The sequence below is a fragment of the Seriola dumerili genome, unplaced genomic scaffold, assembly GCF_002260705.1.
Source record: "Seriola dumerili isolate Sdu_G_001 unplaced genomic scaffold, Sdu_1.0 BDQW01000273.1, whole genome shotgun sequence".
NCBI lineage: Eukaryota > Metazoa > Chordata > Actinopteri > Carangiformes > Carangidae > Seriola > Seriola dumerili.
In genome coordinates, this window is record NW_019174528.1 from 1,307,592 (window position 1) to 1,451,770 (window position 144,179).

The 144,179-nt window shown below is 41.3% G+C and overlaps 8 protein-coding genes across 12 annotated transcripts in view; 3 read left to right on the forward strand and 5 right to left on the reverse strand.

Annotated features, from left to right (window-relative positions):
• Window positions 1-1,149: 1,149 nt before the first annotated feature.
• On the reverse strand, window positions 1,150-17,027 carry LOC111230525 (immunoglobulin superfamily DCC subclass member 3-like). The gene is given in 14 exon segments (XM_022757283.1): window positions 1,150-1,224; window positions 1,373-1,487; window positions 2,139-2,265; window positions 2,955-3,068; window positions 4,362-4,556; window positions 4,737-4,901; window positions 5,507-5,757; window positions 6,957-7,122; window positions 11,329-11,487; window positions 11,600-11,737; window positions 12,084-12,214; window positions 12,934-13,078; window positions 15,253-15,558; window positions 17,015-17,027. Coding segments are annotated over 14 exon segments (2,100 nt in total).
• Window positions 17,028-30,486: 13,459 nt separating this feature from the next.
• On the forward strand, window positions 30,487-34,323 carry LOC111230603 (ADP-ribosylation factor-like protein 4A). Its single transcript, XM_022757395.1, has 2 exons — window positions 30,487-30,615; window positions 32,037-34,323. Exon 2 carries the CDS (start codon window positions 32,116-32,118, stop codon window positions 32,719-32,721), a length of 606 nt encoding a protein of 201 aa, XP_022613116.1. The 5' UTR covers window positions 30,487-30,615; window positions 32,037-32,115; the 3' UTR covers window positions 32,722-34,323.
• Window positions 34,324-38,584: 4,261 nt separating this feature from the next.
• Window positions 38,585-55,725, reverse strand: eepd1 (endonuclease/exonuclease/phosphatase family domain containing 1). 2 transcript variants are annotated; one of them, XM_022757320.1, is made up of 8 exons: window positions 55,547-55,725; window positions 54,481-55,386; window positions 43,347-43,398; window positions 42,165-42,275; window positions 41,222-41,356; window positions 40,506-40,602; window positions 40,109-40,303; window positions 38,585-39,031 (listed from the first exon to the last, which is right to left on the reverse strand). In XM_022757320.1, the coding sequence occupies exons 2-8, from the start codon at window positions 55,326-55,328 to the stop codon at window positions 38,844-38,846; spliced, it is 1,626 nt and encodes a 541-aa protein (XP_022613041.1). In that variant the 5' UTR covers window positions 55,329-55,386; window positions 55,547-55,725; the 3' UTR covers window positions 38,585-38,843. The 2 variants fall into 2 exon arrangements, with proteins under 2 accessions (XP_022613041.1, XP_022613040.1); XM_022757319.1 differs by having other exon boundaries at window positions 40,506-40,644; window positions 55,547-55,724.
• A 3,908-nt stretch (window positions 55,726-59,633) lies between these two features.
• On the reverse strand, window positions 59,634-89,997 carry LOC111230530 (septin-7-like). Of its 2 annotated transcripts, XM_022757288.1 has the most exons (15): window positions 89,836-89,997; window positions 89,362-89,363; window positions 81,490-81,592; window positions 76,011-76,117; window positions 71,853-71,953; window positions 71,582-71,716; window positions 68,003-68,120; window positions 67,181-67,273; window positions 66,371-66,467; window positions 63,987-64,038; window positions 63,134-63,259; window positions 62,707-62,727; window positions 61,043-61,178; window positions 60,808-60,953; window positions 59,634-60,494 (listed from the first exon to the last, which is right to left on the reverse strand). In XM_022757288.1, the coding sequence occupies exons 1-15, from the start codon at window positions 89,888-89,890 to the stop codon at window positions 60,458-60,460; spliced, it is 1,329 nt and encodes a 442-aa protein (XP_022613009.1). In that variant the 5' UTR covers window positions 89,891-89,997; the 3' UTR covers window positions 59,634-60,457. The 2 variants fall into 2 exon arrangements, with proteins under 2 accessions (XP_022613009.1, XP_022613010.1); XM_022757289.1 differs by lacking the exon at window positions 62,707-62,727.
• Window positions 89,998-102,352: 12,355 nt separating this feature from the next.
• Window positions 102,353-112,234, reverse strand: lrrc3b (leucine rich repeat containing 3B). Of its 2 annotated transcripts, none has more exons than XM_022757327.1 (2): window positions 112,129-112,234; window positions 102,353-105,939 (listed from the first exon to the last, which is right to left on the reverse strand). In XM_022757327.1, exon 2 carries the CDS (start codon window positions 105,793-105,795, stop codon window positions 105,013-105,015), a length of 783 nt encoding a protein of 260 aa, XP_022613048.1. In that variant the 5' UTR covers window positions 105,796-105,939; window positions 112,129-112,234; the 3' UTR covers window positions 102,353-105,012. The 2 variants fall into 2 exon arrangements, with proteins under 2 accessions (XP_022613048.1, XP_022613049.1); XM_022757328.1 differs by lacking the exon at window positions 112,129-112,234 and adding an exon at window positions 109,549-109,591.
• Window positions 112,235-121,297: 9,063 nt separating this feature from the next.
• Window positions 121,298-124,417, reverse strand: oxsm (3-oxoacyl-ACP synthase, mitochondrial). Its single transcript, XM_022757306.1, has 2 exons — window positions 123,223-124,417; window positions 121,298-122,508 (listed from the first exon to the last, which is right to left on the reverse strand). Exons 1-2 carry the CDS (start codon window positions 124,212-124,214, stop codon window positions 122,106-122,108), a joined length of 1,395 nt encoding a protein of 464 aa, XP_022613027.1. The 5' UTR covers window positions 124,215-124,417; the 3' UTR covers window positions 121,298-122,105.
• A 222-nt stretch (window positions 124,418-124,639) lies between these two features.
• ngly1 (N-glycanase 1) lies at window positions 124,640-132,377 on the forward strand. The gene is made up of 12 exons (XM_022757307.1): window positions 124,640-124,859; window positions 126,490-126,604; window positions 126,733-127,005; window positions 127,631-127,793; window positions 127,923-128,142; window positions 128,525-128,646; window positions 128,867-129,012; window positions 130,015-130,125; window positions 130,202-130,387; window positions 130,789-130,974; window positions 131,154-131,331; window positions 131,565-132,377. Exons 1-12 carry the CDS (start codon window positions 124,759-124,761, stop codon window positions 131,771-131,773), a joined length of 2,010 nt encoding a protein of 669 aa, XP_022613028.1. The 5' UTR covers window positions 124,640-124,758; the 3' UTR covers window positions 131,774-132,377.
• Window positions 132,378-134,549: 2,172 nt separating this feature from the next.
• The window catches only part of top2b (DNA topoisomerase II beta), a 24,660-nt gene continuing 15,030 nt past the window's right edge, over window positions 134,550-144,179 (forward strand). For both annotated transcript variants that reach the window (XM_022757351.1, XM_022757352.1), the window contains exons 1-7: window positions 134,550-135,035; window positions 138,379-138,543; window positions 140,213-140,303; window positions 141,811-141,874; window positions 142,586-142,731; window positions 142,820-142,917; window positions 144,049-144,179. The exon at window positions 144,049-144,179 is cut by the window's right edge and continues 82 nt beyond it. In XM_022757351.1, the coding sequence (XP_022613072.1) occupies window positions 134,994-135,035; window positions 138,379-138,543; window positions 140,213-140,303; window positions 141,811-141,874; window positions 142,586-142,731; window positions 142,820-142,917; window positions 144,049-144,179 (737 nt within the window). In that variant the 5' untranslated portion in view covers window positions 134,550-134,993. The remainder of the gene's footprint in view (window positions 135,036-138,378; window positions 138,544-140,212; window positions 140,304-141,810; window positions 141,875-142,585; window positions 142,732-142,819; window positions 142,918-144,048) is intronic.

A 144,179-nucleotide genomic window follows, 5' to 3' on the forward strand; every position in this document is an offset into this window, starting at 1 on the left:
TGTCGTCAATATGCCATGAGGTTTGCGCAGATCAAACAACACTTGTGTTTGTCTGAACTTGTTTTCTTTAAAAAAGGACTTCATGTGCGTGGCTTAAATGTTCACGAAGCTCGTCGGTCCATATTTTTCATGAGCTACATCCTCTGCACACGCACGTCTTTGGAGATGGAAACTCGTGGAGGAGATTTCCACCAAAACAATGTGGGTGGGAACAAAGGTCACCTGACTGGGGCAGGGGGTCGTTCAGGCTCATGTTGACCTCTGGTGCAGTAAGGCTTAGGCTTGTGGCGGTGGAAATTCAGACCGCCATGGTTATGCTCTCCATGGTAGTCATCCCGGTGAGCACTCTCTGGACTGGCCTGGTTGGCGGCTGGCACTGGCACTGGTTGAGGAAGTAGCTGGGGGGGGGGGTTTGGTCGAGGTAGGCTAACACTGGCCTCAACTATGGCTCAGACATTCTTCTCAGACTGAGGTAGCTTTTCTTTTTATCTTTTGGAGGTGTGCAGGTTTTGGTTCTTCTTAACGAGCTTGTACGGTCATTTTGTAATCAGACTCTCACCTCTGTAAGGCGTTTGCAAAGGCCGCTGTGTTTCTTCCATTTCTTATTGCAGAGGAACTGACGGTGAAATCAAGAGTTCTGTCACAACAGATTCGTTGATACAGGTCCCGGTCAGGTGAAAACATTTGGCTTCATTTAGGGGTTTTAACACCACAGTGCACATCCTCACACGTCAGCGCACCAGGGGAGATCTGAGAAGTGGAAGGTTTTGGTTATAGAACAGACTCCCTCTGGAAAAGTGACGGAAAAGAACGTGACAGGACCTGATCTGGAGTGGCCATGCTTCTTGAAGGCGTTTTTTTTTTTTTTTAAAGCATGCACATGTGCACACGCACAGGCAATAAAGGCATTAAGCTTTGGTTTGAGGTAGGGGTGAGGATGGGGGCGGTGGAGTGGTAAGGGTCAGTATGTGTTCTAGCTCTGTCCCTGTTGTGTGGAGGCTACGTTCAGGTTATTAGCAGCAGGTTTATGACCTCTATCAAAGAGAGGCTTGGGTTTTTCTAGGCGAGTAGCACACATGGTGGGGGATAGTTGGGAGGGAGGAGGGGAGGGGTATTGGGGAGGGGTTATGTTGATATTATTGACCAGTGTTAGCCAGTGCCAATGCCAGGCAAACCTGATGACTGCTGCTCAATGATGACCTGGCACTCTGCTGGACAGACCACCTGCGTCACAACAGGAAGGAGACAAGAAAGACAAGGAATCAAACACCGTCCACCCAATGATGATGTTGATGATGATTTCTGGATTTAGTGTAACAGAACTGTACTTAATAAATTAAATGGTTGAATAAAGCTTCACATGTGTGACTACCTGAGGCGTTGACTCCACTCTGGGGCAGTTTGCTCCATCTTTAGGGTTCCTCATGTGTCCTGTGTTGTCCCTCGGTACAGACCAGCTGTCCTGAGTCCCTTTACTGCAGAAAAGACTGCAAACAGTTATGACAATTATTAGTACATGAAGAACGTAAAGAGTGATTCTGGTTTCTAATCTGGTCTAAAGTGACAGATATCTGAAATGTAAACCGGGAACAACTGTGGTCAGTGTTTCATTAAAACATCCAATGTTTGTACCTCTGAAATAAGAATAGGGACAGTCCCAGTTTCATGTATTCTGACCATGATAGCTGTTGTACTGTAATAAACTATGGTGAAGGCCGAGTGATAAAATGACTAAAGGCGGTATTTTAAACAAAAAGGTGATGAAATTATGGCTACATTTTTTTGGTTTGGGTTCAGTTAAAGCACTTGACACACAGGTGGCCCCTTTCAAACAGGAACAGTCCAAAAAATTGTAAGTAATCTCTTTTAAAATAAAGGTTTAAAGGAAAATAAAACTCCCTACTTCTGAAGCAGTCGTGAAGTCCTATTGTCTATCTGTTCCTGGATTATTTATATTCCTTTAGTTCGTAAGATGATTGGTTTTAATTGACAGTTAAAGACATTGACATCTGGTCACCTTAGTCTGGCCCAGTGACTGTATCTATATCAGTAAGTGTGATACACACTATAATCCACCGGATTACAGGTTAAATATATAATATGAAAGTACAAAGGATGTACAGTGTGGCGGCGTTTACCTGCGTCGGTATCCGAACATGAGGAAGAGCACGCAGAAGATGATGCAGGCGGTGCCAATATGGATGCCAATGACAATGCTGCCCAGAGAGGCCTCTCCATCCCTGCACTGACACAGACTGTTGCCCCCTGGAGGCAAACACATTCAAGTGAATGGGAAAGTAAATACTGGTCCACAGGTGCATTTCTACCTGTGTGACAGTACAGTTCATTAAACTGAATTTAAAGAGCTTCAAGGAGATATTTACATGTGCTATGAGTGTATTTGGAATTTATAAAAAATCCACTTCTGTTACAGATTTCTTTAGATTTTCTTTTTTTTTTATATATCAGATTAAATTCAACTTTTTTGTCATTGAACAAGAACAAGTACTGAACAAGGAAATGCAGTTTACCAAAGTGTAAATAAACAAAATGGTAATGTACTACTATAAATATCTATTACTTACAGTGAATATGAAGTATAATTAGCACAATTAACATTGATCAGTTTACAAAGACAGACACAGTATGTGATATAGATTTAAAGTTTTATACTCTATTGAATAAATGGGATATTAGACACTTAATGAAGCTTTTATATAATGTTTATTATCCTTCACCTATTATTAAAGTGGGTTCTGACCTGCTTAGGGTTTATGTGGTTATTTGTGTTTCCTGTTATTGACCTAAATGATGATGAAGTCTGACTGAACACGTTGGGAGCTTAAAGGTTTGGAGGTGTGTATGTGAATTAGTAATTGTATTTGGTTAATACGGGATTTCCTCCACAGCGCCCACAGGTGTACCCGGAGGACCTGCCGACGGTCTGGACTCACCTGTGCTTTGGTCACTCAGGCCTTCCTCCGCCAGCGACACCAGTCTCTTGGAGCAGTCACTCTCGCCGTTTCCATTGTAGGCCACCAGTTTGACTTCGTACACCGCGCCCGGTTCTGAAACAGAGTCAGTTGGAGTTTGTGCTTTAAGTCAACATCACATGGACCTCTCCCGTCAGTCACCAGCTGTGTCCTCCTGTCACAACCTCCTTTTAAACCACCAGTTTTAAAACGGGCCGATCCACCTTCAGTGAACGACCCGCGAGAAATTATCAAAGAGATTCATGAGAAGGAAAGACTGACTCTTCTGCTGAGATCGAGAGATGATTTACATCCTGCTAGATGGTCAAATGGAACATGTCTGTAGTAGTACAGAGTTTGTTGCTGGTGGTTTGTGTTTGCACAGTTTTATCTTAAAATCTCATTTGTCTTTTTTTCCCACTGTTTTTCTTTTTTCTGTCTTCAACATAAAAACACTGATTATCCAAGTCCACTGTGTCCCATACAACATTTGTATTATGGACACTCACATGTTAATATACTGGCAATATTTGTTCTACTGCTGCTGTTCTGTACACTGTGCAAAATACAAATCACTCAGTCACTACATTGCATCCTTTTCTCAGGCGGCTGTGTGTTGATGTATAGACTGAATATTGAGTCATGGCATCACACGTTCAGCTGCCGTCAGGTGATGAACTGATGAGGTAATCGTGATGCGAGACGCTGCTGCTTCACACTGGGCCGCCACTTGTTGTGTGAGGATCAGCGTGTTCAGTCCATTAAGAACAGAGTGAACCAGCAGCCGCCACCGTTCAGCCTTTATCTGCACTGCAGTGTAACAGGGAGAACCCATGGCCATGACAACACACTTGTTGTCATGGTTACAGCTGTTGAAACTCAGAGGCCTGTAACTACAAAGCAGGATTTAACCCTTCGGGTCACATTTGACAGCAGTAAAAATACTCTAAATGTCTTTTAGCCTGAAATTTGATGACTTTTCCTAAAGTGACCCAAAATACACAAAAATGAAAATATTCAAAAACTTGTTCCAGGTCAAATCTGACCCGTATCTGTATCTGAACCTGAGCTGCCACGTCACTGATCCTGAGCGTGACGGCAGCAGACAGACTGTGCAGTAGTGATGAAAACCTAAAGTATACTCTCTCCCTGCTCGCACCTGTAGAGGTAAACCCAGGGTTAACTGAGCCAGGTGATCAGCAGGTACAGGTTGTCAGGACGGACACTGTTCGGTCCAGCTAACTGAAAGTTATCCTGCGCATGTTGAACTTGCTTCGTAGTGCAGGACTCTGATGTAAACAAACATGGCGGAGAGACAAATGCTGCCGTTCAGTCATAAAGACAAGCAGTGACACACACACACACACACACACACACACACACACACACACTCCCCCATGTTGGAGATGGTGTGTGCATTGATTTGACAGGGCAGCTGGACGGGTCCCTGGAAGTCGGCGTGGGGGACCTTGCGGTAGGACAGCCTGAAGCCCTCAGCCTTGCCGGCCTTACTGGGGAGCTCCCACAGCACCTGCACAGCGCTGGAGTTCACCACCTTGGTGAAGAAGGTGGGAGGGGTCGGTACTGGACGGAGAGCAGAGACAGAGAGAGGAGAGATGAGCCGAGAGATCAGGAGAAAAAACAACAGTCCGACAATCCACATCTGCTTCTTCAGACCCAGAGAGATGGTGAAGCGTCTCATCAGCGTTCACCTGCTGGACGAATTCTGGATATTTAAGGCTTTCCATCTTTTCATGTTCTTACCTCCACCCAGCGTTGTAGCCACCACAGTGCGGGACTGCTGGCTGGCGCCCAGAGGAGAGTAGGCCTTCAGGTAGAGGCTGTAGGTGGTGGCCGGTTCCAGGTTGGTCACATCATGCTGGAAGGTGCCTTTACTGATGGCCTCCTGCAGCTCCAGACTGTCAGGCTCTGAATCACACACACACACACACACACACACACACACACACACACACACACACACACACACACACACACACACACGCACACACAAAGCTTTTACTACACAGTTGTTCGGCTGCACACCCTGCCGACGTTTCTGCTTTAATTGGCGCATTTACATCTTTATACATTTAATACTTTATATTCTACTTTTAGATTCAGATTTTGTGTGTTTATTTTTTAAATGAATTATTTCTTTCTTTTTTTAATCAGCACACCTGCTGCATGACAATAAAGTATATTTAAAGTTAAGTTGTGTAACAGAAACTTTATTGTTTTCAGGATGTCCGTCCGTCTCAGTGAACGTCTTCAAACTTGGCACAAACACTCACTAGGACTCAGGGATAAACTGATTAGATTTTCTTGGTCAAAGGTCAAAGATCAAGGTCACGCTGACCTCACAAAACATGTTTTTTGCCTCTTGAATGTGGTTATGTCGAGACATTCGCCCGGAGTCAAAGACAAACTGATTGTGACAGCGGCGGAGGGATACAACCACGAGGCGGTGATTCTAGTTCTTTAATTTGAAGCTCTAATGGTATCTCTCTAGAGAAGACGGCGCCGACGCTCACCTCCTATCTTGCGGATGTGCAGGACGTATCCGATGATGCTGTCGGTGACGTTGGAAGGCGGCTGGTTCCACGTGATCTGCAGGGCGTTGGCGGACAGGCCGCTGGCTGTGAGGCCCTGGGGGGCGGCGGGCAGGTCTTTAGCCTGGGCCACAGCCAGACGGGCGCTGGCCTGGTTGGTCCCGGCACTGTTCTCTGCGATGCACTGGTAGATGGCCTCGTCCTCTGCGCTGATACGGGTCAGAGCCAGAGTGCTGCACAGACAACACAGGGAGTAAAACACCTGCACTGATGTTTCTAATACAAATAACTAGGACTACGTGTCACTGGTAATCTGCTGCTGTCTCTCCCACTGCTGTGTCACTAAAGAATTAATCAGTTCCTCATTAAAAACTACGTTTCATCCAGATTCATCTACATCTAAACGTTGCATTATTACATCATTTTGTTATATAATAGAGACAAGGTGCGTTTGTTTTCTACTACTTTTCCCTTGAAAGAGTCATGCTGTAGGAACTATGTCTCAAACCTGGTGAGTTAATTAAGGCAAAGATTGTCTCTTATTTTCAGGAATAAATCCTGCTTCTCATTGCGCTGTAGAAAAACTCTTGTTGAGGAAACTTTTAGTTTTAGACGATGGTGACTTCTTGTCTTCAGCTGCAACTTTAAAACCCCTCGACGCTGGATCTTCCTCTCTGTGTATTTGTTTATTTACAAGGCGCTTAGTGGAAAACTGCCTGGACCACATTACACCAGGACTAATGACCGGCTGACGCTCCGTGTCCCCGGAGTTCACACTGAGCTCGGAGGATCTGCTTTGGTTTTCACCTGCTCATATTTTATTCTACCTGATTCAAACAGATCACTGAGATTTCACTGTAACTCACAGACAGAATTATAAAATGCACCTTTATTACATCCTTATTATTTTAATGTATTTTGTGCTTTGGTGAATATTCCCACAGTTTAATATTCCATTCTTTAAATTTGATGTCATTATGTAATCACAGACACACTGACCATCAGGAGAGTCCAACAGGCTTTTCTGTGCAGCGCTGCCACCGTGTGGTACAACTGTTAAATGCAGGACTGTATATTTTGTCCTCCCGCTTCTCTGACTTGAGTGAAACTGCCATGACACAAATCAGTGCAACACCGGCACCGTAACGGTAGAGGAAGTGCTACCGCTGTCTATTTAACTTGGTAATGGAAATGTATTCCTCTGTATTAGAACACTACAAACATCCGTCTGACCACAAACCTGTGTGACACATTCAACTTCCTGCAGTCATCGTACCTGAGCAGGTTTCTCATGCACTTGTGACTTTTTTAAGGTGAAATGACTTTGATCAACTTTAGTCGGATCAATAAGAAACATCTCAGTAACTGGATCAAACTGATTTCATCATGTTGATTTTTTTTTAGTGTTTCATTCTGTATTTCAGAGACGTGCCTGTTGTTGTTGGTCAGCTTGACGTTGTGTCCGGGCATCAGGACCTTCCCGTTCTTCAGCCAGATGAGGTGAGGCTCGGGGACACCCTGGGCCACGCAGGTGAACACTGCACTGCCCCCTGCTGGTTTGGACACGGACTGCGGCCACTGCAGGAACTCGGGAGGAGCTGAGGAAGAGCGGAGAAGGAGATGTGAAACTAAAGCACCTGAAAGACTCTGCTGCACGCTACATCTGCCTTTGCAAACGATTAAAAGACACAGAGTCCTGAAACACTAAAGTCAAAGAGACATTCATTTGAATAACGCTTGAAATAACAGTTTCAAAGAGGCTCGGTAGAAAGATTCTTCTGTACGTTTTGCAGCGTCACCACTGTTATCTGGTCAGGAATAAAAGCCGATCACATCCTCCTCCACGCATCAGGACTAACAAGTGTTTACAGTTGTAATCAGGTGACATGGTATAAAACAGTCCAGGTACAAAAGTTCACAGAGCAACAAACAGGAAAACGTGGCTCATAATTTGAGCTTAGCTAACGTTGCTATGGAGAGAGCAAAGAGAAGGGAAAGAGTTTTTAGATGAAATCTGATTTTTATTTTTCACTCTACACTCTACACACCTTGGTCGGCCATTTTTTTTTCTTTTTTCGGAATAAGTCTTAATTTACCCAGAATTCATTGTACCACCACCAGACAGTCCAGAACTGAACTGCTTTGAGCATCAGATGAATTCACACTGAGTCTATCTGAAGTCATGTGACACAGAGTCTCTCTGGGTGTTTCACAGTGTAACCATGGAGACAGAATGTGAATCTTCATTTTACTGGAAATTCATTTATTGACTCGTTAATTTATTTATTTGTAACGAGAGTTTTGTTGAGAAACACGCCTTAAAAGATAAATTATTTGATTACTAATTGGTTTTAGTTGCTTTATAAAGGAGAACAAAAGTATAAATATATATATATAAAACACACACACACACACACACACACACACACACACACACACACACACACACACACACTCAAAATGCATATGCTGGGATATAGGCAGTGCTCCTTAAGCCCTGAAGCCCCTCCCCCACCTCTGCCTCTCATTGATCTAATGACCTCAACGCTCATCGTGGGGGGGGGGTGTCAACAAGATGACCACTTCAATAAGGACACATTCATCATCACTGCAGCCGGGGTGGGGGGGCGATCTATCTGTCTGTCTATTGATCTATCCATCCATCCATCTATCTATGATATTTGAGAAAAAGAACGAGTTCAATAAACTGTTTCCCTCGTTATGTCAGGTTATACATCAGGCTGTGCTGTGTGTGTGTGTGTGTGTGTGTGTGTGTGTGTGTGTGTGTGTGTGTGTGTGTGTGTGTGTGTGGGGGGTGTCATTCTCTCTCTGGGGGATCAGCTTTCCGCCCCTTCATCTGTTCAGCTGTCCCTCCCACCGCCGTGTTTAGAGAGTGTCAGGCGTCGTCAGCTGACCGCTCATCAATCGATCCATACTCTGTATTGATCAGCGGTTCTGTTGACCTTGAGTTTCACCTCAGACGTCTCATTGTGTCTCACTGGCTCCTGCTGTTCGGAGGTTTCGTGTGAACGTGAACCTCAACTGAACGTTGTTTGTCACTGACGCACACGTATGAGCTTTAAATGTGTTGAAAACAGTAAATCACCTTCTAAATGTTACTGTAATAAACTGTATTTTAATGGGTAATGCTTATTTTTAATCTGCTACCACTTCATATGTCCTGCACATGTTAATATATGTCGTCAACACATTAGGGAAAGAGTTTAGTGGCTCAGTGTGCGATACTTCTTAACCCTTCGGAGTCCGTCTAACACAATGACCGTGTCTTATTTACATGAACATAACTTTATTTAAATGGTCACGTTGAGACAAGCTGAGAAAAGCAGCTGATGTGGGTCTTTCAAACAGGATCTAATACACATTATTAAAATAGTGAGTTTATAATATTAATTAAATATTTTTAGTTCAATTTCTAATGAAAAGGTTGAAGAATAAAACTGCGTCACATGTAAGATCAAACAGACTGTAACTTTAGAGCTTTACTTCTTCCATTTTGTTTGTATAAACATGAAACTGTATCTTTTAAACTGTTCTCTGGTCGTATTCTGACTGATACACAAAACAACTCAAAGAAGGAGACGGTGCTTGTGGAGGAAGAATAGTAGAAAAGATCGACCCTGACTCTAGAGGGTTAACGCACTGTTCTCCAACATGGCTGACCATCCTTTGTGTGTCTCTCCGCACGGTGACACCCTGGTCGCCCTCACCCCTCAGCTGGGATGCTATCCATCTTCCAGCCTTTCCTAATTAAGCCTGAGACCACACCTCCTTCCTCCCTCCACCTCCCCATGTGTCCATCCTGACTCCGCCGCCTCCTCCCACACACCCCAACTTGTTTTCACCCTAGCGCTACATTAGGGTGACATACACCCTGAATCCTCCTGTTGAGGTCAGGGGTCAGGGGTCAGAGGTTGCCGCTCATTATTCAGCTCCTTTCCCTTTTGCTCCTGCACCTTGCACTGAACTGAACTGACCGTCTAGTCGCTCTCTGGCTTTTGTGTCCATGTACGCTGAGCTCTTTGTGTCGCTTCATCGTGACCATGACCACACACACACACACACACACACACACACACACACACACACACACACACACACACACACACACACACACACACTGTGTGAAAGTTCAGATCTCCAGTCTCATCTTGTTTGTTTGTTTTTTTTCAAAAATAAACTCTAAAATCTTTTAATCATGTTTCTAAAAACGTATTTATTACTTATTATTTAGAATATTTCTGTCACAGTAACTGATGCTTTGTTCTAAGCTTGAATACATATTTTTGTTCCATGTTTATTGCACCCTTCTTCAGGACCTGATCCCTGCTGGGAACCACAGGATTAAACTATAAAGTAGTTAAAACTCCACTTTAAACAACTACAGCTGTAAAATCCTGTGTACGCATCGATGCATCCGCATTAATAATCTATTCAAATCATATATAATCATTTATCAGTCACAGGGAAAAATTACTTTTACTTTGGTAGGACTTTCACTGCAGGACTTTGGTTTACATTCATGTATTGGTTTTACTTTAATCTGATTATTTCTTCCACTTTAGGGGAAATATGACGAGACTTCAGAGACGCCTGAGACACAGCTGAGCAATGGTGTCAGTGTTTAATTGTCAGAAAGGAACTGGAAGAAGGGGGTGTGCATAAGTGTGGAGGACGTGGGTGGGTGCGGGGTGTCTCACAGCATCAGTGTCACCACACACCAGCTCCCAGCCTCCACCCCCACTAAACAGCCAGGGGCAAAGGTGAGAAGAAAGGGTGGAGCTTTGCTATTGACCCTCTCCTTCCCCTCCCCTCTCCACCACTGCCAGTTAATATAGTCAAGTGCGCACACACACACACACACACACACACACACACACACACACACACACACACACACACACACACACACACACACACAGGATATATGTCATGTGATCTTGTATGCTCAAACAATTAAACAAAGACTGCAACAACAGCTCCATGTTTACTGGAGCAGATGTTTCTGTAACTAACTCATTTATCCTCAGTCTGTCTTTACTCAGTCTTCCCTCCCTGACTCCACCTCAGCATTAATTTGATCAGATATGTCACTAATTATGTTCGTCAACAACCTTTTTTTCCAGGAGAAGATGGAGAAATAACTGTGGCTACATCTATGTGCAATAAAAAAAATGTGACTAAAATGTAGTTAAAAAAAATAAAAACCTTAAAAACGCTCATCGAAACAATCTAATATCTGTTTAAATGAAGCTTTGTGTAAAATACTTTCAGAGGTTTATCTTCCGGCGAGAACAGCACTTTACTTCTTTCATCCGCTGAACTACCGTATTCCTACGCACAAGCGCAGCTAGGGAGCGCACTGTATCACGCCGCTGCTGCAGGTCAGCTGAGGGAATCAGGAAGGAAAGTGCGGTTTTCACCGGAAGATAAACCGCTGAAAGTATTTTACATGAAGCTTCATTTAAACGGATATCGGATTGTTTTGATGGCTGTTTTTAAAAAAAGTGTGTAAAACATGCAACACATCACTCTGCTGGTGTTCCCGCTCAGCTTTCCTAACTGGGAGGAGCTCATCGTAATCTACCTGGTGTGCTTCGTTTCTGATTTAATGCTCATAATTTGTGTGTGGGCTGTTCCTCTCATCTGATGTAGATATGATCGCAGCGTATTTCCCAAACTGTCCCAGAACAGAACAGACTACAGTGCAGCAGCGGTCAGCGCTGACGTCCACTGTTGAGCTGTAGAGAATGGAGTGAAGTGCAGGAGTCTGTGTACGACCTCACCTTGTACCACGAGTCGTCCGAGTGCAGTACGCCTCATTCTGGTGCCGGGCCGATTGGCGGCACAGACATACACACCAGAGTGCTGCAGGGAAACGTCTGAGATCATCAGGTTCCCCGTCCCCAGGACCTGGATACCCTCCACTCCAATGGATCGTCCGTCTGATGGACACACAGACACACAGAGATGGTTTGTGAGATGAGAAACACGCCGTGTGTTTTTAGCAAATCGTCCTCCAATCATATAAATCCGATTAGGATTTCCCACTGGTACCTAGCCTGCTCCAGGAAACGATGGGCTTCGGGTTTCCTGTGGCGATGCACTCCAAGATGGCCGTCTGATGGACAGTGAGGGTCAGATTCTGGGGTCCTGACAGGATGAACGGCTCTTTGTAGATTCTGGAAGCTCCACCTGGGAAGATGAAGGAAGACAAAAAGTGAATGTGGATGAGATGATGAGTAATGTGTTCCTGCAGTCTCCACGTCAGTCTTTTCACATTCTCACCTGTATCTACCCAAATCTACCTGAACCTACCTGTATCAGACAGACAGACAGACAGACAGACAGACCTTGCCATAGTACTCAAAACCACCTCTCAATAAAAGGTGTCTCCTGGATCACATTTTGCCATGATCACACAGACATACACCCACAAGGAGAAAACAACAGCAGCCCTGTTGTCATGGCTCCTAATCCGTGTTCATCCATTCGTTCTCTAACTACTTATATGTTACACGCTACACGTGTGTCCACCTACCCGTGACGTTGAGCATGGCCTCATGGCTGTAGCGAGTGTTGGCTGGGTTGGCGGCAACACATCGGAAAACCCCAGCATCTGCCTGTCTCACACCTGTCACCTGGAGAATACCCATTGGCAGCAGAGTGTACCTGGACGGGGAGGAGAGGTCAGAGGTCAGGTGAGGCGCTGAAATCTGTTACATGTGCTGAACAAAACAAATATTCTAAACAAATGTGTGAATGTATAGTTTACATTCATGTATGTTGTGATTGATTCCAATAGTGACGTTTTCATGGTGGAAACATTTTACATTTACATATATTTATTTACATATATGAACATATCACATATATTTTTGGGATGGATATATATTTACGTAACACATGTCTGTAATATAATCACACATATATAAACATACACATATGTTTGAGCTGGACATATACACTGTTGCTCATAAAGTTGGAATGAAATATTTTTTACCTCTTTCCATGAAATGATTGTGACAATGTGATTTATTCTTGACAGATAAAGTGTGTATCTTCTCAAAACTTTAGTAGTCAATCTCTTCCACACATATCACAATGAAAATTAAACCACAATTAAACCACAATTAAACCGAAAACAAAATTATTCCAACTTTATGGGCAACAGTGTACATATGTTTCATGTTATTCTTAAATATATGTACGTGTATGTTTTTACTTCATATGTACATATTTTTCACATAAGGAAATATGTGCATATATATTACATTTGCGTATGGGTTATGAGACATGCTGACTGTTGTATTTGTACATTAGGTAAAGGCCGTACTTCATCCTATGACGTCATTGAGGTTATGTCTTTATATACAGTCTCTGGGTGTTACCTAATTTCAGTGGTGTTGAGTGGTACTCTGTCTCTCTCCCAGGTGATGATGGCCTCAGGTACTCCGTTGATCTGACACTGGAAACGAGCAACGCCTCCCTCATCCACAGCCATGGACACCGGGTGGGTGTGGAACTTAGGAAGAGCTGAGAAGCAAACCACACAGAGATCAGCTTTAATGTTTTACACCCAATTTACATACATTTGCATATTCAAATGATGCATTTATGAAACATCATCTGAAAGGTAACATCTTCTAGTGTCTGAAAAATGTGCTTGTTTATCATGTGACTAAAACCCAACCTAAAGTACATCAACTCATACATGGTATTTTTTTGTTTTTTTTTGTCCTTGCCTGAAAAAAGAAATGGATGAAATGTGGAGAGAAGTGCTCTCATGGCGATATTCATAACTTGGAATTCTGTGATTAGTGGATCCTTGTGGACCAAAGGCATATAAATAATGGACAAATGGACTGATATCAGGACTTCTAGACCTCCTCAAAGGTAGGGATTCAACACCACTTCACTGGTTTTACTGGTTTATGATGCTGGTAGAGATTAATGAATTACTGAGCAAGCAGCAAGCTAAATCATGTGTGGCCTTTGTTAGGGTGAATCATGACACATTCTTTACAGGCACAGTTTTGCTTTCCACTCATCCACAAACCCTTCCAGCACACACACACACACACACACACACACACACACAGGGACAGCACAAATCCTAATAACCTGGTGGCCATAATCAATAAGGGCGTACAGCATAGAGGAGGGGTCTACAAATGAGAGAGCATCACCATGGCAACTCATTGCACTCAAGGAAGACCACCTCAAAGTACCCCTAATTCTCCTGGATTACCCATAAACCCCTGGTTTTATTGGCCTGAGTGAAGGGGTGGGGGTAGTGAGGAGAAGCCTGTACATTGTAGTGCAGGTGTGTGTTTGTGTGTGTCGAGCACATGTATGTGCAGTAATGTACACGCAGTGTAATTTACTGGTTTCCCATAATAGAGAAGCTGGTATGTTTTGGTGAGAGGTTTGTATCTGGGCACCTGTTCCCTCTGACAACAAGGGGGGGGGGCTTGGGTTGCCAAGTATAAAGCAGAGTTGTTCACAATGTGAAGCGTCATTTATTAAAAAAGACTATGGGATGTTACGACAGAGAAAAGGCAACATGCGGTGACTGTCTGTGGGACATCCAATAAACTCCTGAGAAAATGACTGTTATCTTCAAGTGAGTATTAAAGCAGGACTGGGGAGTGTGCAGCCCTCACATCTGACTCCCTGTGTCTGATGTGATTATCACAGCTTCATTATGCACACCAAAGGTTGTAAGGTAAAAGCTGTGAGGGAGATTTTTCTCTCTCCAGCTCGTTTTGCTAAACTTCACTAACACTCCAGGAGTTCAGGCCATAACAACCTTCCCACTGTGAGACATCGTTCAGCTTCTATCATGTTCGTCTCTAGATGGAGCCACTGCTATCATCTGTAGTTAGAGTACCAAGGGTCTAATACATCAAGGTTCACAAGGAAAGACTTATTATATTGATCAAATCCAGCTGTTGTCCAGGATGAGCTGAGCAGGGGGATGGGGGCTCAGTATATTTCAGTTTGACAACATGCAGAACAATAATTAGTCAAGTAATAAACTCAATGGCCCATTATCACAATGAACATCAATAAATGGAAAACAAGTAATTACTTCAAACTTTGATTTACATTTTGAGCAGAGGTTTTACTGACTTGAGGTGTAATTGTTTTACTTAATCTCTTTTCTTACTAAGTGATGAGCGTTTAAGCCGTCTTCTTATTGTCTACCTGGTTGTTGTGCATCTTAATGCATATTTAAATGTATTTAAACATACACTCCGATCACTGGTTATATGAAGACATGTCCACTTGTTTGTATGAAAACATATCTGAATGTATATTTGAATCGTTTGTATTTCTGCTATTAATATTTCTTTTGTTATTTACTTCATTTTTCTGTACTCAGGTCTCACTTATAAACGAGATCTTGAACTCAATGTGACTTCCTGATAGTAAATGTATCAGACATCCACAGAAGAAAATGTGATTTGTTCCCATAATTATCTGTTAGCATCTCCTGACTACACAAACGGATCAGTGTGACCTGATGGATGATCTCAGGTAGACGTGTCAGGTAGAAGGAGCAGCTGGTGCAGTTGATGTGGTGTTGAATCTAAAGCACTTCTGCTCCTCGGGGTCTGTGTAATATCTTTACTTCTGTTTGTGTGGCATAAAAAGTGTAAAGTTGTATATTGTAACTGTGTTTTGCAGCACAGTCAAATACTTACATGCCAGCAGGACTTTGGCCTTGCGACTGACCAGCAAGCCATAGCGATTCTGGGCGGCACAGTCGTACTCGCCCATATCGGCGTCGCTCCCCTCTCTGCGTTTCTGGAAGCTCTGGATGAACAGCGTGCCATTCGCCAGCACCCGAACCCGCGGGCTGGTGGGTAAAGGCACCCCGTTTTTACGCCACGTGACCATGATGGGTTCCTCGCCCTGAACCCGACAGTCCAGCATGAGCGGGCGATCCCTCACCGCGATCACGTCGCTGGGCTCCACCAGGAAAGACAGCTCCGAGGACAGACAGCCGCCTGCACACGGGAGGAAGAGGGAGAACATTCACACTCAGACATGGAAGGGTGGATGTGTTTTTACAGCCAACATGCGCTTTAGAAAGATGAACAGAGAACTGTGGTTCCTAGAGGTTCTAAGAGCAGAAGGGGGGGGGGGCAGACTCCCTCTCTACACCTGAGATCAGGCTTCAAACTGTCCTCTGTGATAAAGCTTATAGTCAGAGCTGCATCAGGTGAGTCCTGAACCAGCTCTTAGTTACGCTGCAGGGGGGGGGGGACTCCCATGATGCATTGAGCTCCTCTCTCTCTCTCATTGAGGCAGAGATTTGGTTCTATACAAATAAACTGAATTGAAACAGACGCACCCTGACCCTGCTGCCTGAGGCGGCACCATGTTGGGGTCTGTGCTCAGTGAACTGGCTGTTTGTTGTAAACTGGAGAAAAGTCTCTCCTCAGTCCAAACACACCTTCAGACTCCGGTCAGATTCAAAGAATGAGACTAGCATCAACAGGGAGGGAGCTGTTTGTGGGAAAGTGTTCTGTGAAGACGAAGGAGAATGATTCATCTCGTCTCAAACCTACAGACATCCAACGGTTCCAGATAAAATAGCACAGGGGAGGCGTCTTTGTCGGACACCGAGACCTCCGGGACCCCCGTCCCCAGTTGCCCGAAAAACCTTACTCAACACCTCGTTTGATTGATGGCGCATTTGGTTTTGCATCGTATAACGATTTCACTGAGGAAGAGCCACAATGGAGGCTGAATGCCGGCGAACCATCCAGCCAGAGAGGGAAACAACAATAGCCAAGCTGGAGCGGAGAAGACGGGCAAGGGTCAAGTTAGGAGACCCTCCATTGAAGCCAGGACCAGTTTTGACAATAGTGTTGTGACGATGCTTATTTGCACCCAACCCCCAGTAACCTCTGTAAAAACGCCCGTCAGCCACCATGCACCCAAGGGCACCATCTGCCCCTTGTTATGCACCACCCCCCCCCACACCTCACCCCTCCCGTCTCTTCCCATCCTTTCAGATCCAGCTCTGGGGTGACTTTCCCATGCCACCAGATCTGTCCGTGTCACCCTTGCCCCCCTCTCCTCCCTGACCTTGGTGACGCTCGCAGTCTTTCCTCATTTTCTTTCAGTCTTTTTTCTGTGTTAATGTTCTCATATGCAAAGAGCTCTGAACTCTTTGCAGCAGCCGCTTCTCCTTCCCAGCTGTGAAGCAGTGACAATGGAAGTTGCACTTGAACTAGACAATGCCTCAACAGTGTTACTATGGAGTCTATGCATCTGTCCGGCCAAATATACCATCAAGGCGCCATCAATCCCACACACAGCAGCTTGCAACTGAACTTGACTTTGGTCTTTTTTTTTTGTGTGTGTTTCAGTTTCCAGTGAAGTTCAGTTCCACCCTGAAGGTCGGACGATGCTGCTGCTAAACATCACTGTCAGTACATTTATATACTTACTCACAGGGCTGCTCCATCATCGCAAAAATCATAATCACAATCATAATCAATCAATATTTAGATCACGATCATTCAACAGGATTTCTCACTGATTACAAAACAAAAAGCTTTGAGTCCATGTAGTTATTCCTGTTATACATGATATAAGCTAACGAGCTGAAAACTGAATTTCTAAATGACACTTCAGATGATGCTCCGTCCAGTTCAGATTGATTTTAAGAACAAATCCAGAACAATCTGCTGGATAACGGTCTGTTTTCATCACTAACCATCGTCCATATGCAGTTTCCTCTGTGTATTTGAAATAACAAATATGAAATCTATTTTCCGAATCTCTTCAGTAACGAGAGCGGAACCAATAACGTTGGATGGTTTTTGTACGAGGGGGATGAAATTTGTTGTGAAACAGAATGAATAATTGTTTTCTACTTCTTTTCTTACTTAACTTTAGTGGTAACTAGAAAAGTGGAGGCAGAAATGTCAGAGACAAACAGTCAGAACTTCCTGCACGTCTTCAATGTGAGAAAATATGTGCACGAGCAAATGAAGTAAAACAGTTCAATTATGCAGAACTGCTCTGTGGTTAACCTGCCGGGTCCTCAGTGGTGTGGGCTGATGTTTTGACATCACAGCACTCGGCTGTAGTTCCTCTGAATGTGAGCAGCTTCATGTTTGATCAGATTACAGAGAGTCTCTTATAGAATATAACATACAACAGAGCTGTTCCCTGTCCTCATGATCTGTTATTGGCTTTACGGATGTGTCACAACAAGAAATGAGCATCTGCCTTCCTTCTAATGAGAACCCCCCCCCAACCACACACACACACACACACACACACACACACACACACACACACACACACCCTTCTCCCCCCAGCAGATGCAACCAGCAGAGAGGTACTGGCCAGCCATGTCTGGACAGGCTGATAGAGCCCTGCAACCTCTGAGCGGCTCATCCCCCAGGCCTGGTAATGAAATTCAGGGTTCCCAAGGGGGAACTTGTATTGCATTCTGTGGCCATGGTTATCAAACACATGGTGCTGCTAACTGCTAGGCCTAAAGGTTTGCATGCATAGCAGGCAGAGGACTGAGCTCACACTGAAGGATGACTGAAGTTTTGTAGTTTCAGCTTTGACCAAATACCAGAGTAAAGAACTATCATTAGAAAACATAAGGTGTGAGAGGCCGTGGCTCGACTTCAGGAAATGTAGGATAAGGAAACGGGATTTAACCCTCTGAGGTCGACGGATGTTTCTGTTAATATCTTTGTGATAATACGGCGCAAAAATATGGTTTAAATGTTGTTAAAATCTGTCGACTCTCCACTTTCTGTTTCATATTCTTGTGAGATTGTACATGACTCAGTGCTGGAGCTGGGAGGCCTCTAACATTCAGTTAAAGCAGAGTGACAGTCAGCGCTTCGACTTAATAATATTACAAAATCTAATTTTAGGCATTTATTTAACATTTATCTACTATTTCACTCATTTATTGCTCTATTTTTTTATGAACCTAAGACTTGGGTGAACACATTTCAGTTCATCCACATCAGTAATTTGGAGAATTTTAAAAACCGGGTTTCAGTTTTTCAGCATTTGGGCCAAAGGATCTTTTTGCACAGAGGGTCAAAAAGTGGCCTCATTATGGAAAAACTGCCCTTGGACCTCAGGTGGTTAAGGTAACATAACTTCAAGTGACAGAACTGAAGTTAACATGCCAATGTTATTGCGTCTATAAGTCACTATCACTAAAGTCACTAAATGGTCATTTCAGAAATGTTCCATGTCTATGAACAGGTCTGTAAGATCTGCAGCAGCTGCTCAGTTCATGTCCGCTGCTGGAACCAGCTCGTTCTGGAGATTTAATCTGCCAGTTATGACTTTAAAAACTGCTCTGTTCTCCTCTGCCTTCATTTCATCTTTTAATTTTGCAGTTTAATGAGATATTATCCATTTTATTATCTGTTATTAAACTATTTTTATACTGTTTTCTTATTGTGCTTTTTAATTCTATTCTCATGCTTCTTTTATTTCTGGTTCACCAAATAAGCTGCTCAGCAGCAGTTTTGAGTTAACCTCTGAGATTTGTGCCCTGACACACTGACACTGACATGGGATCAATCCCTCGTCTTGTTTCTAGCCTGAAGCCTCAAATCCAGTGAGACTCAGTGAGACTTTTACTCCTCTTCACTTAAAAGACAAATGTTTTACTTTTGACTACATTTTATATGAAGTACTCTTACTTTGAAGCAGCTTTTAGTCAGAGGAATGAATTTTATTTTATTTTGAAAATGCAACGGGCCGTACGCTGTGTTCATCACAGGAGAAAAACAGATCCTCATCTGAAGTTTCAGAAATAAAGAAATATTACTTTCATTTGAAATGTTTGTTTTTACCACGACCAAAATGACAAATACTCCAGGACTTTAACTCAAGTAAAAATTTGAACTTTGTCCCTGAGAGTTCAACACACTGCAACTTCAGAAAACATCTTCACACGAGCTGCAAATACTCACAACAACACAAACAGGAAGTGTTTCCAGGGGACACTAAACAGTGATGAACCTATATTATAAAAACATCCGTGTGCTCTTGTTTTTCAATGTTTTTAACTTTAAACGTCACAAAGCATTGAACAAGTGCGTCCCAGCCGGGTTCATCACTGTTTAGAGTCCCCTGGAAACACTTCCTGTTTGTGTTGTTGTGAGTGTTTGCAGCCTGTTGTCGAACAGAAGAAGATGTTTGTGTTCTGTCTGTCTGCGTTGAGCCACCGTCAGGTCAAACGAGCTGAACCTGCATGGGGTGTGATTAAGTGCATAGCATTAGAGATTGGACCGTTTTCAATATAGGGGCAGGACCATAATGAGATTCTTTTTAAAAAGGAGGGGGTTGTCCAGAAACCCCCCCCCAACCCACCCACCCTGGCACCATGTGCTCGTAACCCCGAGGCCCTCAGGGGTCATGGGAGAGCCAGAGGTGAGGAGGATGGATGTGCAGATGAAGGTGGGGGGGGGGGCAGCTTGAGCTACTCTCCCAGCCCTCCCATGCTATTGTTTAGCAGGACCACTGACCCTGAACTTCACAGATTTCAGTCCCACCCCCATAAAAAAAGGACAGAGAAAGAGAAGAGGGGGTCCTGATCAGCATATACAAATCCCTCCATCAGTATCTCCCGGCTCCTCTCTCCTCCTCTGTGTTGAAGCCCGGGAACGACAGCTACAATGAAATGGTGAAACGTCTCTGATAAACCCCTTTTGCAAGTGTCAAGGTGAGGGTTGAGAATAAGGTTGAATCTTTAACGACAAATGTTTGATTGATGATTTTAAATATTAACAAATCAGAGCACATTAAAAAGAAAGTTGAAAACACTCTAATATTCCCCTTTCTTGTTTCTCCTCTGACCTCCTCCTCTCAAACGTCTGCTTCATCAGAAGAAGCATTTTAAACACTGAGTGTGCAGTGGAGGGTCTGGGCTGGAAGCTGGGAATAACTGGGAAGACACGACACCCTTTGCCCCCGGGGCTTCCTCCTTTGTCCTATAGGGGGGGTGGGGAGTAAAACTGATGGCGACTTCTTTCGGCTGTGTTACCCATGGGGCCGTTGTTTAAACCAGTTGATGGTCATTTAGGTGTCACACGCCAAGTTCAATGTCTAAACTGTGTTTCTGAGGAATGAACTGAGAAGTGAGTTTTAAAAACAGCTCTTACTATAAAAGGTTATTTCTCTTACTTCATCATGTCTGAGTCTCAGGAGCTGATACCAAAACAATACTGTAGTTTTGTTATGCTGCGATTGAGAGGGAAGGAGAGAGAGCGACATACAGAAAGAAACTGAACTGAAACTTTATTTGGTGTCTACTTCCTGTCATGTGACTCTGTGTCATTTAGTATAATGCTATGATTTAATTAAATGTTTTAGTTTTAAAACAATCTTTAACAATCTGATTAGCAAACGATCTCCCTGGTTTAAAGAACTGCAGTTTAAAAGTTTCTCCATCTGATAAAACTGGTTTGTTTGAGCTGAAATCAGGAACTGACTAATCAATAAACCAGATTATAAATCAGTTTTTCTTTGGTTTGCACACAGTCTTATTTTTGATACAATACAGTGACATTAAGGTCAAATTTTACAGCAACATATCTCACTTTCCTGACCTGACTTTCCTACGCACACACTGATACTGGCCCAGGACATCCCATCTGCATTTGGTTGATTTTTTAATGGTCAGTGCAGATTAAAAAGAAGATGGGAGTGGATGTGGATCGATCAATAATCTCTAATATGGTGAGGAGGAGGCTTCTTTGTTAATCATGCAGTTTGAGCGGCAGGTGATGCAGTACATCATCACTGTGCAAGAGAGTTGCTGCTGCACCATCAGTGGAAACACTGCTAGATAAATGAGGCTGTAGTTTAATGAGGCAATAATAGTTGTAGAGGAAGATTAACTGTGAGTGAATTTACCAGTTACAATACAACATGAGTCTGGGAAGGTTTACACAGTCAGACAGATGTAACTCTACTTTATTCTGCTCTGGGAATGGCTAAACACGTGTTATACATTAATATATATTTATATAAAAAATGTCTAATTCTAAGTTTAGTTTTTTTGTTTGTGGTGATTGATGTGTTGGTGCTTAGATTTCCTGCTAATAAAGTTTGTTGTCATTATTTTTTCCATGACAGGGAGCTTTTTGTTTAAGAGTGCGTCTCCAGATGAAGTTGTGGGAGCTTCAGTCCTGACTTTCTCTTCATGGTCACTTTACAGACATGAAATCAGCTGCTGGGAATGTGTTTACATGCATGCATTTCTTTTCACTTGCTAAACTAGTTATGAGCCATGAAGGGACAGAGTCTGCCTGAAAACAACAGTCAGGTTTTTGCTTGCTGTTCCTCCCGTTCATAATTCGCTGCCAGTGGAAGAGATGGGGGACAAAACCCAAAATCCTTATTGTGCAAAGATGTTTATCTGAAGCTCGAATGAGGTTTTAAAACATCACATACGTATCTTCCAGAGTCACAACATCTCTCTCTCCTTTAACACGACACCTGAGAGACTCACCTAAACTACAGACCGTCTATTTCAGCCATGTTCAAGATAAGTCATCTAAGCTGCACAGTCTTCACCAGCAGCTCCGTGTTCTGCTCAGTATGACCACAGTGTTTCCTCCTGATGAATCCAGCTCGTGACGGACGGTGGTCCAGGTGCTGCTGGACTGGTATCACTTCTCTAAACAGCTGTAAATCTACTGGTCATGATCACACTATAACTACTGGTGAAACTGGTGACCAGCTCTGGATTTTTATTCAGCAAATAATCTTGAACGATCAGCTGCCAGAAGCTGCTCAGACATTTCTACTGTGTTTCTACTATGAAAGGTGTTAAATAGAGTCTCATAAAACTGCATTAAAGTTCACAGAGTGGTGTGTGCTCGTTAACGTCACATATACTCAGGTTAATGCTGGTTAATGTCCCGTCAGCCTAATAATCGTACTGCTACATGGTTCAAATCCTGTTAGCATTAGCTTAAACGCTCCTCAGATTGAGACATGAGCTATTTTTGTTCCCACTGCAGGAAACACCGATCACCACGGGGCCCTTTGTGTCCCTGCTGCAGATTAAACCGAGGGGTATCTGTGCCGGCCCACTCCATCATGGACGCAGTGTGAGGGACCGCTGATGCAGGGGTTGGGGGTTGCTGAGGGCACGGTCATGGGCAGCTGTCGGGGGATTAACGTATACACACATATCTTTAATAAGGTCTCAATCTGAGCGCAGACTGGGGGCAGTGTTATGGAGATGAGGGTGTGAGGGTCAGGTCACTGAAAATTGAGGGCTTGGGGAGGGGAGGGGGGGCTATTGTGTCCATGGTCTGCCCCTCCACAGACAGTTCCACTGACCAGGACGACTCAGAGCCCAACCCCCTCCTGCAGGTCAGAGGTCACTGACTCTAACCCCTCTCTGTTGTTGGACCTGAACACAGAACCTCCCACACCGTCTGCAGCGCTGCCCTTCTCATGCAGAGCTGCCGTCTCTCGCTTAAAATAATACTTTCATGAATATCTACAACTTTGTGGATTATCTTTGAACATAACATTTGAAAATTACAGTGACTTCAATCTCAGGTTTTCAACTTTCTTCTTAGTGTTCGGAAATATGAATCTATACGATTAAATTAGCGCTGGTTGGAGAAAGAAATTCTGGGTAAAGAAGCAGCTCGGGTGGATTCTTTAACATTTATTCCAGTTTAATTGTTAAATCTAACCATAAAATCATCTTTCTATTTATAGGAGTTATTCAAAGGAGACCCCCCCCCCCCTTACACCCCCTAAATAAAAGTCCATCCAATCATCTTCTACTTTCACTGTTTGCTTGGAAGAAAGTGAATTTTCATAATCTTTTCAGCATTTGCAAAATAACAGGTTTAACTGAACCGTGAGACACATTTAAATCGCATCAGTGCTGAAGATTCATCCTTGACCCCTCTTTCTGGGAAGGCCACAAGATGTGGCAGAAAGCTCAGGAAAGACAGAGGAAAGAAGTTGTGATGTTGTGATAAGAATTATGTGTCAAATTGTAAATGAGATCCACAGTTCTTATGGAAACGTGATATTTATAGTTTATATCCAGATGTTTTTCAGTCACTTTGAGTTTACACATTGTGCCTATTGTGCAGAGGATCAGTGACAATCAATACACATCCACATAGATATTGACAACAGCTCACAGTCATCTGGGCTGAGCGGAACTGATCAGTCATTCTTTGCTGGTAATACCTGGATTAGTAAATGAGGACAGAGCAGAAACCTTTTCCTCCAAGTATGTTCAAACACAGAGATGACATGTCAGAGCTGCTGGGACGTGCTGTAGTTTGATTTAAAATTACTGGCAAGTTTTATCAGGAACAATTTGATCTTCAATAACGAGGAAGCCGTTGTGATGATGATTATATTTATCTGTATATAAACTGGATGATGAAGATTTGAGTGTCATTTTACTGAAAGTCAAAGCAGAACAATAGGAACTCCAGCAGCATCCTCTGCTCTCTCTTTCATCCTTCACTCACAGCTGAACCGAGCCAAAAGAAAAACCATACTCACTCAAACAGGAGAAAGCTGTCAGGAAGACGAGGAAGAGTCTTGGTTTCTTCATTCCAACCTCCATGACGTTAAAAGCTTCTTCTTCTTAAAGCTTCACTCAGAACCTTCAAAACATCAAATGGATAAAAATAAAAAAAGTAATCCAAATGGAAAGCTCTTCTTCTGTGTCCTCCCACGATGTTTCTTCTTTGGTGATAAAGCTAAAATTTGTATGTTTTTTTTTAATTAAAGCATTGCTGTTCTTTAGATTTCCTGGTCCAGCATTTGGCCCATGGATGGCTGCTGGTCATGTCCAAAGCTACTCTGCGAATAGGGTGAGAGAGACACCTCAGCTCGGACAGAGCTCATTAGTTATTTAGCCTCATTGTTGTCAGTGAATGGACACTGATGCAGCAGCTTTCACCGGTCTCCGGCAGGTTGGTCTCCTCTGAACCAATCGCAGCCCCGAGGTGACAGAGGGGTGGTAGCTCGGCCTGGGAGGCATGATTGATATTCATTTAAACAGAGGGCTGCTGGCCGGCTGCTCTACCCCACCCTGCCCCACCGCCTGATGGAGCAGCTGTGGCCTGAGCTGGACATACTGCTCCTGTCCAGGCTGAAGGAGCACACTCTGACCCAACGCAGATTTTATCTATTAACAAATACATCACCTCTTCAGGTAACCGTTGTCTGACTGGAAGCCATTCTAAACTCAGGTTGTTGGACAGGGACACATTTTCTATTGGTTTGGCTCTACTCAGGTTAAAGGTTAAAGTTCTGAGTTTTAGCTTTAAGGTTGTTCAAAGGTCACTACAGTTTAGTAGTAGTAGTGTGTCCTTTAAATAATAAGGTGGAAAGTTTGTCCCGCACATCACACAAGCAAGTTAAGACACTGTAGGTAGATGTAAATACCAGTAGCTAACTATCTAGCTTGTTTAATACACTTTACATTCTTAAAGAGTTTTGACACAAATGATGGACGTTAATGTTTCTAACTAGTTTCTAACTTTAGCTTTAAGTTACAGTTTAGCTAACTAATGTTAGCTAGCTGATAGCAGGCCCAATACCAATATAAAATGTCTTATATGATCTAATGCTGGCGAACACTGGTGCTCAGTCATGAGCAGTGAAACAATGGAGGATTAGTTGTTGTAGAGACACGTTTTTTCATCAATATATCAACAACCCGGCCACCCCTCCAAAATAAAGTTAACAATTAACATAAAAGATCTGAATATATATTCAGAAAATTACATATTTGAATAAAATTATGCAGTATTAGATAAGAGACTAAAACTTTATGAAATTATCATGTGTTATAATAATGTACAAGTTAACATAAGAATAGGTGGACTATGGTTATGTTAAATTCAAGTTAGTAAATTACAATTACACAGTTGTTTATTACACAGATTTAGTGAAACAGGGAAGATACTGTAAAGAATGTAACACCTCACTTAATCACCTGCGCTGTACTGGGCTCCATTTTATCCTGGAGAAAAAGTGGACCCCCCCCTGACTGTCTCTGATTGTAATCACAATCCTCAATAACCAGGTGTTTTAGTTGCTTAACACTATTATAGTTTATTTGCTGTGCACCCCAATCTTCACTAAATCTTAACCACACTGTAGCGGCCAGGTGCAGATACTGTAGAAAACAAGAATTAAAAATATTGTCATTATATGATAAAAAACATTGTCACAGAATCAAATCCAGGGTTTTGCATACCTGTCAGAGCTGACACTATCTGGTGATTGACTGAGTCGCCCAATTTTAAGACAATGTTCAATAAAGTTTTCTGAATTTGATTATGAAACTGGACAAGCTGCGGTTTGATCGCCAACCTGTCCTCCCTCCTGAGCTACAGACATCACAGCTACAGCGACTTCTACTGAAGTCACGTTAACAGCAGTGCAGGTCTGACCGTGAGGGGGTGGGGCTGTGAAGAGTTTAGGAAACCGCGACGACGCGATTGGCTGGTTGAGATCGTGACGAAATCTGATTGGTTATGGAAAACACCTGAAGTCAGCCGATTACAAGCCGTAGGTCCAGAGAGGGAGAGAGAGGATTATGAATGAAAGATTCGTTAGTAAAGCAATTTGATTGGTTGATTATTTTATGTCCTTATGTTATTACCGGAATAGAAAATAAAAAATGAAAGACTAACAGGGGTCACGTGACGTGGTTGACGAAAATGGCCGAGTGAAAAGAACTTAATTAGCCTTGAAACCCGACAAAGAGCCCAATTTTCTTTGAGTTATCTGGCCAAAAGTTGGCAATATACCACAACAAAGCCAAATGCTCCGAGAGAGCCGGCTACGGTGGAGTGAAGGCTACCGATGCGGCTAATGCTACACAAGCTAACCAGAAAACACCGCCACCTCATGAGGCACCAAACAGCGACTCACCTGTTGCTAGCTCCATCTTCGGTATTGTGGCCAAAGCGTTTACTAAGCTCACTACACTAATCTTGGGAAAGTCTGAGGCCGATGATAAAGAGGCTGTACAGGTGACAACAAGTGCTACCGACTGCAAATTGGCTAAAATTACTAGTAATAATAAGTAATTTTAATAAGTTTCCTGAAGGAGGCTCACGAGAGGCCGCAGGCTAACGTCTGCGTCAACGTCGCCGCCATATTGGACCGGAGAACACTGCCCTGTAAACAAGAAGGAGCAAACGGAGGAGGGAGCTGCAGTTTGTTCTGAATGAAAAGCCTCATAATGTTTTTATTTCTCTGCCGATTTCAATGATTCGTTTTTATATTCAAGGGTTTATGATCTTAGTGCAGTAAAAAAAAAAAAAAAAGTTTGTTCCCCAGTTACTTAGAATCATGATGGTTCAGGCTGTAATCACTGCTTCCCATAAAGAGCTACCAACCTTAGGTTTACATGAGGTGAGGAGGACTACGTGGTGGAAAATAATTCATTATCATAAGGAATTGTTAAAACTAGTGAGTAAAATAAATAAAATGAAAGGAAATGAAGTCAGATAGTGAGAGAAAGAATGTATCGTATTATTATTATTATTATTATTATTAACCTGCTGATTTGATGAGGTGTTACATGAATATGTTATAATATTATAGTAGCAGAGTATTATTTGTGTTAACCTTTCTTGCTTCAGCTCCCAGACCGTAGTCACAGGGGAGACTTATGTCTGGATCTGCAGTTCCCCTGCAAAACTGGTGCTCTAAGCAAAATGATGTTACCATATTGTTAGCATTATGTTGCCATAGCAGCGAATAAGCATTATTAGAACGGAAATGCAATAGACGGATAATAGATAAAGATATACATGATTATAATGGAGAAATGGGGGAAGAAATGGAAAAATTCAATGTTTTTGGTCCATTATAACCATGAAAGGTAAGATATTAAAAATCACAAAAAATTAAGACAAAGAAATAAAGATAAAATAATATAATGCTAAAAGAGAGGAGATGTTTGGAATAGAATACAACTAAAAATGAAATTAGAAATAAAATTAATAAAAGTAGGGTATTAGAAGGAAAACAGTTTAACCATATAATAAAATACCAGTAAAACAACTTAAAGTATATACATAAATAGAAGCATAAATAAATAAAATTCAATAAAAAGCCAGAATATAAAGGTAGGTCTTGAGTTTGCTTTTAAAAAATATCAACACTTTCTAGTGCCCTCAGGTCCTAAGGATATTGACACTGAACTTATTTCTTTTAACACACTGATTATATGAAGAATAATATTTCATCAGTTCATCTCTGTTAAAGTTTTACAGAGTCCCAGTGAGAGAGGACCCTGCTCAGGAACCACCCTCTGAAGATGGGAGGGTCACGGCCTCGTTTCACCACCACCACAGGGGTGAGCTTTTCCCAGCCAGGGGTCAAGGTTACAGTGTGGTAACACTTACACCAGAAATAAGTTTCAAATGTTAGTAGTGACCTCATGTGGCAGTAAGAGGTAACTGTTTTAAAACAACTGAGAATCAATACAGACACATTCTGTGTTGAATTTCAGGAAATGTAAATCTGAAAAAAAGAATTTTGGCGTAAATAAAATGTGATATTTTTCAATCATGTGTTTAAAGTAGTGCGCTATATACATGTTATAATTTCTTTTCTAATATGTGACTCCTGTATGAATCTTATCTGGTTTGTCACACTCACAATAAAGAGGTAGAGAGTTGAAGATAAAAAATTGTAAATTATCATTGGACCAATGTCATGTCAATATAAAGTATAATATATTAAATATAAAGTAATAATTTAAACCACAGAGGTTGAAATTATTTCTGAACATAATTTCATAAGTTAAAATATCACATTGATCCTTATCTGAGCCCATAGATGTTATTTCAGAATCATACTGAAGTCAGTAGATTTCCACGTCAAACAACCACCGGCATGATAGGTGTTAAACAAGTTATATTTAAAGAGACATGATTCTCTGGTTTTTAGCTGTGTGGTTCTGACTCATGTTAGCTGTAGCTGTGGGCAAGCAACTCAGCATTTTTCTCATTTCATTGTCATTACCTCTTATGTCCACATGAGGTCAGAGTGGAACATGAAGATGATTTGTGGAGAACATGCAGGTACAGCTGTGAAACCTTGAGGTTTTGTTGCAAAAACAAAAACTAGTGATATTTTTCTCTTATTTGCTGTTGAGAATCATTTAGATTTTTGGTTCTTCTGGACAATTCTTTGTTGTACCTAAACTAAAGGCTATTTGTATATCAAAATAAAACATTTAAAATATAATACTGTTGCAAAATATTAGGGTTAGGGTTATTAGGCAATAATTCTTCTGCAGTTGTTCATGTTGTATAATGAAAAATGCCAGTTTAGGGGGTATTGTCTAATTTAATTGTCCTACTTGTGCTAAGTGCAAATGTATGTTGACGTTTGTGAGCTTGTTGTTCGTTAGCCGATGATTCCTAAACGCTGTTAACGCTTTGCATGCAATTCAATCCAGCGCACCAAAGCATCAATTTGTTCCATTATCCAACTTGTACAATGAAAATTGAACAAGGAAGTCGAGAGCCGGAAACAGTATTTGACACCTGCTAAGAGCTGTAAGAGATGCTCAGTGAACATTTTTAAACAACAGCTGAAAACCTTTTTATTTAACTTGGCTTTTAATTGATCCTCTCATATTTTACTATTCTTACTAGTTTTCTAAGTGTTTTTATTTTCATTTTCATATTTAATCATCTACTGTCTTTCTATGGTCTGTTTTCATTGTCCTTCAATTCGCCCTTATTTTATTGTACTTTTTTATTTTTTATTTTATTTTATTGTAGTGCACTTTGAGCTGCATCTCTCTTATGAAAAGTGTTAAAAATAATTTCATTGAAATTATTATTATTATTAAAAATCTGGCATAAAAATGTCCCTTCAATCAATCAAGCAAAATTAATTTCACAGAAATGTAACCATCCTCAGTGCTGTAAGTTAGTGTAATGCTGGGGTTATTAGCATTAGTTATTATATGACTTTCCCCTAGGGGATAAATAAAGTATCTATCTATCTATCTATCTATCTATCTATCTATCTATCTATTAGAGCAACTGAATTTTAAACCTTTAAATTATTTTTTTCTTTATTATGATAAGTAAGTGCTGCTTTGTGTATTGCACTGTATTATTAGTAGTAGGCTTGTTCAAGACATGGACAAATTAGATAATAAAATAAACACTTTCAAGTTAATAAAAAATGGCTGGTGGCCTCAATCCAGATCAATCCAGGATCTTCTTTGGAAGTTGCCTCTGTTTGAGTGATAGAAACAGGTGACGTGCGTGAACGTGCGCGTTCAACTGTGCGCGTGACCGTGGCAGGCGTTGTCCACCGCCAATCAGACCGCGAAGTGGAGCTGCGTCAAGTCAATCATTGTTGGGCGGAATAAAACCGGAAAACTGATCATCATTCCTTCACAATAAACGTGAAGTGCGTTTTGAACTAAAGCGTGTCCGCCACAAGAAAATGTGACATGATTAGATTTTATATTGACACAAACTACAATTAAACACTGGGGTGAGGCCAGGAAACATTTAAGATAGAATATCTGACACTGGAGGAGGATGTTCAAGTCTTTTCCAAGTTTAAAGTTGAGGTTGGAAATTGTAGTATATTTATGTTTTGGAACTGAATTAGGAAAACTGAAACCCTCTACCCCAAAAATAAAAATAAATCTACTCATAAAATCTTTGTGTGTGATCCCTACAAGAATATCTGCAAACACAAAACATTCGCCAATAATATTAAAACTTTTTAAATAGTAGCCTCATTTACAGATTATCTTTATTACAGAGATTTATTGTGAAAGAACAGTCAGACTGTGTACAAGTGCATGATGTGAAGTTGTTCTGAAGCTTTATTTTGAAAACCGTCAGCTCTGTCTCTGTGCAGCTTGGCGCTCCAGGAGAATGGAGAGGGAGTCTTTCCAGCTGCGTGTCTCAGTTCATCGAAGGATATGATCAGAGCGAGAACCGATAATCCACTTCCTGTACGGACTCACTGTCAGTGATGGATTAACACTGTCGGTCACGGTAAGTTCACCATAATAACTATGAATTGTGCTTTCAGTGTAGAACACAACGTGATAACTGCTGTTAAAATTATATTTGGCGACACATGCAGCTAAAATTAATTTTATTAGCCGTTCCTCTGTTTTCATCTAACGTTAATATAATAAGGGTTTATGTAAATGTGCAGCCACACTGGGCCGAATGAAACCAATTTAATTGTTATGATTTAAATGTTATCTTTTTTTTTTTTATGGACACTTGTTGGCATCATAGCCTCCAATCCAGCCTGGTCTGGTGTTAGGGTCAGAACCAAAGAACTATATGCCAGACTCCATTTTAAAAACTCCTAAATTAACAGGCTTTGACTCTTCTCATGTTTAATTTAGATCCAGAGAAAACTATGATCAAGGCTCCATTAAAAAAACTAAATTAACAGGCTCTGACTCTGTTTATCTTAGAACCAGAGAGAAATGCCAGACTCCATTTAAAAAGAAAAAAATGAACAAGCTTTGACTGTCCTCATGTTGAACTTAGAACAAAGGAATATAAATATCAGACTCCACTAAAAAAACTCTTAAATGAACAGGTTTTATCTGTCTTATGAGTGTGGACACATTTCCTCAATCCTTAATTCGGGTTATAAACTAAAACTTCCACATCCACAAAAGTGTCCACTGTTTGTTCAGATTCAGAATACTTTATTAATCCCAGAACCCATTTCTGCAATCGAATCCATCCACATAAAGAATAAATAGACTAAATAAATGGAGTAACAATAGACCAAAGTACAGTGTGACCATTCAGCTGTTGACAGAGTCCTGTCTCTCCACAACTGCACAACAGGCTGTAAACCCAATGCCTAAATGCAAACTGCACATATGAAATGTATGTCATTTATCAAAATATCTTCTGTCACGGTTGCTTTGCGACGTGTGTTTGCAGATGAACAAGGATTTATTCATTTACAGATTTAATTGAAATCCTTTCATCTTATCCTTTCAGTATAAGAGTCAAGCCAGTCTGTGTTGCCAAGCAACACCTTTTTTTTTTTTTTTTTTTTTTAAAGCTATATCTCCATGTCAGTCTGCTGGGGTGTTGTTGTTAAAATATCCTTCCTCTGATCAGCCCCTGAAGACTGGATAATCAGCTAAATCTGGGATTTCAGTGGAATTCAAAAGCCTTCATCCTGTTGTTAACTGATTCACACACTGAATAGAAATTAGCGTATGAAATCCCTGTTGGCTGCTGTGGCACTACATGTGCAAATGTGCTGCTGTTTTATTTCTCATGCGTCTCTCGCCACCAGGATAATGTAAGGATCTGCGGTCCAGAGGGAGATGGGGATATACTTACTTGTTGGGTGTTTGGTCTTTTGTGAGGCAGTGGGGTGATGGGCGTCTGTGTGCTTTGACTCATTATGCGTGCTGTGTTGACCCCGCCAGGCTGGAGCTGCTGTTCCTGGTGGAATAAAGTCAACGTGGTGAATATTTGGTGACGACTTCTCCTGCTCTGTATGACAAGATGGGGAACGGATTATCAGATCATCACTCGCTCTTCCCCTGCCTCCCGTCCTTCCAGGCTCTTCACATCGTCATTCTCGGACTGGATTGTGCGGGCAAGACCACCGTACTGTATCGCCTACGCTTCAATGAGTTTGTGAACACTGTCCCAACTAAGGGCTTTAACACAGAGAAGATCAAAGTGTCAGTGAGAGGTGGCCGGCAGACAGTGTCCTTCCACTTCTGGGACGTAGGTGGCCAGGAGAAGCTGCGGCCTCTGTGGCGCTCTTACACGCGCTGCGCTGATGGCATCGTGTTTGTCGTGGACTCGGTGGACACCGAGCGCATCGAGGAGGCCAAGACAGAGCTGCACAAGATCACACGACTGGCGGAGAACCAGGGCGTGCCAGTTCTGGTGGTGGCTAACAAACAGGACCTGAGGAACTCGCTCAGTCTGGCTGAGATGGAGAGCATGTTGGCTCTTGGCGAGCTCAGCAGCGCCACACCCTGGCATCTTCAGCCTTCTTGTGCGATCATCGGTGAGGGGTTACAGGAAGGTCTGCAGAAGCTGCACGCCATGATCCTGAAGAGGAGAAAGACGCTGCGGCAGCAGAAGAAGAAGAGATGATGTACTAAGAGTGGGAACTATAAAACGTGAGCTGGATCTAAGGCTGCGTGGGAACTGTGTGCTGCATACCGTCTGCTGGTTCATTGTGTTTGCTGTGAAAGAGGCACAACAACTCCTGTCCAGTTTGATCATCCCAGTGGAACTGCTCAGGTCAGCCAGTGTTTCCCAGAGGACAGTGGGACTGGTTTTGCTCTGTGGACTTTGGATGCCAACATCCCTCTCAAGTCCTTCTGAAGTACAGTGACACTGAAGAGCAGCACTGACGTCTTAAAGAGGGATGATGAGCAAACGATGCTTTCTGTAATTTGTTAAAATATGTGCTGCTTCTCTGTTAAGAAACAATCAGTCTTTATATTTTTATTCAGTGAAAAGTACTGTTTTTACTCAAGTTGAAATAAAATGACTTGTGTAAAAATACGTCCTTACATACAATACATTCCCTCTGTAACGGGCACTTCGCAGCCTGTACATGCAAAACATACAACCACCTCCCTATGACATCACTAGAATTAACGAGAAACTAGAATTACCGCCTCGTGTATGCCTCCACCACTAAAGTCTGTGTTGTGAGGTCACCGTGACGTTGACCTTTGACCACCAAAGTCTAATCAGTTTGTCCTGGAGTCCAGGTGACCGTTCTTACCAAATTTGAAGAAGTTCCTTTCAGGTGTTACGCAGATATCGCGTTCACAAGGCCAAAACTGCATTTTGTGAGGTCACCACGCCCTTGACCTTTGACCATCAAAATCTAATCCCGTTCATCCCAGAGTCCTCGTGAATGTTTGCGCCAAATGTGAAGAAGTTCCCTTAAGGCGTTTCTGAGATATTGTGTCAACGAGAATGAGAGGGACGTACAACATATAAACAATATGGCTGCTGCTCTGACTGTCGCCGGCGCGGAGGAATAAAAATACTAAAGACTAAAATTACTCATGTAAAAATACTCAAAAAAGAACATCAAAAATAACGAGAGTAAGTGTAACTTGTTGATTGCACCTGCAGTGACAGTATCCATGTTGCACAATGGGAGTTTAGTCCAGAAGTTTGGCAACAGAATTGGTAACAGACTGTAATTTGGACCCTATAGAATTATTATTATTCATGACTGAAAATTGCCTTTTTGAAGCTTAAAGTTAAACTGTGATAAAACATTCTGTAGTTGTCTGCTTAGCACTTAGGAGCAAAGGGAAAGAACGTGGATACACCAAAAAAGAATAAACATGATTTTAAATTCAGTGGCTCCATGTGGCCGTAAGAGGAGAGACTTATTGGCTGCAGGAAGCTGTGACTTCACCAACATAGCTCCCTGTAGACGGCTGCGGTGGATGTGTGGATCTGTTGATTGACAGGCCCATTTGGTCCAGCAGGAATAGTCCTTGGCTGCGTGTCCAGTCGAGTGTCCGTCCTCAGATACATGTTGAGCAGAGCTCGGCGTCTGAATGCACCTCACTGGTCGTTTTCTTCCACTTCAAACGGACACTGACAGAGCTCCGATTGAATCTGAAACTGAAGTATTTTTACGCACAGTAAACGGGTAACATGTTGGAGACTGTTACCAGCTTTCACTGCCGCACTCGGTGTGGCAGCGTGTTGATATTCATGTGTTGGTTTACTTGGAATAAAGTGTTTTGATTCTTTTTATCAGTGTAGCTGTTAATCAGTCTTCCATGCTCCAGGTTTGTTCTCCACCTCTTGGTTAATGTGTGAGTTAGAGCTGCCCTCCAAGGTAAAAGACGCCCTTCCTGCCTTTGTTGCATTATTATGAACGTTCAGATGAAAGCTAATGAGGGAGGAATCAGAGAGATAAGACACTTAAAATCCAAATGTTCTGCAGTTTGACCCTGATATTGATCGCTACAAGAATTTGCTAAAGAAGCTCCAAACAAGACGAGGTCAAAACCTGGACCGTGTCGTAGTTTTGGAGGACCAGGGATTGTTAAAAGAATTTATAAATGAATGATTAATCCATCAATAAATACTTAAGATTTAAAAAGCCATTAAATAAACCACTAAATACATTTATTAATTCATGAATGAATTTGAAAAACTATTTGAAAATATTTTAAAAAGTAACAATACAAACCTGGATTCCCCCTTCAGTTTCCATCTGCTTTTCCAGCTGCTTTTCCTTTTCCTGTTAGCTAATTGATTAGCTTAGTCATTTAGCTTTTCCTCTCAGCCTTTCTGTGACACTCTGGGCCTTCAGTGCTGGTAAAACCCAGAACCCAATGATAATGATAATGTGACTTTGCTCTAAAACAGGGCTCTCAAATTATCAGCCTGATTTCCCTCTGGAGAATTTCTCAGTGTCCTCAGTGTAGTTCAGTCTTGCCCACGAATTAAACTTGTTTTTCCCAGTGTCAAAGATATGAAGATAAAAACACCATGATCTTGTACTTATTACTTCTTGTGCTTGTGTATTTCAGTCACATTCAGTCATCCAGTCTTTGATCCCTCACTTTCTCACAGTTGTGGGAATGTGCTGTGAAAGTACAACCATCCATCTGAAGATGGGTGTGAGGTTTGTGAGGGTTTGTGCTCAAGCTGAGTCTTGACTGTGTGAACTGCTAATGTGATCCCCAGTCAGCGTAGGAAGGGTGTAAACAGTGCAGTGATCCGAGTGGAGGTCAGGAAAGCAGATAAGGAAAGAGGAACCACTCCCTGCCTGCCCCGGTTTCCTGAGAAGAGCCTGGCTGTCTGCCACGGCAGCCCCTCCACCAAAACCAGCCAAACTCAACCCTCAAACAATGTGTGATGAGACGGCAGGACAAGTTTCTGCAAACTATCATTTTTACAGTTTTGAGAAAAGCGACAAAAGGTTTCAAGAAATGTGTTTTAGCAATTATGAAAAACTGGGATATGGGGGATACTCGACTGTGACCTGAGAACCCTCAACTACAAACTGCGTGACGCACTGTTGACCAGCTGCAGTGGTGAATCTGAAACAGCAAATACTTAATGTTAAAGGTGTCACATGTCACAGAATTGGTCAAAATCAACACCAGTTGTTAACGTTTAATTCCATTGGTGAAGTGTTTGATAATTTGTGAAGTGAAAATACCTGCCAATAAAGCAAACTGAGGCGTCAGGTCCTCTTTAAGGAAGAACTTACAGACACACAAATAGAAACAGAGAGAGAACATCTTCATTGTCATTGTACAAAATATAAAATGAAATACAACGTGTGCACTGGATGGAAAAAAGACCTCTCTGTCTAAGTGTACAAGTGTGAACAAGACAGTTTTCACTTCACTCATTTACCTCTCATCAGTTCGTTTAAGCTTTAAACCAGCTGACAACATTAACACATACTAGCAACACACAGTAAAATTAGCTGCTTCTACATTGAATAAAATGCTATTATGGCTAGCGCGCTAATCACAGTTAGCTTTTCACTTTAACACGTTAATGACGCAGTATAAACACACATACTTAATGACATTTGTTTATCCGTCTATAGCATTATTTAATCCGAAATAAACGACATCAACACAAACAACGTCACCAAAACAATAGAGTAAATGTTTTCTTACCTGATATTTCTGCAGGATATAAATTCACTGAACTTCTCTTAGGTGACCAAACAGATTCCGTCCGACCTTTCCTAATATTCCAGTTCTCCATTAAAACCCTACAACTCAAATCCGCTCAAAATATAAATTTATCAGATTTAAAATGATCCAGGAAACAGAGGAGCGAGTAGCAGTGAGGAGTGCAGACACCCAGCATTTGATTCGTTATGTGTTTTTGGTCTGAATCTCAAGTTTGAAGTTTTCTTCAATACAACATGGTGTTCATTTTTCAAAGTTCCCACAGTGACACTGAAGTGACAAGGATCAAAGTTTGTACTTGTCAGTGTCTCACTCTGGGAATGTTGCTCACTGAGTTTTACAGTTGTCTGCTCTTTGTCTCTGAACACAGACGTCCACAAAAGCATTTCTTCTTTCCCTGTGTCTTTGTTGAACCTCACGACTGATCATTTGTTCAGTTCTGCTTCATAGTCTTAACAAATACAAATCTCTTTGTCACAAGCACAATTTGTTTTCACATGCACAAACTTGAATTTCTCCTGCAGATTTATTTTCCAGGTTTACAAAGTTTGATTTACGAATATTGGAATTATTTGTAAACATCACTTTATAAGCTCAAAATCATTTTGAGCCTAATTTGAGTCGGGGGCTAAGTCGTTCAGACAAGGCCGCATCTGGGGGTGCGAGCTAGCCGCTGCTCCCGTTAGCATTAGCATTTTATTTATTTATTTATTTTATTTATTTCTTTATTGGTGAAAAAAACAAGGACAAACAGAACACAGATGGCTGGGGTTAGCTTGCTAGCATTAGTAGCTAATTATAATGCTAACAATGATATATTATACTTGTAGTATATGGTAATGACTATAATGGTAGTGATGTACGTGTGCACTGTAGAGCTGCCCCCCATTTTCATTAGCACTAGCATTGTTGGCATTGTTCATTGATGAATGAATTTAACGATTTCTAAGATTGCAGAATAGTACAATGTAAAGTGAGAAAATTACTGTAAAATTTTCAGTTATTTTCCATAAAATTAGGATTCTTTTTACAGTATACATAGCTGCACTAGTTTACAGTTTGTTTTACAATTTACATCAAAGATGATCAGCATGAGATTTGAAAGGAAATGTGGTATGAAGCTAACAGTTAACCGGCTCTGGGACTGTGATGATTTCACCAGTTATCAGCCTGTTCAATTGTCAATTAATTTAATTCACAATTAAAAGAAAATCAAATGAAATCTCCGACATAACAGACACAACGGACAGAGACTCCTGATGAAGTGGATCCTTTTCCTGAGCTGGGCCTCAGACCAGGACTGCTGCCGCCGCATGTGTAGACCTGCACATGTTAAAGGAGAACGCTCTGTGTTCAGGCTTTGAACGAGGAAGCTGAGTGGGAGAGAGGACGCTGAGGAGAGAGAGACTGAAGGTGCAGGATGCCTATAAACCAGTGAGGATGCTGTTGTATAAACCACTTTTAAACAAAAGGTCAGGTGACCTGCAGCCGGGAATCCTGCAGGGAGCGCTGTGTCAACAGCTTCCTCTCTAAGATTAACCCCTGGGTGTCCATTAAATGCCCCTTCTGCCACCAACCAGAAAAAGTTTTTCACTGCATCATGGACTTTGTGTTTTTTTTGATATTCTGTTTAAAACCCTGAACACAGAACTGTCATTTTATACTGTTCGTTTATCATATGTAGGTTTTCTTAGCTTTTTATGTCTTACTATACTATGACGTTTCTTGACATTTAATGCCTTACTATACTATGATATTATGAGCTTTTTATCAGGATATGGGTTGATGGCATTAAAAAGTCTATCTCTTTGTTTTGGAGGGGTGGCGGGGTTGTTGCGTCCCTACCAATGTTGAGATCAAAACTACGCCCTTGTTATGACCACTAGAAATCTTTTCTAATTTTTCATTTTAGTTAATCGATAGAAGTCAGCGACTTTTTATAGATTCTCTAGTTTAACATGAAAAAACGGCACGTCTCTAACTCAGACCATCGCGGCGTTATGAGGCTCTAAAGACAACGTGATATTTGGGATTGAGAGGGTTGAAAGCATTAGCGCAGAGCTGGTTAATGAGGAGCCTTGCACCTCATTTCCATCACAGAGGAAGATGGCGGCTCACACATGCACAAAGAGGCCGGGCTTACATAATTTAAAGGTCCCATAATGATTAATGAGCTGTACAGCTGAGATGTTATCGTCCTCCTCACTGACAGAAAAGATGAGTGTTACAGCAGAGCCCCTGATAAACTGGGTCATTCAGATGATTCTGCACTTAGTTGCATTAATAATTATCATTCAGACACAGCAGGAACATCTATTAATTTATCTTTATTTCATATACATATAGAAAATGTTTGGCACATTTCTCTTTAAAGTACATTATATATTTTTTCTCTGACTTTTGTATGGTTCTATGACTTCTACACCACTTACTATTTTACATTGATAAAGTGAAACGCAAAAAAGGCAATCTTGGTGCTTCTTCACATTCATCAGGAAACTCTTCATTCATGGCAAACCAAGATTGAGCAGGACCCAGACAGGACAAAGTCATTCTGATGTCGTCATGTCGTCACCGCTCATGTTTGGGCATAATGTCTCTTCTGTCCACCGCCATACCCGGTCTGCTCAGCTCCTTGGGGGATACATCGGCGTAAAACTCCGCCACCACGGGGCAGTGATCTGACGCCACCCCACCCCACGACCAGTTATCTGGAATCCAGGGGTTCGTCAAGCCCTCCCGCACTACGACGCAGTGGCCTGTCAGAGGACGAGGCAGAGAGGCAGAGAGGCTGAACAATAAGCAAAACAACAACAACATATTTTGCAATAATTTTGACATGAGTCACGATTTTAGTGGGAATTTTTGAATTTCATTTTCACTGTAAAAATATAGAAATAATGATGATGTGACCGCACAAACTTTTTTCCTTCCATCTGGAGAATGTGATTTGTGCACCTCTGTAGCGCCACAGTGCTTCGTCTATAATGGTCTGTTGTGACACGCTTTACTTTTTATCATTGGGAAATTCAATTTTGCCACATAACGACTTCGATAATATTTCGATTGATTGTTCCGCCCGACTCTGACGTGAAGTTTGATCTGACAGAAGCTGCTGTAGTTCACATCCCACTATCATGAGACACAAGAAGCTCATTCCAGTCGGGTGTGAACATTCATCCATCGTAAACAAGAAAGAAAAGCAGGAATCCTGGACTGATCACCAGGTGGAGTCGGACTGAAGACTTGAGACTTGATTTACTTGAGACTTTAATAGAAAATCATTAAACACTGGAGTTTTGAGTCCAATTTGTTGTCCAAAAAAATATATTCTAAAGCCGTGTCATCCTAATGTTCAGCATTCAGAGTTCTCAAAGACTTGAACTCATTTAAAACTTTGATTGACTTTGACTTGAACTCAGGACCTGATTAACTTGAATAAAAACATTTAACTTGAGACTTGACTTGAACTTACAGACTCAGCTTTGACTGAAACTTTGGATTTATAAAATGTCTACTTGGATGAGTCTCAAATAACCTGAGACTTGAACTGAACTTGTTGACTTGAATTTGACCTGAATTACTCAAGATTGAACTTGGGCTTCTCTCAAATAATTTGAGAATTGACGAAGACTTGTATCAACTAGCTTTGACTTGACACTTTTTGCGAACGACTCAAGACTTGACTTTGACTTGTCTTAAACGGCTTCAGACTCAACTTTGAATTTTCTCAAATAGCTTGAGACTTGATGTAGATTTGTTTCCATTAAGTGACTTTGAGCCTGGAGTTGGACCTCTTATGAATTCCTTTAAATGCATCCATACTGTACACCTACCACAGCAGATCTTCTTGAGGGAGCGGCTGACCCAGATGTTATCCAGGCAGTGGGTGCCCTGCGGTGAGCGGGTGCTGATGTTTGTGAACTGGGTGGATGGGACCAGGGCACAGAGCTTCTCTTTTCTCAGTATGTCCAGCTCTGAGCTCAGAGGGGGGCAGCCAAAATCTCCCAGCACCACCAACTCCTTCTCACCTGCAGAGAAAGACGTGGAGTAAATGTAGGAAATCCGTATAATTTAGCTTCATGCAGGAAGCACCGGGCGTGATCTGTCTCAGACCACAGAAGCTGTGATCCAACATTTCCGCTCTTGTTAAACTGAGTGAATCCAGAGAGTCTGGCGTGTGTGCTGTGGAGTCCAGAATAGTTGCTCTCGGATGGAACCGAACAGACTGACCTTTGAGTGTCTCCTGGATACTCGGGGAGAGGTGCTGACACTTCACTTCCTCTGTGTTGTGGTTCTTGCCGTTGGACTCTCCTGGTGCGGCGGCGGCCTGCATGTGGACGTTCACCACTGTCAGTTCATATGAACCGACCTAATGGAAAACATTGGGCAAGAAATATTATAACTTAACATCAACTACACAAAATCATAAGATACAAAACATGGCGATCTACACATGCACGAGATATGCAGCTTAGTATTAGCATTGTACCAACAAGCTTATAATAGTTAGAGGGAACATCTCTCACAGACATGTTCAGTTTTAACTTTTGCAAAGTTAAAACTGTACCTTAAAAAATAGGTCAACCTTTTTTTTTATGTCGTCAAAGTCAGTTTTTAGACTTCAGCAAACCAGCCAATCAGAATACAGTTACAAATGTAAAAATAAAAAACCAATAACAAAAACTCAGTTACTATTACTGAATTCATTGTAACCCTCACATACTGCAAGTGTCTACAGATCATAGAAAGCCTCTCTGACATTCACACATGGAGGATTAATCCTTAATTAATGTGTCAGAGCAGGGAGAGAGTATCTTTAGGTTGTACACCACTTATGACGTTGACAGGACAACATACTGTCTGTGCTTTGACACACAGGCCAACATCAGCAGACGTTCCTCATCCAACCACCACAGCCTGGTTTTTTAGAAGAAACCTTTACTCACAAAGAAGTGAGCGAGGTAGAGTCGAGGGGAGGTGTGATTCCCATTGCCGTTGACGGCGGGAGACTCCAGGACGGCAGCATCCTTCAGGTCAATGCCGGAAGAGGTGTCCCACAGAAAACCAGAGTAGCTCACTCCCTGGGAATAGAGGATCATGGGAAATGGAGTCAGGTTATTTTATGTACTAATGAACTGCTCATGCAAATGTTTCAGTACGTACAGTACTTCTAGTGGTAGTTAGCCTCTGCTGGATGACAGTACTCTGTGTTGGCTCGTCTGATCCTCAGATGTATTCAAGATGAAAAGTCAAGGCTCAGTCATCGTTTGTCAAAATGCAAGATTTTCTGTTTATTTTCTGTTTTTAAGAGCAAACTCAAGACCTCCCTTTTTACTCTGGCTTTTAACTGAATTTTATTTATTTATTATTATTTTATTTAATTATTTTGTTTTAATAACCAACTTCTATTTATTTTATTTCTACTTTTATTTTTGTTTTCTCTTCCAAACATCTCTTTTAGTATTTTATTTTATTTACTATTTTATCTTAATTTTTATTTGATTCTTAATATCTTACTTTTCATTTATGGTTTTACTCACTGCCAGACACGGCCTATATTTTTATATTTGATTATTTCATCCTTATCACTCCATCGTTATCTTTGTTTTCCAGTCTTCAGCGTTTCCTCAGTTCCTGTTATTGCTGCCTTAAGTTTTAGTAGTGTTTTTATCCCTGTGTGTGTGTGTGTGTGTGTGTGTGTGTGTGTGTGTGTGTGTGTGTGTGTGTGTGTGTGTGTGAGAGAGAGAGAGAATGGGTGGGGTGACTTTCTTTTCATCACTTCTATTCTGTCAAGCATTTTGTGTTGCACTGTATGAACGATATAATAAATAAGTATTAAAAAGCCAGCTTGGTAACTGTTCTGGGTGATGATGGTGAAGGCTGCTGCACCTTGCCCGAGCGCCCAGTGGGTTTTTCAGACACAACACTTTTCCATGATCCTCGTGGCCATTTCCACTTCCGTATGCTGGACAGCGTTCCTTGGTTTAACTCCACACAGAACTGCAACAGAGAGAGAGAAATTACTGTCGGATTTCAACGAATAAACACAGAGACCAGACAGTTGTTGGTTACGTTTCATCATTTGGAAATGACTCTAATTTTAGTCCTGGGAAATCTTTTAAGAGGGAGAAGGAAGTCTCTGGATAATTATCAATATTACCGCAAATAAGTAGTGAATGTAATTCAGGTTAAACTTTTAGGTTAAATACTTAAATTGAAGCTAGTAACTAAAATTATGTTACTAACTGAAAACAAATACAGTCATTAGTAATAATTGAGTTCAAAAAGTGGCTTCCCACAGGGGGCGCCACAAACACCAAAAATGTGAACCTAAAAACCTGGGGGGCAGACTTTCACCAAATGTGCTCCACATGTTTTTGGGGCAAATATTAACCAAAATCTCAAGTGCCATATTGATTGATGACAGTGGGCGGGGCCTATTCATCAATATCTGCCATAAACACACACACCTAAAGGAATACGCTCATTTTCTGTCTCTCCATGACTGAGATGAGAAGAACAATATGAATCTCATGTCTAGTGTATGTAGCGTATGGAGTAAGATTAGCTTGCTATCTTATTATTTTTCCTATCATTAGATGAGTAATGAAAGTGATGGAGGTTTAATAAGGTGAAGGAGACGACAGTAGAGCACAAACGTTCTCTGTTGCTGAACGACTTGGAAGCTACAGCGTCTGATTTACTGTCTGTTCCTGTGTCATTTGTCTTCTGCATCTTTTAGCATGTTTTCACCTTATTGAATAAAAAAAACAATCTGAATCAAAGTCTAATCCAATATCTCCTGATTCCCTGACAGTGCTGAAGAGGATCCCCTCCAACCCATAGCAACCACTGTCATATTTATAGTCGTGAAAGCACAGGAGAGCGCTAACACAGTTCAAACCCAAATATGGGCCTAGAAATAGAAGACATTTACACTCGGGAGTCGGAGACACACACAGGGTGAGTGGAGGGAAAAATGGGACATTTGCATAACAGCAACACATTAAATAAATGGGAAACACTGAGTTAAAGTTGCTGAATGCTGCAAATCAAAGCAGCCAACTTTACCTTATCGAGAGCCTCCCGCTCCAGCAGGTCCTGCACTGCCAGCAGCTTGATGCTAGAAGCAGAAGGAGACAAGTTTTACAGTTACACAGTGACATTGTGACGGTGTGTTTACTGTATTATACTGTCTGTACAATGTGTTTGTTTGTAGGAAAATGAGACAATCGTGCTGAAAATTGTCACAGTGCAACACGACTTTTGTTGAATAGCTGCAAGTAGGTGTGTCACCGTCCACTTCATTTACACAGATTTTAAATATGTGCATGAAAAAAAACTAGATGCAAAAACAAAACATAAAATCATATTGCAAATTATTTCATTTTTTAATTTGAATTTTTTTTTAATTTGAAAAAAATCTGTCATTTTGGTTTATTTTAAATTCATATGGTCGTTAGCAGTTAGCAGTTAGCAGCTACCTTGTCTCTGCACCAGCTCAAACACTATTGAATTGTTGATGTATTTTGTTATTTTTTTGGTTGATAAACGGCAGAACTAAGATGAGTTTGGTTTGCTGTCAAACTGTGTTGCCACATGGTGAGAACACAGTGTTTAACATGGACAGGCATGTTTACATCGTGTCAAGAGAAGGGTTTTACACAGTAAAGATACACAGCGAAGGCCGGTCGGATAAGTGTCGACACACGAGACGCGAGCGGCATCAGCCGACCAGAACAAGCAGCACATTTCCTCTCGGCAAGTTCAGTGTTTTTAAAACTGAGAGAATCTGATTGACCCGCACTGAGACTGAGACTGAGACTTTTACTGCCCAATAAACATTTATCCCTTCAATTCTAAAGTCATTTTTCAGACCAAACGTCGCAATAAAAAGCAATAAATTTGTGAGAGGCACCAGAGCTTTTTCCTCTCGTCGTTTGGCTCTGAAGAGGAAATGTTTAGCAACATCGCTTGTGACAGAAGTGAAGGAGTATTTATTCTGGATTAAAGTCTCTTTACAAATGGCCTCTAATGTGAAGAAATGTAGAATTTAGTAACAAGAAGGGAATGAAATAAAGTTCCAGTCTGAGCTCTTTCTTATTTTACAGGGAAAAACACACACACACACACACACACACACACTGCACTTATTCTGCAGTACCATATGCTAAACTGACTGAGTGCAACACATTGAAATGAAGTGGGTGGCAATGCTTTGACCTCATTCACCTCTAACCCACTAATTCGAAATCAGCCACACAGAAAATCATGTTGCATAACAGACTTTGCTATTAGTGAAGTGCTGCTGCTGCTGCTGCTGCTGCTGCAGCAGCTGAGCGTTACAGCAGCTCTGTTACGACTCCAGAACGCTCCGTGCGTTACGTTTTTATTCCTACGCACCGGCGACAGTCAGAGCAGCAGCCATTTTGTTTTCAGTCGTCCGTCCGTCCGTCTCATTCTCGTGGACTCGATCTCTCAGAAACGCCTCGACAGAACTTCCTCAAATTTGGCAAAAACATTCACTAGGCCTCAGGGATAAACTGATTAGATTTTGGGGGTCAAAGGTCAAAGGTGAAGGATGTGGTGACCTCACAAAACACTATTGAGCCATTACTTAAGACTTCACGCAGCAATTATGACAAAATTTCAAACATATGGTTCATATTTTCTCTGACTCTGGATAAACAGGGATGTGACCTGAAACTGGTCTGAGTGGCGGAGGGATACGACCGTGAGGAGCTGATTCCAGTTTGAATGATTTTGCTTGTTTTTATCAAAATCTTGAAAATAAAATTGGGATAAAAACAGATCCTGTCTTATTTCTTTTTGGCTGCAGCCACTGACTTTGTCATGAGTGTAGATCGAAGAGGAGAGCGGGAGATGAAGGAGGAGTGCTGTTGATGTGGAGGCCGTTCCAAATGAACTTCAAACAGGGAGGAATACTATTTCATTTTATTGTCTCGTGGTTTTTTGATTGTTCACTGTAGCAGCTTGATGTTGTTATTACTCCTTTAAAGACTAGATTATCCAGCGTGTCACACGCAGCATGGACTAATCCAGGCTGCAAATACATTTATATAAGACCACCGAGACACCACCAGTATCAATAATCCTTATTTCACTTTTCCTGCTAATCCATCTCTTTCTGCTGCTCAAGCATTTTCCTGACTCGACTGAACGTCTCACGTAAGAGCTGGTGAGATCACGAGCAGAAACCTTTTCACCTTTGTGATCAGTGAGTCCACAGATCCTGTTTTCAGAACAAACAGTCCCCCCTCCCTCCCTTTCCTCTCCTCTAGGTGTGATCACTCTGCACAATGAGAGAAACTCTCACAAAGACCCTGCTGCACTCCTGCCGGTTAAAGTCCTGATCCTCTTGTTTTCACTGGCAGGGACTCGCACTGAGCTGACCTGAGGTTCAGCCATGTCATCAGGACATGATGCTGAGTCAGTGATTCAGCTGGTGCTTTGATTGGGTCGCCAAAATGTGCTGTGTCTATCGGAGACAATCATGACGCACATAACAGAACATAAGCCAGACGTACACGAGAGCAGAAATAAAAACAAAGGTTACCAAGAGCCTCTGTGACTTAGTGTCACCGTGACGACAGACACTCCATATCTGCTGCCGCTGTGTGGACGGACACACAACGCGCTGAGGCAGAACGCCGAGTGTCTGATTCAACATTTTGTCAAACTGAGGCAAACCTAAGGGCAGGCGCGAGGTTGCATAATAAGAAGTGACGAGCAGCAGCAGCAGCAGCAGCAGAGACGACCTTGAACATAAATAACGCCGCTGAGACTTTTCTAAGCCCCGGACAGGGGAAGGGCCGCAGGCTGCAGGTCACCACGGCACAGATTTACACCGTGCACAGCACTACAGGCTGCTGACAGAGATGTGAATGTATTTCTGTTTTCAGAGTGTTTCACTGCACAACACTCAGAGACAAACACTGTTACACAGAGGTCGATCAATACCAAGTAAATAAATGATGACAACATTTACTCAATAAAAATGGCTAAGAGCAGGAGAGGAGCAACCACTTATTATTATTATTGTTATTATCATTATGCTGGAAAATGAATTTCTGATTTTTGTTCTTGCTCAAAAGCTCACAGCGCTCCACAGCACCTTCACTCAGACTCAAGGATGAACTGATTAGAATTTGGTGGTCAAAGGTCAAAGGTCAGGTCACAGTGACCTCAGAAAACACTTTTAGCCAGCCAGTCATGTTTTCTCTGACTAAACAGGGATGTAACCTGGAACTAGTCTGAGTGGCGGAGGGATACGACCGTGAGGAGGTGATTCTGGTTCAGACTGTTCTCCTTCCTCTGAATGCAGAATCTTTTCTCTTCTCTCTCTTCGATGATTCGTGGCTGAATGTTCTGTTGTCGACATGTACGACGTAAACATCTGGAGGATCAACACAAGAACCCAACAGTCGGCTGCACGTTGTTCCCTGGCCTTTTGACGTGTCCCTCAAGCGACACAGTGCAACATGCTGAAGGTTCCTACTCAGTAACTATGTAGGAACCTTCAGCGCGTTGAACTGTGTTGCATCAGGGACACGTAATACAAGTTGAAGAAATAATGCAGCTGTGTGTCCGGTGCTTCAATGTACGTACAGACTCACTGGTGGATGTAAAATATATTGCTACTGGTGAGAAACTCTCACCGACTGTGATACTACAGATGTTGGATACATCATCTCCACAGCTGGACTGGACTTGTGCAGCCTGTTTGCAACCTCATATATGTAAGAATAGATGTTCACAGTCACTATAAAGCCTGGGAGCGGCTCGGCTGCGGGTGAAAATGTACTTTGTGGTATCAAAGAGTGAACGGCGCTCTGTGTACAACTGTTTGCTCAGTGCTAGTTTAAAATGAGCTGCTGCCCTGGTGTGATTACTGCAAACAAATGAGATCATGGTTAATGAGTACCAGCCATTAACACATGCCAACAACATTATCAGTGTTATTCTCAAAGTTAGTGCAGAGCTGGAGGCAGGATGTGGTTAGCTTAGCTTAGCATAAAGACTGGATGCAGGGGGAAACAGCTAGCTTGGCTCTGTCAAAATAACCAAAGACACACCCATGACCTGATCTGAAGCTCATTAACTTTTACATTTGTTTGATCCATAAACAAACAGAAATGTAAGAATAACATGGCTGGAACAGTTTGTTGACAGTTTCTTTTGTGAGCTCTGACCAATAACCGATCAATTCCTATCAGGATGGGGGGGGTGAAGTAATCAAATAGACGTTTTATTAAAAGCATGGTGGTTACAGTTCATTAAATTATGAAATATGCATTTGTGCAGAATAAGTAAGTTAACACTGCAGATTGTGTCTTTGGCGTGTTTGTTTTTACAGCCGCACCTGGACTCTCCCCTTTATGGCTTTATGGTTCGTACACGAGCTGAACAGCAACTGTGTTTAATCAGAAGATGCTGCTGCATGAGTCTGAATCTAACTTCCATCCTACATCACATTTAGTGATTTACACTCAATGAGATTTTTACTGTTATTATTTAATTTTAAAAAATTATTTATTGAAAAATGCCTATTTTCATTGTGTCAGTGTCCATTTTGAATTACAAGCAAATTTACTCGTGACAGTAAATTAGAAGCCAAGGACAAAGAGCATTGTGTCAGCAGTGATATCAAAGAATTAGCACCACATGATCACATGCATCTAAACTGAGTGCGCTACAGATGATCTGCTAATTAGCTACATAGCCTATAAGCTGGATGCACCTTTCAGCCGGTTGAATGAAACATGCAACAACAATACGTGTCTTTGTACAGGGGATAAGAATGACGTTATGTTACAATGCTGCTGTAAGTGATGTATGTAAACATGTCTGACTGGCTCTATGTCGAAAGAGAAATGTCTGAAAACAGCAATCAGAAGGAAAGATTATAGGATGAACGGCTTATAATTGTGAATATTAATAGAATAAAATGCTCTGCATGAATGCAGCTATTCAGAAACTCTCCAGTGGTTTTATGAGCTTGAATTCTCTGCACAGTAACAATAAGCCGACCAGGGAGAAGAAGCAGATCTGATTAGATGGTGCTAAGATTAACAAAACAACAATGACAGCTGGTTTACTGGCTACAGTGTGAGGTGTAAACACAGCAGGCTGGGCTATCATACGTTAGCCACGTCCGCTAACAACATGAAGGAATGAAAAGCTGGACAGTAAGACCCCTGAGATGAAAGTCTATATATATAGATATTATATATATAGATAATACAGATGATGATGAAATAATCATCAACACCATGACTCAGTGTTTCCACCTTGAGCTGCAGTGAACCAATCACAGTCTCATAGAAACAGATTCAGGGTTTCATACGTCACAGACCTCAGGAACCAATCCTGTCAACTTGTGGGGACGGGGGGCGGGGCTAAATAAACAAAACCTTGTCAGTACAGAGAGAGAGTTAGCATTAGCACAACCGCTAACACTGTGTCAGCCACTGCCAGTTACAAGCTAACAAACAACATAAACAAATAAAAGATGCTAACTGCGCTAACCGTTCTAAAAAAAATGCTAACTGTGTCAACCATTTTAAAGAGATGCTAACTGTGCTAACCATTCTGAAAAGATGCTAACTGCGCTAACGGTTCTGATCCGTCTGCTAGTCTCTGGTTCTGGTCTCAGACTCCTCCTCTGAGTCTGGGTCTGACTGAGGCTCAAACATGTGGCTGAGTCTCTCTGATGTTTCCTCCTCTCACCATCTTGATGCTCTCTGCTCTCTCACCTGTCCACCTGGAGCAACAGGTGGTGGGCGAGAGTACGAGCTTCAGACACATTTTTATGTGTGAAAACATGTTAAACAAAATATGAATCATAGCAACGGATTTCTACAGAGTTTAAAACATGTCTGGAGAAGAAGTTTACAGGTTTTATTCTCATCATTTGACCTGGATTTCAGTCAGAAGAGCAGCTACAGATTCTGTTTATGTGTATGGTTTGATGTAATCTGCCTGAGGCTGCTTTGGCTACCTACACTAGATGAAGATGTAGATCTCTTTGTCTGGTGTCTCTTCCCTTTTCACTCTGTCCTGTTCTAAGAAACTATAGCTTGCTTTTAGTAGGAACTCGCCACACTCATCAACCCTGTCAGCAGGGTCAGAGTTCAACGTAGCACCACTGAAAACAAACCTTCATGACTTGACGTGGTGATGAAAAGAGTAAAAGTAAAAACGAGCTTCAGTAACCGTTCAGCTTTAAAGTTCACCTTGTTCCTGTCATGAAACTGTCCCTGATGTTCGAGCTACGTGATCCAAATACAAAGCTAATTTCTCTTTGACTTCCATTATGTTCACACTGCAGTGATGAGCGCTAACTGAATATGTCAAAACTCAAACAGCACATAAAGCTGTAGGAGTCATCTTTGACTATTTTTGGATTAGCTGGAAGTTAGGGGTGGAGTCGGACACTGCCAAGATGGCGACGGCGGAGCAGCTCACTCTGAGCAGCTCACTCTGAGCTTCAGAAACCTGCGGGTGATGTCACGGAGCCGATGTCCATCTTTATTTACAGTCTATAGGCAAAACACATCAGGCAGCGTGAAGCTCCTAAAGCTTTCCAAATAAGCTACAGAAGTAATTTCATACACACATACAGACTCAAAGTGAACGCATTAATTCAATGCGTTAGCTACGGTGACAAACAGCCAAAGAACCATCTACACAAGCATTAGCTGTAAAGCTAGCTAGCAACAGACGCACACACTGTGGCTGTGTCCCAATTCAGAGGCGGCGCCCTTCAGAAGCTGCGTTTCAAGACCGATGACGTCACAGCGGCGCAACTAGAACGTCCCATTTCAAAGGCTCCTTCAAATGCCTCCTTCTTTTCCTGGTTTTCCTGGTCCAACATATCCCATGATTCATTGCGCATCGGTAATGACAGTTAACATCACTGACAGAGAGCCTGAGGATTACACTGTTAAACGGAAGTATTGGGTTTCAGCTCAGTTCAACTGTTAAAACCACAGACATTAAAACCTCAAGTCATGTGTTGTCAAGGTTGCTAGGCGACAGGAGCCACACTTTTTCCCCAAAATGTGGAACTATTCCTTTAAAAGCCACAACCAGAGTCATGAACTCATGTTCAGCAGCCTGGCTCGTCAGTGTTCGGTACCAAAGGACATGAATCAGATGATGCTGGCGAGCCCACCTCTGTCCTGACGGATCACTTCCTCACGGCCGTGCTGTGACTCAAATCTGTGTCTTGTGTCTTCACTTCCTGTGTGTGCCACAGTGTCAGGTAGGTGGGTTTAAATCCGATGAATGTGTGGTGTCGCGCTGAAGAGGGATGCTCTTTTATTTCTGGGTGGATGCTGCGTGTCGCATTAAATTCTGTTTGGCAGTTGCACAATACAGCGAGACATTAGATGCCATGTAAATTAATTACACAGTGTGACGCAAGAGAAGAACCACGTGAGTCAAACAGAAGTTACAAACTGTCATGCAGAAAAATAGATCGGACAGCAACACAGCTTTTCACATCCACACCTCGACCTATATTAACCCCGTTTCACTTCCCTCCTGCCCAGTGTGTGAGGCTGACTAATGGCTGCTTTATTACCAACATCAGCAGGCGTGTGAGGCTGCGGTGGCTGAGCTCAGTTTGCTGTGTAACCTTTGGTAAGCAGGAGTTCATTGAACTCTAGAAGCTCTCAGCTTGTGCCTGGAGCAGAGCCAGGAAGTGAGTAAACTCAGCCTGGATCTTGTGATTGCTCACAAAACAGAGGCTAAGCTGTGCAAACACCCCCCGTATCTCCTCCGCAGCCTCCTTGCTAACCGGTGGGTCGCGACCCAAATGTGAGTCGCTGGGGGCCATTTTCACTGGGAAGAGTTGGGACAAAAAGAGCACTTTATTTTGAAGGACAAACACCCATCCACACAACACCCACTCCCATGAGGAAGTGTGTGGCCGTTTGCGGCCTGCGCTGTCATGACAGCAACGTCCAAAACAAATGTTGCAAACACGGTGAAACGAGAGTACGGCACTGACTTCATTAAATATGAGTTTTCTTACTCTGAGGTTTAAAAAAGGGAACAAACGCTCAGTGTGTTGTGAAAGCACGAAGCTTTCCCAACTGAAACACTCTGAGACAAACCTGTTGAGTGAAGTCCAAGAAACGCCACGCCATCACAGCAGAGCTCATCGTCCGGGGTCAGTCTGCAGCGGACAGACTTCAGACCACAAAACAAATCAAAAGGTATTTAAAAAGGTAAAGGTAAATAAAGGTTTAAATCAAGGGATTTAAAAAGAAGAGAGCATTGTGGGTGAATAATGGATTCAGAGTTGCTTCGTCCACCATGACCCCGGACTTTAGCCGTGTCCCAATTCAGGACCGATGACGTCACTGCGAAAGATCCACCTGTTGGATCCTTTGCTGTCCGACGTTTCCCATGATTCACTGCGCGTCGGTAATGAAAGTTAACATCACTGACAGAGAGTGTGAGGATCAGACTGTTAAATGGAAGTATTGGGTTGCAGCTCAGTTCAGCAGCTAACGGTTCAACTGTTAAAACCAAGAGACTTAAAACAAAACGTTTTTGTGGGAAAAGCACAGTGGCGAGGGCGGGAACAGCTGGTGACGCACCGCGAAAATCCGCCGTAGACAAGATAGACGTCTCGTGTCGGTTCGGCGGCTACGAAGCGTCTTAAATCTGGACACAGCTCGTGAGTCTCTTGTCAGGAAGTGTGTGTGGCTCAGACCGGGAAGCTCTTAGTGCTTCAGCTGACGAGGATCAATGAAACAAGTGAAACAACCGCCTCACCTCCAGGCTAACTCAGGCCTAAGACTGGTGTTACCATGGTAACCACCAATGACACCTTCGCTGAACGAGGAGCACCCAACAGCAAAAAACAGGAAAACGTGGCTCTTGTTGATAAAACTGTTTATCGATCGTGTTTCGTCTTAAGTTCATTTATAACCAGAAAATAAATCTTGATTCTTGATTTCAGTGTTTTTATCTTTGGTTTTTACTTTTGGTTTTAATATTTTTTTGTGCATTTTATTGATTTTATTTTTTTAATTATTTGTAATTCTCCCTGTTGTATCACCTTGCGAACTGACACTTTGCCTTAACTTTGTTTTCTTTTATGTTTGTACAACACTTTGTAACGCTGTCCTGAAAAGTCCTATACAAATGAATTTATTATTATTATTATTATTATTATTATTATTATCATTATTAATAATAATGATAATAATAAAAATGATGGATGTAGGCCACTAATCATTTTTAGATTTTCATGTGGGCCATGAGTTGGAGAAGGTTGGGAACCACTGGCTCATGGATCATGTGATCGCTGCATAGCAGAGCGGACTAATTTTACTGGCAGTGAGTTTCAGACGCCAGATGTCCTCTCATGACCTCCTGCACCTATCCAAGCAGGTCAGGGCGCACCACCCGAGAACGAAACGGCACACACACACACACCCAGCCGGTGTAACCTGACGCCAACAGATACCGGGAGAGTCCGATCACACCCCGCTCAAGGAGCGAGTATCATGAACACAGAGTAAATAAAGACATGGAGGCGTGAAAGACAAAGTAAGTATCTAGTGCAACATTTCATGCAGAGCCATCACAGGTCTGCTGAGCTGAGCAGCTTGTTGTCAGTTGAAATAATGAATCCCTGTTCTCACAGTGTATCTGAGCAGATCAGGCTGAATTCACTGAGGCCTGTTTCCCTCTTATCTGCACAAACATCACACTGAGGGCTGAAGTCCAGCGTCGGTTTAACGAGCCGACCACAGCTCACCGCTCTCTCTGCTCTTCACTCACTTTCTTTACAAATGAAACCTCCAACATCATCGTGTGGTAAGAGGCAGAGCGGCTGCACCACAATCAAACAGCTTCAGCCTGCTGCTTTCATGCTGCTGGGCTGTTGCCTTGAGGAGAGAGAGAGATTTTAAATGTTGTTTTGTTTTCTCTGGATTTTCTGCGTGTCACACTCAACACAATACAAACTAAAGGACGCTCTTAAAATTCAGTTTTGACGCCGAGCCCCGGAGGAAGGCAGAGCCACGAGAGTGAGTGATACTGCGTTACCTGTTCTAGGGCGATATTGCACTTCGGGGGCAAAGTCCTGAACACATCTGCCAACAATCAAATTACCAAAGGCCAGAGAGAAAACACCAAACACAAACAACTTCAGGAAACATCTTCAGCAACGACACACGAGCTGCAGATTCTCTCATCACAACAGGAAGTGTTTCCAGGGGACAGTAAGAAGTGATGGACCAGGCTGGGATGCACAAAAATTTGTGGCTTTTGAAGTTAAAAGCATTGAACAACAAGTGCATCCCAGCCTGGTCCATCAGTTTTTACTGTCCCCTGGAAACACATCCTGTTGTGTTGAGAGAATCTGCAGCTCGTGTGTCGTTGATGAAGATGTTTCCTGAAGCTGTTATATCCATCTGTCTCCGCAACGCCGTGACAGAACTTCTTCAAATTTGACACCAACGTTCACCAGGACTCAAGGATGAACTGATTTGATTTTGGGGGTCAAAGGTCAAAGGCTAAGGGCGTGGTGACCTCAAAAAACACAGTTTTGGCCTTGTAAACACCATATCTCTGTAACACCTTGAAGGAACTTCTTCAGATTTGGTACAAACATTCACCAGGACTCAAAGATGAAGTGATTAAACTTTGGTGGTCAAAGGTCAAAGGTCACAGTGACCTCAGAAAACACTTTTTAGCAATTACTCAGAAATCTGAACTGCTTCTATTGGCCTACATCTGAGGAATATGATTGGTTGATTGATTAGTTGATTCGGTGGCCAATATTGATCATGAAAACTTTGGGAAAATATTTTATATAAGTTTATCTATTTCAACAACAGTGTTACTCAGCAGGTGATGACAGAACAAATCCCCACGAAAACTAGATCCAGTTTTTCGTAGATTCTTCGTTTGAAATGATTTTCCCTGTGATGCAGCTGTATTTCCAAAAGTATTGTTTTCATGTTTGTAAGTCAGATTTGAGTTTTTCTTCTACTTCTTCACCTGTTTCCTCCAAATAACTTTAAGTGATTGAATTTCTTCACTTTTTAATTCATTGATTTTCAGACACTTTTGCTTCTCTCTGATATGAAAAGGTCAAGTTTGGCCTCACATGATGTTAACTACCAATCACACCTTAGTGCAGGTGAGTTGTACTCACTCATTCTCCAGCAGGGTCATGCACACCACCTCTTTGACCCCCGGGTTGTTGGCCTTGTCGCAGGAGCAGTCCTGCAGGCTCCAGGTGGCCAGCCGCACCACGGGCTTCCCGTCCCGCAGCCCGGGAGGCGGCTCCACGCTGGGCCGCACGGAGATGATCTGGGTCGGTCCTCCGGGCGGGAGGTCCAGGTCGTCGCTCCTGAAGCTGAATGAAGTCGGGCTGGGGTGGGACTTGGTGGTGCAGGTCAGCCCCCCGTTGGTGTTGGTGGACGGCGCCCTGGAGCGCTCCACAAACACCTGGAAGCGGATCTTGTCCAGCAGGGAGCTGTTGATGTGGTGGACCCGCACCAGGTCCTCGATGCTCCTGAACGGGCCGTGCTCCGCCCGGTACACCACGATGTTCTTGGCTATCTTCTCCGTGATGCCTCGGATGCTCATGAGCTGCGCCGGGGTGGCGGTGTTGATGTTCATCCCGGTGCAGGACTGGTGATCCAGGTCTTTGCGCAGGGACGACGGAGAGTGCTGGGACGAGCTGGTTCTGCTGGAGACGCAGATTTCCAGCTTGATCACCTCCAGTTTGGAGGCCCCGATCCCGCTCACCAGAGCCAGGTCCTCCACCTTCTTAAACCCCCCGATGCAGTCTCGGTACTCCACGATATTCTGCGCGACGCAGCGGTTGACTCCCGGCAGAGTCATGAGCTCCTCCTCGGTGGCCGTGTTGATGTTGAGCCGCTCCTGGTTCACCAGGATGTGGCCGAAGTTACACGCAGCGCTGAATTTGCGCTTCCCGCAGCTCAGGTCCGTGGGGTCCCTGGGAATGGAGCGGTGGCAACCCAGACTCCCCCCCATGACGGCTCAGGGAAGCGGGTCACCGGAGCTCGGGTCGGTGCGGTGGATGGAGAACAGGCTGACACGACAGACAGGACAGCGACAGTCAGACAGGTGTACAGACAGACAGTCAGTCAGACAGGTGTACAGACAGTCAGACAGGCAGACAGGCAGACAGGCAGGCAGACAGGCAGACAGACAGGCAGACATGTAACACTGATGATATTACACATACGCACCATTCAGCAGCTGTCCTCAGTCCGGGCTACATGCTGCATGTATCCGCTCTCCTCTCCGTGCAGCTGAAAGCCCGTGTGTGTGTGTGTGTCTGTGTCTATGTGTGTGTGTGTGCGTGCGCGCGGCAGATAACAGCAACATACACGCTCCACTGGAAACTTTGCCCTCGATCAGTGAGCTACGTTAGTGTCCACAGGTCGGCCTCGTCAGTACAAACCCCCCCCCCCCCCCCCCCCACTCAACCACAACACCGTGTCAAGTCACACAGATTCAGAAAGGCAAGTACCGGAAATTGTTTGATTTGCCTTCAAAATAAAAGCAACCCAAGGCAGAAGGCGAGTCAGTGTGTATGAGGCTGGAACAGTGACAGGAAGATGTTGACATTAAAAACAAAAGCTGGAGTGAAAAAGGAAACAGTGGCACAGAAAAAATATATAAAAATAGAAATAAAACACAGTTTCAATCTTACAATCTTATTAAACTTTGATCTATTTTGTATCATGATGTTTTTCAACGTCAATTTTCAGATTTTTTCTTCATGTCTTTTTTTCAGTGTTACTGGTTTTCAGTCTCAACTTTCTGTCACTGTTTTGTCATAATACAAAAATACAAAAATACAAAAATATACAAAAAATATCTAAATCAAATAAGATTGTAATAAAATATTAATTGTATTTTTTTTAATGCCTGTGTTTTATTCTTCCGTCGCTTCCTTTTTCACTTCAGGTTTTGGTTTCAATTCCAAATTTCATATTCATAATATAGATATATTTATTTCCACATGTTGCTGCACATTCAATTCTACATAAAAAGTAATTACCAAATTTATTGCTGACGTGTTTTAAGTAAAACATAAATGCATCTATTTTCCATTTAACATGTCAATGTATTATTCATTTATATATCTGTTTTATTCTTATTTATTTTTGCCATGTCTCTTCTGGGCCTCCACAAAAGACACTGAGCCAGTGTTTAAATCTACAAACATCTAATAGAAATACGGTAAAAAGAAAGGTAACAGACATTTCCCATAATAAATGAAAATACAACATGTGCATATAAATATATATTTATAAAAAACAATTTACAATAGCACATTCATTTTGTTGCTGTGCCTGAAAATAGATAAATAAATCATTTATTTTGTCAATCTATCGATCTGGCTTTTATTTTGAAATGAGACACTCTCCTCATGGTTTGATGCTTCCTCCATAAGCAGCAGCAGCTGGTTTGTCAGCTAAATATTATCTAACTGGGGCAGATTACAGAGCTGATTACACACATATTAATTTACTTAAAAGGCTTTACAAAATGGATTTAGTTTTTAATTTTGATTAATAATTCAACATTCAAATAAAGCGTCTGCATTATAAAAACATATTCAATTGTATTTCCTCATTTCTGAACTGCATTGTTTTCTACGTGGAGACCTTTCATACACTGTATTCTGCAGATTAAATATGATTATTATAATTAGTCGTAATAGCTGTGTCTCTATTTCTTGCATCAAGGTTTTGGTTTTAGGGAGAAAAAAAAAGGTGATTGTTTTACAAACATATAGACGTGTTCAGATCATTGACTGCTTCACTGAGGCCTCCATCAGTGGAAGGATGTAATCACCTCTCTGCTCTGATCTGCCTGATTGAATTAGCATAGCATTATAATTTCAGACAAGCACATGCTTTGTTTTTCATTCTCTATCAACAAAGCCCGTGATTGTCCTTTGACCTCATGACTTTTATCTCGTGTTGGTTTTGAAAACTTCTCGTCCATTGATTGGATTATGGATTCGTAACGTTCAGTGTATTCTCTAAGAGGGTTACAGTGATCCTGAAGTGGGTTCTTGGACTTTCTTTGGCTGGTTTCTAGCAGTTCTTTGAGTTCTGGATGCGGTGTAGTCCCAGGGGGCCTTCTGCTATCTAGATATTTGAGTGGTTCTGTGAGCTCTTGATGGGTTCCAGCAATGTATAAGATTGTTCTGAAGGGACTCTAGGTTTTGTGGGGGGGGCACAGAGGTCACTCGAGCTCCTCCAGATCATGATCGAGGTCCACTGGTTCCTAGATGGTTCTTGCTGGGTTCTAACCCAACCATGTAGTGCTTCAAAGGTTCCTTGAGGTGGTCTGGTTCCAGAGTTTATAAAAGGGTTCTGTGGGTTCTTAAAGGGGTTCCAGGATTCCTTGTTACCATTCGTTTGTATTTGTTCCCTTACAGTCTTAAACATGCGGTAGTTTTGTCCTGTCGCTGTCCTTCGTATGATGAGAATAAAAACACAGTCAGGTGTTCAGGGCTGGAGCGGACTGGGAATCGCTGCAGTGTTAGTGACCCGGGTCAACACCAGAACAAATACCCGTGTGTTTAGTGGGTTATTAAGTACAAGGGCCGACAGATCAGGGCTGGCCCCCACCTTCCTGGGGCCCCAAGCAGAGGATGATTTGTGACCGCTTCTTGTGTTGTCATGTGGGTCGACACATTAGGTTTCAGCGTACGGCCTCAGCAATTGGCTGAGGGTGCCTTCACCTGGGTGACCCGAGAGCTCAGCCGACCAATCAGCAAGAGGAGAGGCCGCAGCAGACTCTCCGTCAGGCTGTGGTGTGATGAACACACAGCGGCAGAGAGTCCAAAGGGCCGAACGTTTGTTTGAACAAGTCGGAGGAAAGAAATTTAAGGTAACATTAAAAAAATACTGATTTTTTTTATTTTTTATTAAAAATCTGGTGATTGCAAATATCGATTGATTAATTAGACACCAGAGCTGATCAACGTATCAGCTGTCTGTGGGAACACCTCACTTTGAATAATAAACATAAATGATCCTGTTAAACAGTAAACAGGAAGTAAACATGGACCCAGGCTTTTACCTAGCAGCATGATTCCTGTGAAACAGGTTCAGTGTCTCTGAATGTTCTAAATTCAGTGTTTCCAACCCAACGAGAACAACGTGCTGAGGGAAAGAGGGAAAGAGGGAAAGAGGGAAATAACAGAGACACTGACAGACATTAGTGATGAGGATGTGCTGTTGTCTTTTGCTACAGGATAAAGATTCACACACTTTTAGCTTCCTGTTAGTGAAGAACTATTTTTTAACCTTAAGATCTCCTTTAAGAACCAGTCATCTCACAGAACTCAAGAACACCCTATCTCCCACGTGGTTCCCTCTACTATAACCAAACTTTAGAGGCCTTCCTGCTCCGGCTAAGAGTCAAGTACAGTGGAGAGTCTACAGATTCTAACATTCAAAACATATTTCTACGCTGTGTTATCACAAAGATATTAACAGAAACATCCGTCGACCTCAGATCAAAGAGACACTGACAAGGCAGCTCAAAAGACTGGACGGTCCCTGAACCTGTCATGTGCTGCCACCTGCTGGATGCAAATGTCTCAAAGAAAACTTCAGAACTGTTCAACTGTTCACTTTGAACCTCAGACATGGCGTCAAAAATGGATGTGACCTCCCAAAAGATAAAAGTTTTCTGACTTTCGCTCTCATGTATTTCCAGTTTTTGAACTCAAAGTAAATGGTTCTGGCTATTTATACAGTGGTGTAACGCAATTCTATACTTCATGCTAACGATTTACAGACACATATATATATATATATATATATACACACACACATATATATATATATATATATTTATATACACATATATGACTTAGAGAATAAGATTTGGCAGGAAATCAACATACTGAACTGTACATGTACGATATTCACACCGACAGTCAAATCAATCATCAAAGTGCAACTGAATGACACCACAAACTAAACTTATCAAAGACTCAGTGAAACATTTTCAACATTTACATTCAAAAATCTACTAATTTTTTTGTTGTATGCATATTGATACTTTGGATTGATTAAACGATCTCGTTAATTCAGAAAAACAGAGATTTCTTTTTCTTACCCTTCCGTATGGCACCAGGTGAGATCAGACTTCGTTCATGATGTTTCCAACATCTGGAGGAAGGTCTGAACCCAACAGCATCAGCAGCAGCAGCAGCAGCAGCAGGTTGGAGACCATAGTTTCGGTGCCTTTGGAGTATTTTGTAAATTTTTTGTCGTAAAATGTAAAATTCAACACCAGCTGTTATTTTTCCCCATCACAATTTTATTATGTGACTTTGTACAATAAAAACAAAAAACGAGACATTACAAAAATACAGATGCAGTACACAAAACTGTGCTAAATGTGATACAAAGAAAAGCCAGCTTGGTGCAGTGACTGAGTTGTCACCTGTTTGACTGAGGAGCCTCGGCTTCAGCTTTCCCTCCACCATCCGACAAACCTGTTCCCCGGAAAGATTTGTTTGTGTAGGAAAACATTTTTATACAGAATCGGCACAAGAACCTCAAATGAATTCATGCAGAAACACTTCATGAGCAGTTTTTCATTTCAGTTTGTTTCACTCAGCGAAGTCAGGAGTACACGCTTGTTTTTCAAGAGCGGGGCGAGAAAACATGATGCAGGAAACAAAATGAACACAATTTATACACCAGGGCCAAAACAAAAGAACAGTAAGTAATAAAATGTTACACATGAATCAAGTTAAACGCTGCGGCTTCGCATGACATGAGACGGGGGAGCAGGAGATTAAATGTGATTGTTTTTTGGCATTAAAAGGAAACAGTGAAACATCCGACACTCCCACAGAAGAAGAGGAAAGACTGAACTCTTTTTATGTGAATATAGTTGTTTATGTGAGCGATGACCCAGATCATAGGACAGTGATAACAGTTCTTTAAAGAGGAACGTGAGGGAGGAAAGGCTGGTCCGGACGATACTGCCCCCTGGTGTTCACTGGATTATTACACAGTCACATGGTCAAACTGTGACTGATCGACAGAGGATCTGACGATCGAGGCTGGCAAAAATATAACACACCGTAACATCGGGTAGGTCCTCCAGAGTCGTTAAAATATCTTCTTCTTCTTGTTCTTTTCCAAGGTTCTGTAAAAAACAAGACGAGGGAAGAAGAGAAGTCAAGCATTCGTCTGGTTGGTCTGACGCAATCCCTCTCGTGTTGGTGCCTTTAATGTAAAAGTGACCTGGTTTATTCAGACGTGGCGACAACGTGTAGAATTACAATAACGTTCATGTGATGAGGCGGAAATGTCTCGCCGGTGACGGTCAGAGCAGCAGCCATATTGTTTTTGATACGATATCTCTGGCTCAAAGGTTCACTTAGACTCAAGGATGAGCCGATTAGAATTTGGTCGCTAAAGGTCAAAGGTCAAGGTTGTGGTGACCTCGGTGTGTTTACCTGGAGGCGTCGAGCTTCTGCTGCTCCAGGATCCTCTGCTGAGCCTCCCAGCCGGCCTTCTCCTCCTCGTGTTGGCGACGTTTCTCCTCCAGTTCTTTGTGCTGGGCCTCCAGGTTCTTTTTCATTTGCTCGTGACGCCTCTGGAGCTGCAGGGTCACCCAAGAGCAAAATGTCCAAAGGAACGAAAACTAACAAACATATAGTTTTTAAAAAAAAGCAGCACCGTTGGTTTTACCTCAGCCTCCGAGTCTCTGAGCTTTTGGAGCTTCTCTTTGACCTTCATCTCAAACACTTGCTCCATTTCTTGTTCCATCTTCTTCATCTTGGACACGTGATCCCGGCGCTCCTCCTCCATCTGGGCTAGAGGACTCCTGAGGACACAAAGCAGGTTCACACAAACAGCGCACGGCGGCCGCTACGTGGATCGCAGCGCAGGAGGACATGCACTTAAAAAAACACTTTGTGACTGTGATGAGAAGGAGAAGAAGCAGGACCAGGGGGAGGAGGAAAGACCAGCTCGCTCGCCGTCCCTGGAAGCCGTCAGCGACAGGCGGCTTCCAGCGAGGGCGGCAGCTGGAAGGTGACAGGAGCTTTTCAGGAGAGAACGAAGCCGAATGTCTGATTCAACGTCTCGACTCTTCCTACTGGTCAAACTTATAAAAGCACGTTTCTGTAACAGTTACTGATTTCATCTTGTTTGTAAATGCAAAACGTGTCTGATGAATGTTTTGAACTATGTGCTAATTAGCAAATGTTAGCATTCTTTGAGTGTGTCCACATTGTAACACAGTAACTAAACAGTACAGACAAATGTGGGCTCACTATTTGGCAAGCTGCAGGTCACTGTTGCCCTTTTTATCTAATGTGTTACAACAGCTTATAAATGATTTATAAAGTGTTAACAAGCTAATTAATGAACTAGTTATAAACCATTCATGAATCCTTTATAAGGGGAGTCCGATCATAAAGTGGCACCAACCTGATTGTTTTAATTTCCCTGATTTTGTAACGTAGTTTTTGAATAAATAATATAAATGAATCATTATCATAATTAAAGATTTGAACAATACGACATGAACGTGGTGTGAATACAAGCTGACAGAGCCTCTCGTGTGACTGCGAGCTTCCCTTGTCAGACAGTTCCCTAACTGGAAGGTTAATGAGCGAGTGGTTGTGTCGTGTTGAACAGTAAATTGTTCAGCTGTGGTTAATTAATAAGAAATGTGCGATGAAACAGCAGAGCAGGTGGCTAAGACAGCTGATGGCCAACAGGCCTTAGAGACAGGGTTCCCACACCTTCTCAAACATTAAATTCAAGGACTTTTCAAGGACTTTGCGAGTTCAATTCCCTCAGATTGACAGACTTCACTCTGCAGAGCTCGAGACAGGGATCGAGGTTAATTCCTGTTACAGCACTGAGGGTTTTATAATGAGAATTAACAGGCTACACAGATGTTCACAGACAATACTGGAGGAATACTTCTGGATTGTGCTGTGTGGCAGTGATGGCAGACTTCATGGTCTCAGCCTTTTATTTACCAGTGGTAAGTATTGTTTGAACAGATAATATAAATTCAAGCATTTTCAATGACCCGTGTCTATTTACGTGTTTTCACAAACTTTCAAATCCTTGATTTTTTTTCCCCTTAAATTCAATGAAATCTGATGAAACGTATTAAGGATCTGGAGGACCCATGGGAACCCTGGAATAACTCTGATTAGATATATTACACACAGCTCATGCAGAAGCTGATAAACTATGATATTTGTATTGTGACGTGATTTAGGGCCAAGAAAAGAAAAGAGAATCCTATCAGGCGGGGAAAAGGAATATGTTGAGAGAGAGAGAGAGAGAGGAGTGAAACTGATTCTTTGGAGAAGTTAAGTGAAATCACTTACATGCCGTCAGACGTCTCAGGTCTAAAAACAAACAAACGCACAGACACTTAGCATGCTGCCATAAACCATGCGTTAGCTTGTGAGGGTGTGCTGGTGATCACTGACAGCTGCAGCCGGATTAGCAGCTGAATTAGTGCCGTCAGATTAGACACTACTGATACTGGTGACTGGTTAGTGGTGGGTGTTAGTGCTAGTTATGTCTGGGTCTGGAGAGGGTTTAAAGCTGATTTAGTGACAGCTTGTTCGTTCTAATCTGCAGGTCTCTCGCCCCAGACTTTGACCTCTGACCTGCAGGTTCCTCCACGGTTACACAGTGAACGATGTTCTCACAGGGTCCTGATGAAACCAGGATCCCTCCACCAACATTTTCCCATCAGCTCACACTACAAACAACAGTGCCGTGTCGATGCTGTACTGGTGGACTCACTTGGTCAGCTGACCCTTGCTCTTGTTGTTGTCCACACCGTTGTAGGTGACGGCGGCTAGTTTCTTGCTGCGGTAGTTTTCATAGTGAACGTTGTTGGTCACGTCCTTCAGGTCCTGCATGTGGGTCCTGGAGACGACAACAACAACAAACAGGAGTGACGGTGAATCAGCACGTTTACTCTCAGCTGAGTGGTTCACTGACGTTTTCAATTAAGAGACTAATCTTTCCATTAACACTGTCAGGGATGACGGATTATTACGGCCACAATGAGGGGAAAAAAAAATCTGACATTATGAGAATAAAGTCAAAATATTATGAAATTAAATGTTGTAATTTTAGGTTCCGTGTTGTTTTAGAGGGAAATAACGACTTTACTCTTTAAATTTCAGATTGTTTTCAGTGTGGCTCTGATGAAACTCTAATTGCAGGTGCATTAAACCTGCACAAGCGTTAAGTGAATTATGTAACTTTCAAAATGAAAACATTTTGCAGTTCACCATCATTTATTCACCAAACACTTTCAGCCATGTTCCCTTCAACAGAGCCGTGTCTGAGGTTCTTTACAGTTTCCTTATTTACGGTCCATCGATCATCTCATTCAGACTGACAGATCACCACACATGCAAAGTATTCGTAATATTTATGGTGCTATCATCTTTTTTATAATACAAATATAATACAAATAATACAAAAATACCAGATTTATTCCTTGTGGATTTACAACAGAAATAAAAATGATGATGATTACCGAAAATACAACCTTAAAACCAACTCTTCAGACACAATAAACAATAAAAACAAACACAAAACTGTAATATTAAACGATTAACTCTTATTATGAACTTTTCCTCACCTGATGAGCATGTTCCGGAGAATTGTGAAATCACAGTGCTCTCCGTTTTCCACTGTAGGAAGAGAGAGAGAGGAGAGAGTTCAGATACAACAGAGTGGAGAGATTATAACACTACAAACGATCCTGCAGGGACTCGGACTGAAACACACTGATTACCACAATATGTTCAACGATGCAGCTGATGGTTTCAACACAACAACACACTAAAGAAAAATTACAACGACTTTTGTACGTTTTTGTTTTCGAAGCTCTGGTCACAGGTTTTATTGGTTATAACAAACTGTTCTTGTCGAAGTCACTGCTGATATCTCTGAATGAATGAGGTAATAACACGGTAATAACACGGTAATAACACGGTAACAAACAGAAGCAGTTATTTCATTATAAACCAAAAAAAAATCAAACATGCATAAAACATAAAGACAAATTTTTAAAACTAACAACATACATGATCTGATCTTTATTATTATAATATTCTATATTTATATAACACTATATATAGGCCATGTGTTTATATTATATAATATCTATCCAGTTGTGAAATGAAGTGTGTTCTCCACGCAACACAAGGCCCCGTTAACAGCACGGTATTAAATGGTGACATTAATTAACTACCTGTTTATTTTTTGATGCATTCAGTTTGATTTCACTTGATTTATATTTCTGACTAGTCTAATAACCTGAGATGTATTCAGTTATATTTCTGACTAGTTTAGTCATCAATACAACTGAACACATCAACAAATAAACAGGCAGATTAGTTGTTGAAAATACGCTATTTATCAACTCTTTGTTGGTCTTGGCAAACATTTAATGACTGATCTCCTCTCTAGTTTTCCCACGCAGTGAGTGTGGATGGCTGTAGTACCAGAAACCGTCAGCAGGTGGCCTCATGTGCTGCTGCTTCTCTTCCTCCTGCAGTCTCCGGTGAGCTTTCTGCAGACTGCTGAGGTGGATTGACTTCCACAGCTTCTCAGGAGCCTTGCCCTCTTCCCCTCTCTCTCTATATTTATACTGACGTGGAGCCAAAAACATCTTTGCTGTTCCAAAACTCACTCCCCAGTTTCATAATAGCATTTTTCTACGAGTCACCCACCAGGCTGAGCTGCACTCAGCTGCTCGAGACGACACGAACACAATCTATGATCGACGGTCCCTTCACTGTCTCACTGCTATCACACTTCAGACACGTCCTCGTCGCTTTAAGCCGAGTACGTTGTCTTGTTTCATGTGGTATACCACAATGTCACAGCAACTTCCTGTTGTCAGGTCTAACAGGACTCTCATTTCCTGTCTTAGGTTCCCACTGTATGTCGCCATTTCCCCGTCCTCTGATTATAACAAGTCGTTAACTGGCAAAGAAACAAGCTGATTGTCTCTAAGCCGCTGCATGTGACTGATGATTACATTAACTATTGCACCCCCCAGTCATTTTGCAGTGGATATATTTGTATTTATATATTTATATTTTTCTATTTATTCTTCTCTTTAACATTTCTTCACATTTTATTGTAAATCTTTTATCTTATTGTTGCATTTTTCTATTTATATCCAAGACATCTGACCTGCAGTTACTCGCTTGTTTCATCTTTCTTTTCTTCTTTCTATGTTTATTGATATGAACCAAAACACCGAAGCAAATTCCTCGTATGTTGAAAAACCTCATGGCGATCACGGTTACAGTGATGAACGACTTGCATGGATCAAAAACCTTGGGACAGATTCAATCCAATACTAATGCTGTTTAAATAATCTTCCTTCAGTTTTTCTTTTGGGTCTTTTACTCCAGTTAAATTCTCCTGTTTCCATCACTTTCTATAATATGATAAAATCTTTGTTTTTTTATATACATCACTGACCAGGTCACTTTCACACTCTTTAACAGAAGGACTTGATCTTGTTGGCTCTGAACTGTGGGACGACCCGCCTGAATTACATCAAATTCATATTTAATGAAGCTTTCCAGGAACAGAAACGTTTCCTGGTGCCGCTGAGCTTTGACTCCTGCAGGGTTTCCACTGTTTGCTTATTACTATTATTTAAGTAATCCACCTTGATTAGCAGAAGCCTGGTAGGAACATTAACATTAATCTGCTGAGATGGTTTTCTTGCTGAGACTTTTATTTATGTAAATATGCACATAATATGAATTATCTTTCATTAACTACTATGAAATAATTATCATAGGTTATACTTATAATTAGTATAACCTTTGTATAGTTGTCCTGCTCATTATACATAAGATAAAACGAATGCTTCACATGTGGAATTTGTATTTTGCGAATAATCCATTTATACCGTTGGTCGGTGTTTGATTTCAATAAAACTACAGAAAATAAATAAAATTGCAGCAATTAATTCTTTCAGTTATTTCGACCTCTCACCTTCAGCCACGCCCCACGGGTACTGCCTCCCGCGCACTCGCTTTCCATTGACCTCGATGATGGTGTTACTACCGACTACGGCCAAGGGTAAACGATCCTGCAGAGAGAGGGGAGGGGACACAACTGTTGCACAGCTCACACATGATGCTATAAATACTCTGCGACCGTGCGCTCACACACTGTGTGTACGGCATGAACCCAAAGATCCTGCATTAAAGAAACAACTCAGCTGATGGGAATTTAGACACTTTGAGTTTGAGTGAAGCAGCAAACTGGATCAGTATTTGTCCAACAACAGTCCAAAACCAAAAATGATTAATTAAGGTTTGAATTCACCTTTTACTGGTACTTGTATAAAACATGTATAACTTGTATAACATTTTAAAATCGCAATTCTCAGAACAATCTCAGCTCTTTCTATAACGAGGCGCCTTTCTGTCGTAGAGCAAAGAGATGTGAAAAATTGAAGCCTGGTTTTTGAAATTCTTCAAATCTCTTGTGAAAAACGAACCTTTACTGATGTGGATGAATTGTTTTGGAGCTTGAAATAGATTTACCAAACTCTGCGGGTTCGTAACATTAGTGCCACATGTGAGTAAAATAGTAAATCAATGTGTCGTGTTGTCACTCGGCTTAAACCAAATTTCAGGGGCTGTGAGTCACGTACGATCTCATAATGGAAAGTGGAGCGTCGACAGATTCTAACAACATTTAAACCACATTTCTACAGTGTGTTATCACACAGATAATAATAGAAACATCCGTCGACCTCAGAGGGTCAAAGTTTAAGGTCACGTTAGAAGAACAGACCTTGATTTTCCTGATCATCTTCATCTCCTCCTCATCATCCGTCTCTGGGAACTCGTAGATTTTGATTTTGTGCTCCTGGATTTCTTTCATGATCTGAACACGACAGAGTGAAAAAAAAGGGAAAGTCTGGGTGAAATGGAAAATCGTTCGAACAGGTTCATTTAACATCAATAGTTCCACTGACACACACACACACACACACACACACACACACACACACACACACACACACACACACACACACACACACACAATATTGATGCAGCCCATTTCTATTTAAAGAAATAAATACAAATCTACACATTAAATTATAAAGTACAAGTATAAATGGAGCAACAGGAACATGGAACACAACTGAATTCAGTAAAGCTTGTTTACATATATTAATATTCCACTTTTATTCCAGATATGACAATATTTGGAATTTGATGCAGGTCATGTAAGCAGCATATTCGGTTTGGATATTCCACATTCTGCTTTTTTTCCACTTAACACACGTGATAATATTGATAATATTTGGGGTTTGAGGAGCATTCACTGGACAGATTCACAGATTCAGGATAATCATCTTTGCAGGGCAGCGGCGGAGATTCATGCCTGGAAGAATAACCCACATTTCTGGACCAGACGGAGAAACACACACTGTTTTTAAACATTTTGAAATGAAGTTTGCACACCTGCATGTAAACCTGAATACAAGTGGAATATTAGTATTTCATCAGCCATGTGAATAGCTTCGTAGGGATAATGTCTTTTTCAGAGCGACTGAATCATCCAGCCACATAAACAGAGCACAGTCACACCTGTAACACCGTAACACACCTGTTTCTTGAACTGTTGACACTCCTCGGGAGTCATTGTGTCGGCTTTGGCGATTAGGGGAATGACGTTTACTTTTTCGTGTAACCGCTTCATGAATTCAATATCGAGGGGCTTCAGTCTGGGGACAGAGGCAGAGGAGAGACGAGAGACAAGGTCGTCAGTGACAGGTAACAGGTGACAAACACAAACTTTAAAAGGGGTTTAGTTGTTGATCATTGCCGTCTCTGGCTTCCCAGTCCTCTGTGACGTGTCTTTAGTAGTTCCCAGGATAATAAGAGAGATTGAACCTCGAGCCAGTCTGATCAGCAGCTACTGGAACAGCTGGTTTGAGGTTATTGCTGCCGGAGGTTTAGTTCAACCAGTTATTAAATCGCTCACTTTTTCCACCATCACTGTGAATGTTCAATGACTGTGTTCAATAAAAAAGAGTTTAATTGTGATACTAGCTTAAGGACACTGTGTGATGAAGATCAAATCCCATTTTAAGACCAATCAATTGTCAACAATCCACTTTACAAATTGATAGATTAACCAGAACGTTGTTGCATTCACGGTTAGTTGGTCGGAGTTTGTCTTTGTGTTGCTGCTTTGTTTGAAATGGTCAGTCAGAGTAAACGGCCCCTTTTTGTGCCGAGTTTGGTCTGTTCAGTTATTTATAGTCACGTTTTGTTCTTCAGACCTGAAGAAGCCACTGAACACGTTACATAACACTTGTTTTCACAGTACGACACATCACCGACCAACTCATCTTTTCCCTTTGAAACACACGTAAGCACTCTGTGAAGCTGCTGTGAATTTATTAGCTCTTCTTGCTAAAAGGCCAATGCTGGTCTAATATTCTGATATATCACACACACACACACACACACACACGCACGCACGCACACACACACACACACACACACATCCAGGGGTGTTGCTGAAAATGAAAGGAACCGTTCGGTGCTTTTCATTTGCCAAGAGAGCGAACAGGGCCGTGGTCAGTGCCCCACACACCGGGTCACTGCGGGCTGCCAGGATCAACTGCACTGTACTGCAGAACCACCCTTTGTTGTAGGCGGCAGTGTGTGTGTGTGTGTGTGTGTGTGTGTGTGTGTGTGTGTGTGTGTGTGTGTGTGTGTGTAAGTTAACGCTTGGCTGTGGCCGGAGCCAAGACACCGGGGTCTCTGGGTCAGCGAGCTCAGGCCAGATTACACTAATGTTATTCCTGGCCGGTTGGAGGCCAGAGAAAGCCGAGTGCGAACTGCTTAACTCCTGTTCGTCTGACGAGCAACACAGACACACAACAGCTTGTTTACTTCCTATAATGAGGTGAGGGGAAAACCTCTCCAAAAGACAGCTACAGCAGTAACCAACTAAAACTGCAGGCTGATCCTTGGTGCGGCCGGTATGTGACCCGCCCTCGATGGCGAAGGGAACGCAGCGCCGTCTTGTAAACGCCCCTGAGCACCGTGTGTGGGAGCCAGTTGCAATGCTTTATCTGTCCACCAGGACGAGCAGTAGTTCGTTTCAGCTTACTGCCATCAGACTGGACCACGCTGACCCAGCACGCCTGAAATCAGCTGCTCATATTTCATGTGTAGGAGGAGGAGGAGGGGGCGACTTCTACAGATTTCATGAGGCTGGAGTTTTAAGAGCTGTGCTCCCACTTTTTATATGGGATCTACCAGAAAAGTCATTTTTTATTATTATCATTTCATAACTTCAGGAATCGTTAAGGTGAAATATGAGGGTAGAATTGAGGTTTATGTTGTTGTGGCTGCTAACATTATTAAAGTTAGCACACCATAAAAACAGCAACTATTTCAAACAGTCCGTTCTAAAGTTTATCTGGAATTAAACAAACATTACAAACCTCAATGTGTTTTCTCAAGTTGGTGAATTTTCGGCAGCGACTTTGGTCGTGGTAAACACACTGAACAACTGAAACCAAATGAATCTTTCTGTATTTTCTAAAAATTCGAACACGGACTTCAGGTCAGACCCTGGTCTCTGGTGAAGAATCTTCCGCCTCATCTTTATCTAATGTCGCCTCTGCCAAGTTCAAACTGAGCTGCTCAACAATGCGTCAAGCACAACATGACAGAGTGGAGGAGTTGGCTGTGATTGTTTTTCCTCCTGTGATGAACACAGTGTATGGTCTATCACTTTTTCAAAGTAAAAAAAAATGAATTCCTCTGACTCAAAATTGCTTCAAAGTAAGAGCATTAGTCAAAAGTATAATATTTGTCTTTTAAGTGTAGAGGAGCAAAAGTTTATAAATCCCTCGCTGGACAGAGAGAAAGACAGAAAGAAAGATGACCCTGTGGTGTCCTGAGGCAATCACATGGTTTATGTGTCAATGTGTTTTTGTGAACAAACCACCATCTAATGGCTCCCTGCGGTTGAATGAGCGCCACTTGAGTGGGTGTGTTTACTGTGGAATCTAGACACATCTCGTCAGGCAGCTGGAGGAGGGGAGGAGACAGTCAGTGGCTGGAAACTGGCTGGAAGCCACAGAGCCTTCGGCAGGGGGCAGTAATTCTGGGTGGCCGAGCCCGTGATACTGAAAGTCAATCTGGGCATTTTCTCTATCGGTCACCTCATGGACGGATCATAGATCCTGTTCTCTCTTCCCAGGACATGTCTCCTCTTGGGTAGATCATTTATAAATACAAATTTCCATTGGTTTGACAATGACTCTTTCCTGTCAACAACAAATAACCAGCGTGCTTTAAAGACTCTTCGGGACTTAATGATCAGAGACTAGACGTCAGGCTAAATACACCTGAAACCTTGTCAGTACAGAGATAGCGAGAGTTAGCATTAGCACAACCGCTAACACTGTGTCAGCCACTGCCAGTTACAAGCTAACAAACAGCATAAACAAATAGAAGATGTTAACTCTGTTAACCGTTCTGAAAAAACACTAACTTGCTAACTGTTCAGAAAAGATGCTAACCACGCTAACCAAACTGAAAAGTAGATTTTTTTACATGTGAGGACCATGTTAAACAAAATATTTATCGTAGCAGTGGATTTTTACAGCGTTTAAACATGTCTGGAGGAACTTTAAACACCCTGGCAAACATCTTGGTGCCATTTTTGATTATACTCTCAGCTTTAAGAAGTAAAAAAAGCATGTGTTTCCTTGTAACTGCTGAGTTGTATTAATGTCACAAAATGAATTCAGGAAATCACGCAGTCTAATTCAATGGTGTTTTTATGTCAGGACCTTTATCTCCTGACCGACTCAGCTAGTCAACCAACAGACTATTTATTGACAACTACACTTTTGTTCCCAGCAGAATTTACAAACATTCATAAATAAGCCTTCGGAGGATTAAGCTCCTGGTTCTGAGACAATGTGTTGAGCAGAATTTAAAACAATTAATTTATCAATCAAAAAAATATTCAGCATTATGTTTTTTTAAACCACTTTAATCAGTTATATACCATCTAATGCTATGAACATGGCAGGGAAGCCTTAACAAACACTGTGATGTTGAAGTGGTAGATTTGTGAAATGCCTTATTTAAAATACACCTTAATAAAAATTCCAGGACTCCGTGGTGAGAAGAATACCCCTGTAGTACCTACCCATGTCCAGACGGGGCAATGAAGTACAGGCAGCACTGCACTCTGCTGTCTGGCATCTGTCGTCTGTTGACCCGAGACTCTGCGTTGAGGTAATCTTCAAACTTGCTGTCGATGTAATCGGTGACTGGCTGCCAGCTGAGAACCACACACCATTCACATCAATGTCAGGTACAGTGATACAGTCACAGTGTATCATCATCATCATCATCATCATTATTATTATTATTATTAATAGAACTTATCTAAAACAATGACAACTAGCTGAACTCACCAGTTACTGTTGTCAACAGCATCACCAAACCCGGGGGTGTCGACGATGGTGAGCAGAAGATGGACTCCTCCTTCCTTTACAAGAACCTTCGACTGTTCCACCTGAAAAGAGCGGGAAACGTTTGACTGAAAGATTACAAGGCTGTGGCTGTATGTCACAATTAGTCGAAATGTAATTGAATATCGTGCAGCCATGATGTCACCCTTCAAATTCAACTTTGTAAATGTATAGAAAAGATTTGCAGGTGTGGAAATTTAGAAAAACTATGTTGTCGCCACTAAACAATTTAAGATGAAGCACAGCGCCTCGGACAGACGGAGGCAGGGAGGACGGGAGCTTCAGAGCGCTTTGATCAGCGTGGGGCGGAGACAGAACCCATGATGGACTTTCATTTCATCCGCAGATCTGAACCAAACGCTCTCAACCGCTCACTCATGTCAGAGTGAAGGTCCACACAGGAGCAGGGCCACACCGCAGGTACCAGACAAACACAGACATCACAACACCTGGAAAATACATGTCCAAGTCTAAACATAGACTCTTTCTTTTTGAGCTGATGACTCGAAATACAAATGTGCTGTAACGTACGTAAGAGTTAAGAGGATGAATCCATCGTCAAAAATGTTTACGTGATGCGTTTACATTAAAGAATGAGGTCACATGTCAGCTGACAGTCGACTGAGAGTTAACATTAAAGGCCCGTTGTACTGAGGAAGGCGTGATCAGTGAGGAGAATGTATGACTGATTGGATCAACCTAGTCATGAGTCAGCGGCTGTTCTTTTATTTACGCCATGGTTCATAAAGCAAGGCGCTCTGAATGTCCTTTCAGAGATCAGGTCTTCTCTCCGTGCAGCATGAATTAAGAGATTTGAGTCTGTAATTCTACAGAGAGCTAGCGGCTCTCATATAATATACAACAAGAATTTATTTATTTATATTTTTCGGCGAGGATGGGACGGACGTTTCGCCGAGTGACGCCTCGGCAGGAGTCTCAAGGCGACTCTGGGAAAGTTCTGCTGCGATGAATGGAGGACAGGATCCCGCCTCATGTCAGGTTCAGGTGTCAGACAGTGGACGCCTCACTTATATTGACAAGGATTGTCCCATTCTCGTGGACACGATATCTCAGAAACGCCTTGATGGAACTTCTTCATGTTTGGCAAAAACATTCACAAGGACTCAAGGATGATCTGATTAGATTTTGGGGGATCAAAGGTCAAAGGTCAAGGTCACGTTGACCTCACAAAATGCGGGTTTGGCCTTGTGAACACAATATCTCCATAACGCCTTGAGGGAATTTCATCAAATTTGGTAAAAGCGTTCACCTGGACTCAAAGACAAAGCAACTAGAATTTGGTGGCTAAAGGTCAAAGGTCAAGGTGACCTCACAAAACATGATTTTGGACTTGTGAACCAGAACTCCTCAAAGGAATCCCTTCAAATTTGGCACAAACGTTCACTTGAACTCAAGGATGAGCTGATTAGATTTTGGGGGTCAAAGGTCAAAAGTTCAAGGTCACGGTTACTTTTTTGCCATTACTCAGGACTTCACACAGCAATTATGACTAAATTTCACACAAATGGTTCATATTTTATGAGTCTGGATTAAACAGGGAGGTAACCTGAGTGGCGGAGGCATGTAATCATGAGGAAGTGCTTCTAGTTTCCAGGCTTCATCTGCAGCCTCAGGCTTCAAGGTTCATGTTGTACATTCTGCTCACCACAGCTGTAAAGAGTGGTAATCTGAGTGACCGTAGCCTTTCTGCCAGCTCCAACCAGTCTGTGTCCATTCTCCTCTCATCTCTCTCATCGACATCACGCCTCCGTCAAACTTGTTTTCTGCACTTTTGTTGTTATTTTAATCCTAAAATTCCACGGAAGCAGGAGCGAGTGTCTGATGCGAAAAGCGAGGCGTGCCTGTGCACTGGCAAAACAAGACTAAGCTCAGTGCACGTGGCCTCGCTGGCTAATCACCAAGTCCCTGTCCTTATATGCTCTCGGGGCAAACCGAGCCTTATTAACCAGGAACAACAGAGACATCTGGCCTATCACCTCCAACACTTAACACCCATTCTGTCAGCTTATAATGAACAGGAATCTATTACATACAGTATTCCTCTGGGTTTCGTCCGGTTCTCTGGCATGACTAGGAAACAAAGCGGCCACAATTATTTCAAATATAATTAGTTTGTGGCTCCTGGAGAGGGAAAAAGAAGAGTTCTCTTTGTATTTATTGTCTCGGTTCGAGAAAGGATAAACAAGCAACACTTACTCACATACAGTACATTTCATTTCAAGCATTAAATTCAGCATACAAGAATACATTCTCCCCTGGAGCTGAATCGCAGACAGTCTAAATCTCATTTAAACTTTTAAGAGGAGCTGAGGGGATGTAATGGGCAGGTTAACAAATTGGAAGCAGCAGAGGGGCAAGGGCAGACAGAGTCCCTCGGTGTGTTGCCAGGGATTAGAGGAGATTTAGAGCAAAGTACTAGATCACAAGGAGCAGGTGAAGGGAAGATGCTCCGCTTGCAGCTAGATTAACCCAAACTGAAGACTACTAAAGGCAGAGGACGGGAGAGAGAAGCCTGTGGGAGCTCCTTCACACCAACGGTATCACCTCTCACTCTTCAAATGGACGTTTACGTATCACTCAGCCTGTCCAGGATTTCGCAGGCTTTCTTTTGGGGGGGATTGTTGTGGGCTAAAATACCTGATTTCGCAGCAGCTTTTCTTAAAAGTTGTGATGCATGTTGCCATTTTTTTTTGGTTTCTTTGCAATGAAACTGCAGTTGGACGTTCAGGGCCTTTAAAATCACAATAAGGTTTGAAATTGTATTTGTGTGTGCATATGTACATCCTAATATTCCTGGGATGTAATTGGTTACTATGGTAGGTCATTCCATTTAGATGAGACCATCAAATGTTTATGTTCCTTAAAGTCTAATACAAAATTGCATATCATTCAGGCGTAAACAAAATAATAGGAACACCTCAGTCCTGTTTTAGGGTAGATTTTGTGTAAAATACTCAACACAATGAATGAATCTTTATTTAACTGAGTAATGCAGTAAATTTTACTTTCCTAAATAGGAAACCATTTAAAAGGCAAGTTAATGTGGGGAAATGTGTCAACTGTAAAACCTAACAACAATCAATCACAATTACATGGCCTAATAAGAAACTATAACACATTCTGCCTTGGGCAAACAGACTACCTCATTGTTAAAGCAGATGAACCGGTTTCACTGTCTAACATAAACTCACGGGTGACAACAGCTGGGAGGAGCAGCCTCATAAAACAAGATCTCACACAGCAAATATTCAGCTGATGCCTGTAACACAGAGAGAGAAAAAAAGGCCGGGGCACACCTGTGTTGTCAGGGTCACATCAGTCTATCATGTTTCAGTAAAGAGAGAACTAGATTAAAACTAGAACCACCTCCTCGTGGTCGTATCCTTCCGCCACTCAGAATAGTTTCAGGTCACATCCCTGTTTATCCAGAGTCAGAGAACATATTAAACATTTGTGTGAAATTTTGTCATAATTGCTGTGAAGTCTTGAGTAATGGCTAAAAAGTGTTTTCTAAAGTCACCGTGACCTTTGACCTTTGACCAAAGTTTAATCAGTCCATCCTTGAGTCCAAATGGACATTTGTGCAAAATTGGAAGCGATTCCCTTGAGCAGTTCTGGAGATATTGGGTTCAAAAGGCCAAATTCATGTTTTGTAAGGTTACCGTGACCTTGACCTTTGACCTGTAGCCACCAATACATCAGTTTGTTCTTGAAATCAAGTGAGCGTTCGCACCAAATCTGAAGATGTTCCTTCAAGGCGTTACAGAAATACTGCATTCACAAGGCCAAAACCGTGTTTTGTGAGGTCACCGTGAGCTTGACCTTTGGCCTTTAGCCACCAAAATCTAATCAGTCCATCCTTGAGTTGTAGTGAATGTTTGTACCACATTCGAAGAAGTTCCTTCAATGCGTTTCTGAGATATCGTGTCCACGGACGACCTGAAAACAAAATGTCTGCAGCTCTGTTTGTCGTCGGCGCGGAGGAATAAAGATGAGTCCTTACGTCAAACCAACAGAAAATCCACAATGAACATAGAGAAGGACCAGTTTGTCAGCAGGTGAAATGACTGTGTGTGTTACCTGTACAGTTTTTTTTATTCTGTGCGAAGGACCCGGGTACTCGGGGGAGTAGAGGTCCGTCAGAAAGAGCGAGTTGATCAGCGTCGACTTCCCCAGCCCAGATTCCCCTGAAAGACAAAGAGCAGTGTGAGTGTGTGGGAGTGAACTCCACAGATGCATGTCATGCCTTACTTGGTTTTTAATCCTCTTTTTCATGCCAGACTGAGGCGCATGAAACAATGTCCAGATGTTTATCAGCTGCATTAGTAATGCAGTCTTTTTGCCGTTTCACATACTTCACATGTTTGAGATTCAAAAGCTTTTTTCAGCACAGGAAATAAATCCCTTTAACCTTGTTTTTTTAAATTTCTTTAAAAGGCACGCGTTAACATGAGATGAAGAAAGAGACGGCCAGGGTGCAAGTTCTATCCTCCCAAATCCTTTTCCTGTCTGCGTTTCAGGAATCTAATCAGAGAATCATGGGAAGGGAGGGGAGGGAGGATTTTCAACCACCACAGTCATCATGAAGTCTCACTTTAACAAAGGAAGGAGAACAGAAATCAAAAAGCATACTCTCCATTCCTAATCTTCTTGGTCTTCACACTTTGACAGTTTGAGATTCAGTTCATTTGAGGTTAAAAGACCCATGACATCACTTGCTGATGGGTCATTACTGCCTTGTTTTCTTGGTCCTTATTCCTATCATCTCATCTCATCAGCCACACTGCAACGCTTCCTGTGAGAGTGACTCTGCTAAAACACAACTGTACAACAATGTCATTAAGGGAAACCAGGCCAACACTTCAACTGTTCTTTACTGTTCCAACAACAACTTACAACATCTAGATGGGTAGGGCTGGGTGTCAAAACACGGTCCTCAATCACCCAGATTCAAAATGTTGTTTTGTTATTCTTTGATCAGAAAGTGTCTGATTTAAATCAGAATTTTTTATCAATTATAAACTGGATTTTATTCAGGGGAAGTTCTTGTATGGCGACTTGTGTTTAGACAAATTTAACAGGCTCCTTTTCTTTAGTGAAAATCTCAAGTTCTCAATTGAAAAATGCTTTGTTTTATTATTGTACCAAACTGCATCATATCACACCAGAAGAAACCAGCCCTCCAGTTAGACCCACCACCCCTCTTTTGGAGAGGATTTATGGAACAACTTTTTCTTTAACTAGAACTTAATGATTATCTGGTAAAGTCACATTTTTTATGAACATTTTTTAAAACCTTGTTTCACTCGAGTCCGTAAGAGAAGAGGCCTCGAGGATTTGGATTAACCGATGAGTTTGTTGAAGTAACTCCAGATAAATCATCCAACAGAGAGCAGCACAGAGCTGCTAATGTCACCCTGAACTCTGATGTATTTCCATGACGGTACTGTCTGTAATCCCTGAAATTATGTAGCTAATTAATTAAATGCTAACTCTTCGCTTTGGGAGCAATACTAATATTAGCTAGCATGCATTAGTTATAATGCTATACGTAGTCAGATAGTTAGCCAGGCATGCTAATGTTAGTAGCTCATTAAGTTTGGTAAACTTTGAATAATTTAATGACAAAACATTAATCTGGTACAATTTTGATGTTAAATTAATCACGTCATTTCTAAAGCACATATCCAGGCTCTTTTTGGAGCTTAAATAATAACAAAAACTCTGCATGAACCGGGAGCGCCTAGCTGTGGTAATCCAATACCATCAGCAGTGCGCCTGTTAAGACTGGGGTGAGCGGAGGGCAACAAGGAGCGGCTGAACAAAAGCTTCAGTGTGAGAGAAGAGGCAGTCATACGCCGGTCCTGACCTTTACAAGTGGCCGGGGCCAAGATGCTGCCACTGTTGCCAACAACATTCAACGCTCCACGAGAGGAGGACGGCGTGATGAAGAACATCATACAAAAGGATCCTTCACTCAACGCTCTCTCGGAGGCAAATGTTTTCCCCGAGAGGGTAAAGCCACATTTATCTTGCAAACTCAACAGAAACGTTTCAGGGATCACAACTGGTCTGTGATGAAACATCTGTTCAAGGCTGAGAGGGAACCGGAGAGCTCTTACTCACTGGAGACTGATGGTTACCAAGGGAAGGGCTGTTGTTCTGTGCAAACTGTGGGTGAAATGCATATGGTATAAATGTCAGCTTGAATTAAGGAAGCCGAGAGCTAACAACAACAGCGGGACTAAAGAGCCACACGGTGAGATACTGATCGAGGCCCAGTGAGAGGAGAGGGCGAACGAGGAGCTCTGGTTACACAAGAACCAATCATGAAGCTCAGGAGTTATGGTGATGACTCTGCCACAAGACTGACATTAGCTGTGGAGATCTGATGAGATGATAATTGGCTTTGACTGACTGAAAAATATTCTCTACCCTCGCTGCTCTGTGAGTCAGACTCGGTCCACACTGTTGCAGACGAGCGTTTCAGCTCTGTCCAAACTACCTGCCTTTAAACTCATATCGAATGACCGGTGTTGTACACTGGGCATGTGCATGCCGGTGTTAACAGGAAGCAGACCGTCTACTCGCACTGTACTTGCAGAAAATACTACGAACAGGGAACAGCAGTGGTGAAAAACATCAGAGATTTCTTTGCCTGGACCGACGACGAGGTGGAACTGAGTATAAAGTGTTCATGGCAGCAGAACGTCATTGATCAGTTCAGCAATAGGATCATGTGATAGGACAAGCTGTGACTGATAAGACCAAATCAAGAAGCAAACACAGATGTCCACTGAAGCAATCTTCTGTGGCTACTTGTGAATCTTAATGTATGTTAATGTACAGCAATCAAGGAAGTCTAATTTGGAAGTAGGACAGAAGATCGCCTCGATTTTGGATTTTACAAAATTTAGTGATATATTAACTATATTAATTATGTGGAATCAAATGATGTTTCATTTTAGAACAAAAACAATATGAGACTCCTGAAATTCAAGCACATAATTGAGAATCTCTGCTGGATGTGTGCTCTGGGTCATGAAAAGATGCAAAGATGTGATTTTTCCAGGTCGACACAATATATTTCAAGACATTGTAGATTTTCTTATTTTCCATGAGTTTTCCAGGTCTAGAAAACTGGTGTAAAATATTTTTTAGGTTTTCTGAACCAGGATATATAAAGAAGCCTTTCAGTGTCATTACAGCCAGGCATCCCAGTTTGCAGCACCAGAAGGGGCCAGTCTTGCCGAGCACAGCTCACTCTGCAGCCAACACATTTCCTTTAAAGGAAATTTCCATGGGGGTTTATTCAAAAGAACTTCCCACTGTATGGAAGAGGCTGTTACAGGGGAAGCAGGTAAAGTTCGACCTGTGACAAGCAGCCTGCATTAGGTCACTTCATTTAACAGGGCGTTCAAGAAACTGGCTAAAAATGTTGCAGATGAAATGAGAAAAAAGGGAATTTTTTTGTGTTCAACATTATCGTATGAAAGCAGTGATGTTCTCTCCACTTGTCTGTGTTTATGAATGGGACTTCCCTTTCTAAAGGAGACAGTAAAAGTTTAACAAGTCTGCGGCATGACACAAGTGTTTAACACATATCTGTTGGCAAAGCCATCCATTTTCCTCCTGAAAGCCCCTCTCAGTTATGTGAAGGTATTCTTTCCAAAAGGGACACAAATGAGAGCATTCAACTCTCTGTCAACCAGGACCGAACACAATGAGCTCCGGCTGTAGTGGCCGACATCCAGGTCAGTTCCTGCCAATGTGTAAATCACTGCCAAATATTGACTTTGACCAACAAATGGCTCTGGCCCACTTTCACTTGTCCGCCAACAATAGCTCCCCCCCCCACATCCACACCAACACTACAACATACTTGAACCCACAGACTCTAAAAAGTCATTCAGGGGACCTTTAACTATGACTTCAGCATAAAAATACAAATTCTGTATTTTAGTTTAACATTTTGAATTGTAAACATAACATTGGTAATTACGACAACTTACAACAGTGACTGATTTCAATTCCAATTTCTTTGTTTTTTGATGAATTATGAAAAGAAGTGGTAATTTAGATTTAGTAAGACATTTGTTTGATGGCTTAATTTTTCTCTGTCTTTACTTGATAAGGGCAGAATTCCCTTCCAGTTAACAAGGGAACTGTTTATGACATTAATTCTATTACTTCCTTGTTGTCTCTCTGAAACATGCATTTTCTATAAATTGTATGATATCGCATAAATTGCATTACCAGTGGGTTTCCCGCCCTGGTTGGAAAATGTGTTTTATATCACTCCAATCAACCCCTAGAAAAGGAAGGAAAAGTACAGACGACCTGACACTTCATCTCCGGCATGACAAGCGTTCGACTTGGCAAATTACCCTGCTATTCTAATTACACGCTGCACCACAAAATTGCCAGTACACAGCGGGGGGAAACTCCAGGGTGTGACTACATGAATGCAGCCAGGAAGGAGGAGGGTGCTCTGATCGCCATGGAAACAGGCTCTTTAGGCCTGGAGGCAGGTAGACACTGAAAGCCACAAACTCAGTGGACAGGATGTGACATTGTGAAATCATTCAGCGCCTCTTCCTGCCCAGGTAGCCCTGGACAACGTGCAGGAAAAAAGAAAAGGAAGGGTTTTTGTGGGTGTGCCTCGCTTTAAATCAGCTGCTCTGGCTCTTTCACTTTGGCTGCATCATTGGAATGACAGGAAACCCCCCCCCACCACCACCACCACCACACAATCCAAGAGACACAAGCCACACACACACAAGTGCAAACACACATATGCAGCAGCGGTGGGCTGCCTGTGCTGCTAAATTGCAAACATTTGGAGTCTTGTTTTTTCTGTTTTATGTGCAACGTCTCCTCCTCAACTACAATTATCTCTAATGTGTTTGGACAGATGACTGCTGGAGCTTCTGAGAAACGCATGACTGCTCAACACACCAACATGGTGAGTTGTAACACAGACATCTTCTCATTTCAATAAGCAAACAGACTGAGAAACGTCATTCCCTCAGTGTTTGTTTGCCTCAGATCAATGCCATAGACTGTAAATAAAGATGGACGTAATCACCTGTGGGTGACCTCATGGAGGAGCGGTTTTGAAGCTCAGAGTGAGCTGCCCCGCCGTCGCCATCTTGGCAGTGTCTGATTCTGCCCCTAATTCCCATCTAATCCAAAAATGGTCAAAGAGGAGGGGGGCATGTGGAGCTAAGACTTCAGTGCATGCTGGTTTGTGGCAAGCATACGCTCACCACCTGTCACTCAAAGAGGCCACGCCCTCAATTAGACATAACTTTAAGCCTTAATAAAATGTAAACAGGTGAATTATATAAACAGTTGTCATGAAGGAGGAAATTAGCTCTTTTGTACCAGGCTGTAAACATGTTCAAATCACCATCATGCATGATTGATGCATTAGCATAGTTTAATTTTATGCACGATCCATGTTGATAAAGACACAAAAAAATAGAAAATGCAGAAAATTATGTAAAAAAATTTTTTTTTTTAAAGCAATAAAAGAGAATTCAAAATCATTACTCACCTACAACCATGAGTGTGAACTCAAAACCTCTCTTCACTGATTTTCTGTAAACTTGGTTGGGTAGATTTGCAAAGCCCACATAGCCCTCCAGGTTCTTCTGTTGCTGTGGACCAAAAAATATAAAATCCTGGTGAGACAAAGGTGAAACTATAACCTCAAAGATCTCATATTAGACCTTTTAGGCTGTAGGTGTCACTAGATTCAAATGACGCAATATTTAAAAAAACAAAAAACAAATTGCATTTATGAGCATTTGGTGAACAGTGAATTTTTATGAGCCATTTTTACTACAGTTGATTCGGTCTGTAGAGCGCAGAGACTAAGCAGGCCGATGTGAGTCAGAGTACTTACAGCTGTGTTGGAGGGCAGTCGAAGGAGGCAGGTCGAGGAGGCAGGTGCACAAACACAGAGAAGAGAGACAGAAAGAAATTAGTAAAAAAAAGCACTTTAAAATCACAGAGGATTTCTTTCTTAGCTCTGCTTATCTGCTGGCAGGTTTGCTACCTCTTGGTATATGAATGAATACTACTACTATGAATCTGGAGAACAGGTTTCAGTCTGATGTAACCCTCGAGGCCTAAGGGTATTTTCTCAATTTTTAAATATTCTCTTAAATTCACCTTTTTAAATGTGTTTTATATCACAATTTTCAGAACAATCTCAGCTCTTTCTATAATGAGCCCCCTTTTGCCCGAGAACACTTTGTAAACAGTTAATTTGTCCCTAATGCTGAAAAATTGATTGGTTGATCGGTTTTTGAAATTCTTCAAATCTCTTGTGAAAACAAACCTTTACTGATGTGGATGAATTGTTTTGGTGATTGAAATGGGTTTATCAAAGTCTTAGGTTCCTAAAAATAGCACAGTATACACATAAAATGGTAGATAAATGTATAATAAATGCCTAAAATGAACCAAATGTTAGAGGCCTCCTCATTGGCCTTCTAGAGTCACATGATCTTGCAAAAATATGAACCGGAGATTAGAGTCTAAAAATTCTAACATTCAAACCATGGCTGTATTATCCCAAAGATATTAATAGAAACATCTTGAAGATGTCAGTGGGTTAAAGAACGTCCTTGACTGTTGACATAACACATTACTACAGCACTATGCATCAACGAAAGTCAGACCTACACTACAGTAACTGTACTGTATCACTGAACAGTTATTTCCTGTGTGTTTATAGGAGCTGTCACCGGTTAATCTGAATTTAACCTGATGCATCCTTCACTCGTCGCACTGGACTCACTAACCACATACACATGCACACACATTTCAAAACAGACTATCAGACTTCTGGCTTGCATCCCTGGGCCTGCTGCTTCCTGCTGTGGAGACAGCTGACCAACATCCAGCCTGAATCAGTGCACTAACGTCTGAGAACACAACTTCATCTCTAATGTGAAGGGACACGCGAAGAGACTAACGGCAGGATGTTGAAGTGAAATGCTTGGTTTTGGTTGCACTGAAAGGGATGTCAGCTCAACACTGTGCTCTTTCACATACAGTTCATAAAAAGCATCACCAGCAATCTTGCTGCTATTCCGACATTTTGTGGCTACGGTGTGATTATCAACAGGAGATGTGTCACGTACGCTGATATGTGCAGCACTGTATTAAACAACTGTGACCACGTACACTGCTTCAGAAAATTACTTGCTGAATTTGAGTCAGATTATGCATCAAATTTCAGTTACCGGCACTTGAGCTGTCTTACTGTCTTATTTGGTTGTAATCTGTCATCACAGATATTGTATAACAGTATGGACTCAAGCATCACCATCTACAGTCAGACCCCTCACATCCTTGCACTAGGGATGTCACTTTTTATTCAAAATTCAAACAGTCGTTCGAACACGGGTGAGAAGTTTATAATCGAACTGTTCAAAATGTAGCTGCATTCTCTATAAGTGCGTCAGAGCATCAGCAGGTAATATTGCTAATAAAAAAAATGAGCTGAACTTGATCCAAATCATGTTGATAGATTTGTTTCTGGCAAATAATATGAGAAATCAGGTCGGACCGTTTGGCTTGACTATCGGTTCCATGTTTTACCTCGCTATACTTTAGTTCAAAGGTGTGGGAGCTCCCACCTGTTGTCTGTCCTACTGTGTGTTCTGTGTTACTGTAGCACTTTGAGACTTTGAGTTTCACTAAATGAAAAGTTTAGCACATTGTGTTTTTGAAAATAACGGACAAAAAGCCTTTCACTATCACATACTGAAAAGATACAATCTACTTGGTTTCGAGAGCTTTACTCATCTTTACTCTGCTTTTTCCGAATTAGTTTATAAATGTATCAGCAGTTTAACCCTAGAGTCTCTCTCCAGATATATGAATGGCATCATAGGTCTAAATTTGGACAATCAGTTTTCTCCATAAAGGGCTGTCAACTGTGGAACACATGACCAACTGAAATCCAGTTAGCTCCAGATATAAATTCCTTCACAACAAAGGCTAAGTGCTGATAAAAGCAAACCAGAGCTTTACTTATTATTAGCTAATTGTATTGTTAATTACAATTAATGTTAATTGTCTTTGTTTGACTATTTGTATTTTGTTGTGCTGTTGTCGTCTCTTTTGAGAATGTACATCTGCATATTATTAGCTAATTATAGGATATTATCAATTGTGTTGTCTGTTATGTGTTGTTTTTGCTTTTAACCGATTTAATTATACATGTAAAAGCCCAACTATGGACAGGAGTGGAAAATAAGCAAAAGCTATAAACTCTTTGTGCAACACATTAGTTTCATGCCGTCTTTTGAAACTATGTTAAATTACACTGTCCCAATCAAATAAATAAATAAACTACAAAAACAAACAAACAAAAAAACAACAACTCAAAAACTTGGTTGTGGTAATTACCACTGCACTAGACAAAGTCAAAGTAAGCATGTATGCTTAAAAAAAAATAAAAAAAAAGATGTTTTACAACTTCCTGGAATATTTAGATGGGTTGACCAAAGGAAGGCATTGCTTCTTTTAAGGCACCACTCATTAAATAGTTCAGATACCATTCTCTAAAAGAGAACCAATAAACTTTGTGTTCAGCTTGAGCTCCAACACAGCGTCACTGACCAAAGAAATCACTACAGGAAAGCAACTCGACAATAACAGTCAGAAAAATGCAGGGTGCACTGGTGGTTGTTAAACTAGCGGAAACAATGTGGGGAGCCTCCAGGAAGCTGGGGTTACAAGGAGGTCCGACCAGCCCAGAGGCAGGGCCCTGAGCACCAAGTATGAACTGACAGCAGTGAGGATACCAATGCTTTCTGACAAATCCCTTCCCACGACCTTAGGACAGTGCAGAAATTTCATGCATCATCCCACAGTTATTCGTCCAGAGTTCTCTGTTGATACGACTCGGCTCCTTTCACACGGCACATAAAAATGTCCCAAATCAAACTTTCCCCTCACATTAGAGCTGCACGATGTGGAAGAAATTTCATGTTTTAAATACCAAATATCTTAGCAATGCGATGCGACTGTGGAAATTCAGCAAAAGACAGCATAAAATGCCAAATGTCCATTAATGCTGTTCATAGAAGAATGTTTCTTTTTTGTTACTTCGCAAAATAATTAATTGATCAGAACAGACCTGTCTGAGGCTGCATTAAAATAAATAAAAAAACATAATAATTTCCAAATAATTAAGGATTATTTCTTTTTCTCCACTAAATAACAGACCTCGTCTTTTTCCGCACATTTTCTGCACCACTCAATTCTCACCGTCTTCCACTACAGATCACAGAATACGTCCCCGAAACCTGTTCCATTAGATGACTCATTATGAGCAACATATTCTAAATACTTTGGATTACTTCAACATTGTCTTACAATTTATGCAACAGTATGAATTAAGCAGTCACGCAATACTGCTTACTCAGACTATTATTCATGTTTTCTTCCACTGTATCAACATCGCTAAATCCATTTGAGTCACTCTGAAAGTAAATACAACACTTGCTGTAGAGGTGCAACACATCATATTTTTCCTGAAACAAAGGTTTAAAAAACACAATTACGTATCCATTCATTTCAACAGAATACCAGCGTAACTACAGTGTTTTACAGTGTTAATGTTGAGCCTTAATGTTGCTAGGCTAGTAAGTGTTTTCAAGTCCATCTACGGTGATTCCTTAAGAGTTTGTTAGCCTTAAAAGTGTGTTGTTAGTCCAGTTTAACGGGAGTTTCTGAAGACTAGATTGATCTGATGTCTCATTTTGGGATTTTAAAAATCTAATCTCAATCATGACACAAGTTTGTGGTATAAAATCAGATCTGAAGCCATGAACATAGAAACAAATTACAGGATCAATATTATGTTTATGCCCTAAACTCTTCTACACGGACAAACCAGAACAAACCGAGAGCACACTCAGTGCAGTCGTCAGTCTTCCCCTTGGTATTTGACTGCCATGCCATCTGACACTCTGTCAGTCTGTCAGTCTGGCTGAATGCCTGACCTGCCCATCTGTGCTATGTCATTGGCACTATGCAAACAGCACAGACGAAATATCACTTGGCTCTGGCTGCAAGATATCACCAATTACAGTCCCTTGATAGCCTTAGATGTTGAATTACTCATTATGGAGCACATTTATCTGTGTCCCACAGCTTGTGACCAAAGATGTCTGCTTTTCTTCTAGATGTTTGTTGTGGTGATACCACTTCCATTAGATTTTAATATTGTTAGTTCAATTGTTGATTTTGCTTACCAGACATGCAACGCCAGGTATTTAACACCAAAACATGGCACGATATAATGGTCTGTCAACCTCCCACAAACTAAACAGGAACAGAAATTAAATCGATGCTGTTATTGATCCTCATACAATTGCCAAATAGAGAAATATTCCTGTGCTTGTTGATGGAAATGATCTATTAATGTTCTTGTCATCACACTGAGAGCCCTGTTTCTTGTCCATGGGTTTGGTAATTTCCTGACCTTCAAATTCCCTTTGCCCGTCTGTGTTGGTATTTTGACACCACACACAGAGCACACGGTGCACAGGTCGGAGGAGCTGCACAAACAGGTGGTAGGTTCTTTCAATTGAGGCAGTGCAAAGCGAGTTGTCTTTATTTTGATGAAAAATGTTGCTCAGAATAGACGTCTCTGTTTCTGGCGCAATGTCAATCTGCTGCCACTGAGCAAATGCACAGCAGTGATGGAATAACACTTAAAAAGTAAATAAACCATTTTAACTAATCCCTCCCCAGCAGGTAATTAACGTTTATTGTGTTAAAAGCAGGAACCTCTTTAAATCATTTATCTATAAATTAGTGTGAGAGATTCTGACAGTGTCTGTTGTCCACAGCTGCTTTGCACTGAACTCAGCTGTCAGTTAGGGGTATAACAATCTATCAATCTAGATCAATACATCAATTCAGTGATGTCACTGTGACCTGTCAGCATATTGACACCAACTGGGAAATGAAGAATTATGTTCCTCAGACTAGGGATCGACTGATTATTGATGGTAATATTCAGCATTTTCCTATTATCAGTACTGTTGTGTTTTCTTAACCAATAAAATAAAATATCTCTGAGTAAACGTGTTACTGCGTACAATTTCAAAAAGGGGAGGGATAAAAGATCTTATTTGGTGATAATAATAATATATGATAAAACTATTAAATTAAAAAAAACATCTCTAAGCTGCCAGGTGAATCAGTTCACAGGTGAGAACAGCACCAATATCTACCAATTAATTCCATTCAGGCTCTTTGCAGCCTGTACATACAACTGATAATTACTAATATACACTCAGTGTTCAGTTTATTAGAAACATCTAGCTAAAACTGATGTAGCCTAACACAACAGTCCTGCAGTAAATCCTCCTGCATGGAGGTTATAATGGTCACTTTTTATTTAAATTGTTTTAGACAGTTGTTGATGATCATTGTGGAGGATGTGTGTGGAGCTGTGTTATATTATACAGGTGTTTCTGTTATTTACCTATATTCATTGATATAAATGGGGTGGACAAAATAATAGAAACACCTGGACGACACAGGTGTCCTTCTACAGCAGTAGTTTTGTGCTGGCATATCGGCTCCAAATATCTGTTCTCTCCTTGATTACCAATAATCGGTATTATTATATATTTAGAAAGAAGTGTGTGAGGAGTGGAATATACACGGTAAAAAACCTGCGCCTGTAACAGACAACTCCAGCAACATGTCCGTAGTCGACCGGAGTAGAGAGGCAAACCTGCCACCACGCATTAAATAAATACAACCTTTTATGTTTTGACAGAAAAGCACAAACTAAAACAGAAACTAAGGAAAGGTGCAAATGATGTGCATACACTCAACAAAGGTGACATCATCACAGCTGATTAGCTACTGTGACCAGTGAAAAGCAGCAGCACCACCACCACCACCACGTGTGAGGAAGATCAGCCAACTGTATGATGATGATGGCCAATGATTGCACCACTTAAAGCTAAATTGTTGGAGCATTTCTGTATCTCACAGGAAGACTCCACTTTAGTAACAGAGATGAGGCAGACTATAGAAACAGGAGCTTGAACGGCAAAGTGTGGACGTGCAGCAAGTCCTGCACAGAGGCTCTGACTTAGACCCAAGGTTCAAGATGCTGCCATTCCTAAGTGGGGAGGAGAGAGATGCACCTTTCCAGTGTGTAATACACAAAGCGGCAGGGCTGTCAGACCAGAGGGATCATATCAAAGATATGATGCATTACAAGCAGCTGCAATGATAAGAAATGGTACACTTCCTCTCTAAGTGGGCGTGGTCGTAATTGCTTGTTCATGTCGAAACATAACAACAATACAACACTGGATACAGTATGAATTTTCATTGTAAAAAATTTTAAATTGATGACATGATTTTTGTGATGATGTGTACCAAACAAAAAATTTTCTCTTACGTCTGGAGAATATGATGTGTAGGCTGGGGGCATCTCTCTAGTACCACAACGCACAACAATGTTGTGACACATTTTACCATTATCATAGAAATTGCAGCTCCTGTGATTTGGACATTGCACTCGGCCATATTGCGATTTTGATGATTGTTTTGCAGACCTGGTGCAAATGCTGTTGTGTCTCATTTTATGGTCTGATGTGATCATTTATGACAGTAGATATTAAACTGACACAACATTTTGGTTCTATCATTCTTGTATGCGAGTTAAATAAAAACCCACACCATGCAGACTTGAGGTGCTGTGAGATCAGATCATGTATTTCTGCACCATTTAAAACATCAGCATGATTTCCTGAAAGCAGCCTCTTTCCGTTTGTTGAGCTGTCATGCGTCACTGTGTTTGGCACTGCTGCTGTTTCTGAACGATGACAGCAGCGATGTGATGGCAAAGAGTGAACTTATTAATTACCACACCCTCGCATTTATATTCCACCTCAGCTACACCTACATGAACCAAAATAGCAGGTGCGCTTGAAGAGACACAGTCAAACAAACACACACACGCAGTCCGTGCGCTTGCGCGGTTAGAAAAGGTTCCTGAGCTGACAAGTTAGCTGCTTTCAGTATTGCGGGCTGACCTGTTTCTCCACCTGGGAGGATCATGCTAACCCATGAAGCTCCTTCTTCCTCACACACTGCAAACAGCACAAAGTTCACAACACACTAGGAATCTAAACTGGGTAGCTACTCACTCGTGACAAAAACACAAGATATAGCAGGGTAACACATGCGAAAATCAAACCATAACGTCAAATAATAGATGTCATAGCCAAAACTCCGTTTAGAAATCTACCAATAGTGCTATCTAGAGCGTTTAAATTGACTGCTAGACGTCGTCTTATATAATGTAAGTAACACTCGCTAAAATCCACTTTTCAATTCGGCGTTGTTGAAAACACCAAGCAACAGACACAGCTACGGATTTTCAACATTTAAACCTGGTTTTAATCCCCATTATGTTAACAATAACCTTAAGGTAACGTTTCACCACAATACAGCATGGTGGGCGGTAGCAACCGGCGTGAACTAGGTTAACTTTAGTTTAAAATAGGTGCTATGGTTCCACGCCAAACATACCGGAAGAAGACCACAATTACGAGGTGTGTAGCTACGTTGCCGGGAAAAGCAATGAGACAATAAACTACCAGCCGTTAGTTAGTTAGTTAGTTAGTAAGTTAGTAATGGGGGGGCTATGCTAACGTTAAACACTACATGACTATTCCCAAGCGGGATCTCACTTTATTTCCAAGCATTTCGTTTCGCTTACGTAGTAAAAGTGGTCGCCAAACAACGGCTGAACTATTCAAAAAGTTAGCGTCACACTGGGGACGACATTACACACGCAAACGGGACAGGGTTAGAGGTTTAAAATTGTAAGGAAACTCACCCATTATGCCGCCGTTTCCGTCTGCCTCTCCAACCAATGTTTCTCCGCTTGGCATTCCCTCTAACAAACTCAACACTCAACTCAGCAAAGAAGTAGTAGTAGTAGTAGTTGTAGTAGTAGTAGGATACGCACGTTATTCGACGCAACGGCAAGTAAGTGACGCGAGAACGCCAAAGCAAAATGCGTACGTTCTCCTTGGAGAATACAAGTTGCGAGTTATCGCGAGATTTATACCAAACAGCAAACTCAAGACCTACATTTTTAGTCCGGTTTTATTTAATTTTATTTATTTATATATTTTAAGATGTTTTACTGGTATGTACTTTTGTGTTCTATGATTATATAATATATTATTATTATATTATTGTTTTACTTTTAGTGCCTTACTTTTATTTCTGGTTATTAATTTTATTTCTTTTACTTTCTTCTACTTCCAAGCATCTCCTCTCTTTTAGCACTTTATTATTTTATCTTTACTACTTTGTCTTCATTTTTTATTTGATTTTTTTTAATACCCTACCATTTATTTCTGGTTTTACTCACTTTAATACATGTGTTCTGTTTTATCATTTTATCATTTTATCTTTATCGCTCTGAGATTCATGATAGCATTTGCTCAGTTCCTGTTATTATTGTCTTATTTTTTATTGTTTTTATTTATCATTTGGTCATTTATTGTTCTGTGTGTGTGTGTGTGTGTGTGTGTGTGTGTGTGTGTGTGAGGGGTTGTTTTTTATTACTTTTATTTTGTAAAGCACTTTGTGTTACATTGTTTGGGTTAGGGTTATTGTTTGTTGGAAAAGTCTGACTGATTGATTGATTGAACCAACTACCATGTAAAATTACAACCTCATGCTACGCTGAGATACTCTTTCTCAACTGTCTCTGTCAATACTAATACTAATAATTACATACAACTGGGCTAACACCAACAGAAACCTAATGACTGTGTGATGAATAAAGACCGATCAACACTTCTCTCATTATAACTAATGAGGGAATTATAACAATCTACACATTCGCACACTTCCCACATAAGAAGTTTTTTTCATAATAATCTTTATGACAGTTCTAATACTTTTATATACTTTATTATTTCAAATTTAACTTTATTCAAATTTTCAACCATTCTGTGTCATGCCATCAACATAATCTGTAAATTAGGAGGCTATCTTTACATGCACACTAGTCCCTGTCATGCGTTATCCTGGTTTTAACCATATTCAGGACATGACATAGAACATGACCTGATTATCCATATCAGCTTATTGTTTGTCTGTGTCATTTCTGTACTGGGGGAGCAGGTGTTATTAATATGAGGCTTTCACTTAAGGCTGCCCTGACTACATTTAAGGCTATAATGCAATTATTATATCATTTTATATAATATTTATTAATAATAAATATAATTATTATTTTAGTTATCTCTTTTTTCCTGTAATGATACAACTTTTAAGTGCACACACCAAGAGAGAAGATGTGTTTGTGAATCTGTTGTAGCAGAAAGGAATCGGGGCAGGATTTAGAAAAACTCTCATTAACATCAGCATTAACAAAAACCTCAACATTGCCAAGCCTACAGCAGCACTGGAGAGGTGTGTGCACCAACTGCTGTTATATAACTGAAACTGAAACTAACCCCTGTTTTCATATATTCTGTGGCTCCCTGTGAAAGATACGCCTCCAGGAGAAAACATCTGGATTTAGAGCTGATAAGCTGCTTATACCAAAATGCCTGGATTTGCCTGCCTGTCATCAATGACATAAAGGCCTTCGTTCATTTCTGGACAGCCTAATTGTTCCTTTTGATGAACCTGGCGACTCAGTGAGTTGAGGACACGTCTGTGCACATACAGTATAATGTGAGAGTCTCCTGTCAGTATGTCAATGAACTGAGAGCACTGTGTTTTCTCAATGAAGTAAGGGGCGCACTGGACGGCAGTGACTGACTTAAAAGTGGTTCAGGAGCAATTAAAAAATATTTCAAATAGGACAGTCAACAGTGCCATCTAGAGGTTATTTACATTACATACAATTTACAGTAGTTCTTTTTCCAGGTTTCATGGAAGGCTTGAGTCCCCACTCTGGCTTTATTGTTTGTTTGTTTGTTTGTTTGTTTGTTTGTTTTTTCAAGCACAAAGCAGTGAACTTTGACTATGTTTGACATTGTTTCTTGTTTTATGTGAAAAAAAGTAAAAAATAAAAATAAAAATGAATAAATAAAATAAATATGTATATATTCTTTTTTTTCCTTGAGTGCCCACTCTAGCTTGTGTTTTTTTTTCAAACTCAACTCAAACGTTATATACCTATTTGATTTATAAACTTAATGTAACATTACTTCTTGTGATATGTGGTTTTTACTTTAGACCTTGTACAATCCCAGTGTGGTATGTGTGTGTGTGTGAATATATATTATATCATATAATATATGTTAATATAAATGACAACATTCAACCTGGGTTAGCCTGTGGAGGTTTCATCATAAGCCAATATAAAAGGTGAATTTAATCGACGTTAATCTAACGACGTTTGTTTGTGTTTCTCCACATGTGACCCAGTTTAAGTGACTGCGTTAGTTAATGGCGCAGCGTTAATGTTGGTTAATACATTGTCCATCAAGACGTCGTGATAGTTCAAGTTAAGATAACGTTGATGTTTACAAAAATGTGTAGACAAATATTTCATGTATAATATTGTTGATTAATATTCAAACCAATCCTCAACTGAAGCAGACATTCATGCACCTATCCTGACAGCTGGACAGCGCAACTGTGACAAATTAAACATAGAATACAGTTGTGAATGAAGGTGACAGGTGAACTTCACTGTCACATTTGCTATAAAGAGGTGGATAAATCTTATTTAGTAACAAGTATAAATTTATAAAAGAATGTAAAATAATACTTCATAGCTCTGAGGAAAGCAACAGTCTGACAGTTGACTGGAAGCTGTTGCAGCCGTCCATAAGTGATGGAGGGAAGGTGCAAAAAGTCCAGGAGCGCTTATTCATCATCAGTCTTAGTGTTAGAAAACGTTTTACACTTGTTTTTACAGTTAACGTTAGCACACATGCTAACTTCAGCTACAATAACATTACAATTACTCTCACATATATGATATTTGCAATTAGCCTTGTAAGACTAATGTAACAGTTGTGACAGCTAACCGTGTTAGCAGCATCTTCGCACGGCTCAGCCAGGAGCCTGTTGCTGTCAGGTTGCTGATGCAGGTGGGTTTACCTGGTGTCCTCGAGGACACAGGTCAGATCCACCCCTCCCTCCTCCCCAGCTCCACCCTCTCATCCAGATATGGTTTATTCTGGCACCAAAAAACCAAGATGGCGACGTCCAGTAACCCAAACTCGAGGCTTCAAAACGGCAGTTCACAAACCAATGACGTCACAGCAGTTTGCCACTTCACACACACACACAGACACACACACACACACACACACACACACACACACACACGCACACACACACACACACACACACACACACACACACACACACACGGTACAGTATACAGAACACCACATGTTAGTGTTTGCAGACCGAAGATCTAGTTTATTGAACAAGGTTCCCTGAGCTGATGGAATCTGGGGGCCACAGCAAATGAATTGATCATTGTCACATTTGTACTGTTTTCTTTTATGCTATATGAATCATATACCATAAAACCCATAAAAATATACCATAAAAATACCATCATATAATATGGTGCATGCACAAACACACAGCCTAGTAAAGTCCAGGCAGGAAGACAACAGCAAGAAGCTCCTGGGTTCAGCTTCATCCCTGGTTCTTTCTTGCAGTGTTGCATGTTCTCCTTGTGTTTCCTCCAGGACTCTGATTACTAGAACAAAGACATGCACATTTAATTCACTGAGGACTCTCTCAGGTTTGAATGTGTGTGTGTTTGTGATTGTTTGTTGTTGTTGTGTGATAAACCCTTTTCCTGCTTTCCTCCCAGTGCATGCTGGGATACATTCCAGTACTTCAAACTCTTTTTGTTTGAAGTTTGAATGTTTGATGTGATGAAAAAAAGTTTGTTACATTTCATCCAGAATTACAAAGTTTGAATGTAGAAGTCACATAAATATAAAACTAATAAGATTCACCCTGAAATTACAGAGAAGATCTTTAAATTGTTCATATGGACATTAACCTTTATAATAACAAGCTACGTTTTTAATTACAGATAATTACTGTCATTTTACACAGATTTGTATGTAATTTAAGAAAGCAGAGAAAATACTGTACAAATAATACAATAATTTTTCTTTACAAAAATGGGAAATAAATGTAATTCATTATTATTGGCATAATGCTTAAAATAGAAGTTTGGCTGTTAATTCACAAATAATTTCTTTCATTTTACAGACTTTTGTTCACAATTAAAAAAACAGAAAATTATTGTTAGAAAACTTAGTTTTTTCCATAAAATTAGGATTTTTTACAGTGTACCCTCGGATCAGACCCATCTGTACCGTCTGTAGTGTCAGTTTGGGTTGACATAAGTGGGCTACTTCCTTCAGGTTGGAGGACTGTCATCGTCATGGTTACAATAATAAAGGTTAAGGTTGTGGAACGGCCATGGATAAAACAAACATCCACCCTGACCCCCATGATGTGATCTAACTTGCTCCTTTGCCTCCGTCACTACTACAGCCACTGCAGGTTGCTTTCCTCGTCCCTCATGATGTACAGTATTGAAAACTACACATCATGTTGTTTGTGTGACTCTGCTGCCCTGCTGTTCAGTCACTGCGTTATCTCATAATGCTCAAAGTGTCAGTGTGGGTAATATAATGCAGCTAGCATGAGCCTGATTTGTTTTGTGACTAATGACATCGTTACATAAGGAAAAATTGACCTTGTACTTGATTGTTGTGCTGAGAAGCACAAATTCTGAGAGATGCGGTAAAACGATGAATGAGGTCGAGCAGCCACCAAGACGAAGCAGCGTGAGATTTAATAGCAGCACTCAGATGAAATCGTGGCACATAATAAAGCCATCAGTGATCCAAGTAGTGTTTCCATGAATCTAATTTCACATTGAGGAGATGGGATTATTATTCAGCACCTACACACAATTCCAATTTCACCATCAGCAAAGTAATTTCCTTTCTCAGATGTTAAGGATCTCATTGGCTGAGGTGGAAGGGTATCATCCACAGTGCCAATATATTGGCAAATGACTCAACATATGCAAATATTTCCTGGTCTGTTATTCAGCAGTGGAAAAATGTTGAAACAAACAGCGGCTTCCGTCTGTTTTTCATCAACACTGTGTCTCTGTTCAGCAGCAAACAACCGTCCCTTTGTCAATTGAGAGTGGGTTTGCTTCGTGCTCATTCCATGCACGGTATCTATTTACTGTCCCTTTGCAGCAGGGTGCTCGGGGAGGTGCACATAATGCACTCATGCATGAACTACACGGGCAAGAGAGGATAATGATTGGAGCTGGTGGAGGAGCTGCCTGTCACCTCCAGCAGCAGCTCATTAGGAAAGAGAAGAAGAAAGTGGACTCTTCCTCCCAGAGCAGACCAAGGGAAGCTGGAGAAGTGTTGCAGCCCAACAGTTCCCTCACTTTACACATTTTAACACCCGCAAACTCAAGAGACAGACGACGCCATTTCATATTCCATTCATTTTTTTGTAGGCGCCACACAGACTGTAGGCTGGGCTTTGAATGAAGTGATTTTATTGTGGATCTTTCAATGGAATTAATTTGATTTCTGTTATTAATTTGATGGACCAAAAGTCAGGGGCATTTAATTACTGGAAAACAGAGATCAAGAGGAAGTCATCAAAAAGATATTTAGAAAACGTTTAAAATGAAATGACATCTGTGGAGCAGAGTCAGCTGTTGGCTTTGTGATTTATTTATATCTAATCATCATTTATGTCTTGTGAGAAGCATTACGACTGCATCATTAGGAACAAATTAAACAAGTGCGCCCACTACAGCACAGAATATAACAGCAATAGAGTGTTTCACAGTTTTCTCACCAATCAACATCAGTGTTACATGATGCAAACATGTGGGCTACACAAGGTCATTCTTATATTTTTGGTAGATCATTGATCTTAGTGCTCTAAGCTAACAAGTTAGCATTTATCCACAGAAACGTCTTTCTTTAAGTAATAAAACTATGCTGATGGATTGTCTGGGTTTTGTATATTATTATATATTTATCCTGTTTATCCAGAGTCATATAAAAGATTAGCCATTTGTGGGTTTTCTGAGGTCACCATGACCTTTAACCTTTAGCCACCAAATCTAATCAGTTCATCCTTGGGTCCAAGTGAACAATGCCCAAGACTGCATTTTGTGAGGTCAGCGTGACCTTGACTTTTGAACTTGGACTTTTAGCCACTAAATTCTAATCAGTTTGTCCTTGAGTCTAGATGAACGTTTTTACCAAATTTGAAATGTAGAGCTGGTCATGGTCGTTAGTACTAAGCCTGCTCTCTCTGCTTGGTGTCTCTTATGTTGAGTTATTCCTCTTCCTCCTTTAGTAATTATGATACATGGAATCAAAGTAGTTTATTTGCTGTAATGGAGGCGAGTCTCAGTGTATTGGAAGTGCTCCTCCTCTTCCCTGCAGTTCCCGAGCAGCCGGGAAACCAGAGCGGCTTGGTAGACTGCAGGTCGGCACTCTGCTGACCAGTGGTGGAAATATCATCAGTCAGTCAGTCAGTCAGTCAGTCAGAATCAAATGACTGGAAAGTTGCGAGGGGCTGGCGTTACTGGAGGACAGGTGGGAATGGCGAGTTAGACAAGTTAGTGAACATGGCAAAGAATGAATGGATAACTGAATGAATGTGAATGAACTGTGGCAGTGCAAGTAATTCTCTGTGTTCCTCTGTTTGCATGTTTTCACAGCTTCAGTACAGTCTGAAGCTGATGACTAACACGGAAAAAACTTCCACACAGGGATGGAAAAAGGAGTTCTGTCCAGATGGTAATTGTCAAACCCTGGTCTCTTACTGAGCCCTGTTTGTTCTTATACATTTTATTACATTTGAGAGACGCTGGCATTTTTCCACGACTCCCTCCACTCCCCAAACTTTTAAAACTATAGAATAACAACCTGAGCTCAACACTGAGAATTGAAATCTCTTTGAAACCACCTACTCCGTCCTACACAAGGAGGAGGCTGCGAGTTAGTTTTTTTTTTCTTTCTTTCTTTCTTTTTTTTTGAGAACGTAGCACATAAATAAACTTTCAAAATAATAGTATGAGGCATCCACTTTTCACAAAGCACAAGCTGAACAAAGAGGCTTTCAGTGGAAGTCAGCTTTGATTATTCCATCCATGAATCAGCTGGAGACTTACCCAGAGAAAAACACACCTTCGAGGGCTTCAGATCCAGATTGTGAAACTCTGTTGCACATTTCCAATGTTTATCTTCATTGATATAAAGATTGATCAGATTTCAGTGTTTGGATGAGGTGGAATGAGATTAGGGAACAAATGATAAAAAAAAAAAAATCATATCATGATTATTTTGATAGATGTGGTCACGTTCATATTTCACTTTCACTGGAAAAAAAGAAAAATGATGATGATGTAATTTTTGTTGCGTCTGTAAGCGTCAACCTCCAACACCGAAAAATGAAGCCAACACTAAAGTGCTGAAAATTGCAGTTCCTCTAATGGCCACTAGAGTCTGGCTCCAACAGTGAGTCAGTCCCCATAGACTCCCATGTTAAAATGTCCAACTTTACAGCAGAAATAAACATGTTTACAGCCTGGTACAAAAACTGTTTTGGTCTCTAGAGCTAATTTCCTCCTTCATGACACCTGTTTATATAACTCACCTGTTTACATTTTATTTAGGCTTAAAGTTACTTACAATTGAGGGCTTGGCCTCTTTGAGTGACAGGTGGTCTTTGCTTCACATATAGTATATTTGGGTTTTGCACTTGGCCATATTGTGATTTCGATAATTATTCAAATAATTGTTCAGCACTAAATGAGAGTGACTCTGATTATTGTGGAAACATAAAAAGAGCAAGTCAATATTTCTTCATCTGACTCATCTGCACAGACACACACACACACACACACACACACACACACAGACACACACACACACACGTGCATGAGTTTGATTCCTCAAAGGTCAGGAAGTGAATCAATCACAGACTGGTGACATCTGTAGCTGCACATCCTCCACACTTTCCCTCATTAATACAGAGCAGTGAGAGAAACAGAGGAAAAAGCTCCTGCCACATGCTATTGTGCATTTATACAAAATGGCATGTTTTTATTTGCAAAGTACAATGAATTAATACAGTGAGCCAGTGTTTTTTGTTTTTTTTATTTAATTTTTTTCTTGGTTTTTCATCTCCCAGTTTAGCTGGAGTCTCGGGGGAGTTGGGGAAATGCATGTTAAAGCAGTGAAAGAACCAAGTGAGCGTCAACAGTCATCAGGTGTGAAAGTGACTAAAAACAGATTGTCTTAACGGGGTGTGCTGCGCGCGCTCGCTGCTCCAGGTCAACCCACATACTGTACACTGAGCAAGAACAAGAGCTGTGACCTCATACGCGGGAGAAATCTGTTTGTAGTGTTAAAAACAACTACAGTAGCAGCAGAGGTAAAAACAGGAGCATTGTGGGAGTTGTTGTGGCCTCGATTTCTCAGACTCAACACAAATGTTTCCACAGGGCAAACAACACCTTGGTCTTACATAATGTAACTGTAAGAGTGCAGCTTGAAATGTTTACCATATCTTATATAGGGAGAATGCAAAGAACGTGACAGATGTGAGCAGGAGGCGCATTTTGTTTATGGAATCTGGTGTGCTGTCTCCAGGACAGCAAATTCTGGATTTACATGATGCCAGAAATACATGAAATAAGATAAAATGAAAGGAACATACAAATAGAGAAAGTTGAGCCATTAAAATAATAATTAAATATAAATAAGGAACTGAACAAGGGATCAGAATAAATTATATTCAGACACTTTTGACATTTTAATACATTTGTTAAAGGGTTTTTACCCAGTTTTTATTTTAATTAGATAATATATGACATTATATATTGGTAATGAAATGGCAAGCCAACATTGGAAATGAAAAGCTTAGCTTTAGTTAGCTAAACTGTAACTAAAGGCTAAAGTTAGAAGCTAGCTAACATTAGCAATAATGTGTAGACAAGAAAGCATAGTGTATTAAACAAGCTAGATAATTAGCTACTGCTATGAAGCTGTGTATTTTTAAGTCAAAAGGGAAATAAAATATACCGTGAAACAATGCATACTTTCTTTATTTCATTTTTTGTATGTCATGCCATTACACAAAACCATGATAGTCAGTGCTAACATTATCATCCTTAACTGTGAATTAGTCTACCACACACTGCGGTTGGTGCACAGAGAACTGTAATATGGTATAGTATAATTGAGTTTAACAGCTTTGTTACATCAACATAGTTGATATAATTTCTTTTTTCTAACTTGCAAAATAAACTTAAATCGAGAAACAGTGAAAATCCTAAACTAAGAGTTCACAGCAAATACCAGAGATGGATAAAGAGGACATAAATGAAAAAATAAAATGTTGAGATAAGTATTCAGGCACTTAGAAATACTTTCAGTTCCTTGGCTACACTGTGCTTCATTACATTGTACATGCATTTTACTGTCTACTATCCTGATCCTGTCATGAGGAGTATGAGATTGCCTCTACAAAGACAAGGCTAAGGGTTGGAGCACATTCAAGAACAACTATTAAAGGGATTTCAAGTATTTCACACAACATCAACGTTCATATTTACATGTGATCCTAGTCTTCTCTACCTACATATTGTCATTGCATCATTTTAACAACCATTACTGTACAACTTCTGTGACCTGAAAGGAAATTTTTACAAGATACCACCAACTCCCAGCATCTAACACGTCACCAACTGTGCAGGATTTATTATTTAAAGTGGGTTTTATATATGAAATAAGCTTTTTTTTTGTGAAAATAAAATTTTTAGTCCCTTTTACGTGTCAGTCATGTGATTTTTTTTATCTGGTCCTATGTTTTAGTGGGCTCCAGTGACTGTGATGATGATAGCATCAATTTTCTCTTCACCCGCTGCTGCTGCTGCTGCTGGGAACATTACTGTACACAGTGTTATTAAAGGGAAATGATGCATGCATTGGCACCTTGACTTGGAATAGGAAGGTTTGTGTTAATTTGTGATGACTGAGATGATGATATACTGTAGTGTGACATCCATACATGTGATAAATCTGTCCTCCCCCTTGAGAGGGCCTGGTAAGAGAGACATTAAGCTGGTAATAAATAAAAAAAAGCAAACTGTAAAAATGACCAGCTCTGTCTGGGAAGGACTGAACCAAACCACAAAACACCAACAAAAAAGAATCCACTGAAACTGACATGTAGTCTTGTGCTTACTTGTGATCAGTGCAGATAAACATCTAAAATTCATTCTGACGAGAACTGATTAAACAACAGCAACAAACCCAGACTTCACAAACTGAAGAAAGAAATGTACAGTACCACACAGAAGCAGCCTGTCCCATCACCTCCTCCAACCTGAGCAACCCTCTGATACGACCCACAGGAGTGTCTCCTGAAACGGCCCCTACGTCGGCAGGCGTACTGGACCTGGGTTGTCATGGTTACAATAATATGTAACATGTGCGTTAACTACCTTTGCTTGGTTAGGTTTAGAAATAGATGGTGATTTGGGTTAAAATAAGTGCTGCCTCAACATTACACGGTCTTTGTTGTCATGGTAACAGTATTAACAGCTGGTTTAACATGGGAATCGAACACCGCTCTCCTGTGTCATATTCACCCGTCCACCACAACCTACGTCACCGATCTTTTCCCTTTGCTCCCGTCATAATTACTACGACCACTAGGTGTCGCCTAGCAACAAAACGTAACTACGGGTCATAATAACCTGCTGCACAGACGACCTGTGGGCTTGTTTTTTACAGGACAGTCTCGTGTGTCCAGAGGCGCCGTTAAACCAGAACCAAAAACCTCAGGTTCCAGAACGTCTTGTTCAACACTCTTGGTTTTTTGACAAAATAATCTCAACTCACGGTCGATTTAGTGCAGACGACAAGACTTTGAAAATCTCAGAGTTTAATGTGCTGCTGGAACCACAAAACATTTCTTCTCCTGACTGTTGTCACGTGGGTGTGAGGGTGTTCAGACAACAACAACCAGATGTATTGATTCAAAGATCACTCTAGCTGAAGAGACATCTGTGACGGCTGATGAGAAAAAAAAGAAAGTCACTCGTCGAAAAACACCAGTTTGTTTATGTCCAGCGAGAGATGGAGCTGGACAAGGGCCAGAGTTCAGTCCTGCCCCCACCTCTTCTTCGAACTCTTTGTAGCCATGGTGTTTTGTTTTGCAGTGTCCCACAGTTTCCTTGTGTCTCTCCTCCCGTCTCAGACTTGTGAGAATTTCAAGTGCATCTTGTTTTTGGTTCTGATGGAAAGTGATGGAAGCGCCTCGGACAGCTCACGTCTGACTGCAGGATCTGTCGTGACAGGCAGGAGTCCAGATTTAATGCCGACTTCAGCGTCATCACATGACCAACAAGTCCTTGCATATAGAGAGATTCCTTTCACCAGACAAAAATGCAGATATTGGACAGATCTGCAGAATGGCAATGTTTTTTATTTTCTATGCCAAAGTTTCTAATATTCTCACTTTCTACACTGTCTGCACATGGCAACTGAGTTTAGAGAAAGCTTGTGGTTAAGCTGTGGTTAGGGTTGGTGACTAAAACAACTGGTAAAGGTTAGGGAAAGGTCATGGTTAAGGTTAATAAAAAGGCCAATGTTAAAACTCAGTGAGAGGACGCTACACGGCCTTCTGTCACACCAACCACCACACCTTCACCTTTCAGCTTGTTACCTTTCTTTATGCTGTATCCACCAATTTGCGACCTAAAGGGAATTATTACTTCCTGAACATTGGCATCAGACGTAAAATTGTGAGGTACAGAATCAAGAGTCCTTATCGTCCTCACCCCTTCAGTGATGTGTTGGACAGGAAGTCAAACCAAGCACCAGCAGACATCTTAAGGTGTTGACTGATTGTGAGTTCACCCACTCCTTTTGAGTACATACAGTATATGACCAATCAAACGCAGAAGCTCAGCTAAAGTTGGTAATTGGTCAAACTACTATTTCCATGATCAAGAGTTCATCAAGAGCATTTTGGGGTTCCTTCTTAAAATCAAATATCTACTGTCTCAGTTACTATAGATGTCCGCCAGATTTAATATTCAGAACTAATCTTTTTACATCTTGACTTTTCTTGAACATAATTTACATGATGTCAGATTTTATTTCAGACTATTTAAAGTTTAAGGGCATTTCAGTTTTTATTGTACATTAATGTTCATGTGGGTGGTGATCAGGATGTTAACTGCAATGACTCAATGTCTGACATGTGGTGTTTGGTACATCAATTTATTACCGTCACCATGACCAAAAAAAAAAAAAAAAAAAGTTGGTTTCTCATTATAAGGAGAATTTTTTCACATTATAACTAGATATTTTCAGGATGGTTCCATTACATTTCTCATCATCGTTACATCCAGATTTATTCATGAATGACAATTTTTTGACTGTTATTGTTCAGTTGTTTATCAGCAGGATTACACAAGAAGAACTGAACCCATTTGCACCCAAACCTAGTGGAGATGGTGATGGGCATGGGCCGTTACATTTCGGTGAGGGTCGGGTTAAAAGGGGTGGATCCAGGATTTATTTATTTTATGACTTTCCATAACATTGCGAGAGGAGGCCTTTTTTTTGACATTTTCGTCAATATCTCAGGAAATAATGTTTATATTGTGATGTAAATGTTTAGGTTGAGATCTATGAGTTTGTACAAGTTGGTGAAGATCCAGATAATAATCCAGATCTAATAGACATGTGTGGGACTGTTTGGAGGTGTACACTCTACTGGACGCCATTCTAGTTATATATCAATGAACATTTGCGTTTAAACATTATGGATCTTGATCTTGTGAAGATTTTTTCATATTTCATATGTTTCAAAAAGTTTAATGTTCTGTACTTTTCGTGGCTCTGCTACAACTGGGGTCACTGGCTCCACTACAACACAAATACCGTTGGGAAATTTAAATTATATATAATTTCTAGGGCTGCCCACAAATACCAAACGCTAATGACTGAGACGGTCTAAGTCGACCAAATTTTGATTGGTCAGTTGGTCACAGGACAAAAAAAAACAACTTGACAGGAAGTCACTCAGTCAGTCACGGACAGACGTCATTTACACGACGGGTCTCTAACTGAGACTCTTGGGTTTGACTAACTGGAAGATTCAGTAATGAAATAATAAATGCGACTTAAGAGATGTAGTACAATAAATAGCAGCAACAACTTTATTTTTACTAACACACGTGTGACAAGCGAGACAACATTCCTGTCTTACGGCAACTGAAATATCAAAACAACCTGTGAACACAGAACAGGAACTCCAACGCTTCAAGCGGCTAAAGGAACGACCGCAGCTAAGGTGACGCAAACTCTGCAGACAAACATTCGCCTCTCATTCATTGACCTAAAACAGCGCTTGTCATTTGAAACATGTAAGTAGCTTAAAGTTAGCAACTTAGCATGGACGCTAATGCTAACACTCTCCTTGCTGGTTGTTACGACACTTTCAGAATCATTACCGTGGCTCATTATCACGGCTTTGTATTTCTCTGTACTGTAGCACGCCGTTAGCCGTGTTACTTATATTCTTTCTCAGCCCTGGACTCAAACCACTTTCTGATGCTCCCCCCAAAAAATACTAATTTAAGTAATTAAATTAATATCATAAACGTGCAACGACTAGTCAGCTAATCGCCTGAACTGACGACTACCAGTCGACTAGGAGAAACTTTGGTTGGGGGCAGCCCTGATTCCTTCACAGTTGGAATGGATGTTATGGTTTGTTGTGTGGCTATAATGTCTTCCTTCCTTCCTTCCTTCCTTCCTTCCTTCCTTCCTTCTTTTCTTATTTTAATATAATATGAAAGAGTCTTGTCTGTGAGCTACAGCCTACAGTTTTAACAACTGCAGTTTTCCACATATCAGGGTGGTTTTGGCCAGAAGCCAGAACTGCAGCCCTGAACTGTGATAAGAAGACCACTGGTGCTAAGCTAAATTAGCCTCGTTCATGGTGATACAACGAGTAACTGACAGGTTAGCTAAAGAAGCTAGCGACCACTGTGACTTACCAGCTCTTAGTTTTGACTTAAAAAGTAAAGCACTTTAAGTAATTTAATATATGATACTCGAGTTTGTATCTCATAACAAACAAAGACAAAATCTTGATTTAGTATCTCACGAATTTCACGTAGAAAGTCAAAATGTTTACGTACTATCACATCATTTTAAGTGAGCATTTTTATTTTTAATTCCTTCTTAACATTTTACTAGTTTCCTTACTTGGAAAAATAAGCTTCCATAGCACCCAGTATTCTCCTTAGCCACAGTGTGAGATCATTCACAAGATATTTCAGTGGAATCTTGACTACTTGTCTGTATTCGGGCTTAAATGTGATTTGTCTGTATCAAAGACAGGTCACCAAAGCTGTAATAGTATTACACAATGTATAGATCAAATACCATGGGTTCAGAAATGCTGAAGTTTCTGTGTGGATATTGTAATTTAGATTTAATTTTAAAGGTGCATGAAAGATGCAATTGTTTCAGCAAGTGTTTACAAAACTCAACGTACACCTTATCGTGGGCTTTGAGATACCAAAATAAGGGCTCTGGGAAATAGAGTATAGGGTGTTGCGACTTAAAAATATATTTCTATTTATCAGATATTCCAAATTTTAATCTAAAAACAACCATTATTTAAACCTGAGATTCAAATTTTCAAAACTCCATAAGCAATTTCTGTAGAAAAGATAACGTTGGCATTCGACTGTTAGACTGTGGCCTCCCATCTCAACTTATCTCAGATCAGTCGTGAACAAACCCTGGTAAGGACATACAACAAAATGTCTAAAATACAAAGATTGATCTGCAGTTTTGATGCTCACATCACTAGTGGTACAAATAGTAAACATTAGTGTGGGTCCTGTCACGTGAACATTTTGGTGTTCATTAGGTTTGCGGTGGACGCAGTCACTGTGACGCTGCCGTCAGACAACAGTGCTGATGTCGTCGGCCTCGTCGGGTTTCTTGGGCTTGCTCGGGAGAGATTTGAGGTACTCCAGGTGGCGCCGGGCGTCCTCCTGGTTCTGTCGGACGTAATACACCACATATGAAATGACCATGGCAAACCAGCCAAACATGGTCACCAACATGGCGTAGTCTGTGGTCCTTTTGGCCAGGTTGCAGAGGTCAGTGTCCACTGCCAAGAAAGGTCTTCCCTCCTGGTCATGAACCTCTGAGCTCCTGCAGAGCACGCGGGCGGCGGCATCGTGGTTGTGGGCCATTCCGCTGATGGCCTGCTGGAGAGCACAGTCACAATGCCACGGGTTGTCGTCCACGATGACGCGGGCCTTGAGCCGAGCGAAAGCATCCTTGTGTACGCTTGTGATACGGTTGTGGGAGAGGTCCAGCACCTGTAAAGTCGCCTCTATGCCACTGAAGGCTGCTTCCCCTAAAGTCTCCACAGCGTTGTAGGAAAGGTTAAGCTCCCTCAAAAGCCGAAGTCCGTGGAAGGTTTGATCGGGCACGGCTCCGATCTGGTTGTGATCCAGCCTCAACAGGACAGTGTCAACCGGGAGGCTGGGGGGGATCTCTTTGAGGCGGGACTGACTGCAGGTAACGTTGATGCCGTGGAGGTGGGGGTCACGTTGGCAGATGCAGCCCTTTGGACACATGCTGGCCGAGGGGAAGCACAAGGCCATGAGGACAAGGCTCTGAAGGAGCAGGCACATGGGGAGGGAGCGTGACAGCCACAGGTCCAGCAGAGTCATACTGACCGGCCGTCAGCAGCATCCCGCCTGGGGCCACAACCGCCACTCATCCCTCACGCACATCGCATAGTGTTGACGGTTCCTCACTGACTGCCCACTGAAGATACTGGAGGGTGAACCGATATTACCATGCTGGGTTGAGGCCTGAAACAAGATCAAACACAAAGACAGGTTGAACTATTGTCCGTAACCCGCGTCAGTGTCATTATCATGATAGCATTAGCTTGAACTGATTGTTGATAAGTTGACAAGAGACTATCATGATTTCTGATTTTGTTTGACTTTTATCTGTGATTTGGAACAAGGTCAAACCTAAAGCAAAGGCGTTTAAAAGGTTATTTCAAACTGTATCTAAGCTAACAACGTCAAAACATTTCTTCTCCATGTTTTTGAAACTGGCCTGATAATTGATTTGCCTGACACAAGAGGAGCTCGGTTTGCAGTTGACAAGCAGCTTCCGGACAGCACTTGATTTTTAGGAGTTGACTATGGTTACAAGACATTTTATAGGGATGCCATTCAGAGATTAAAAGATCAATACCAGCCTCATGTTACAGCCCTGATGCCACATTAAAATTATAATTAGTTTCCGACTTGTAAATAGTGTTCTCATCAAAATCCATGTTGTAATTACAAATGAGAAACTCTTCCACTTAGGAGTGGGCGGATCAATCCCAAAATATCTATACTTGAAGATCGATTTTAGCGTCAATAGGATCGATACCAGTTTCAGTTTCTCTCTTCCAGGTTGGACGAGATCTGTCTGTGCAAACAACGTTCTGCTGCCGTGGACACATGTAAGTTCATCCCACTGTTGCCACTGCTGTTGCTCTGAGTACGTCAGTTCACATCGGCCGTCTCCAGCGCCCACCTGTGACCGGACCTCACTTCCCGGCTCTACATGCAAGTAAACACCTTCATCGGTTCTTTTTGCAAAGACCAAATGTGCTGTTGTTTTCAGCCAGTTTCACTATGAGAGAGAGCAAATCAATGCACTGTAGCTCTACAGTGAAATAAGGTTTTATCCATTTGAAATAGTGAAATATTTTATAACGTCTAATCCATGTGGTGCTCACTGAGATCCGATCACAACTGGTCACTTTAGATGCATTTGTAATCCAGGTGTGAACTGACGTACTTCGAGCTCACCACTTGTAATCGGGTCACTCGAGACGGATGTTAATACCAGGTCTGAACAGGACCAATGCAACTGCTAAAAGACTGTGGCCACACGTGGTCTAGACCACCTCTGAATATGGTCTGAGTGATCGGATCTCAAATGCGTCTTGAGTGCGTCCACTTGTGATTGGATGTCACGAGATGTTGGATGTTACTCTGTAGAGCCTCATTTTCTTTGTTACAGCTTTTACGCCTCTTCCGGATTATACCTTTGAAGCTAAATGCTAATGTCAACATGCTAACATGCTACAATAACAATGTTAGCGCTGATGTTTAGCAGGCAATGTTCACCGTCTTATATTAGCATGTTAGCATGTTGACATTTTTATTGGAATAAAACAAACATAAACACAAAGTGCAGCTGAGAATAATGGGAATGTCATTAGTTCTGAAGTTATTTATAAGATAAGTATTAGACAGATTGAAAATTGGCTGTGGATGAAAAGAGGAAGTCATTAATAATAATTAAAAAGGGGAACAGATAAGAATCTGAATCATGAACTGAACTGTTGTTCATGTTGCTACTAGAGGAGACGTCACTCGGTCTTTAGGACACAGTGTTTGGGAACCATGAATGTCTGTATAATATAATACTGTGGCAATGAATGGAAATTAAATGGAAAGAGTGAAAACTTTGACCTGCTGGTGGCACGAGATGGAAAGATTCATTTTCACCATGAATGTCTTTACAAAATGTCAATCCACCCGATGGTTGTTCAGACCTTCCAGTCTGGGCCAAAGTAATGGACCGACACTGCTGTCCCTCGGAGCGAACACCGCCACCGCCACTAAAAAAAATGGTGCTGTCACATGGAATCTGGAGCCATTAGCTCGCAGGGCCTTTCAGATGACATGAATATGTGACTTTGTGAAGTCTTATTTCTGTCTGTTGAACCAAAAGCGTCTCAGAATAAGGTCCTATGCAGCTCTAGGCTTGTACGTGGGCTCTGCTAAATTTGGTTGAAAAGTTTATGTTTTTCTTTTTTTAGGGAGGTTACATCTTAAAGAGTGTGTGCAGGGTGAACAAGTTCCTACTGCGTGGTCAATGGGCAGACTCACAGGCAGCGTGAAAAGCCTGGTATCATAGCTGTCCTCTGACTGCATCATACTGTCTGCACGTCTCCAACAGCTGTGTCTTTAGTGTGTTTTTGTTCGCATACGAAGAGATGGGACTGGTCTCAAACTCAAACCTCACAGTCGGCCCATCGCTGCGTACGGTAAGGGTGATTGTTGAATAGTTACGGCCTCTGAGCTCCTGGCGGTCTGACACGCACTTTGTTTGAAGCAAACTGAGGCTGTGACCTACGGCGGCCCGGAGAGCTCAACGCACTGCAACTTCAGAAAACACATTCAAACCGACAAAACAGGATCACGTTCAGAAAACATCGTCAGCAACTTCATGCGCTGCAAATACTGACAACACAAGCAAACACAGAAACATGCAGCACAGACGACAATGGAAGTGTTTCCAGGGGACACAAAAAAGTGATGAACCCCTAGCCATCTTCATCAACAAGGCCCATGGTGCGTGGAAGCATTGACAACAGCAAAAGGAGAAAGGCGAGAATTATAAAGAAACTAGAACCACCTCCTCGTGGTCGTATCCCTCCGCCACTCAGACTAGTTCCAGGTCACATCCCTGTTTATCCACGGTCAGAGAGATTTTGTCATAATTGCTGTGAAATCTTGAGTAATGACTAAAAACTGTTTTCTGAGGTCACTGTGACCTTTGACCTTTAACCACCAAAATCTAATCAGTTCATCCTTGAGTCCAAATAAATGTTTCTGCCAAATCTGAAGAAGTTCCTTCAAAGATATCACATTCACAAGGCCAAAACCATGTTCTTGTGAGGTCACCGTGACCTTGACCTTTGACCTGTATCCACCAAATTCTACTCAGTTTGTCCTTGAGTGTAGATGAACGTTTTTACCAAATTTGGAGAAATTCCTGCAAGATGTTACTGAGATACTGCATCCACAAGGCTGAAATTGTGTTTTGTGAGGTCACCACGCCCGTCACTTTTGACCCCCAAAATCTGATCAGTTCGGCCTTGAATCCGAGCAAATGTTTGTGCCAAATTAGAAGAATTTCCATTGAGGCGTTTCTGAGATATCGTGTCCATGAGACGGACGGACAGACAACCTGAAAACAAAATCTCTTCTGTAGTTTTGCACCAACGCTTCACCTGCTGTGTCTGTGTTCCCTGAGATGGGAGGAGCTCTTTTTGTTTCAGAAGGGTGGATCACTAGGACGAGCCGGCACGTCTCACACACTGCGACCTGCGAAACCTCGCGGCGAGGCTTCTGCTCTGATGTCACTAAAGGTCAGATCACCTGACCTGTAAGAATGAGGGATTACACGCCTTCTATCGGCTGACAGCACACCGCCGTCTCCGCGGGCACGAGACTGATCGTCGTAGAGTTTAATCAATTATACGTTTCAACAGCTGCACAATCAGTGGGAGTATACACAGTCTTATTGATCATCCTACAGGTTTGTCTGTTGTGGATTTGAACATTAACGCCTGAGTGTGATGTGAGAGGCGTCGCTCAGTCTCCTGCAGAACAACGGACCTTTACAGAGACTTCACGTTGTTTTACGATCTGCTGTTTTGCTTCAGTCTCTCTGCTGTCATCACTGTCATCTCCAGTCGCAGCAGGCAGCTGTTCTCAGCACAAAAAACACTGATGAATTCACTGTGGACCACCAAACAACACACACACACACACACACACACACACACACACACACACAGAGTCACCGACTGGCTGGTGAACACTGTGGAGTGTTTGGCAGCTAAAGAGCCAGATATTTTTCTAATGAGGGTGATACTGTAACTGTGTTTACAGTATCACAGAGGAAATGAATTAATGCAGTGGCACATTCCACTGGACAGGATCAGTGGATAACAGTGGCTTCACAAAGTCTCTTTTTGCACGCTGTAGATTTTAAATTGCAAATGGATAAAAACTGCCAGTCTGCCTCTGAATCCTTCTGGCAGCAGTTACAGGTTCAACTCCAGGGGCCAGATGCATAAAACCTCTGTGTAGATTAATGACTAAAAACTAAGTGAAGGCACGAACCAAGAAATATTCACACCCGTTCTTTAGAGATCAGAATCGTAAAGCCTTGCGTCCGCATGGTTCAGCTTTATAAATCTCACTCGCTGAGAAATTGGGCGCCTCATTTCCACAAGTGATGAGACACAGAGAAGAAAGACGAGACAGAAGAACAATTTCACTGATTGTGAAACTGAGGTAAAAAACGCGCATCTGTTCTACTTTAGTACAATCAGTGTAAAGTAAAGTCCTGTTTTACACTTTACTTAATTTACTGGGACGAGTCTTAACGAGGCTCCAGACACTGACACTGAGATTAGTAAATATCAAAATAGTATGAAACAGTTACAGAATGACTCACAATAAATAATAAGGACATTAAACAATGGTGAATGTCATGTTAAATTTACTGAATATATAATATATAAAGAATTGAACAAATAAAATAAGAAACATCTCAAATTGTGGCACGAGATATTTATGGATTTACGTGGAATGTAATCTATGTCAATGCTGGAAACCTGGGATCGTCAGTCTCCTCACCTGCACACCGTTAAGATTGATCACTGAATAACATTCACTAGTTCCAGCTTCACCGTAAAGATCAGCTGCTTCTCCTGGTTGTATTAGCTCCATATAGTGAATCAAATATATTTAGACAGGGAACTTGTGACGGCTGATTTTTTTTGTTTTTCTAATTTCAGACATTTCATAAATCAACCGAAAAAGGAAAATAATTGTTATGTGTTCCTTGATATAGCAAATAGTCAATTCAACAATTCTGCTATGAACAAGCACAAACTGCATCATAATTGTAAAGTATAAAATATTACATGTATATAAATATGTTTAGTAACATTTAATAAGACTTCATGTTTTTAGTTTGGACTAAACAGAGGTAATGACAGTGAATATGCATTTTAATCTAATCTTTTAAACTGGTTTTACTGTTATTCCAACAATATCCTCCCCCCACATGAAAACACCAGCGTCCTTATGAAAACAAGCAATTTGTAAAAGTTATTTACAGTCTGTTTGGGTCTGAAGATTCATCTTCAAAGGGACTAATTGAGTTTGTCTCATCGCTCTCTCCATCCAAATGAGACAAGGCTCCATAGTCAGGAGTCTGGCTGCTGTGAATGTGACAGGCTGGAGGATAATAACTAAATATGAATCAACACAGCTCCATGTGACCGGGGTGGATCTGAGGAACAGCACCGAGGAGGAGACCCAGCTGCTGCCTACAGCTCCTTAAACAGAGCTAATGTAAACCTAGCGCTGTCTGAACTGGCCCCGTTACACCTTAAATGGAGAGAACGTCACGCAAAACTCCATTCAATAATTTCCTAATTTTACACATCCATCTTTACTGCCATTTAATAGTGAGACTAATTGCAGGGTAAAACCCAGATTGTGAATCCAGAGGAGTGATATAGTAATTCGGCACATTAATAAACGTTTCCAGCTTCAGTTATTTCAATAAAAATCTAACTTCTATCAGCGGCTCGCACCGGTTGCTGCCGCCCGCCGCGGCGCATTTAATTGGGAGAAGATCAGAAGAAACTGCGGCCGAAGCGGGAATAAAGTTGGAAATGGCAAGAAAGTGAGATCCGATGGTACGTTCACTGTGCGCCGAATTAATGTGTGGCTTTTAATCGCGTGAAATTTACGTTTGTTTGTATTCTAAGTGCGGTGTCGTTTCGGTAATAAGCACAGAAACATAAAAATAGATCTTTTTGACAATGGCGTCTGGCAGGACGTCGCCTGAGAAAACATCACGCACCAGCCTACCTGTACTGCCAACACCAAATCAACGCTTCATGTTGTCTAATGGTCAGAAAAGGCGGAATACAGAGCGGCTGGTGAAAGTATACATTTATAATCATCCAATATCTGAATCATAAATCACATTTTAAAAAAAAGAAGAAAAGAAAAAAAACAATTTCTCCATGCACAAAAAAAAAATAAAAAAAATAAAAAAAATAAAAAAATAAAAAAATGAATGAAGGCAGCGACAGTAGCAGAGGACAGACAGCGCAAACATAACACAGCAGAGACAGGCATAGGAGCAACAGGCGACACAAGTCTCCTCACCAGCAGTCACAGTCATTAGCTGTTGTCAAAGTGTTCATATCACAGGGAGGTGTTGAGACCGGCTGGGAGGGCAGCCCGTCTGCAGAGGTATCCGCTCTCTGGTGCACAAGTCGCAGTGTGAATTCGCATCTTCTTTTTTTTTTACCTTACCCAGAATAAAACACCGCACAGGAGTGAACGGTGAGAAAGGGAGGGGTTCTCTGTGTGAAGTCACCGGGTAACAGACACAACCTCACTTCCCGTTGCAGCTTTCAGTATAAAATCAAAGTTGGCGTCACAGTAATTGGGTTTATGTAATGTAGGAATGTAATGTAAGATGGGCTCGTTTAACCAACATGAATATATTGTGTTTTCTGGATGATATATATTTTTTTAATGTCTGTACCTGAGTTTTTAACTGTGAATTAAAAACAGAAGTCTAGCTTTGTTGCTTGTTTTGGCCAACAGATGGCGCTAGCTGCTAGCTGCTAGCTGTTAGCTCTAGCAGCTTCAGATGTGAAGCCAAAACCGTCGAAATATAATCGTTCAATCAGATTTTTCTTTTTTTTGTTGTTTTCTCTAGGCAGAGAAAATGTTAGCTGGCTCACTCATTGGTTAGGAGCTCATCACCAGGCAGTAAGCTAACGAAACAAAATGTACACAAAGCCCCCAGCAAGAACTCGAAAAAACTGTTTGCATGTTGGAAGAAGTGAAGAAGAAGAAGTTGGTATGTAAAGGACTTCACACGGCAGTATCCACAACCTGGAATACTTTTATGAAAAACTCTTTTGATTTTATTTTTGATCGGTGGTCTCTTACGAACTAAAGAAATATAAATAATCGAGACAGACAATCAGATTTCACAACCTCTTCAAAGGTAGAGAGTCACTGTTTTATCAGTCGTCCTTCACCATAGCTTATTACATTAGATGCGACTGAGACTGTCTCCCTTTTTATTTTTTAGATTAAAACCATTAGATATTTTAAGGATGTATTGAGCGCTGAACTGGAAATGTCCCTGGTTTTCATTTCATTTCTGGTCTTCTTAACCTGATGCTGCTAGTAAGGAAAAAACAAGAACAAGTAAACAACTGGCCACGCTATACCATATATGATATCTTCAATTTATGGCATCAAGAAACCAACCAGAGCTCCTATGTCCGTCTCCATTAGTTTACGGTTGTTTAATTAGACACAACTTTATCTTGGAATCTGCACAATATGATCTGACCTAAAATAATAGAGGTCCTCAGTAAGAAGGTCCATTGTTGGGAACTCACTTACTTTCTTTTGGGGGTGCTTTTGAAATAAGCTCCATTTCGTGCCACAAGATATTTTGCATCTTTCAAAATTCATGACCTGTCTTCTCACTCAAACTCAACCGCTGCCAAAACTCTGCATTTAAATCTAAAAATAAATCTTTTAAAAAAATGCATGACCTCCTAAATGAGATGTAGCACGCTGAGATCTTATTTTCATCCCTTGACGACTTCTATGGAAGACGTGTGTCACTTCCTCATCAGTGGATCAGCTATATCAGCCTCCAAGAGCTGGTGTTTCTGGCCCTTTGGCCACCGAGCTGCCTGTGAGTCTGTTGTGTTGTTGCTGTGGTTGTTCTTCGTGAGTAGGATTCTTTCTCGTCCTTGGCGACTGACTCTGTTTCCAAGAGTTTCTGTTTTGTTTGACTGTGTAGGTTACCTGAGTTTTATTCGTCTGGCCTCGTAGAAACCCGATGTTTCTTGCTTCCCTGAATCTCTTGTTCGTTTTGTTGCATTTTGCTTCATGTGTTAGTCTAATAATGAACACCCTGCTACATTTTCTATGTGTCTGACCCACCTCTTTTTATCCCTCTGCACCAGCAACAGAGTCATTCTGTTTTCGGATTGTCCGTACATTCGTCCGTATGTACGTCTGTCCATCCCATTCTTGTAGACACGATGTCTCGGTAACGCCTTAAAAAACGACTTCAAATTTGGCGCACACATTCACCTGGACTCAAGGATGAATTGATTAAGTTTTGGGGACTCACCTCAAAAAACATTTTTTAGCCATTACTGAAGATTTCACACAGCAATTATGACAAAATTTCACACAAATGGTTCATACTTTCTATGACTCTGGATAAACAGGGATGTAACCTGAAGCCAGTCTGAGTGGAGGAGGGATAAAACCTTTTCTTTGTTGTTGTGGTTTGTTAAGAGTATTGATGTTACTGCCTGTGTTCCCCTGGACGTTTTCTTAAGTGGGTCATAACAGACGATGCTGGAGATGGAAATCTTTTAAGGATGAAGGAGCAATCAGGAGACACGTACTGTCTGAAGCAGAAGTACTTTTTGGAGCTTGGTGCATCAAGGAGACAGGAAATGGAGAATTACAGATGTTAACTTGTTTAACACCATCCAAAGCACTTCAAGTCATTCCACATCTCTAAACATGATCTGATGTCTCACCTGACTCTCACTGAGGATCTTAAGGAGCGTCTTCCTCTCTACTCAATGTTTACATCTCCGCTACACTTGCTATCGATGTAACCTTGGTTACTATGACTACTGCTGATGTGAGTGGAGCAGCTGCACGCTCACTGAGCTACAGATAAACAATGGACCATAGTGACCTGTGACTGACCTTGTGTACAGACACGTGTGAATAAAATAATACAGACAAAGACCAGAGAGGGTTACACCCCATGTCACTTTACCTTCCACATTTCTTACTCTCCTTTTCGTGCCTCTCCTGGACGCCGTGGATGACCCTGTAAGACTGGCAGGGATGGATCAGGCGTGCAGAAAGATTCTTGGTTTTGTATCGCAGCCTCTCTGATTGATTTCTGTGACGTTTACTGAAGGTAGAACAGTCTATTCAGTGGAGAAGTGTCGTTGTTTTTTGTTGTCATGTCACCTGCTAAATACTGTAAAGACATAAAAGCTTCAAAGACAATAGTGGTACATATTGTGGTGGTTTTTTTTAGTGTGTTATGAGTGACAAATGTGTCGATGAAGTGTTTTGATTGTGTTACCCTGATTTCTTGGTCGATAGCGCGACAAGTGGGCTACAATTTTCTTTTAACTTTCGTCTATAATCACCACCAACACAGTATGACAGTTGACTCGACTTTATTCTGTCCTCTTAGCAGGACATGTCCATCAAAAACACTGTCACATTCACACCTGTCCCCCTGCAAACAGTGGCAGGCGGGAACCAAAGGTGCTCCACACTGAAGGGGTTGTAAATAACCAACTTAAATGTTACACCTACAAATTACATATGAAATAATAAAGCACTGCAACTGATAATAAAATTATTTAATAAACTTCAACTTAATTTTACAAAAAATATATTGTATTGTATAATACCTCATTTTATTCTACTTTAATTAACCTTTTTTATTTTCTTTCTTTATTCATTTTGTTTTGTTTTTGCCTTTATTCTGTCATGACAGTAGAGCTGAAGACAGGAAACAGAGACAGAGCGGTAAACGATGCAACTAAGATCCCTCAAGATCGAACCTTCTTCTTTTTAACGTCTACGTCTCGACCACCTCCAATTGATGTTTTAATGCATTTACTCATCTTATGGACTGCACTTATATAGCGCTTATCTAGTCTTATCGATTACTCAAAGTGCATTAGACATCACCCAGAGCTTTATCCTATAGACCTACACACACACACACACACACACACACAATGACAGATCAGTATCAGTATCTTCCTCAAGGACACCGACCTTCCGATCAGTGGACAACTCACGCTAATGATAACAATGAAAGTAATGATGATAATGATGATAATAATAATAATAATAATAAGACGGTATTTGTGTAGCACTTTTGTGCTGCTTCAAATGAGTCAAATATAAAACATCCAAACAAATCAAAGTAAAATCTAAATTAGATTAAAAAGATAGAACACAATAAGAATTTTCAAAAAAATTAGTCTTAAGAAGTGATGGATCATAAGGGGATAAAAGCTCAGACATATAGGGAGCAGACATATAGTCAGCCCAAACCTGGCCTTAAAAGTAATAAAGTGAAGTAAAAGTAAAAATGATTTTAAAATCAACCCTGAAATGAACAGGCCGCCAGTGTAGAGATGCTGAGACCGGAGTCATGTGAACACACTTTTCTATGATCTGTGGCTGAATTAAAAGACTTGATAAGTTGAAAAAAAAACATGACTGAATAACTTTGGTGTAAAACACAAAACCTGATCAAAGATTACTTCACGATTTTTGTCGGAGGGTTTCATGTAGTTTGTTATTTGAGTTTTCTATGATTTGAATTCTTTTTGCAGAAGGACCAAAGTACAATGAGTTCAGATTTAGTTTGATTTAATTGCAAGAAATTGTCTGTCGTCCAGTATTTTATTTCAGTGAGACAGTTGTGGAGGATTGTTATGTTAGACCGGTCTGATTGGTAGATAGAGTTGTGTGTCGTCAGCGTAGCAGTGAAAATGGACAATGTATTTACCAAATGATGTCACTGAGAGGCAGCATGTACATGGAAAATAAAATCGGACCCAGGATTGAGCCTTGCGGGACACCATAGGATGAGTTAGCTGAGGATGAGACTAAGCCAGCCATTCAATGCTTTGAATTAGCTGACTAATAAACCTGCCTTATTTCAACTTATGTTGTACTTCATTGCCCAAATACAATTTGTAATCAATTCAATTACCACAGGCTTTTGATATTCTGTCTCTTACTCATATTGTCTTCAGTTGATTATAAATTACTTTCCTTCCATGAGAGCTGCTGTTACCTCTGTGGGGTTAAAATGTGAGGCATTGGGTGAAGTATTGACACAGATTGAAAACTGTAAATTATTTTATGATACTGGATGAAATGTAGGACACACTGTGAAGAGAAGAGCATATTACATTTAATTGGTTAGTTCATTATTCAGTGAAAGAGCTCCTGGGCTGTGGCTCTGTTATCCCTCTTAACCCTCTGAGGTCTAAGGGTATTTTCTGGATTTCTACACTATTTCTTAAAGTCATCTTTTAAAAACTTGCGTATCACATAATGCTCAAGTGTTTTCGTCACAATTTCCAGAACTATCGCAGCTCTTTCTATAACAATGCCTTTTTGATCTTTGCACTGTGCAAAAAGATAATTTGGCCCAAATGCTGAAAAACAGAAACCCAGTTTTTGAAATAGACCTACTAAAGTCTTAGGTTCATAAACAAATAGTGCAATATATGAGTATAATATAGATAAATGTTTAATAAATGGCTAAAATTAGATTTTGTAATATCACTGAGTTGAAGCGCTGACTGTCACTCTGCTTGAACTAAAGTTTAGAGGTCTGTTTTTTGGCCTTCTAGTTCTGGCTTTAAATCATGTACAGTCCCGCAAGAATAAGAAATGGAAAGTGGAGAGTCAACAGATTTTTAACAACATTTAAACCATATTTCTACACTGTGTTATCGGAAACATATTAATGGAAATATCCATCGACCTCAGAGGGTTGAATATGGGTCTTTCTCCTCTGGCTGCAGGCGGTCTGTGATTATAGCCTATGTATAGTACATAAAATAATAATATAAGGTGTAGTTAATAGGTTGTGTATGAATGAAATTTCATTATAATTATTCTAACAACCTGTAATTCCATAATTCCATGGATGAAACGAAGGTCTGACACTGGACCTGATCAGTGGTCACAGCTTAGGAATGAAGGCCATCCAGAATGTGCCACAGAGAGAGGAGAGGTCTAATTTTAGAACATGGTGATAAGCTGTGCTCCCGGTGGGACAGGGTGATATCAAAGGAATGCATGCTGACTCTGTTGCCATGGTGATCATAATTCAGCTTGGATATCTCCTAATTAGATGGTGGGGCTGTAAAAAAAAAAAAAAAGAAAAAGGAAGAGAAAAAGGAATAACATGAACCAAAGTCATCATCATTACAGCAATAGGAATCAATAGTTCCTGCCCAGCTAAGGCACTATTTATATGGAGTGATGGAAGTGGGTACACTTAACTCTCAGAGAGCCGAGGGGATGGTGGGAAGGCAGAATCACGATGCAGCGCTGCTTCTGCCGTGTCCTCGTCCTTGAGTCTGCACACTTTAATGTTGTCATGTGTTTGTGTGAATGCATGTGTGAATTTGCAGTACGTAAAGGTGGGGAATCCCCGACACTCTTGATCTCGGTGCATGTTAGCTGTTGAATCACCGAGCAGAGAGTGATGCATACAGCAAGTTCTGAGGCCAAAATATCCCCCCATGAAAATGTCGGGCTTTCCTTTCTGACAAGAAAAAAAAAAAGAAAGAAAAAAAACCTTGTTTCCTCATTTATCTGTGTCAGATTATTTCAAATTAAAAAACGGATGAATAATTGATTTATTCATTAGCTGGATGTGACATGCAGAAGAGTTAATAAAACGTAATCTCTAAAAATGGGTCTGGGAAGACATTCCCCAGTACAGTAATTCATCATCTGGTTCCGGCTTTACATCATGTTATTAAATTAAATCACGACGATACAATATTCATCAAGTGAAATACAGAGCAAGAGGTCCAGTCCTGCCATATAACATGAATTCAACGTTTCACTGTCAGAGTTACGAGCTACTTATGAAGCATCAAATCAAAAAGGCATCATAAGCATAACGTAGGAATATTGTGAGATAATGAAGCTTATTAGCGTGTGTTATGTAATTATAGAATATTATTCTTGCCTTCTGGCGGCAACCTAAAGATGGTGCCGGATTGTCAATTAGTCCATCACGTTGGAACACAGCACATTATCTCAGCTACTGCTCAGCTTGCCATGTCCCCACAGGATGAATCATAATCATATGCTGACTGTTTGACGTTTGCTGTAACACCATTATCAAGTCAAATATCCCCCTGTGGTCAACACACGTTTCCATGACATTTGTCTGTTAAACTAATGGCTGAAGTTCCATGACATTTGCTGTCTGCGGAGCAGGAATCCTGATGTCTTTGGTGACTCCCTCAATATTTGCGACTCTGGTGACACCAAATCTTCCTCTTGTATAAAAGAAAGATGAAATCTTTCTCATCTTTTAATCCACAAATATTTTTTATCCACTAACTATAATCTTGTATTCACACTGAAAAATCACAGTCATGAAGTAATAATGTGAGGGACCATCATCCTCTTCCTCCGTCATGACTTGATCTTGTTCTTACACATTATTAAAACAAACAACATACAACATGTTAATGTAACGGGGACATTTCCAGTTCAGTGGTCAATATATCCTTAAAATATCCAGTGTTTTTATCTATGAAATAAAAATGGGGACAGTCCCGGTTTCATGTATTCTGCCCATGAGTAACTGTTGCACTGTAATTAACTATGGTGAAAGACGACTGACAAAACGACGACTCCCTGCCTTTGTAGACGTCGTGAAGTCTGATTGTCTGTCTCGATTATGTATATTCCTTTAGCCCCTAAGAATCCACAGATCAAAAGAAACAAAAAGGTTTTTATAATAATATTCCAGGTTGTGAATACTGTCAGGTGAAGTCCATTGCAGACAATCAGGCGACTTCTTCTTCACTTCTTCCAACATGAAAACTATATTTTCAGGTTGTCATTGAGTGAGTCAGGTAACCTTTTCTTTGCCTAGAGACAACAACAACAAACAAAAAAAGAAAAGTCTAATTGGATAACTCTATTATTTTCATGGTTTTAGCTTAATTTCTGAAGTTGCCAAAGGGTAGCAGCCAGCGCCCACTGTTGGCCAAAACATGCGCAAAGTTGTTGGACGTTCCAGCTGGGGATGGGAAACCAAAAATGGGGACTATCCCTGGAAAACAGGGATGTCTGGTCACTCTATGATAGATGTATTTTTTAAATTTGAACAGAGCCAGGCTACAGCTGCTGATTTCAGTCTTCATGCTAAGCTAGGCTAACTTCCTCCTGTCCCCTGCTCAGTACAGACATGAGATTGACATCATTTTGTCCATTTCACAAAAAGCAAATAAGCCGATGTCTCACAATGTATAGTTTGACACTGTGAGACATTCGTCTCATTAGTGTCCAGGAATAACAAGATTGTTAGTAGAGCACTGAACTGTTCTGTGAGGTGTAACAGACTTTACAGTCTGGAGCTGCTAATGAGGCTTTAGACTTGTGTATGTTGACCTACTTATTACAGTGTAGAACCATAGATTGCATATAAAGTTATACCATATATACTGTATTCACACACACATACACACACACATTTTAAACTTTTGGACTCCACTGTACATGATTTACTTTTAAATGAGATTTGTTTTACTCACAGCCCCTAAAAATCTCCATGGGGCAATTTAAAAACACAGAACCACGTCTGCAGGAATATATGAGCTTCCAGAATAAGATATTCTTTATGTTCCCACATAATCATCACGTCTCCCTCAGGAAGCCACAAAACAACCGTGTGTCTCTTCTCCTTTTTCTGAAGCAGCAGAATAATTGTCGTTTCAAACTTTGCAGAAACATTAACAGTTTGAGAAAACTGTCCATCTCCCTTCGGGGACTGTTTACCCGATTACTTCACTTTCAATCCGGACATAATGGCACGTTGTCCCCAATTAACCTCTCTTACTCACCCCTCTGCTGTGGTGACCCCGTGTTGTTTTCTCACTGCTAAAGACAAAGCAGGACAAAACAGGCTAACACCAGAGGAAAGCAACACAGAGCCAGAGGTCGCAGCGTGGAAAGTGCCTCCATAAGTGATCACAAACAGCACGACTGTGAGATCATGCCTCTATGATGATGGTATTAAAGTAGGTATTAAACACTACTTATCTCCTGTTCAGGAGTCTGACACAGGAAGCTAACAGGATGCAATGCAATTCTCTTCTTTATTCAATTATTAATATCAACCTTTTCTATTGAATGATGTTTTCTCTATTTACTCTAATGGATCTAAAAGCCTTCTGCGTCTCCACGTGCTGTTTCTCCTCAGAGGACGATGACATTTCATGATTGTTCTTAGGTCATGTGATTTAGGGATAATGTGAATAGAACTGTCTCCTAAACTCTAATGATTAAACTCTAATGAAAGGGGGGTATATGAAAACAAAATGCATGACTTGCTGTGAGCCAGCACCACCTGCTGGTACGACACAAACTCACACTTACACAGTTTTTTTTTTTTTTTTTTTTTATGATCAAACAATAGACATAGAAACTGGACCTTGTAAAATCATGTCACATAGGTTCCAGTCACAGTCAAAGCCAAATCCATTTTCAAGCAGAAAAAACCTTGTTTAAACTTGACATCTTCTGCTTTATATCATTGTAACTTCATTAACTGAATAAACGCCACATTTGAAAATGTCACTTTTGGTTCTACAGTGCATTTTTCACTATTTTCTGATATTTTCTCGACGAAACACAATGACAGCTTGATCAGATCAATTTAACAGCAGTGTTAATGAGTGAGGATTAAGCGCAGCCTAGTGCAGCCAGGTTTATGCTTGCTGTCACAAACTGCAAATATCGGTGAGCAGAACAAACCCCACAATTTCTGTACAGCTTTCCCTGATAGAAACCATAATACTTCTTCTACTACAGAATAGCTTCTTTTGATGCTCACTACATGTAAATTGGATCAATGTCATGTCCAAAACTAGAACTACTTCCTCGCAGTTGTATCCCTCCGCCGCTCAGACTAGTTTCAGGTTACATCCCTGTTTATCCAGAGTCAGAAAAATATTAATCATATGTGTAAAAATGTGTCATAATTACTGTGTGTAGTCTTGAGTAAAGGCTATAAAGTGTTTTGTGAGGTCATACTGACCTTAACCTTTGACCTTTAGCCTTCAGTTCATCCTCGAGTCCAGGTGAATGTTTTGTGCCAAATTTGAAGACGTTCTCTCAAGGTGAGAGACTTCTCTAAATTCACAATATTCACATGATCAGTTCATAAGAATTTTCACAACCAACCAGCAGCAGGACTGATCAGTTCTTCTCATGTTCTCTACTCACATCTGATTTCAAATAAAACGTCAAGAATTAGTCTCAGTGTGTTGTCAGACGCTGGCGAGACACAGTGACGCGTTGGTGCCGCCGAACCCAAAGGAGTTTGTGAGGGCGACCCGTCGGCCCCGAGTCTGCCATGACTGCGCGGTGCAGGGAACATAATTCAGGTCGAACTGTGGCTCGGTGCGGTCCAGGTTGAGAGTCGGGGGCAGGACTCCATGGTAGCAGGCTAGAGCGGTGAACGCTGCCTCCAGGGCCCCGGCTGCTCCGAGCAGATGTCCTGTGGCTCCCTTGGTGGAGGACACAGCCAGGCTGTCAACGCTTTGCTGGAAGAGCCTCTTGATGGCGGCATTTTCAGCTGCGTCACCCAACGGCGTGGATGTGGCATGAGCATTCACATACGTTACATCTGCTGGTGAGACACCGGCGTCTCTGAGGGCTGCAGACATGCACCTGTGGAGACAATAAAAGATAATGCTGCTTTATTACAATTTGGATCTTGATTTTTTTTTAGGCATTAAATCTATCAGTAATAAAAAAATTGTATAACAGTAACAGTATAACCAGATTATCTATGTCACTTTATTTCGAGGTGAAAATAAAATCTGGACAGCAGTTCCTTCCAGCACATGAAGGCCACAGTACATCAAAGCTGAGACAGGAAGTCAGTCTGTAAATGTGATGTTCTGTTCTTTCATCTGTCTCCTTTTCTTTCCCCAAATAATTTGTCTATCCTGGGTATTTGTTTACAAAGTGCCTGCTCATTTATACTTCTATTTCCTAATGTCGCTGTGTTCCCACATCTCAGGAACTAAAGTTGCACCATTGAATATTTGTATGTAAGCAATGGACCAAATGAAAGAAAATCTAAGGAAATGATGTACACAATGTTTAGTTCTTCATCAAACAGCAGAGTGACACAGTTAAAGACCAGCTGGTGAACATAGTGGAGACTGTATGTAAGCCTGTATGTGTGGCATGAAAATGTCCCTCCACCATTCTATTAATCGAATTTACCATGCAACTTCTTGATTGACTGTAACTTGTAACCTGCAATAATTCTGTTATTTTTGTCATTATTTTATAGTGGGATATTGAATATAAGAAAAAATATTGGTTCAAACATAAGAAAAAGTATCTGCTTCCGAAAAGCCAAAAATCAGTCACCTGAATGCACCATCCCCGTCTGCAGTGGGTGCAGTGATGTGGCTAGCGTCCCCTGAAAGTCCATAGCCCAGGACCTCTGCGTAGATCCGGGCCCCCCTCTTCACTGCGTGGTCCAGCTCCTCCAGCAGGAGCACAGCGGCTCCTTCGCCCATCACAAAGCCCTCCCTCTCTGGGTGAAAAGGTCTTGATGCCAGCGCAGGGTTGTCATTCCATTTGGTGGCGAGGGCACGCGCCCTTGCAAACCCAGCTATTGACAGAGGCCCTACACAGGACTCTGTTCCCCCTGTAACCATAGCAACTGCATCCCCATGGGCAATGAACCTGGCAGCATCGCCTATAGCGTGTGCGCCTGTTGTGCACGCCGTGGACACGGCATGATTGGGACCCTTTAATCTGTGTTTGATACTTATGTGCCCAGCAGCCATGTTGACGAGAATGCGGGGCACAAAGAAGGGACTCACTTTGTTGTAGCCCTTCTCTTGGAAGGCAGCGGAGGTGCGAGCAATCTCATCCAGTGACACCATGCCCATGCCAACAGCCACCCCTGTGTTGAGCTGGTCCTCTGGGGCTTTGGGGTACCACCCCGAGTCCTCCAGGGCAAGCTGAGCAGCTCCGAGAGCCATCACAGTGGCTGGTGACATGCTGTTGATCTCCCCCCGAGAGGCAAACTTCTCCTCATTAAACTGACCCTCCTCTGTCCCTCTGGTTACCAGAGCGGCCACTTTACAGGGAACAGTCTTATACGCCTCTGAGTCCAGAGCAACAATCCCACTCTGGGCTTTAATCAGGTGGTCCCAGGGCAGAGCAGTCCCTGTGCCCAGAGGACACACCAACCCTATGCCAGTGATAACCACCCTCCTTCTCTGCTGTCCAGAGCTGCGACGCCTGGACTCTCGGTTTGGACAAACGCAGACACTCTTCTGTAGAAGTGTCCCCATGTTCTGTGGCCTCAGCAGGAGTTTAGTCCAGCAGGACAGTGGTAGAGCAGACATCCTGTTATCTATCAAGTCTGACAGCTAGCTTATAGCTTTGGTTAATGCTCCCTCAACATGGGAGGGATGAAGTTACAAAACTAAAGATATAATTAATATCGTCGTGACACAGCTGAACGTCGGTTTATTGGTCACTCGACAGAGCTCTACTTCAAAGTTAGTAGTCGACAGATCCATAGAACACATACTACAAACATCCATACAACAAGAAGTCGTCCTAAAATTTGCCTGTAACTTTGGATCGCCTTTGGGAACGCCACACTCGTTTAACCGGGAAATATTCGGTCTAAACTGTTAAATTAAAATTATTAACACGGCAGCACAACAGATTAGATTTCCCAATTAAACGTAACCATAGAAAAAAAAACAATCACATACAATATTTTTTAAAAAGCTGCGAATATTCATTCAGGCGGTTGGTGGGGCAGCCTCAGCCTCAGCCTCAGTCAGGACCCAAAACATCTAAACCGCAGTTGCCGTGTTAGCATTAGCTACCACACTGAAAAACTAAGAGGACTTTACAGATTGGACGGGAAATACCAACATGGCTGTGTCACCAGCGGTCACAGCGTTGTGTGAGAATCCAAACGAAGTCTTCCTGGACGTCGCCAAGTTGTTACTGACATATGCGGACAATATTTTAAGGTACGGTTGCTAACTTAATGTACGCTACAGCCCGGCTCTGTGTCCGTTGAGATGTCTTATGTCGAGCTGAGGTGGTCTCAGAAACAGTAGCTTAACAGTCGAAAACGCAAAGGCTAGTTGTATTTGAGGGCTCAACTTGTATGCTGTTGTTACCGTTAAACCAAACTCTGTTTAACAAGACCTGTCATGTTTATTTGCCCTTGTTAATCAGTAGACGTAAACATAAACGGACCTCCTGTTGTCTTGAGGTTAATTCAGCACACGAGTGACACACCACCGCGACAGGTTTTTAAAACACTAAACAAGATAAGGTTTTGACATGTTCAGATTCATCTTCTACCGAAGTCAAATTCTTATGGATTCATATTGGCACAAGAGGGAACGATAAAGTGGACAACCCGGCTAAACAAGCTCTACGGAAATCAAATACAGTCATCAGAATTAAGAAATCTAAAAACGGACGGGAAAAGCATTATAAAGACAAATATTCATGGAGAATGCAGCAGCGGACAATGAGGAGAGATATTTAGATTCAGTCAAAAGCAAAGTTGGCAGTGTAAGGAAGAGGGGAGGACACAGGAGAGAAGAGGTCATCATATCAAGATTAAGAATAGGACACAGCAACCTGAGTAGAACACTTCATGATGGATAAACATTCAACCGGTCTCTGTGAGCAATGTCAGGCACCAGAAACAGTAGAACATGTCATTATCAACTGCAATAGATGCACATTGGGGATGAGAGGAAGGGGGCTGAAGAATGTCCTGGAGTGAACAGAGGATATTAACTTCCTGCGGGAAACAGGACTAATGAAAAAGATCTAGTAGACCGGACAATGTAGGAGCTGAGTGATAGCGAAAAGATGGCAGGAATGCAACTACTTGGATGCCAGCTGCTGTTAAACACCAGGGAAGAAGAGAGGAAAGGGAGACATCTATTTCAAATTAACAAGGACAGGGAGCGGATACAGGAGAGAGGATGGTGCGTTGAAAAGGTTAAGGTTGGGTCACTGTGCGCTTCAAAACAAAATCACTGAAGGTGGTAGGGAAACACCAGCTTTTGTGATGGATACCAGGAGGAGGAATCAGTGGAGCATGTGCCTGAGTTGTAGGAGGTATGGGGGCACAGAGAGAAATGATGAGGAATGATCTGAGGTATTTCACATTAAAAGGATAACTGAGCATGGGTGACGCAGCACAGGTCGAAATGCTGATAGGTTTTCTAAGGGATACAGGGGTTTTATAGGATATGATCACAGTAATGCACCAATAAGATGGATGCCAACTGCTGTAAAACAAAATGATGACGAAGAAGAAGAAGAGTGACACACCAGGAAGAAGTCTTAAATTTGTTTCTTTGAGTAGTCAACATTTAGAGAAAGTGCCCACTGTTGTGCAATGGTAAAGCAAAAAGCAGTAAAGTAGGATATAACCCATAAAAGTGTGCACAGTAACAACAACACTGATTAATCTAAGGACACTAATTTATAATTTGTGTGTTTACGTCTAGCAAATGAACGCATAACTCACTACTTTGTTCATAGTAATTTGTGTCTTATGCCACAGAGGAACAAAAGGTATTGAGATCAGCCCATTGCTGTACTTCCTCATTTGATGCCACTCCCCCACAGGTCTCCCAATGAGGAAAAGTACAGGTCGATCCGCATAGGGAATCCGACGTTCTCCACCAAGCTGTTGCCCATCAAAGGAGCTGTGGAATGTCTCTTCGAGATGGGATTTGAGGAGGTAATCAAAAAGAAGCAGCCAGGGGGCCACAGCAGGAGTTTAAAGCCAGTATTCGTGTGATATTGCCTCATTCCCTAGAGTCTATATAGTCATATGTGACCTAACTGCCCAGTTGCACCTCTTTTCAGGCTGAGACCCACTTGGTGTTCCCCAAGTCTGCATCAGTGGAGCAGCTGAGGCTCATCAGGGAATCCATAGCAGCAGAGAGGGATCAGAGGCTGCAAGGAGGACAGCTCGTCCGACCAACTGCTCAGGCCGCCTCAGCCTCAGCTTCAGCTTCAGCTTCAGCTTCAGCCTCAACCGTGGCCTCAGCCACAGCCCCAACCCCAGCTCCAGCGAGCTCTGCTGCTGCTACCTCCATCCAGCCAGTTTCACAACCTCCATCACAGCCATCATCCTTGGTAAAGACCCTGGTTTAAACAAAATAAACTGTGACTCTATAAATTTATAGCGTTCAGCTGCAGTGTCACAGCACAGGCTAAACACACTGTAACTCACTTTTTCTTTTAGCTCAGATCTGCTTTCATTTGAAATTGAGAATAAACAAATCTATGGTGAACATCTTGTCTAATTAATTACAAACTCCAGTAATTGTCAGTAAAAAAAATGCAGTTTGCCAGATTAGGAACAGACAGTGAGATGGCCTGACAGCATTTCAAAGTTGTATGTATGCAACATTTGTAATGTGGCACTAGTGTTTGGAATATTAATTTCTAAAGATTTCATTGCTCTTTGCAATGCATCTTGAAATGTGCTCATTGGTGACTGTGGTGATTAATCATTATTTCGTACACTTAAGATTTTGGGGTTGAAATTGGGGTACTGCTTCTTAAATTCTTTATGGTTTGTTTCTTTTCACTGTTAATGGTGAAACACTCATTTTAAACTTTTAAATAAAATAGCTTTCATACAGTCACTTATATCTCTGAACATCCACTCCTGAAAAATCGTGACTTGTCTGTTTCACAATCTCTCTCATTATTCTTGGTGGTGACTGACCTGGATGTTTTCGTGTCTTTCTGTCAGGAGAGCAGTATGAGCTTCTTTGTGACTCTCCAGTCTAATTTCCAACATGTGATGCTGTATGAAAACGCCGAGCTGCAGCAGAAAGCTAGGAGCCACATCCCTCACCAGCAGCTGTCCTCGGCTGCTCAGCTCAAGCTGAAGGAGGCTAAAGATGCCGACCCAGGTGAAGTCCCCTCACTCAGAGTCATCAGTCTGTATCATACTGCCTGCAAACAAACGGAAATGTTGCACGCTCCTTTACACACTGATTCAGAGACACTGACTTGCATCTGTCTTGCTTTCCTGTTTGTAGAATGTAAACTTGGAATAGAAGACTTCCTGGTGCTGGAGTTACTCAGGTGGTTCAAACAGGATTTCTTCTCCTGGGTGGACTCTTTGCCCTGCAGCCGCTGTGGAGGTTCGACCCAGAACGCCAGCTCCCTCAGTCCCAGCACTGACGACCTCCGCTGGGGAGCTCAGCGAGTGGAGGACCATTACTGTCAGGCCTGCAGCCTCTCCACCAGATTCCCAAGGTGTGTGTGTGTGTGTGTGTGTGTGTGTGTGTGCGTGTGTGTGTGTGTGTGCGTGTGTGTGTGTGTGTGCGTGTGTGTGTGTGTGTGCGTGTGTGTGTGTGTGTGCGTGTGTGTGTGTGTGTGTGTGTGTGTGTGTGACATTTTGTCTAGTTCCTACGACTGCAGTGAGGGAGTTCAGGACGAGTTCTTGAGGTTAGATTTGAGGTCAAAATTGGGATTAGGTTGCAGAACAAGTTAGGCAGTGATATTGATTATTACATTTCCATTTTACTTTTATTTTGTAGTATTCATTGTTAACTAATTTTAAAATGGTAAGACAAAACACACATAATAATATGGATTGCTTGAGCTGATGCACATTCTTCTGTTTTATTAACACCAGGTACAACAATCCTGAGAAGCTGCTAGAAACCAGGAGGGGGCGCTGTGGGGAGTGGGCTAACTGTTTCACCCTGTGCTGCAGAGCCCTTGGCCTTGAGGCCAGGTACATCTGGGACAGCACAGGTATGTACATGACTGACTGATGTGGCATTGCCAACTTGATTCTCTGCACAAGGAGGAAGAGCAGAAGTTTATTTATCTTCTTTCTTTCTTCTTTAGGAACACGTCACTACGTTTCACAAATGATCAGAATTGGCTTTTGAAACTTCTTAAATTCATATTCATTCTGATATCAGAACTAGCTGTTCAGTGTGAAAGTCTTTTCCTGTCTGTGTTGTTTCAGACCACGTGTGGACAGAGATCTACTCGGTCTCTCAGCGTCGCTGGCTCCACTGTGACTCGTGTGAGAACGTCTGCGATCAGCCTCTGCTGTATGAGGTCGGCTGGGGGAAGAAACTGGCCTATGTTCTGGCTTTCTCCAAGGACCAGGTCAGAAAAACAGACACTACTACTAATACTACTGTACTATTACATAAATACCAAAAACTACAATGTGTTAGTCCATCAACACTCTCTAATCTACCCTAACGGTGGAACTCAGCCCAGTGGTTCCTAATTAATCTTTAAAAATGGCACACAAATGGAGGAAATAATGCAAATGTTTGGAACTACTTACAGCTGCGGATTAATACACAACCATTGAGGTCTGTGGCACAGAGGAATAAGAAACAGTATACTACAACATTCATTTTTTGGTTTGATCTTTTCATGGAATTTGTGGATAATGGCCTGAAGAGTCTCTGATATATTCCTTTAGTGGATCTGTTCCATAGTTTTGGGAGAGAAAGATGATAGTTCGGTGACATGAAGGCAAGTGATAAAGTAAGTTGATGGAAATAATTCTGTATAAAATTGTCACTGTGATATTATGTTGTGTTGTTATCTATGCAGATGGTTTGTTTTGAGGGATTAGATGCTGTATATGACTCTGTTCTTAGACTTATGACTGGGGATTCCTACAGTACCCATCATTGCAACAAAAAGTTGTCTGGTTCTCTCTCTCAATGAGACCAGATTTATTTATTTATATTCATTTATATTTAAGAATGCTTTTATATTTATAAAGCATTCTTAAATAAATTACCAAATTACAGGACTGGATCCTCGGGTGAACACCGACCTTGGAAAGACTGCTTTTAGAGTTTATGCTCCAAGACTTTAAATATGGAGAGAAAGCATGGAAATACGTTTTTTTTAATCTTTTAAATCGTAATGTTTCTGAATGGAATTGTTTTTACCAGGAAGTGATTTTTGTATTCTGATTGTTTTTTTTTGTTTTTTTTCTTTCTGCTTTTGTAATCTCGAGCGTCACCTCTCACTGTATCGCAGAGAAAATAAGCAATAAGATGAAGGTTCTGGTTCAGGTTAGTTGTGATGGCTAATGTTGGGGTAAAGGTCATCGATATGTGTGTGTTTGTGTGTGTGATGCAGGTGGTGGATGTGACATGGAGGTATTCCTGCAAACATCCAGAGGTTTTGTCAAGAAGGACCAGTGTTCAAGAGGCCTGGCTGCTTCACACCATTAATGGGCTCAATGCCTCAGTAAGTCTTCACTCTGTAACCCTGCATGTCATGACGTTTCCTGCGGTGACTCTTTCTGTCTGCTCTGGTTCTGAAGAGACAACAGTCCCTGAGTCCAGACCGGATGAAGGACCTGACGGAGAGGCTGCTTGTCGAGCTGGTGGAGTTTATTTCCCCCAAGAGGCCAAAACCAGGAGAGCTGGGAGGACGCAACTCTGGCTCTCTGGCCTGGAGGTTAGCGAGGGGGGAGACCAGAGCGGCTGAGCCAGGGACCTCAACACAGGTAAGGTATATTATAAATGGTGTTACGATGGAGCTTATTCCAATCGGCTGTATGTATCCACTGATGCGTTTAATTATACTGCATATGTTTTAATAGAATTTTTTAATGCAGTCTGTTCCAACAGTTGTAATGCTCAGTTTATGTTTGAGGTTCATGGTCATTCTTGAAGCTGAACTTTGTGGTGCTGTTGACGTGGACTGCATTCTACCGAGTGGTGTTTCTAATATTTACTCTGTCATAACCGATATGAGCTGAAAAACCAAACACACAACCAATATAAGTACAATAAATATGTGATCAAACACCTCTTGGACTCTTAACACTCTGATGGCTCGAAGAATTAGAGCTTGATTGGTGACTGTGTGTGTGTGTATGTGTGTGTGTATGTGTGTTTTTCTTAGGCTGCAGGTTACGTGTTTACTCCTACTGAGAGAGAGAAGAGCGACAGGCTGCTGCATGTGTGCTACAGTGCCACCAAAGACCAGTACTGTCGACTGTCAGACGGCTCTGAGGTCACTCAGAGCTGGGATCAGTGCGCCTGGAGGACGGAGTCCGTCTTCAGAAAGGTGGAGCAGGACTGGCAGATGGTACGGTGATTAACGAAGCAATGTGTTTCTGTTCTGTGATTTGCAATGATAAGAGTGATGAACCCGGCTGGGACGCACTTGTTGTTCAATGCCCAATTGTGACTTTTGAGGTGAAAAACAGTCTGGTCCATCACTTTTTAGCGTCCCCTGGAAACACTGTGGTTGTGTTCTTTCTCAAGGTGTACATAGCTCGAACAGAAGGCTCCTCTGTGGGACGAATCAGCTGGAAGTTTGATTTTGCTCCAGTGGGAATGAAGATAAAGTCTGTCTCGATCATGGCCAGTAGCCAGACCTTCCAAACGGGGAAAGTCTGCTGGCACTTGCAGTCAGACAAGATTACTACAGAATACTCTGGAGGTATAGTTACGTAATTACCACTTTATTCTCATAATATTATGACTTTATTCTTGTAAACATATGACTTTATTCTCATATTTTCTTCTCATGAAATTACAGCTGACTTTATTTTCCCTCCGCGTGGCCCTAATACTCCGTCATTTGTCATAGATATTCTGATAAAATACTACAAAAATATGATTGTATGACATGATCCCTCCTGATAATCTCCTCTCCTGTGTTTGAACCATCAGATGGGAAGATGCAGTCGTTCTCTACTCTGTCCGGCTCTTCAGACTTCATCGTTGTAGCAGAACTCAGTGGTGGAGAGGGGGAAACATCGTGGCAGCACTCTCAGCTGTTCAGACGGAGCATGAAGGAGACAGAGGGGCCTTCATTTGAAATCCTCGTTCACCTGGAAGATGCTGAACAGTCGTTGTGCTCAACAAAACTGGACCCCTAATACTTTTTCACTCTTGTCTGCTCTGACAAGTTCAGAGCGAACTGTTTGAATCATAGTTTGAGCTCTAGAATTGATGTAAGTTTACAAATCAGTGCAATATGTGTTGTTCATCCAAGATGATTAAATATGCATGATCTAATGATAGATGAATGACAACCTGAGTTTTGTACCTTTGATCGGACCGAGGGCCAAATCACCTAGGAGACATGCAGTCTACGATATAGCTGTGCAGAGTTTTAGCCATAAAGCCATAGAGTTTTGTAACATATGCCTCCACTGTGAATGTGTCTGTAGTTTGTGATGCATGGACACATTTCACACAGCAAACCAGTGTTGAAACCTCCATCTCCTGCTTGTTAGGGTCCCATACCTGAAGGGACAGAACCATATTGTTTTTGCTCCCATTACTCTTATTTTTCTTCATTACAAGCATTCACGCAGCAAAAACAAAAAGTCCATCCCCTTCTCCTCAAGGTGGCGCTGTAAGGATCAATTTTAGGTTTTTGCAATTATATCAAAAATGGCTCGGCCTAGTCAAAATTCTTTTGCCATTTTACTCTCTTGATTCATCTGCATATTTTCTCAAAAAAAAAAAAATTCAAATATTCAAACAAACTAGTCAGAGGCCATTCATCCGATTCTCACAAAATTTGCTATACGTCATCTATAGACAATACAGGCAAAAAAAGGAATTACAATGAAAATTATATAATTTTAAACCTGTGTTGTGAATCTTAATTTACATAATGGCTCAGAAATCAAATTTGGCTAAAACTATTGTAACCAAACTAGTTGCATGCATCAGATGCTAGGTCATAGCTTTGCTGCGCAGTGTTAGGATATTGTGGCTTTAGATATCCAAAAAATGCTAAATCAATTAAGATCTATATTTCCAAAAATCATTCAAATGCTACTAAATTTGACAGATATTCTCCAAATGGCAGATATCAAGTGAGTCCACAGTGATATTCACCATCTTGCCGTAATTGTTGGATTCAAAGTCACCAAAATATTTGATCATAAAATACCACGTTTGAACATAATGATATCTTCTGAGAAGGTGTGTGCGGCTCATGTTTTCCCAGTCCATAAGTCACCTTCTCTGAGGATGCAGAGCTCATGAGTTCAAAACCTCAAGATGATCAAAGTCCTACTTAAGCAATAACATTTCAATTCGTGCAAGGAATCTGGAAGCTGTAGGTCCTCGCCCCTCGTACCCTTTGTATGATAGACTTGAAATTACAAACACTAGTCCAGCTCACTGTGCACTACAAAAAAAGCCCATCTTGATGGATTTTCCGACATTTTAAATTTTTTGGAAAAACATATTTTTTGACATCTCCTCCTAGGTCTGGTTGCTACGAAATTTTCTGTCGATCATCATTGACCAGACTTATCAAAATTTTTATAGATCTTATTGATATCTTATTTAGTTTTCAAGATATTGACCAATAATCTTCACAAGGGGCGGGGCTTAGCAGTAAATTCGTCATAACTCGTTAATGATTTGTCCAATCATAATAAATGTTGGTAGATATCTTCAGGCCCTTACCAAAGCATTTTGAGCCTGATCCATTGAGGCCACAACAAATACCAAAAATGTGCACCTCAAAACCCAGCGAACAGAATTTTAGTATTAACCAAAATCTGAAGTATATCCATATTGATTGGTCTGACATGTGGACATGGCCTATCATTATCATATCAAATATCATATTTGCTCATAACTCAAGATCCTGATTGAACTCACTGGTGACATCCTGCGCTATCTCCTGAACATATACAGTTTCATTCACATCCATGTGAAGAAGCAACTGTGTGACTGGATTCACTTCTTCACTGACTTTGCTCCATTTAGTCAACCCTAAACTCAACTCAAAAAAAGTCTGACAAATTCTTTTTAAATCCCACAATTTCCAACCTTAATTGACAATTTTTGTATCAAAAATGTAGAGATTTCTTTTGTCCTGTATCACCCAGTTTTGGTCTCATTCTGATATCTTTTACAGTTTTTGAGGAAGTGATGGGAGTACCCTCCACCTCTCCCACTGACTGCAATACAAATTCAGGAGCAGGTGTTACTGGGCAGAAATGGGCAAAGCTGATTCTGATTGGCTAATTAAACTCATTAATTTCTTAGCCTTTTAACTCAGGTATGAGAGCAACTTTAAGATAAATCAACACGGTGTATTTTCGTGTACTTGTGTGTGCGTGTTGATGTGTGGTTCTATGCGTGTGTGTTTCTGTCTTTCTATAATTGTGAGGCCATTTTGGCCAGGTCAGTGTCAGGATAAGTCTCTATGACATGAATGAAAATGAAAGTGAAATACACGCACCAAGCAGCAGGAACATTCAAAATTTCTCCGGAAGTTTTCTAGTTTATAATGATGATACTGTGCAATGGTATTTTCACACATAACCATCCATTCTTGTGTTTTAATATAAACCAAACAAATTAATGTCAGTGTTGGTGTAATTGAATGAGTGTTAGAAAAATGTATAGTGGTATAATAAAGATATTTTTGCAGTCTGGTAGTAGTCGAGTCCAGAATAATGCTACGGCATACTACGCAATATATTACACACTGTCTCGTCTTTCAATGATTTGGCTTGAGTGAGTTTTTGTCGCCATCTTGCGTTGGAAGAATAGCACGAGCCGTTAAATGTTGACGTTTTCTATTCGTCGAAGTACCGGCGTCTTTGAAACCCCGCCGCCTGATTGGTCGGTTTATCCTCGGGACGATTCGCCGTCTGTCTTGCAGATGGCGGAGCCGGACAGCGGATGTTGCTGTTAGCGAATAGTCGTTTTTATTTCTAAATGAAAAGTATTTAACTCGGTCGTTTTCAGAGCGTTTCTGTTAAACTCATATTTTATTCTGTTGAGTTTTCACATGAAATTGTAAACCCGTTATTGCGTGCATTTTGTACAGTATTTATTTGCAGCAAGTAGCCCGGTTAGCATCTTTGTTGGAAGTTTAGGCCTACTGTGCCACCGCTTGTCGATTTTAACAATAGCCGCGATACACTCCCCTCCTCCGCTTGTTTTGATACACTCCGAAGGATTATCTTATCAACAACCGAAGGAAGATCATGGACGATAAACAGATTTTTGTACCTTTACGTAACTGAGACGTTTGTTATGCTGACGGACTTTTGAATTCACTGGGAATTGAGTACATTTTGCGAGCTGCATCAGTAAAAATTAGGATCACAAAGGAAGATGTCCAGCAACGCAGCAGGAAGCGGGGGTCTGGCTTGGATGGTAAGTTAGTTTCAACATACAACTTCTGAACTAACTTACACGTCCACAATAACAATACTGCTTTTACTATAGCTAAAGGTATTCACATTTGCAGGGTGCACCGGGTCGCTACAAGCTTTAGCTAGCATTTAAATCTCGTACCAAGTGTCTATTCCCCTGTCCACTGATAGGCTTGTTTAAGACCAGCCAGCTGCGGTCTCCATTTAAATTCTGACCGGGTTACAAAGGCCGTCGCCTCGATGCAGTGACCCTGGAGAGTTTTTTTTATGGAGATAACATCTGATTGTGTGTTGTTTCTCACAGCAGCTTGTCTCGGGTTAAACCAGACTTCGACACACTGGCAGCTGTAGCGTTACTGCAGCTCAAAGGGCCCGTAGTTTACGTCTTCAAAATAAAGTTTGGTATCAACTTCACGAAGAAATGCAGCTACTGATTCAGTCGTAATTAAGCATTAATGGACAGGAGAAGTTTGCGGCCCAACCCACTAACACCATTACTTGTTTATTACAGTGTACGTACAATGAATGGAGCAAGTTTTCAATGTCGGTGAACCTACTGTCTCTTTAACTTGTGTCTTTATTGTTTCCGTTGATCCGTAAACGCACCGTGTTGACCGTTAGGACTAGTCATTGTGTTTAAATGGGCCTAGTAAATCACTCTGAAGCGAGTCAGCTACTACATGGTTAACTGAACTTGTTTAACTTGTGTAAGCAAAACAAACACAGAGCCCAGTGTCTCTATTCACAGTCACTGTGTGGGAGATGTGTTGTGTTGCCAATAAAGGGAATAAACACTTCATACACGGGTAGTAACCAATATGGTGACCCGGACGCCCCCCAAACCCCCTTTCACACAGACACCCATTCAAACAAAGGCATCCTCAGAGTCAGATCCCTCTGGTTTGTGGTCACAGTTACAGTTCAGTGCAGTAATAGCAATTTGTGTGTGATCTATCTGGTAATAATTGCACAGTATTTACTCAGCATAATCTCCTTACCAGCACTTTAGTAACATGGGCGGTAAAAATATGGGCAATTAAGTGTGATTTTATAATCAGCTTTTTAAATTAGGTAATGAAAACAGTGTTGTAGTTGTGAGACTGTTGTCACAGGTTATATTCTGTTTACTGAAGTGTAGTATATGTAGATCACTTTTAAACTCATCCTTTTGCCTTTTTATGCCTTATGTAAAACTAAATTGCCTTATATGAAACTTTATGTTTAAATGTCTTTAAATGTTTATTATTTTGCTGTAAAGTCAGAACACAAACTTACAAAATAATTTAAAAAAAGCCACAAACATACATAACAACAGTAGCAACAGTCAGAGATAAATTAAGTGCAAGTTATTGTTTCTTTAAAAAGAACAAAATTAAATTTACATATTACAGTAACTTTTGAGAGACAAAGGGGGAAACAAAATACACAGCATGGTGCTTTACATTGGACTCAACACATTAATTCTTAGCCTGGAAGAATTTCAGTACAGGGTCCCAGATCTTATCAAACACACTTCCTCTATCTTTATTATAAAATCTCCTATGTAAAACCTTTTTTTTTTTTGTGTGACACACAAAAAAAACTCTAGAGATGTTGATAAAAACTCTAGAGACCGTTTGTGCATGAAAATCCCAGGAGATCAGCAGTTTAACAAATAGTCACAGCAGCCCTTCTGGCACCAACAATCATGCAACGGTCAGAGTCACTTAATCACTTTTTCCCCTCATTCTGATGTTTGATGTGAACATTACCTGAGGCCCCTTGTCTGTACCTGCGTGATCTTATTAACTGCACTGCTGCCATATGATTGGCTAATATGATGTTTGCTAAGTGTATTAACTTGCTTTACCTTGCCTTACTACTACTACTGCCTTGTGTTGTGGGATAGCAAATATTCGGAAAGATTGAAGAAATTTGTGAATGAAACTTTTTTTTTAACCTGATTTGCAAAAAAAAAAAAAAAAAAATGAATTGATTTGGAAAATGTTCATTTCTAGGCACTTCTCTGTCCTACTTGTTTCTTCCCAAGTTAATTGGAACTAAGCTGACTTGTAGTCTTGTGTTGCGGTACACAGTGGCTTCAGAAAGTATTCAAACCCCTTCACTTTTTGTGCACATTGTTGTGTTGTAGATTTAATTTTAAATAGATTAAATGGCTATTTTTGCCCACCAATCTACATGCAAGAGCCCATATTGACAAAGGGAACAGATGTTTTTAGAAAAATTTGCAATGCAAATTTATAAAGCGACTTTTCACTGTTACATTTCTGTTAGTTATTCTACTATACCGTTAGTATTGTAACCTGCAAAACCACGGTGTGGTCAGTTGAGGTTTCTCTGTTTGGTATCCCTATAATGCCCTCCATTGTTTATGTGTATGACACGTTGAAGAATACGTCACGTTGCCACAACAACGATGCTGCATTGACTACAACACAACACCAGAGTTTTCAAACTAAAATGGGTCAAGCATGGTTTCAAAAAAATCTCCATTTTCAGAGCTTGAAAACTCCAGAGTAGTGTGGACACCAGGAGGAAAACGTAGGAGAAGAGATGCGTTTTAAAATGAAAATATATTAGTGTGAAACCTGAAGACGCTTCTCATCCATCTGACAGAGCCTGAGAGGATCTGTCAGGAAGAATGAGATAAACTGCCCAAATCCTGGTGTACAAAGCTTATAGACTTACCCAAATAGACTTGAAGCTGTAAGTGCTGCAAAAGAGGCTTTTATAAATTTCTGAATCAAGAGTCTTAATATTTTTGTAAATGAGGGATTTCAGTTTTTGATTTTTAATAAACTTTCTTGGGTTATTGAGTACAACAATGGCCATTTTATCCATCTAGTATTTTATCTACAACACAAAGTGTGCAAAAACTGAAGGGGTCTGATACAGTAGCTACCGTATGTTTTTATCAGCAGCACAGTGCAAGAGGCTGAGCTTCATTCTCCATGCTGTCTTCATTTATTGAGTTCCTGTTGACATGGGTCTGTTTGCAAGTAAAACTATTTTATTGTTTCTTATTAAGTAACTGAAAAGAATATTTGAAAAACCTTGCACCTAATCCTCACCAACATTTAGAACATGATATTTAATATACATATTATTGTAGTTTGAATTAGAGAGATAAGATATAAAGCTCACTTCTGTATAAGCACAAGCTGACACACCCCAGTCTTCCATTTACAGTGTGATGGCCAGTATTTTGCTTCTGTTGAGAGGAGTGGGCCGTTCTGACTGTGGTGGTCAGTGCTGATAATCTCATGTCAACAGCACAGCCCTTTTTTTTTTGTCCCAGAGAGTTATGCATCTTCTAATGACAAAAAAAAAATTCTGTTTAACAGGAGGCTACCAATGGCAGAGGTGATAGTGGCAAGATGGAGGGAGCCAAGAAAGACAAGGCCGGCTCCAAGCTGTCTGTGGAGAGAGTGTATCAGAAGAAGACCCAGCTAGAACACATTCTTCTCCGTCCAGACACGTACATCGGCACCGTGGAGCCCATCACCCAGGTGAATCCTGAATTTAGACATACAACCATTGTAATTCATAAACACTGCTATTTTTACATGTTGGCTTCCTTTGTAAAAGCTGCTCTGAAGAAACATTTCCTGGTTTCATCGTCCAGGTGTGACCAAAAGTAGTTGATGTTTTAGCTATCCCCACCAAATATATATTTTTTGATACATTAAAGTCACATTTTAACCCACCATGTTTGCATGTAATATGTTACATATCAAGTCATAAGGCTAAATGAGGCTAATTTAAACCCAACTGTGTTTTCCAAGACGAGGAGCCGGTCTGTGGTGTTGGTCCAGTCGTAGATCCGTTTAATGATAGTCAGACTGTTTCACAAAAATAAAGACTGACTAGTTTTAAGGTAAAAACATTAGACACCTTAACCCCAGGTTAACTCAGGCCTAAGACCAGTGTTTCCATGGTAACAATCGATGACACCTGCGCCGAGCAGTGGCACCCACCAACCAAAAAACAGGAAAATGTGGCAGATAATTTGTGGTTTGGTAACATTGTTTCAGTCACTCTTGTAACTGTGTTGAATTCTTCCTAAAGACGAACTGCTGGGGTAAATGGAGCTGAGCGGTTGGATGCGGTTCCTCAGTCGGCCATTTTTTTATATTGGGGGGAAAAAAAAGTCTCAGTTTACCCAGAATTCATTGCACCACATTCCGGCTTAACGTAGTCAAGAACTAAACTGCTTTGTGCAACAGATGAATTGAGACTCAGTCTACCTGAAGCCTGACTGTTTGTTCTATCTGAGACACAGTCGGAGTCTGTCTTTGTGAAAGTGGCTCCAGGCGTGGAGCTGCAGAGGCACTTTATAGTCGTTAACTTCAGTTAGAGCTGACAGATATTTTTTCAATAATAAAACACAAACACTAAATCAAATATAACACACATTTTGGCATCAACTTGGTACCGATGCATCAGTTCTCACGACATCCCTGCGAGACAAACTGAAGCTCTGGATTTTCTTCTTCTGAACACACAGACTGGACCACAACAACTTTTAGGCAGGTTGGCCATCAACAAGTTACAACAGATCACTGAAACAGACGAACACAAAACAGGAAATGTTCTCACATTCATACATATGATGATTTTTGCATATAACCAATCGTGGGATGGCACAGATCTCAGGAACCAAGGACTGTGATGACATAGATCACGGGGAAGCCACACATTTTTGTATTTTTGTTTTGATCAACATGAGAGAATTGCTGTTCCTCTGTGTTGAGGAGACGAAAACAAGATAACAAGACAACATGTCGCAGTAAACAACTTCTCTGTGATACTGAACTTCCACTTTTACATCGGTTCACATGCTGAATGTAGCGTGAGCGCTGCAGCTGTGTTTGTGACAGTTACACTCACACACTTAGATGTGTGAACAAATATAACGTAACACTGAGGTTCTCCATATCAGATTTGTATAAGATTCCACACGTTCTTCCTTGACCTGTGTCTTTAAAAAAAATAAAACTAAAGTTCAATTCAGTTTTATTTATATAGTGTCAAATCATAACATACATCTCAAGGTGCTTTACAGAGTCAGGGATGACACATGATAATAAATCTGATCCGATTATTGAATTAACAACAGAAGTTTGTGTTTGCAATGTTTTCCTGCACTTCATTTCTTTTTCTTTTTTTACCTTCTAGCAAATGTGGGTCTTTGATGAAGAAATAGGCATGAACCAGAGGGAAATCACTTATGTTCCTGGACTGTACAAAATCTTTGATGAAATTCTTGGTGAGTGAACACACACATATGCTCATTTTGTTTTGACACCCTAATCTGCTCAGTTAATTTAAAGGTTCATTTGTCATTTGATATTGTCCTTCTATAACCGGAATATTAAAGTCTATAAAAACGTCACCATCATTCACTGAATCGCTGGCTGCTTGTTGGCGCCGCTCAGCAGCAGTGATCTTCGACTGCATTTGGAGATTAGTTTCCCCTCTGAGTGTGTGTATGTGTGTGTGTGTGTGTGTGTGTGTACGTACACACTGTTTGAATAGAGATATCTGAAAAAGCTGGGTGTAAAATCATCGCAGTGTTAGTGGCAGCTCATGGTCAGGGCTGCAGCCTTTTCCCTGGTAAAGTGCGAGTGTGCTCCGTCAGCTTCCGCTGGATGAATAAAGGTCAATAAAGCAGTTGTACAGTGTGTTACATATTAGTTTTAATGACTCGGTAAAATCAGAGAGTAATGCTCTGCTCGGTGCTCCTGCTAATGAGGTGCACCAGTGTAATCGGTTTTTAAATGATGCTGCTCCACACTGTGCTCACCACATGGGAGTGTTGTTGATGATTGCTTTCGTATATCTGCACACTCGGCCCTCTCGGCCCGTGTGTTTGTAAAGGTGTTTGATTAATAACGCCATTGTCTGAACATTATCTCTGTGTCCGTGTTATTGCGTGAGAGGCACGAAGCAGAATCATTCTCAGCAAAAATTAAAGCCACAGTGTCTTTAAGCCTGTGAGAAATTTATCATTTGTCTCTGAACTGAACTGAACCAAGTGGAGTACATGACTCTCCTTCAGCTGCTTCAAGTCCCTATTGAACTTAATTGTATCCACATGGTGATCATATATATATTTTTTTTTTTTACAACCAATCAATCCGTTGTTTCATCTGTTTAATGCTGTAATAATAATATAAAACATTAAAAAAAAGCCCATCCCAAAGACCGACCTAACCCTAACCCTATAAAGCAACAAACTCTCACACTGGAGAAACTGGAACCAGTGAATTTTTTGACATTTTTGCTTCATTTACTAATTGATGATCAGAATCGTTGCTTGACTGATTGATTAATTAGCTCTCTGACGCTGCTGTTTCGTATCAAGTCTTTATGATAGAACAGTGACACTCTATTTAAACTATTCATGAGGGAAATACTTATTTCTTAGTTTATTGTTGTTCTGAAATCATTTGTTGATTTATGAATTAGTCAATGAACAGGTAATCAATCAACAGTAACAACAAGTAATTAATTGTGTAAACATTTAGCAGAAATGCTAAATGTTTGCTTTCTTTCTATTTGCTTTTTTTCGTTCTTTGTTGTTGTTTTATATTATTGTAAATTGAACTTCATCGTCGGTCAGAGAAAACAACAATTTGAAGACGTCACATCAGGCTCAGAGATTCGTACATATTTTATATTAAACAGTTGATTGAAAAACATCTTTTTTTCTGTATGAAATTATACTCATGTATGTTTAACTTGTTATTTTGCTGTTTGTTTTTTCCTTCCAGTCAACGCAGCAGACAACAAACAAAGGGACAAGAACATGACTGCCATTAAGATCACCATCGATCCGTGAGTGCACGCCGTAGTTTCACCTCCACATGTTTGACTTTGACTAAACTTTAACCATTTCTTTGTTGTCTCATGACCAAAATGTTGGAATTCATAACTTTTCTGGACTCCTTTTTAAAAACCGGTAGACGGGTAGTTCCCTTGCTTGTTCCTGTGACTGTGCTCCGCTGTGTGTTGTCCTCATGCTGTGGATATAACCGGAGCTTGCTGAAATACATGCAGTCGATGGAGGAGGCTTGAGTCATGGGTCCAGGCGGTATACAGTATAATGAGCCTGTGCTGAAATGCACTGAGCTCTTGTTTTATATGCGGTTCACCTCCAGCCTGTCAGCCGCTTCCACGTCTGACTGCTTAAACAGCATCATGTCCTTTAGCCCAGCTGCTGCTCTCTCTAATGTCCCCTGCTGTATAAATGATACCATTAGCCCTGTGGCGCTCAGGTCTCTGCTGCTAACGTGAGGAGCAACCCCCACCCCACCCCCCAGTCAGGAGCAAACGCAGCAAAAGTGAAAATGATTCAGTGAGGAAATATGCGGTGAAAGCCCTACAACCCTTTGGCAAAGCAGAACGTCCATTGTTAAAGTTCTGACAGTTAATTAGCATCGTTTCTATTTGTGCCAGTGTCGGCTAAACCTTCAGATTGTCTGTGTCCGGGTTCCTCTCATATAGCTTCTGAAAATCTTTGATTTCTCTCTCCCCCGCCTCCACCAGTGAGTCCAACACCATCTCCATATGGAACAATGGTAAAGGAATACCCGTGGTGGAGCACAAGGACGAGAAGATGTACGTCCCAGCTCTCATTTTTGGCCACTTGCTCACCTCCAGTAACTATGACGACGATGAGAAAAAGGTCACAGGTGAGACGAGCCATCGTAACTTCTTTTATTAGCGGGTCAGAAAGGTGAAAGTTAACCCCTGCGACGCTAACTGTTTATCTGGCCCCAGGTGGGAGGAACGGGTACGGTGCTAAACTCTGCAACATCTTCAGTACCAAGTTCACGGTGGAAACGGCGTGTAAGGAATACAGACACAGCTTCAAACAGGTGAGGATGACTCTTCTATTAAAACCTCTGTCACCGAGCAAATGACACCAGGGTCAAGTGTTTATATTCATTATTGATTTGAATTAATTCGTTTCTAATCTGGACTCGTTTCCTGTTGCTTGTCACGAAGACGTTTGTGTCTTCAGATGAACTTTTCCACTACACTGAAAGATAAAGTACCTGGCTTTAGATAGATGTATAGATAATATGTACATGGTATGTTTGTATATGTACTCTTTATATGTATATGAATGCGTCTTTCTGTAAATGTAATATGTATGTAATATTTATTTATTTATTTTCTCTTTTTCTTTCCTTCTCTTTCTTTGTCTCTTGGAATGGTAGTTCACTTTGTATTTGTGTTACTTGTTTCTAAAATTGAAAAATCAAAAATTAAATAATAATAAGATAATAATAAATAGATAGATATATACTTTATTCATCCCCTAGGGGAAAATCAACTGTGCAGCAGCAGTAGTAATAATAATAGTTAATAATAAACAATAATAGTTCAGTAGTCCAGGTCATGAGTTACTGTGATTGGCTGAGGTGTTAAACAGCCTGAACCGCTCAGTTCTTTAGTAATCAAATAATAAATCAATATTTTTCAGGGTTATTCTGTCTGCTGCAAAAAAGTGTTTCTGCAGGAAAAGGTGTTTATTTCCTGTTTTCTAAGTTAGACACAGTCACTGCAGATCTGGTTCTTTACAAGCTGCTCATGTGTTCAGCATTTACTGATCGTACTGACTGATTCGATCTGACTGTAGCACATTAACTTTAAAATCTTCACCCTGCCACTTTGATCCTTGAATGAAGTTATTGCTGTTTTATAGGGTTTCTGACATCTGTTCACATCTGAGGTAAGGTCGTGTGTACAAACGCCACTTTTAGCTTCTTCCTCGAGGGTGAAGAGGGTTGTTGACAGGAGAACTGTTGAGCCACAGGGTGTTTGATATCACAGATGGTGGGACTAAATGCACTGGACACAGTACGGGTGTTCTGAGTTCAAGAGGATCGTGCATAGACATCGCATGAAACATCCATTTATTCACTCCCGAGTGAGAAAATAAAATAATGTAGAAGTTGATATGAAGACTTTCTGTATGAAGCTTTGTGTTCTGCTTTCCTCAGACGTGGCAGAACAACATGACCAAGACTTCTGACCCCAAGATCAAGTTCTTTGACGGGGATGATTTCACCTGTGTGACATTCCAGCCAGACCTGTCCAAGTTCAAGATGGAGAAACTGGACAAGGACATTAC

Excerpts from the sequence above, each read along its gene's own strand:
- eepd1 (XM_022757319.1), bottom strand. The coding sequence starts at position 55,328 with ATGGGGGGGAGTCTGGGTTGCCACCGCTCCATTCCCAGGGACCCCACG. Across the intron at positions 43,399-54,480 it reads ATGACCCTGCTGGAGAATGA|CATCAAGCTGCTGGCAGTGC; the intron begins GTGAGTACAACT and ends TTCTGCTTCTAG. Across the intron at positions 40,645-41,221 it reads TCTACCTCGCTCACTTCTTT|GTCGGTTCATATGAACTGAC; the intron begins GTGAGTAAAGGT and ends GTTTTCCATTAG.
- oxsm (XM_022757306.1), bottom strand. The coding sequence starts at position 124,214 with ATGTCTGCTCTACCACTGTCCTGCTGGACTAAACTCCTGCTGAGGCCA. Across the intron at positions 122,509-123,222 it reads GACGGGGATGGTGCATTCAG|GTGCATGTCTGCAGCCCTCA; the intron begins GTGACTGATTTT and ends TTGTCTCCACAG.
- lrrc3b (XM_022757327.1), bottom strand. The coding sequence starts at position 105,795 with ATGACTCTGCTGGACCTGTGGCTGTCACGCTCCCTCCCCATGTGCCTG.
- ngly1 (XM_022757307.1), top strand. The coding sequence starts at position 124,759 with ATGGCTGTGTCACCAGCGGTCACAGCGTTGTGTGAGAATCCAAACGAA. Across the intron at positions 126,605-126,732 it reads TCGAGATGGGATTTGAGGAG|GCTGAGACCCACTTGGTGTT; the intron begins GTAATCAAAAAG and ends ACCTCTTTTCAG. Across the intron at positions 130,975-131,153 it reads TGGAGCAGGACTGGCAGATG|GTGTACATAGCTCGAACAGA; the intron begins GTACGGTGATTA and ends TTCTTTCTCAAG.
- LOC111230603 (XM_022757395.1), top strand. The coding sequence starts at position 32,116 with ATGGGGAACGGATTATCAGATCATCACTCGCTCTTCCCCTGCCTCCCG.
- LOC111230530 (XM_022757288.1), bottom strand. The coding sequence starts at position 89,890 with ATGCCAAGCGGAGAAACATTGGTTGGAGAGGCAGACGGAAACGGCGGC. Across the intron at positions 63,260-63,986 it reads CTCCGGAACATGCTCATCAG|GACCCACATGCAGGACCTGA; the intron begins GTGAGGAAAAGT and ends TGTCGTCTCCAG. Across the intron at positions 62,728-63,133 it reads AGCAAGGGTCAGCTGACCAA|ACCTGAGACGTCTGACGGCA; the intron begins GTGAGTCCACCA and ends GTTTGTTTTTAG.